This window comes from Micromys minutus, assembly GCF_963924665.1.
Source record: "Micromys minutus genome assembly, chromosome: 3".
Classification (NCBI taxonomy): Eukaryota; Metazoa; Chordata; class Mammalia; order Rodentia; family Muridae; genus Micromys; species Micromys minutus.
In genome coordinates, this window is record NC_137972.1 from 84,052,530 (window position 1) to 84,196,708 (window position 144,179).

A 144,179-nucleotide genomic window follows, 5' to 3' on the forward strand; every position below is an offset into this window, starting at 1 on the left:
ATTAAGTTGGCGGGGGAGGGGAAACTGCTTATGCAGTGAAGCCTGCTACTCACAGTCAAGTCTTGTACTTGCGGGTGTGGGAGGTAAGAGGATTCACTTTGAAAACCAACATTGCCAGGGGGGAAGAGGGGCTAGGAATGACATGAGGGTTCTCAGGCATTTGTGATGTTTCCCACCGGTATCCAGTTCCCCAGATCTTTAGAGCAGCATTTTGTTATCCAACTTTATAGGTGAAAACCTGGCTCAGGCAACGCATCAGAGGCTCGGGTTCAAGCTCATCACGGTTCCCTCCCACTCAGCCCATTATAAGGGAGACCTGAGGACAGAAGCCAGTGGAATGGGGTAGATTTATTATGTTTTAGACTGAGTCTCTTATAGAGACTCGTGTGCCACAGAGACTGGTGTGCCTGAACACTTTGTCCCCAGGTGATGCTGTTCTGGGAGGCATGAGTCCTGAGGGTGGGGCTTGAGCTCTACGGCCCAGGCGCCAGCTTCTGCCAGAGCTCTTTTAGGCCTGTTCTCACCATAGCAGTAGCTAAACAGGCCCGTTATGACCGCAGGGACACTGTTTGCCCTGCCATAATGGGCTATGCCCCCTGAACGGCGACATTATATCCAGAATAAATATTTCCTCTTAAATTGCTTCTTGGAAGTGCACTCAGTGGGAAAAGTGACTACCACAGTCTTCCTCAGTACCCCAGGCTGGCCTGGAACCACAAACCTCCATCAGCACCTAAATAGCAGGAACTGAGTTTTGGATAATCTCAGTGGTCACTGTCCTCCTGGTAGGTGTGGGAAACTCAGCAATGTCTCTCCAAAATGTCCATACCCAAACCCCTGAACTCTGTGACTGAGCCACCTTACATAGCAAAAAAAAGGACTTTCATTGAGGGTCTCCATATGGAGAGTTGTTCTGGGTGTGGTCAGACAGGAGCAGGAAAAGCACTATTGGGCTAAAGATGAAACAATGGCAACAGAGGCTGAAGTCATTTAGGAAAGGGTTTGCACATCAAGGAATAAAGAACAACTGCAATTTGTATGTTTACACATATAAGTAACAATTAGCAACTACAGAGAAGCCATGAATTTGTGAAGGAAGTGGGGGTTGGGGACATTAAAGGGTTGGAGTTGGAAAAGGGAAGCAGGAAAGGTTGTAAGTATATTTTAATTAAAATTTTTGTCTGTTTTTGAGACAGGGTTTTTCTTTGTAGCCTGGTTATCCTGGAACTTGCTCTGTAGACCGGGCTGGTCTCGAACTCAGTATCTGGGTGCCTCTGTCTCCCAAGTGCTGGGCTTAAAAACATGCATCACCACTGCTTGGCTTAATTAATTTTTAAATTTAAGATAAAAGGCAGAAAGGGGCAAGGAACAAAGCCATATGTGGTGATATACACTTAGAACAGTATTCAAGAGTCAGAGCCAAGACGATCTGAAATTGGAGGCTAGCCTCGAGTGGGAGGTGAAGGAGAAGGAGAAAGAGGGTAAGGAAAGAGGAAGAAGAAGATGATCAAAAAGAAAAAAAAATTAATAGGACGGTGGTCCGCGAGGCTCAAGCAGACAACGCGGCGGCGATGTCCGCGAGCCAGGAGAGCCAGGCGGCCTGGGCTGCGGCCTCCTCGCGGGTCCCTGGAAGCGGGTTAGAGGCCGGCGCGGGAGCAGAGGCGGAGGCCCCGGCGAGTCCTTCTGCCCCGCAGCCTGAGGCTGGAGGGCTCCACTGCCTGAGGATGGGAATTCTCTTCACCCGGATCTGGAGACAGTTCAATCATCAGGAGCACAAAGTTATTATTGGGCTGGACAACGCTGGGAAGACCACCATCCTTTACCAGTTTTCCATGAATGAAGTTGTACATACATCTCCTACAAGAGGAAGCAATGTGGAAGAGATCGTGGTTAATAATGTGGGACATTGGTGGCCAAGAATCCCTTCGTTCTTCCTGGAACACTTACTACACTAACACAGAGTTTGTAATAGTTGTGGACAGCACACAGAGAGAAAGAATTTCTGTAACCAGAGAAGAGCTCTACAAAATGCTAGCCCACAAGGACCTAAGAAAAGCTGGGCTGCTGATTTTTGCTAATAAACAAGATGTTAAAGTATGCATGACAGCAGCAGAAATCTCCCAGTTTTTGAAGCTCACTTCTATAAAAGACCACCAATGGCATATCTAAGAATGCTGTGTTCTTACTGGCAAGGGGTTATGCCAAGGACTTGAATGATGATGTTACCGCTGAAGATCACATGATCTCTTCTGACCCTTCTCATGGACTCTGTATAAACAAAGTGCTGGACTTCATCTAAAAGCTGCAAAAATGGTTTAGGTATATTTCTAATAAACTGACTTAAGAGTTTTCTATAAGAAGAAAATTAAGACCACTTATTTGAAAACAAAGATGAAATGTCACCACCTGGTTTGCTCTCATTCCTCCCAAGCCTGTGACTGGTATTTTCTCATGGTGAATCCTCTCAGGACATGGTAGAGCTCTGGCAAATATAAAGAGAGAGGAAGACATTTGAACTTTGGGGCTTTATTTCAGCGTGACTCTCCCACCCTGCCCCAAGTTGAATGTTCTCTTTTAATTACATTGAATCAAATACAAATCAGCACAGATACTGTTTCCAGTTTTAAAAAATGTAATATTATGGAAAGTGTTTTGCTTAAAGTTGAATGTGTACTGTGTATATACCTCAAGTTCAGATTAATGGCTTTGATTTGTGTTCTAAAGGAAAGCAAATGACACAGTTAATGATGACTTGTTACTCTCCAAATGTTACCAGGTGCCACCTTTGGTGTTAAGTGTCACTGTTTAGTTTACCCTCTGTTCTCTGTGTTGTCCTAAAAAGCCAGCCCCAACCCAGAACATTAAGCTGCTCCTTAAAAATGAACCGGGGGAAAGCTTGACATTATATAACTATTTTTGTTGCTCAGTAATACAGATGGAAATCCATAACGCAAGTGGGTAGAGAATCTGTTAGACTCCTGGCCGGCTGTGGCTGGGCAGAATTACACAGTAAACAGTTGTCCGACTTTCCCTTCTATTGGTCCTGACGCCAATTCAGCTACTAATCGGTCATTCATAAATCGTGATTAAAGTGATCAGGTAATTTTTAATTGAAAATCATGGTGTGAGATGTATCTACCCAAAGAGGTACCATCCTATAAGTAGTAGTGATTAATTTAACTGCAGCCTTTTTAGTTATTAAATTATATGATAAACAGTTAAAATGAATTTAAGAGTAAACATAAAGCATAGTTTTCAGTGAACATTAATAATTTCTCAATTTGCAGATTAGTGCCTGCAAAGGTATCTTCTTCCATTCCATAAAATGCCTTGTTTAATAGTTAACAAAGCAAATATTCTGGATGACTGCAAAAATTTGATTGAAATTTTGACGTATTACATTCTTTGTACTAGAATTTGACCTAAAGCACCTTTTATATTTGTTAACCTTTTAAAAATTTAGTTAAAAATTTAAGTATTTCTGTCATAATTATAAGCAAAATTATTTTGTCTTTTAACATATTATTCTTGGTGACTCTATAATCCTTTTGTGCTCTGAAAATTTGAAGGCTAATCCACACTGTCAAGATTTAGGATATTCAAGAAAAGATTTAACTAGTTTTAGTATCAGACTTTAAAATTTCCTAAAGAATTTGGTAAGAAATAGAAGTCCACATTATAAGCATTGAGGAAACTTTGAAGAATCTTTAAGTAAATGTAAGCCCCTTAATGACTGAACATGTCGGCTCTGTGTCTGAGATCTGTGCTGTACAGCTCCCCCTTCAGCAGGTCACGTGTCCCCGCCTGCTCGGAGGGTCGGCCCCCAATCATAGGCTTTGCAGTGCTAAGTCCTGTTCGTGTGTTCTCACACTTGTTCAAATCATGATGAGAATTGTTCTCCTGGGTATTAAAACCCCCCTTAAAGTCTCAAATCTACTTTGTAGTTTTGTCAAAGACAAATAGTCTGTAAAGCCCCCACCTACCCCAGATCTGCAGCTGTCCAGTTTTTAATTTGAATGGTTGTCTGCACAGCTGCTTGCGTCATTGCTACGGCAGCTCAGCACACAGCACATCCTCCTGCTGCAAGGCGTTGGCTAAGATTTACTCCATTGTTAAAGTTGGCTTAGTGTGGTCAGTTATTGCTTGGTTTTTTTTTTTTGTTTTGTTTTGTTTTGTTTTGTTTTTTGGTTTTTAACTCTTTTAGACTAAGTCTCAAAAATAATATCATACCTGTGTACTTGTACATAAAAAATGAAATTATTACCGAGTAAAAAGATTTAATATGTGAAACTATCAAAACTGTCACTAGCAGTATTAGTTAGGTCTAAATATGGCGGAGCACCCCTGATATCACGCCGACAGTTTACATGTCATAGGGCAGAACTCAGCAAGTGCTGTGGTTTCAGGTGTTAATATGCAAACAAACATCTCATTTAACCTCACTGTGCTCAGCTTTGGAAAGAACAAACATTTATACCTCTGTACATGTGGATAGATTTACGTGCCCTGTTTTGATACTAATTTTGAAAGTTGTTTATCTTCTCTTGATATCTTGGTAAAACTGGCCATAAGATAAAACATTTGAATATATTTGATTTTGTCATAACATTTATAAAGTGTGTTTTCCATTAAAAAAAAAAGGAATTCATAAAGAAAATAAAAGCATGGAGAAAAACATGTACATAGAGGACAGTGTGAACTCTAGGCATCTCCCTCTCTTCCTCTGCCAGGGTCTCTCACTGAACCTGGAGCTTTCTGCTTCAGCCAGGCTGCCTAGCCAGCAACCTCCAAGGTCTGACTGCTTTCATCCCAGATGTTGGGGTTATGGGCACACTGCCACATCCAGCCTTTTATGTGGGTGCTGGGAATCTGAACTCAGGACCCCAGGCTTGCATAGCAAATCTTTCTCACTGAAACCTCTCAAATCCTATACTTTTCATACAACTGTCAGCACAGCCAGTTCGCATAAGCATCGTCACAAACTACGAGCAAACATATGATGGCTGTTCCGCTAGGCAATAGGAACAGTCAGGCTGTCTCTATAGAATCTTATGGAGTCGGCATTGTGCATATGTGTTTGTGTCTCTATTCCCACAGCTAGAGAAATGATGACAGATCAAAGCAGTGATACCACGGAAATCCAACTTGGTAACCAGTAAGTATTTTGGGGTTACTTAAAGGAGCAGAGACTATACAAGTGCATTTGCATCACTAAAAGCCCTGGGTGAAGATGTACTAAAAATGGTACCTTGGGGCTCTCTGCAGACCTTGCCATCAGCTTGATGGATCCAGAAGTCTCTTTTACACAGTTGTGTTTATCTGAGTCTCTACAGCAGTGCTTACTGCCTTATAACCTAGAGTAGGGGGAGGTCTTGTGTATCTGCCACGTTTTGGGGAAGTGCTGAGACTTGTGAGCTTTCAGCATCTGAACAGCATCCCTTTGGAACTTCCCAAATCTCAGTGAGCTTCCTCCCAGGATGGAATTCCCAGAGGGAATTAATACACAACAAAATGGCTCATTGTTGGCCAAAAAGGCAAGGGTATAAGCTATTTAACACTTAAATCAACTCCTGATCATGAAGCTAGAAAAAGGTGGGGAGAATTAATAAAGTATCCATAGTTTGAAACTAAATTTTATTTTATTATGTAAATTACTAAAGACACCTTGTGATTTTTTTCTCTTGGATTGAAAAATTTTTACATAATAAATTCCAGGTTTGAACAAACAGGTTGCTGGGTACACATATTAATTTTCATGAGTTGTACCTAAAGATGAACTTGTACTTAGAGAAAGCCAGAAACTTGCAATGACCTCCAGGCCTCCTGTGATCAGTTTTGCATCATATGGCCAGGAAGTGAAGAACAGCATACTGGTCCCACTTTTTTATTTGTAAGTGCAACACCATAGCCTCACCCTGTAAGGCTGAGCCAAGCTTTGTGAACACATGAATGAGGATCTTGTAGATAGATATTGGGATCACTGGCTGGAGAGTTCTTGAACCTGCAATGGCTTGACTTGCCAACTTTCAGTTTTAAGATGCTGCAAAAGCCATATGCACTGGGGAGAAGCTGTCTTTTTCTGATGACTATGTACTAATGCTTGTGTGCCCATTTAACTATTCCCTTCTTCAATCTTAGGACACCATTCAATAGACTGCACTTTATTATAAAACAGGCTTTGCGTTATATGATAGTGCCAAACCCTAGCAGTGAGGGTTCTGCGCCTGTTTAAGGCAAGCGTGCCATGCGATGATGCTCAGGATGTTAAATTTATTAAACACAATTTTACTTACAATATCATCATCTTAACCCCTCTGAAACTCAAGGAGTATCTATGCTGCTATAGAAAGCAACCATAGGTCCCTGCAAAAGCAACAAAATAACAAAATAAACACCCAACACATACACACACACACACACACACACACACACACACACACACACACGGAGGAGGGAAGAAGAGAGAGGCAGACAGACAGACACATTCACAGACAGATACACACAAACACACAGATAATGACAGACACAGACAGGAACATACAGACATACACAAACAGAAAAATAGACACAGACATGCAGATACACGGAGAGAGACAGACCGACAAAGACAGACACCCACCCAGATCCCCACCCCACCTTCTAGGTTACCTGTGAGACAGCATAGTATTGGTCTTTCTCTATTATGAGCTCTTGGCCCACCTCTCTTGCTTTTATCCATTTTTTTGGCTCCCTAAAAGTAACACTTCAGGCAAAATGGGATAATGGGCAGGAATGTTTAAGTGGGGAGAGGGACAGGACGTTAGAGTAGAAAAGGGAGTGTATGTGGGAGGGTAACACTAAGGGTGTTTGAACAGGCCACCAGATGGTCTTGAACTCACAGACCTCCCAGTGCTGTGATTAGTCTGGAGAGATGGCTCAGTGGTTAGGAACACTTGTTTCTCTTGCAGAGAACTCAGGTTCGATTCCCAGCACCCACATGGTAGCTCACAACTTTCTGAAACTCTAGCCCCAAGGGATTTGAAACACTGTTGTGAACTGTATGCATGTACATGGTACACATGCATACATTCACGCAAAGCAGGAATACACTTAAAATAATAAAGCAAATACATTTAGAAAATTAAATGAGATGTGTCACCAAGCTTGGCGATCTGTCTCCCAACTTTTTATTTCTTATGAAAGAGTTTAATAGGAGCTACCTTACATAAAGGATGATGTTTTTCCCCGAAGCTACAGGTTGCCAAATCCAGAGCTCAGTGCCAATTATGAAATACCCCCACTCGAGCTGTTGGTCAGGGGTGTCTCAGAGACCCCCAGATCCTTGATCTTGTTGCTCAACAGAACTTGATGAGTAGACCCTATTGTGACACACTTTTGTCATGGAACATGGGAGAAGGACGTTGGAGATTAAAGGTAATATCAGACTACCTTCTAAATCTGTATCTGAGAATTAGCGCAGCTCTCAGACCTTGACAGAGAAGTGTGTGTTGTGGACAGCGGTTAGTGCAGGGACTCACAGCCGACTAAAGTGTTGAGGATAAGTGTCATGAGTACTCAGCCACAAATGACACATCGGTGTCATCCTACGTCCCTGAAAGCTCAGGACACAACCTGGAAGAGGGACGAGCAACTTATATGAGTGAGAGGTCAGGGAGAACCAGGCCAAAACACAGTCCTCTGGACATAAACTGGTAACAGCCATGGCTGTCTGCACAAGACCTGTGCAGGACCTGCAGAGGATCAAGCGGGTCAACGTTCCAGCACGGAGGGGACTCATGAGTGGCCCTCCCAGCTGAGGAGATATTGACAACTGATTTCTGGGAGAGGAAAAGTCAGTTTTCTGTAAGTGTGTGGCCCCTGGTAGGTGGACATAGGAGTTAAGAGGAGAATTGGGAATATAAACAGGATCAAAAGGTATACATATATACAATTTTCAAATACTTAATAAGATACATTTAAAAGTATCCAGTCTATATTAATGTGATATATAAAAATGTATATGTATAATGTATATATTTACATACATATATGTATTTAAACCTATCTTCTGAGTATGAGAAAAAATATGCATTACTTGTCTGAGACTGGCTCATTTTAACACCAGCCTCAGTCCTATTTCATTCCAGATGACATGCTCTTGTTCTTTTCTTCTGAACAAAACTACGAACGCCACATTATCTCCTTTAATGAACAGCTAGGCAGATACATGTATGCCAAGTGTGGCTTGGTAACTACAACAGGCTCAGCAGGGTTCAAGAGCTGTTTTTTTTTTTTTTCTCAAGGGAGAGAGTGAATTTTCCTCAGAAGTCCAGACAGCTCAGTCTCAGTTATTCCTGTAGGGGCAGAATTCCCAAGTTATGCCCTTAGCTGCCGCTTTCTCTGTGGTGTGGACTTGGGCAGAAGCTGGCAGCTCTGACTAGGTCAGGCTGTACAGGACATGCTTAGCCCGTTTAGTTGTATGGAATGGAAGTGGTTCCTCAGTTTCCTGTGTGCAGGGTCTGACACTTTAGATTCCAGGTCTTGGGTGGGTGAAGCTCCCGTCCCCTTTTCTTCTCTCTGTTTGGTATTCTTGTGTCTATACATGTTTGTGAGTGAGGGCACACTTATGTATGCAAGTGCACACGTTTGAATGGAGGCCAAAGCCTGATCAGCTGTCTTCCCTGATTGCTTTACGTTATATGTGGAGGCAAGATCTCTTACTGAACCTGGAGCTCACTAATATGGCAAGACTATCTAGCCAGCTTGCTCTACAGATTTTTTTCCTCCAACTCCCAAGGGCTGGAATCATAGGCTGACCACTGAGGTCTCCCCGAATTCATGAACTCTGGAGAGCGGATCTCTGGTCTTCATACTTAAATAAAAAGCACTTTAAGCCACCCATTAAGCCATCTCCCTAGCCTTCAGCTTTGTTCTCTTGCTAAGGCTTTTAGGAAAGAAAAGAAAACCCCTTTGACCTTCTAGGACCCTTTCCTCATCTGAGGACATTTGACCTTCTAGGACCCTTTCCTCATCTGAGGACATTTGACCTTCTAGGACCCTTTCCTCATCTGAGGACATTTGACCTTCTAGGACCCTTTCCTCATCTGAGAACATTTGACCTTCTAGGACCCTTTCCTCATCTGAGAACATCTCAACTGTTGCAGAGATTCATGCCAGCTCCTGCTTTCTGTGGTCTTGCAAAATCCTGTTCACTTCCTCCTCTCCAGGACCCTGCCTTCCTTGCCAACAAATCCTGGGGTCCTGGGCTGGGTGACTACATATGCTCCATTCCCAGGACTAAAGGCATTTCCTGGAATGTGGGGTTTCTGCTGTGAACAGTGGAAAGTCCCAGGTAAACAAAGACAGGCTGCTCCTCCCAGCTCTTAGAAAAACAGGTTTGAGGTCAAAGTCTTGTCCACATCTTCAGTATCAAAATAGTACAGAAACAGCATTTTTTTTCTTAAGAGGAAGGATTAAATTTTGTCTATAGCATTTGTGACTATATGAGTGTTTGCATGTATGTGGTCATATGTTGTGCATTTGGTATCTGTACTTAAGAATGTGGATGTTTGCATATGTGTATGGAGGCCAGAGGTCAAAAACTCAATTCTGGGAGTCTTTCAAGCTCTCTCCACCTTGATTTTCTGAGACAGGGCTGATCGCTGAACCTGTAGCTCATTGATTGACAGACTGGCCAACGAGCTTCATGATCTGCCTGTATGCACTCCCTCTTTCATAGCACTGGGATTATCAGCAAGGGCCACCATGCTGTGCTTGCACATGGGTGTACGGCCACCATGCTGTGCTTGCACATGGGTGTACGGCCAATACTCAGGCCCTCACACCTGTGGTACAGCACATTACTGGCTGTAGCATTTTTCAGAGAGGCCTGTCTCTGCCTCCCCAGTGCTGTGATTACAAATGTATGACATTGTGCCAAACCCACCCCCCTTTAAGTTGGGTTCTGAAGTAGAGCACATGTTCTGCCCTCAAGAAAAACAGTTTACTATCCTCCCATCCCAAACTGTGTCCTTAGCACTTAAAATATGATAGGATCATTTCCATGCAAGTATTTCCAAGTTCTTCTTCACTGTGTTGCTGCAGTTTGACACTGCCTGAGCTTGGCTTCTTCAGACGTACAATCCACTGTATCTGTCTTCAGACACACCAGAAGGGGGCATCAGATCTCATTACAGATGGTTGTGAGTCATCGTGTGGTTGCTGGGATTTGAACTCAGGACTTTGAGATTGCAAAGTTTCTGTAAGGCTGAGGACACTGTCAAGAAAAGATCGTTACCAATCCCACATCTGATAGAGGTCTAATATCCAATATATACAAAGAACTCAAAAAGACTCCAGAGAATCAAACAATCCTATTAAAAAATGGGATACAGAGCTAAACAAAGAATTCTCAATAGAGGAATATTGAATGGCTGAGAAGCATTTAAGAAAATGCTCGACATCCTTAGTCATCAGGGAAATGCAAATCAAAACAACCCTGAGTTCCACCTCACACCAGTCAGAATGGCTAAAATCAAAAACTCAGATGACAGCAGATGCTGGTGAGGATGTGGAGAAAGAGGAACACTCCTGCACTGTTGGTGGGGTTGTAAGCTGGTACAACCACTCTGGAAATCAGTCTGGCAGTTCCTCAGAAAATTGGACATAGTACTACCTGAAGACCCAGTTATTCCACTTCTGGGCATATACCCCAAAGATGCTCCAACATACAATAAGGACACATGCACCACCATGTTCATAGCAGCCCTATTTATAATAGCCAGAAGCTGGAAAGAACCCAGATGTCCTTCAGTAGATGAATGGATACAAAAATTGTGGTATATTTACACAATAGAGTACTACTTAGCTATTAGAAACAATGACTTTATGAAATTCCTAGGAAAATGGATGTATCTAGAGAATATTATCCTGAGTGAGGTAATCCAGTCACAAAAGAACAGACATAATATGCAGTCACTGATAATTGGATACTAGCCCAAGAAAGCTCTGAATAACCCAGAAACGACTCACAGGCCATATGAAGCTGAAGAAAAAAAGGCCAAAAAGTGGAAGCCTCAGTCCTTCTTAGAAAAACAACAACAACAACTGTATAGCACCTATTCAGAGTGGGGTACACTTAGACCTTAAATCATTAATAACTCAAGAGCTAAGAAGATAGCCTTGTGGCGATTTTTTGCTATTTAAAAAATCATTATGTTTAATCTATACACACCAAGAAAACTTTGACTATTTCCATGTTACATTTTGTTTTACATGTGCTTTATGCTTATGGTAACTAGGAAGATTTTAATGCATACTATCAAACCTTTAAAAAAAATCAAGTACTGGAAAAATATATTCATATAGCTTAAGGTCAAAATGTTTTTAAAAATCTGTACATGTATCTCTTTTTTTTAATAAAAAAAAGTTGTAAGGAAAAAAATTAGTACAATCCACTCAAAATGTGTGGGAAAGTGACTTATTAGGGGAGAGTTCACAAGAGAAAGTGGAAGGATCACGGTGTTCCCATCTGTTGGTACCTCCACACTATTCTTCCATAGAAGATAAAAACAAGACAAAACACAAAACAAGCAATAACAGAAGAGTCTGGGTGCAGCTGAAAGCAACTCCAGGTTTGCAAATGTGGTGGTAGATTACACCTCTCTCCAGTAAGGGGCTGGAATCCAGAAAGACTGGGCAAGGCTATATAGTGTCAAGTTCCCTCGGAGAGAAGTGATCTCAACCCCATAGGGAAACTCTGGAGAAAACATGAGCTACATGTGCTGCACCACAGAAGTCAGCGTTGGTGCCTCAGCTCCTATGAGTCATTTGTCAAGAGGCTGATTGATGGGCTGTCCCTGGCACACCACTTTGTGCTTTGGCAAAGTAGAACTTTACAATGTGAGGATGGTGCTTTGACTTGGCTTGAAAGAAAACACAAAAATGGTGGGTGTGAAAATGTCCCAAGGGTGGACTTGCTCTTCCTAAGAGGTCAACAGTAGCTGACAGGGTCTCCACCGACCTCTCTGGTTTGCTGAGCCAGGCTGCACGCTCTCAGTTCTATGTTCCTAAGTGCCTCACTTACATCCATTGCTACACTGAGGGCAAAGGATCACAGATCCAACTCAGTGATCCTTGGGCTTAGATCACAATGAGGATCAGCATTTCTATCCTGATGCAGTCATATCTTCTGCCTCTTCCATTTTTTCATCTTCAGGCCAGCTGGCTGGGACATAGCTTCGCTCTATGAGCTAGCCCCAGGACCCCATAACTGCCTCCTGGAAGACAGGAGTCACCTCTTTCCCCATGCTTTTTAATTCTTGTTTCTTTTTCACCTATAATCTTTACTGATGTGGAGGATTCAGCTTAGATGAAATGCCACCCTCTGCCCCTTTGCATGCCCTTACCTTCCATCTGTAATGTTCACCAGCAAAAGGAAGAATGCTAATCTGGATGGGGCGAAGCTCTGAGACCCCAAGCTGAGATGCTTGTTTTCTGAGTCTTTCTGTTCCTAGCTTTGTTTTCACTGTGCAACGGCTTCTGATTTGAATCTGTTTCAGTTCTAACCAAACGCATTCTTAGGTCCACCTCTCCACTCAGCTTCCACACCACAGTTGAAACAACAACACAAACACAAGACACTGGCTTACAGCCAGCACAGGGCTGGGGCTGCTGAGACATACCTGGGAACCCTGAGTTTGCCAACAGTCAATATGGGCTCACTCTAGACATGGGCCATGAAGAAACAGTGGGGGATCTAAAAAGCAGTGAGTTTCTGACCATGTAAAAGGTCAGGAGTTGAGTACCATGGACTCTGAATTATGACAAACATAAATTTATGAACCACGATGGATCCTATCTAGACCTGTGAACTAAATAAAATAAACCCCTTCTCCCTTAAGTTGCTTCTGTCAGGGCATTTTATCACATCAATAGAAGAAGAAAAAAAACTAAGGAAGTTCTATTAAAACTTGTAAGAAACCTCCATTTGAAGAGGCTGTACTATTTCCCATGAATGAAGGTTTCTTTTCTTATCCATTTTTTTTAGGCCTGTATTAGAACAGTACTTCATTGACCTTTTAGTTTGATAGAACAAAAGATATTAATCCAGAATGTCGTATGTGTATTTACTGTGTGTGAGCATGCATATATTTGAGAAAGGTTCTCACTGTGTTGCCTAGGCTGGTCCGAGCTCACTCAGACAATCCTCCTTCTTCACCCTGCTTGAAGCTGGAATTGTAGGCATGTGCCACACCCAGCAGCCTGTATATAAATTCTTGGGAGAAACATGGTCACATGATGCTTAGCTGTTTTTATTGGTGCTCAGGTTTCTGTCTTAAGTTGTAGGAGTTCCTGGACTTGAGTCTATCTTAGATATATGATCCAGAGATACTTTCTTCCAGAAATTCTCTTTAAAGTCGTTGGAGAAGTAAAACCCTTTAGTGTGAATCTAGTTCAGAGAAGCTTCTAGATCCTTGCCTTACACCAAATCTCAAGAATCATTAGTTTCCCTTTCTGTCCTAAGTAGTTAAAACTCGAAACAGGTGGCTCCTTATTATACCTATCTGGCATATTCTTGATTGGCTGGAGGTATAGTGTGGATTATCCAAGATGCCCAGGGGCAGGTACCTCAAGTTAATCAATTACCAAGTCAGTCCAAGGCATTCACTGTTCAGAGCAAAGTCATTTTTTATTGTAATGAAAATTTAAAAGGCAGTTACATTAGTTATACATATAACCAGTGACTTAATACCTGTTAGTCATACAGAACATTCAAGAAATACAAATGATTTACCCACGGCACAGTGCACATTCATAAGAAAGGCTAAGAGAGACGAGTAAGTGCTTGCTTGTTCTTGGAAGCCTGCTTGTAAAATTTTCTTTAAGGAAACAGATGGTTAGACAAAGCAAACTGCTGGGCCCTGGATGACCTGTCAAAAGACCCATCTTGCTACCCAGTACCCACAAAGATTTTCAGGCTACCTGAACAAACCCAGCTTAGGGCGTAAAGCATGGCATGTTACATGTGGAAATGTGCCCATGCCCTTGTAAGCTGCCTCTTTAAAGCTGTCCTAGATTTTAGGCAATGGAAGAAGCTGGTGACTCCTCAGCACACAAAATGTGGCCAAGATACTCAGCTATGTCTTAGTTTAGATGAGTTTAATCTCTTGCCCAGGTAGGTTTTGAACTCCTGAGCTCATGACCCTTCCTGCTCCAGTCTCTCCAGTGGTTGTACTTCAGGTGAGTATCAGCTTGGGAGGGGAGGGGAGGATGGACTAGCAAGTTAGGACATAACAACCCATGGCCACATACAAAGAGGGTTTTAATCTTGCCTTGTTATTGGTGATTAGCAAATGGCTTGTTTTTGCTTGTGAGAAAGGCCGTAGATGGCACGAAGCAGGTGAGCTCACATTGGGAGTGGCTCCTGCTCACTGGCTGGACTGTGCTGCAGAAGGAGATTACAGACCTGCCAGATCTCTAGCTCAGAGCTGAAGGGAGCATGGATGCTTGCCAGTGGGCTAAATTGGGTTTCTCTGTCCTCCTAATGACAGGGCAGTGTGAGCTCCTCAGTGGGTTATGTCGCCAATCCAAATATTACTACCCACAACAGTCACTTTATGACGTAAGAACAGGCTGAGCTGAGCATGAGGAATGTGGAGATTCATACTGGCTCACTCACTCCCTGAAACCACAATGAGACAAACAGGCCTGACATCGAGGCAGGGTTCTAGAACCATTCTTGGCTGGTCTGGCAGTCTCTGGCCCATTCTTCTGGAGCTCCTGTGCTCTTACCAATGACTGAGGTGGTCCCTGCATGTCCTTCTCCTGCTTGCTCAGTGTACAAGGAGCCAACTGGACTTCAGCATCGAATGAAGTGGTGAGGCACATACCCTATCCCTTCCTAGCCTGCTAAGAACATCACCAGGATAGGTAGCTGGATGAATACGAACGGGAGGACCAGTATATTGGCTTCTTCTGTAGGGGACCTAGGAGGGGACATCTTTTGCAGGATAACTGCTTTGATTCTGACTTCCGTATGTTTCAAAAATACTTGGGTGGGAGAAGTCCTTGTGAGATGGGATTCTTCATTTCTGACTCCGCCCATACTTCCTCCATGTGTAGCTTTTGAGCATCACAACTTAGAAGCGGAGGAGGTATAGAAAAGAACCAAATCCCCACCTTCTAGCCTGTAGAACTCCCTAGATAAGATTGGGGGGAATAGGGGGCCATTTAACAGCAGTACCTGCTCCTGTCTGGCTTGTGGCTGCCCAAGAATCCTCCCCTTCTGCTCCCCAGGACCAAGGACTGAGTTGACTATATCCTCAACTCCTTAACAGAGAGAAGACATGAAATGATTGCAAGCAAGAATTCTGTCCTATTTCTTCTGCAGACCTTACTACCCTGAGCCCAAGGCAATGTGACAGCCCCATGTCACACCCAAGAACAGCCCCCACTTCCCACCAAAGGCAATTAAACCAAACCCATAGCTCCCACACCTCTTAACTCACAAGCTAAAGGCCATGGCTGTTCTCATCACCGAAAAGCATTCTTTGCTCCTGAAGCTAGCTTTAGGCTCCCCCCCCCCTTTATAACTTGTGCTCGCCACCTGGGGCTAGCTCCAGACTGCTGGGGACAGAAGGCAATCAGGCAGCATACATAGGAGACTGTCTGGGGAGGCTGAGGTGAAGCTCAGACTGTGTCCCTACTTTCCCTGGAGGCATTCAAAGCTGCCTGAGGATCTCTAGGGCTGGAGTTTGTCAGGAACATAGATCCCTTAGGGTGGGTTGCTGCCAACCAAGGGCAGTCTGCTGAGCTAAGTAAAGTTTGCAAGTGAATCCTGTAAAAACACTTGGGTTCCCTCAGTGCCAGGCAGAGCTGAGCTCCTGAATGGAGGGGTGTTCTCCCAGGCTCTTACTCTACATGTTCATGCTTCTCCTGGGCATCCTGGGGCCTCTAGTACTCCCAGCTTCCCAGGAGCCAGGCAGCAAGGCACATCTGCTCTGAGAACATGCACCTCCATAATTTTAACAAGGGGTTCATGAAAAGACTCTGGAGGACCCCGGGGCCTGCCTAAGGTAGCTCTGTGGCTTCTCTCACATTTGGGCATCAGTGGGGTGATACCTGGTGTGAGGTACCTGAGGTGAGGGTCGATTAAGTGAAGGGAGGCAGAGAGAACTCACATGAAATGTGGGAGGGGCAGGATGGAATGGGTGAAATCTGACTGACGCAGTGACTCTGATGTCAGAGATAAGTCAGGCAGAAGCTTCTAGAACAGTGGCTCTCAAACTTCCTAACTCTGTGACCCTTTAATATAATTCTTCATGTAGTGGTAACCCTCAACCATGAAATCATTTCATAAAACCAATTTAATTTCATAAGTGTAAATTTCTACTATAATGTATCATTATGTAAACATCCAATTTGCAGGGTATCGGATATGCAGCTCTTGTGAAATGGTTGTTTGACCCTGAAACACAGCCCACAGGCTGAGGACCACTGTTCTCAAGTTAGCTGTTCTAGAAGTTAGCTCATAGTCTACCTTAAGACCACTGAGGAATTCAGGTCTGTGTAGAAGCATGGCCAGAGCAGAGTCCCTGGCCTCCTGGACCTGGCTGTTTCCTCGCTGAGATGCTCCTGCCTCTTCTGCTTGATGAGCACAGATGTTCAGGTGCCCAGGGCACTCTCTTCCAGGTTACTGAGGTTACACAGCTTCCAGGGACACTTAGAGGCGAGGTATCCTAACCCTGTACAGAGGGTCAGGTCTGACTTCCTGAAGGCGCTGGGCTCTGCTGCAGAGAAGGGAGGATGCAGTGACCTTCATGGAGTCAGGACAAGGACACCGTCCCTCAGGCCTAGTAGAAGAGTGAGCACTTTCATGGGTCACAAGGAGGAAGGACTAGAAATGTTAAGAAGTGGAGGATGTCTGTAAAAGGGCAGGGGGTCGAAGAGCTGACTTACAAAGTGAGCAGCTCCCCAGCCCCGACTTCTGGAGCGTCACCCCAGCTCCCAGACTCCATCATCTCCTTTTAAATGCAGCGGAATGGGGACAGCTTCTCACTCTCACTGGCCACACACAGCAACACACCACAGTACGCCTACCAAGCCACAACTTTGATTCTCACTGTTTAAAGCATACCCGGCCCCAGGCCATCAAGGACCGTGAGCACAGGAGACTCACATCCTTTGCTCTTGGCTCCAGCACAGAAAGCAGAGGTTACTGCCTTTCACTCTGACAGGAAGCCTACAGGCAGCAGCTGTGAAAAAGCAGAAAGAAACCCAGCTTCTGTGCCAGACCTGCTGGTGCTGCCAGCCATGTGGATGCCAAGCAAACACTTGATGGGTGCAAACTGTCCATTAATAGATTATTCACAATGGAATTTAAGACCCTGGAGGCCCCCTTCCGAGCACACAGATAAAGTACAATAAATACAAAGATCCCAAACCCAAGAAGCCAGGGCTGTGGGTTAGAGCCAGGTGATGCCATGTCCAGGGAGGATGGGGAATAAGGGAGATTTCTGGGGGTTCTGCGGCAGGGCAAGCTAGGTGAGGGGGTTCTTTTTGAACACGGGCATCTATGGCATGGTAATAGCCTGGGCAGTAGAGGCCTGGCTTTGCCTGAAGCTACTCAGAAAATGGAGGGAACATGCCCAGGTCAGCAAAGTCCTCGATGTTATAGTTTCCAGTTCCCTGCGTCGGATCTCCCGGCATGGGTAACATGTCCTGGAGAGAAGAACAGAAAGTCCCAGGGGTCAGTGACCTCACCCAGAGCCTGCCCTTGTCCCGGAGTCCAGCCTGCCACTGACTGATCCCCGAGACTATCTCTCTAGTGAGCGAGCACAGCTTCATGTCCAGGGCGGCTCCTCAGGGGTCTTCAGTACAGGACCCCACTGGGAACTGCTCTCCTGGGCGTGTCATGCTGAAGGTGAACAGCACTAGGACACAAACCTTTTCTGAAGCTAAACCAGGCCCAGGGATGGGAAGAGCCCAGCTGGGCAAGCAGAACCTACATCAGTAATTAAGACTTGGACAGCCATGTGACAGCCAACCAAGCAGTAGCCTGAACATGTGTGGTCTGGGCACAGTGGCCTGTTGGGGTGATGCCATCCCAGAGAGGAAGGTCAGTTACTTCCTAGTAGGTCTAGTCCTAGTTTGCTAGACTTTAGACTACTTGCCCTGACAATATTAGGAAAGTTCCAGTTCTGTAGGGCAGAAGTCTCACTGTGCTTTTTCTATTTCCCAGCCCATGTGATTATGGTGAGAAAAGAACTGTGCAGACAAATATGCTTGGGAAACAAGGCATGCTTCCCTACCTCCTAGAAAGCCATGGCTCACTGGTATATATAATAAAGGCTCTGATAAATCCTGCAAGAAAGAATCTGATTAACTTGCTTTAACTGGTGTTTCACCAAGTTATTTGACCAAGAATTCTTTTTAGCAGGGTGACCTTGAAGACACACTGTTTGGAAACAATGCCTTTTAGGGCCTCCCTAGGCCATGAACAATGGGGTAAGGGCTGGTCTTTACAGAGGAAGGAGGGAGGGAAGTCATAGGAAAGGCTGGGAAAGGCACTTTTTCGTACTAGGAATGGAATATAGCTAGGTGGACCCCTGAGGAATACCTGCCTCTAAGACATGGGTCTGTATAAATGACATTTGACCTAGTAGGAGGGGTGTGTGTGTGTGTGTGTGTGTGTGTGTGTGTGTGTGTGTGTGTGTAACATTGAGTCTTGAGAAGGAAGAGTGTACCTGAGCCTCAAACACCAGGCTCTTGCCTGGAGCTTTGCTTTACAGGGCTGACAGCACTCTGGGGGTACTCCAGAAAAGCCTGGGCTGCTGCTAAAAGACTGGATGGGCAGGCCTACCTCTAGCTGAGGTGAGTCAACTGGCTCATACCTGCATTTACAGTGTCCCAGGGAAACCTGGGAGGCTGAGTCCTGTATGATAGGCAAGGCCATGTCCAGCATAGTAAGACTGCTCTGTGCTAGGAACTGAGAATGGTAAGGCCAGTCTTTAGTGGTGGAGGTCTGGAGGTAGCCTTAGACTTTCAGCCTAGAGAGTTGAACCCTGGTCCAGCTGCTATGGGCTAAGGATCCTGGATGAGATAGTGGAGAGGAGACAGGTTGCTATAATGGAGAGGAGACAGGCTGAAGCAATTAAGCCCATAGGGACCTGCAGCTCCGGGAGGTTATATATACTACTCCGATATAACTTTTAGAGGGGTATGGATCCTGCCCCAGGGTGAACCCCCCTACTGTCTTTGGCTCCAAACACCCCTCCTAGGCAGCTCTGGTTCAGGATGTAGTCTCTCCTGTGTGAGTGCAGCTGAAAGGCTGAAGGCCCCTGTGCCTCTCCTGTGTTCCTGAAGGCTTTGACTAGGCAGGGCAGGACCTTTCCTCCATTTGTGGGCTCCCCATATTTCAGACTGGTGGGATCTCTTGCTGGCTACCGGGCAGGGCAGGCAGAGGTGCAGAAAGGGGCATAAGGAAGCAGAGAAGGCGCAGGTACCTACACCTACGAGAAGGCGCTGCTCGCTGGATTTACCTGGAACACTTCAGTCTGGCCAGGCTGCTGGTGGGAGTGCTGCTCACCGCTCTGCTGTCCGTGATGCTGGCTCTGCCACTGAGACCAGACCTCCGAGGGCCGGCCCTGGAACTGTCCTCCACTCTGTCCGCTCTCAGCTGAAACACCAACGGACACTTAAAAAAATCATCATGTGGTTCGGGGAACCTAAGTAAGACCTGGGGACCTGGCTGTCATACTCTGTCATTTCTCCCACCATAGTGTCACTCAAGCGCTCTACACTCCTGAAAGGCATGTGTCACCCAAACAGGCCTCCTCCTGTCCTGACAGGGAATAAGCCGAGTATTGAAGGCTGGAGGAAGCCCTGTGAAGTGTGAGCGCGTGGCCAGAAAGAATCGTTTCGTTTTTTAGACTGAGCCTGTCAGGTGACTGGTGCTCAAGGCTGACATTGTCCATCTTTTTAGCTGAAGTTCAATGCTAGACTTCATTCTTGTTCACTATCACCTTCCTGGGAGGTGGCAGCGGGTGCAAATTGCTCTAAGATGCCTATGCTCTAACCATCCAATCAAACTGTTCAGCGCTGTTGGGTTTAGCTTAATGGTTCTTGGTGAGGCACTTCTCATTCTCACAAACAGCAGGAGACAGCGGCTAAACACAAAGGGAGACTGGTAAACATCCTTAGTAAACAGACATCCCAACCCAGCGGGGATTAGACCAACTCAACAATAGTGTAAATGCTGAGAAATCCTGCTGGGTAAAGGGAATGTGGTCTGATAGAGGCAGCTGCTTCCTACCTAATCCACAGAGATCAGACAAGAACCACAAACTTTTTTGCCTCCTTTGGCAGGGAGTTTACCTTTCAACATTGATTAATACGGTAAGGCATATCTATAATTCTTCAAAATTTGTAGGTTAAAAACACACATGGCTGAGATTTGGGGGCAGGATTAGAGAAGAAGGGAGCTTGTATCTGCGGTCCCCCTCTCTGTCTGTGTGTCTGTCTGTCTCCCATTTATCAGTGGGAGAAGCTTCAGATGCTTCGGGAATGATACGTTCCATTTTCCTCCAGCCTCCACTCAGCCTGAACTGGGTGGAGCATTTGTAGGAGGAGAAGTTCCTATGCTTTCCAAAAGGGGTTTGCCTAGGGCGCAGTGGTGTCTTCTGCTGTGGCCTGATTTGATTTGTTTTCACCTGTCAGGACTTGAGTCATTATGACTGAGTTGCTGGTGCTACCTCAGCCTAAAATTGAAAAGCAGATGCTAAATGCAAGACACTGACATGCTGGTGCTTGCTAAACCACTGCCTCTGGAAGCATGCTGCTGTGTAACTCAAGCCATATATAAGCCACCCAGGAATAAGGGAGGGAGGGAATGCCCCACATGGTTTAGTATCCTAAACTGTTCTTTCTGAGCAAGCTGTGGGTTTGACTTTCTGCATTTCTACATGAAACATTATATACTAATGAGCAAATAGAGACAGAGAAATTAACAAATTTGAGGATTCAAGTTGTACACTACCTGACAGTTACCAATTTGTTTTGTGTGAGCTCTAACTCCAGTCTTCATTGCTCATCTTTGAGATACTGAACTGCCCTCAGGTTCTGTCTGTGCCAGAAGGTGCAGAGACCTACCAAGACTAGCTGACCGCTCTCTCATGCTGTACAGAATAAACATGTAGAAGTTCTGGGTTGCTGCATAGCAGGCATGCTCTAGCAGAATGAGCACAGGTCTCTGGAACACAGCTTTCCTGTATGTGTGTCTCTGTGTCTGTCCCTTTTCCATTTTGTCATTACTCTAGCTGTCACCTTTCTAGAAACAAATCATGATGGACTTGGCACCAATTAGGCTTGTCAATCACCTGGCCAGGAGATCACCCCTCAGGAAAGCTGATTCTTCTGGGGACATAGCTAAGGAGATGGGAAGAATAATTATCCCCTCAATGAGATAATGTAATTACACTCTCTAGAAGCCCCTTCCTATGTGGTTGTTTACAGGTCGTTATGGTTAAGCCTGCCTGATTTTCTTAAGAAGTGTAATGTGTCCTTTCTTCTTTGAGTGCCATCTAAACATCTAAACATGGTTGAACCAATACCCTGACCTTTTTCACTATTTCTCTTGTGGACCTGCTTTTGCAGACCTCCATTGCTGACATTAATCGAAAGACATGACTGACTTTCTTCTCCATCTCCCTCCTCTTGAGAGATGCCATGCGTTATACTTTGCCAGCGATGCTTTCTTTTTCCCCCTAAAATCCTAATAAAATTACTCAATCAAGCTTCCTTCTGAGTCAGATTTTAAATAATTGTATAAAGGAGACTAAGAGCTTACAAAAGGGAACCTACATCCTCCAATGACACATAGTGACCACAAACAGACTTTAAGGCCACTCCTTTGGAGACAAAGATAGGTGACCACATTCCAGGATTCAGGTAAGTTCCTCATGGTGGCCAGGTTCCCCATGCTTACCCTCTGGCTTAGATTCCTTTGGGGAAGACTTTACCTCAAGCTTATCTTTCCATCTTGCCCTCTGGTACTCTGCCTTCATAGAATAAATAGTCTCCCTTCCTGTCTCTCCAGGCTCCTCCCTTGAGGCTAAGGTCCAGAGCTGAATAGCAAATGTAATGTCTTTCTCTCCTTCGGACTGTCCCCCATGTGTCTGTGGTCAATGGTCACATGGTGAAATGTAAGTGGTTTAACTTCCCTTTTCTCCCTTTGTGTCATGACTGATATTCTTCTCTGAGAGCCAGAGAGGCCATGGATCGAAATCAAGAGAGATATAAATCAGCAGTCCTAGCAGGATTGGGTATACAGACCCCCTCACCCAAATAGAGGGCATTTACATTGCCCTGGACCATGTGTACCATACTCACAGCTGGGTGTATGATCTCAAGGGCCCCAGGAAGCTTGCTTTTCTAACCAGATGTAGCTGCCATATAAAGGCAGATGGAATATCAAATCAGATTTTAACAACATGGTTTCTGAGGAACTTCAATGTTTACCAACACAGAGTATCATAGAGCCCCTGGTCTCAGCTTACTCGATCCTCTTGTGGAACTAGAGCACCCATGTTGTAGAACACTTTCTTCCTCCTAGTTCTTTCATGTGATACCAAAGTAGCAACTCAGATGCATTCTGGTGATTCTTCCCTTTCCCTCCCAGGTCTGTCACGGGCTTTTGCTCCATCAGAAGTGTATAACACCAAGGACCGGAAGCCAAGGGAAATGAATATAAGATCTAGGTGACATCTTTTGGTGCTCCTGGTGAAAGCTGTGGTAAGGTATGGACTCCCTGACCTGCCGTTGAGACCATAATATTTACTACTGTGTCTTGCCTACACCTTTCTTCTGTGCACGCGATCACGTGCTCATGTACATGATCTGTCCTATTTGATTCTGTGTCTCAGGTCACTCACTTTCATTGTACATGTTCTTTGGTTTCCTGCCACACCTCTGCTAATCTAACTCAAGTGCTCTTTAAAGTAAGAAAAAAAAATGGGGGTAAAACTTGATCTACCAATTAAGACAACTTGTAGGTCATGATTCTCATTGGTTGGGAAACCTTCCATGCTGACCTAGGCATTTCCAGAACCAGAGAAAGCATGCTATCCCAATTCCCAACTAAAATAATTCAGGCCTTATAGGATAGCAGCAGAATTTATACAGAAGCAAACAAGATCATGTATTGGCATAACTATCAACTGGGTCTTATCTTTGGAGGCAGCTGCCAGGACTGGTCCATACCTAGTCTGTGAGATGCATGGATCCTGTAGGGACTTGTATCCTTTATAGGCGAACAAGCCCATGTTATTGTGGAACTGTCCTCACCTCTGGTAGAGGATATCTGTGTGATCAGCCAAGAATAAGGTGGCAATAGCCATGTGACTAATCAAATGGTGGTACCCATGTGATTGCTGAGGACTTCCAATGCAGCTCCTAGCTTGAGGACCCAACCCCTAACCCAAATGTTTCCATGACATATTCATTCATCCATATACCCATTCTCCTTACTCCCACCCTCTGCCCCATTTGTTTTTTTCTCTTTTTCTTTTCTGGATACCTGCAAAGATCATGGAAACTAAGGACCTAGACAGGACTTCCACATGACACCATAGGTTCTTCCCCATGCTTTCCTAGCACCCAGAATCATTTTCTCAGACCTAACCTTACCCAGATCTCCCTGGAAAGAGGAATAAAAGCAAATATTAACTCTACTGCCAGCAGGATCTTAATAAACACCATCTTCACATTCTGCTCACTTCTGGTGTTCCCAAGCTTATTTTCTTTTCCTTCTTTTTCTAAAAAGAAAATCTTGGGTGGGGACATGAATTTGAAGCCTAGGATTCTACCTCACTAAGCTAGAGAGTAAGGGTGAGACAGGGTAATGGCACAGTCTCTGCCCCAAACCTAATAAATGTCTAACCCCATAGCTAGGAAGTACAGCATGAAGCAGGCTGGGACTGTGTCTCTCCTCCAAGGACTCCGCTGCCGCCCACTTTTGCAGCACAACCATAAGTGCTCTCAGCCCGTCTCTATTCATTTAGTAGAGATAGTCCTATTTTTGTGGGGATGGAGATAATTCGTCAGGCAGAAAGAAATTCCCTGAGCATTATATCCAAGGTCAGGGAGACTCTGCATGTTTACACTTTTAACATCTAATGGCAATATAAGGTAAAGAAAGCCAAAGCCTTTTATATAAGTAAGTTTCTTCTCTGAACCTACACACCCACTAGTTCAGATTTTCCTTCCTTCCTTTTTCCCTTCCTTTCTCCTTCTTCCCGCCCTTCCTCCATCCTTCCTTCCTTCTTCTCTTCTTCCCTCCTTCCTTCATCCTTCTAAAGAGGCCTTATCTACAAAGGTAAAAGAAATATCTCAGAGATGTTCCCAGCAGAAACTTGGATTCAATATTTATGACTTAATCCCAGAGAGAGAGGGGGGTGGGGGGAGGGTTAAACTCTGGCAGGTTAAGGTTGAGTTTCAAAAGCATCTGGGACACAAATCAGTGTTTCTAATCTTTCTGGGGGCTATGCTCAGACACACTTAAGGGTGACTGGTGGAGGTGTCAGAGGATGGGAAGAAGGCTGTTGTGAATGGGTAAGGGGAATGTGAAAGGCAAGTCCTGTTTTCACTTCAGAGGTTCTAGGGCTGTGTTTACTTAGGACCATCATAGGAAACTTTCCAACAGTTTCCCTGCCTGAACTCTTTGATATAGCCTTGAGAATTAAACTAGGTTAAAACTAGGCATTCAGAAAAAGAAGGGGCTAATATTTTATAATAATGTCACCTGGCCCCATTACAGGACCAGCAAAGAAAAAAAATGATAATAGAGACTTAATCTATAATTTCTATAGATGGACCCATTTTGTAAGGTACCAAGGAAAATGGCCTAAAGGGCCTTATGTACAGGTAGACTTCATCACTGTCAGGATAGGGGACAATAGAAAGAAAGAAAGGAAGGAAGGAAGAAGGAAGGAAAGAAGAAGGGAGGGAGGGAGGAACCCCAATTCTCCTGTACTGCTTCGAGGTGCTGCTGACAGTTTCTCCTGCAAGCCCCAAGGTTGTGGTGCTCCGGGATGCCCACAGGCAGGGTTAGCTGATGTTCACAACTGTACGCACCCTGCAGTGCCTGCTTTAGCTGTTTCGTGCACATTTAATAATTAATGAAACTGACCATTAATGGAGACTGCTCTATTTCTCCTCTACATTTTCTTCCACCCCTTGAGGTTGACAGTAAACCCCTCCCCCAGGTCCTCTTTCTAATCATATACTCTCTCCTCTGACCTTGACCAAGGTCAGTCCCCTCCCCGTCACAGGACTCTGCTTCTTGAAGTCCTGGACAGCAGAGGCTGAGGTCTTTAATAGCAGGGACCCATAGCCACCTTCTCAAAACACAATTCTCCACTGAGGTAGGTTTCCTCAGCTCTGAGAGGCAATGCTGATTCCTGAAATGGTGGCATCTCCTCTCCTAGCCAGGCTTGGTCCCTCTCTCCTCCTCAGCTCTGTTCTGATTTCCTTCCCTGGTCACTCTCACGCCAGACTCGCAAACATGCTGCTCCTGCTCCACAGACATTTTTCTGGAGTTACTCCGTGATGCCTTGAGGCTAAGGCCACGTAACATTCCTCAGTCCTAAATTCTCTGTCTCAGGGACCCTGCTACACCTCTGCAGCAGAGTTCCCACCCTTCTCATGATCACAAGCCAAGGGACATAGTGGCAGAGACCTCTTGTGTTTATTTCTTACTATCTGAGGAGTGGGTCCGAAGGGATAGGAAGCACAGGGCAGTGAGCAGAGGGGCACAGCCTTAATCCTTTCTTGGTTTCACTGCTGATCCATGAGGACAGTGGTTCTTAACCTGTGGGTCATGATTCCTCGGGGGGGTTGAATCTCCCTTTCACAGAGGTCACTTAAAACCATTGGAAAATGGATATTTACATTATGATTCATAAAAGTAGCAAAACGACAGTTATGAAGTAGCAAAAAAAATAATTTTATGGTGGGGGGTCACTGTGATATTGGGATCTGTATTAGGAACTGTATTAGGAAGGATGAGAACCACTGTATTAAGAGAACTTGGGTTTCCATTGTTTCATCTGAAATGGGAATAAGAATGATCTCTCCCTTATGGTCAGGTAAGTGCTAAATAAATTCAAACACATGAAACACCCACAGGATAATGAAACACCTCCTGAACAATGTCCAGTAAGTGCCTAGTAATGACTAGCTGCCGGCATACAGGTAGCACAATTGGTGGAGTTAGAAGTCCTGGTCCTGTTCATGGTTAGTTATTAGAGTTGGCCAGTGGCTTCTACCTAGGGTCCACTTACACTTTCAGAACCTGGCTGTTACTTCATGGAGAGTAGCCTAATGCACACGATAAAGGCACTGGACTACTGGGACAGGGAGGAACCTGCCCACCCATCTTGTCATCAACACACGAGCTCCCAAGTCCTCCCAGAGATACATGCCATCTATCTCTCTTCTGAAGACCTTCCTGGCTCTGTAAAACAAGTGATCCTTCTCCCTCTCCCCAAGGCCTCCATGAAGATCTCACTACTGGTCCTGTGAAGTGTCTCTCTGCCTCCTGTTACCTGTCTTATCTATCTCTGCCCAAAACTTCGGCCATGCCTCTAGCCTGAGCCCTTCTTTGGACCATCAGTCTCATCCTGTCTTCAATTGCTGGTACTGGGCCTGGCACTCATGAGGGATGGCTGAATCTCTGTTAGTCTGGCCCATTGCCCCCCAGACAAAGCGAACATTTTACACGTGAAAGCAGGGATGGGCGCTACCCTGGGAACCAGGGACCTTGTCCTCGGCTGCACCAGAGCTGAGGGCCTAGCTGACTGAGCAACTGGCTGAGGACTCTGTGCTTCTCACCCCTGTCTCCCTCGGTGACCCGAAAAGGACATTTAAAGGCTCAATGTGTGCGTTACACATAAATAAGGTTTTTGGCTCCCATGGGAACAGACAAACCTGAGATCTTGGGACTTTGGGCTTTGTGGCAGAAGCATTAAGGTCAGCGGTGGAACTGGAGAGATGTAGGGACAGCTCATAACTATACTGTATGATGATAGGCTACCGAGGGGCACATTCCCATAAGAATGACAGGTGAGCCACTTAAATGGTAGCTTTTACCTTGACAAGTGAAACGAGGGAGTTTAGGCTTCACTTCCTGCTCATCCAAGGGTGACGGGTCTGTATAGAAAAGTCCTGGGTGCCTCACTTTTGGATGTAACCAGTAACTGTACTATGAGGAATCTGGCAGGAACTCTCCTCTGCAGCATGTGAGCTTGGCCTTGGCAGAGATGCTGGCATATAACAAGTAGACAAAAAACAAGCTGGCAGGGGAGTCTGAGGCTGAGCCAGTGGACACAGCTACAGCCATGACATCCATTATGGCCTGAGCCTTTCTCACAGAACAAGGAATCCCTGGCTTCTCTGGGTTTCTGAATGGAAAATCTCTTACTTCCTGGATGTGAAAGTTTCTGCCTTGGGCCATGTGGGGTTGAACTACCAATCAGGTCACATCACAACACAAGAACTAGGGCTCATGACCTGAAATAACAATGAGACATAAGGTCAGGGTGTATGTCTCTATGACTTATGATGCCCGAGACCCTCCTGACTGTAGCAACATAGCAGCGGAGCTGGCACACTTTGGGGTCCTGAACTATATTCTGTAAGGCTCAGCCCTTGACACACAATGCTCAGAACAGAAATTTCATACCCCACCTACCAAACCCTGGAGTCCTGTTGGCAAGACTGGGGTACGCGTTTCCGCTTGGTGAGGAGGCAGCTGGGCTGGAGAGAGGACTGTAGGACGAAGGGTCAGCCGGGTAGGGGTGGCTTGATCCAATTCCAAAGGCAGATGACTGCGTCTTGCTGGGCTAGGGTGGGATTTGCTATGGTCAGGACAGAAAGAGGCAGGGCCAACCAGCTTCCCACTGAGCTCCACCCTTGAGGTCACTTCAGGAACAGACCCCCCCCTTCCCTCACTAGCATGGGATGAGCCCAGTTGGGGGTAGGAGTGAGGACATTGGGCAGAATCTTGTTCCTGGAGACTTGGAGTGGAGCTGCTTAACATTTTACTTTGAAGACTACAATGGCTTGGCTTCTCCAAGTTCAGCTTATGGAGGCCTCCTGGCTGAATAAGACCTATCCTTCCAGAACCTTCCAGGAGTGTTGGTTGCATGGTTGGTTATTTACAGGCCCTTTTGGCATAGTAGTTCCAGAGCTTCAAAGTGATGAGGGACTCGCTCTTGCTGGGGAGGCTTTGGGTACCTAATCTCTCCTTGTTCCCTTTCCCAACAGGAGGTTGTAAGAAGTAAAGGGTGCTGATCAGACATGGTCTCAAAGTGCCCTGTAGATGGTGAGAACTCTTGAGGAACTGGGAGCACTGACCTCAGAGCCAGGACTCAAAAAAAAGCTGATGGTGGGTGTTCTGCCACTCTGGGTCCCCAGGGTCATGTTTCACTCATACCTGCCCTGGGAAGGGTGGACGGCTGCCTGTCCATGCCACCTGGCCCTGGTTCAGCTGCCGGGAGATCTGGGATATGTTCTGGCCCGTTGAGGAGGAGGACTGAATGTCATTCACTCCAGGCACATGGACCACAGAAGAGCTAGGAGAAGAAGAAAAAATACTTATTCCCAGGAAATGGCCTGCTTTCTTGAGACTGTTACAAGATCCCGAGCTGGCTCGCTTTCCTGATCTCTCCCTTGTACACTGCCCAGAGGTCCTTACTGGCTTCTGTTCTCAGATTCCTTCTTCCCCAGGGTCTGGCAGCTCCTACACTGGCCCACCACCACCTTTTTCTGAACAGCCTCAGCTCTCTACAAAATATCTCATTCCAAGGAGAGACACGAGTCTCAGAATACGAATCGGGCTATGGGCTAAGTGCTCTTTGTGCTCTAGTTAATTTGTCCCATTGGGGCACTGAGGAAGCTTATAGCCTCTGGACACAGGCTGCAAGCTGTCAGTTTCAACAGAGACAAAGCTGGGAACGGAAGGCTGCTGTATGTGGCTGTTGGTCTGTGTGTTCTGCACTCAGATGAATTCATTTGGTGTGCCTTTACTAGGCACCTGTAATAGTGTGTATCACAACGTGCAGCTTGCTGCATGACTGATGAGGATGCTCTGACACTGTACCTCCAGGCCCTTCTTCTACGAGCCTTTGGGATGTGTGGACTGTAAACTCATTGAAGAAGGAAAGAGATGAAGTTGGAGGGAGACTTGTATGGCTCCAGACTCTTCTTGCTATCTCGACGGGGCTGAGGGCTGTGACTACAGCTAGTGAGGTGGGCTGCATCTAATTTTAGGTTGTTCATAGAGGTAGGTTTTTGGGTGAATTTGGAAAGAGTTACAGACCACAGTTTTACCAGTGGAAAGTTGCTGTGTGTGGCTGTTGGTTTATATTCTAACCTTTGCCTATGCTTTCCAACTCCTAACAAACTGTAAAGCAAATTCGATGGTTTGAGCATCATGTCTGTCTTCCTGAATGAGTTTACTTAACACCTGTCTACTCCTTCCCACCTCCTCCAGATGAATGCCTCAGTTCAGAGGATAATTTCTTTTTTGTTGATCTTTTTCCAAGGGAGGGTCACACTATGCAGCTCAGGATGACCTAGAACTCACTATGTAGACTAGGCTGGCTTTGAACTCACAGAGTTTGCTGCCACCCACATGCTGGGATATAAAGCATGTGCTATCTTGCCCTGTAGAGGATAATTTCTTTATTTTTCATTTAGTCTCCTTAAAAATTATTAATATTAATTATACAATGTATAATAAATTCTGACCTTGAATTCACGATATTCTTCCTGCCTCAGACTTCTAAGTGCTGGGATCACGGATGTTGGCAACCTATTGCCAAAGTCATGGCTTTTCATTGTTTTGCTCACATCTCCCTCTCTTTCAGAGGGCATTTTCTAAACATAGTTCCTCACAGCTCTTTTTTAACTCATGTATCAGCCTTCACGGCCCTTTTTAGGACACTGACTGATGAGGGACAGCTGTAACCATGCCTGGGATTGTTGAAATAAAGTGCTAGCCCTTGTGCCCAGCCCTCCCTCGGGCTGCTGGTCACACCTGCTGCTGATGTAGGAGATCTGTTCTTAGAACGTCAAGGAAGGGAGATTCCTATCCCTTTGTGGCCAATGTAGTCTCTGGACACTGGGTTTTGCCTGCCCAACCTTGTTCCCTCCAGGCTCACGGAAGCCCTGTTCAGAGTTGGGCCAAGCTCAACTGGGATGTAAGAAAGATACCACCTTACTGTGCCTGGTGTGTGTGAAGCTTCTAGGAAGCTTAGGGATATCTGTGTGACACAGGAGGATGCCTTCCCTGAGGACTGCTGGCCTGTCCTCTGGCAGTCCTCCTGGGTTCTTGCTTGCTTTGCCCAGAAGAATCTTGAGCCAGGTCTGGCCCTCAGTGGTGATTTCAAGCTTCTTCAATAAGCTATCGCAGGCCTTGATGCTTATAGCCAGGCACCCTCCCTTGAATGGTTCTTAAGACCGAGGTTAAGATATGATGGACCACCTTTCCTCCTTGCACTTGGCTATGGACTCAGCTAATTGGAGAACAGGGCAGTTCTGTTTACTTTTCCAATGGGGCCTATGTGGATCCTGGCTATAAACCATCTCTTCCTCTCTTTCCCTGCAGGATCACAGAGAGGACCAGTATCTTCTGTGTCTGAGAGTCAGTGATGTCCAGTGTCTACAGAGGGGCTGATGGAACAGAGAAAGCAGCCAAAGTATTCATCCTGGCTCCATTCCACAGTATAGGAATGGCTGACTCCTGCTCAGTCAGAGCCAGTGCTGGCACTCAGGCCTTTATTCCTACCATTTATTTATGCCCCTCCCTGGCACCTACCTGAAGGCCTTGCCCGAGTGCCCAGCAGGGAATGGACTTCCTTGGGAGTAGATCTGCTGGCTGCCTGATGCTGAGGCTGAGCTCATCATCTTCTTCTCCGCTAGGAAAACCATAGGAGTTTCACGTAAAGGCCTCCCCTTGTGCTGCAGGCCACGAGGGGACACCCCAGACCAGGGCATGGCCTGGGAACTCAGGAGATCCACAAAGGACAGCCTCCTCACCTTCACCTTTGCATGTGCTCTCTTAGGCTTTTGGATCCTAGAATGGCTCCTGAGGGCAAGTCCTTGAGTGAGAAGACACTATTGTATTTAGTTCTTCCGTTTCATAGGAAATGTGCAAAAAGTGAGGGCACCCAGGGTAACCTCAACTGCCTGGCCTTGGACCTCTGCTTGGCCTTTTGTGTCCTAGAGGTCATTTGGGATGTTCCTTGAACTCTCCCCTACCTCAGTTTCTCCACCGAAAGAAGGTGATCATTGCAGTCTCTCATTGAGCTGTGGTGAGGATTCTTGGTGTTCTAAATTATAAGGTTTACCAAGGACAGTGCTGGGAAACCAAACAGCTCACACATTTGTTTTCATTTATTACAGATGAGAAAACCGAGGTGCTGCTTGTCCCAGGTCACAGGACAGCAAGGGAAGAACCAACCAATCCTATCCAGTGCCCCTTCCCTGACCTGAGCAGCAGGTGCTGAGGGAGACCTCAGACTGACTGGCCAGGGCAGATGGAAAGTGTTGCCTGACTTCATGAGACAGGAAACACCTGGACCTGTGCCAGAATGAGTCACCCAGAAAGGTGAGGTCTGCTCAATCCCTAGTCTAATTTCAAGGCCTTGAGAGCAGGCGTATAGAGCAGGGCTCAAATGAGGAGGAGACAAGGATAAAGGAGACCCAGGATGCCAGCTTATGTAGAAATATAATGCCCTAAGGCTGGGTGTGTCCCTTAGAGGTAGAGCTCTGCCTAGTGTGTCCATTCGCCAACACCACACAAGTGACTGACACACAAAATACAACGGCTACTGTAAAAACCAAGCTCCCTGCTTCCATGCAAGTTACTTCTTTTCTCACGTGTTTTGGTGATAAGTAATAAACACATTGTTGTTCTGTGCTCACACAGTACTTATATGTTTATGTCATGTATATGATATGCACACATGCAATCACACGCATGTGCACATTAATGTGTATAAATTATTGAGTTGTCTAAATCTTTCCCCATCTCATTATTTTCATCTACTTGACTTGTTGAAAACGAAGGAAGGCATCCCGAGCTCCACCTACTTTGCTTTTATCAGATTCTTCCTGTGCTGTGATTACACTGGCTTTTCTGTGTTTCAGAGTTCATGGGATTTGTAGTCAGCTCTGTCCTCTGCCCACAGTGACATTGTGACATCTTCCTCTGCTGATGCTGACACTTCGCTTCCATGACTGGGTTCAACAAACATTTTCATCACTCAGATGGGAATAATTCATCCCATTTGTTTGATTATGTTGAACTTTGACAGCATGTTAATTGGAGACTTATTGACCTGAAGTACTTGGATATCATCTTATCAGTCTTGATATTCACAATTTCTTGCCATTTACCTTATTTTCCCTCTGATTTTTTGTGTGATTTTCTAACTTTCCTTTCTAACCCCGAATCAGAACAACACTCGTCTCCTAGAAGTCATTTTCTTAGCTATTTTGTTACAGTGGTGAAGTCTGACCAATGACTAAGGTAATGGATCAGATTGTCTGCTCTGACCCTTTACATGTTAAAGATGGCAGCCTGAGATTGGTGGTCACTGGTGATGAGGCAGGGACAGGGATACAGAGAATCTGTCCTGACTCCCGTATGGGTTCTTTTTATGCCTTGTGGCAGTGACACAGAAATCACCTTACTTGTCCTCTCTCTCTAGGGTGCTACCTCCAGGTGGTCTGAAAGCAACTGTAAACCTTGCACAGTAAAGCTCACACCGTCAGCACACTTACACGCACTGATGCCTGCAAACATCTCAGCAAAACGAGGGTCTCTCTCTTGGGAGAAGATTGCATCTGCCTTTTCCACAGACTTCCCTGCCTCGTGAACACCAGCAGGTAGGTTGGGTACTGGGACCTGTTGGCACATAAAACATAGCAGCAATCCACACATAAGGCACACAGGGTACTTTCTAAGAGTTACAAGCTGTCCCTCCACATAGTCCCTCTAGGTGGAAGAGCTAGCCTTTCAAAACTTGACTATTATTTTAAGGTTGGATATTTAAGCTTACCAAGGAAGTTTAAAAGCACCTGGGTTGGGGGTGTGACCTAAGCATCACAGGGTATTGCCACAGTTACAGCGGCTACTTTCCTGGGGGATAAATGAAAAAAAAAAAAAAAACCAACCTACTGTACACACCAGGAAGAAAACCTAAAGATTAGTTTGGGAAGGTCAGATACTCATGTCAATTTTCCTGATAGTCAGCTGTCAGAAGCATGGAAGAGAGAAAAGGGACCAGGGGAGAGGAGATAAGGACCCAGAATGACAGAAAGAGACACATTAAGGTAAAGGTCAGAGAGACGTACATCCAGAGCCTGCTTTTGCTGGCTTCTGTGTGTGAGACTGGGGCCCATACTGGGATTTTCCTCTGTCCCCTAGAGATGCTCAGTGCTGGCTGACCATGGCTCACCTCCTGCTCACTACCCACATTCTTCCTCAGGAAGGAGGAACCACAGTAGGGAAGCAGGGGTTGAGCACCATTAGCACCCTAGAGGGCAGATGGAGCCAAGCGCCTTGAAATGGGGGGAGGGTGTCAAGTTCTGGGGTGAGTTTAGTTCTCAGTCCTCTGAGTATCAGTCAGAAAAGGATTTCCCAGAAATTCACCTGAGACAAGTCATATGATGACAGCCCATCTCTCTGGTGTACCTCCAATTCTGCCTGCTGTTGCTGAAGCTGCCTGTGAAACAAGAAGTTAACATGGGTGTAAGAAACAGAAAGGTGGGAGGCAATGGGGCAGAGGCAGGGGAGAAATCCCTGCTCCTCAGAGTCAAGTGGCCCATGCTGTACGGATTGCTAACAGGCTTTCCACTTCTATTTTACTCCAACCCCTGCAGTTTAGGTTTTGACTTCTACACAAACTGTTAAAAAGGTAAGGAAAAGTACATGTGTGTGTCCTGGTGCATGAAGAGACCGGAGGTTGGCATTAGGAGTTCCTCCTTATTTGTTTCCTATCTTATTCTTTGAGCTCACTGATTGGCTAGACTGGCTTGCTAATGAGCTCCAGGCATCCACCTGCCTCCACCCCAGCAGCTCCAGGGTTGTGCTAAGCTATTTACATGGATGCTTTGATCCGAACTCAGGTTCTCATGCGTGTTCTATGCTTGATCCACAGACCCATCTTCTCAGTCTTCAGATTTTATTTCTGAGACCGGGTCTTGCTCTGCACCCTGGACAGGTCTGGAACTCTTGATCCTCCTGCTTCAGCTCTCCGGTTGTAGGAGGACAGACAAGTGCCACCATGCCTGGATCAAACAAGGAGCTTCAGCAAATGACTAAAATTCTTTTAAAAGCAAAATTAAGGAAAGCCGTGTGTTCAGCGCTTGAGCAAAGGTGCAGGTCGTGGCCGCACACCCGCCGTCGGGGTGCTCTTCTCATTCATGCCTCAGACTGGATTTTTAAGGTGGTTACTTCAGCCACATGCTAATATCAAGAAGCTGGAGCTCAAAGCTAGGGTTAGGTCAGAGATGCTCTGTTATAGCAGAGCAGGATCTGACTGCAGGGTTGAGTCCATGGTGCTTGGCTCCTCCTACTCTGTTTATTATAATCTTAAAGCTCTCTGTGCCTCCTACTCTGCCAGGATGTTCTGTCAGGGGTGGGGTGTGTGCTGAGAGAGAAACTGGTGCTTCAAGTTTCAGGGACCAGTGAAGCCTGTAACTCATGCTCTGAAGAAGGGAGAGGGTACGGTCCTCAGTTCTGGATATCCCAGTGAAGAGACTCTGTAGGAGGACCTGCTGAGCAGCTGTTTTGGAATCAAACCCAGAAGTCTATTCAGTGAATTGTGCAGAGGCAAAGAAAACAGCCAGGACCAAGTTATGTTCTGATGACCCAGAACCCCCCAGATTCCTGCTCCAGTGGAGCTGGGTCTCCAGAGAAGGCCAGATGTGAAAACTGAGGTACCAGAGAGCAAAGGATCTGGTCTTTTACAGTGGTACAAGAGTGCAAGGACAAAGGCAAGGATGTGCTGTACTTCCAGGCCGTGTGAGCCTTTGCTTCTCATATCAGCAAAGTGGAGCATTAATAATAACAATAAAATGAGATTTCAAAAGAATTAAAAAGAGGGCTAGGGTACAGCAGAGTTAGGAGAGTGTGTGCGTGAAATTATGGGCTCAATTCCCAGCATCACATAAGAGCAGTCATGGTGGTCCATGCCCGTAATCCCAGCATTGGAGTTGTGGAGGCAAAAGATTCAGTAGCTCAAGGTTATATTCAAGGTCAGCCCGGGCAACCTGAGACCCTCTCTTATTTTTATTTTTATTTTTTTAACGAATCAATATAATCATTACTATCAAAGAAGAACTGAGGTCCTCCATTATCTGCTGCTTCCTGTTCCCTGCTTCTTAGGGAAGCATGATGGCTCACTGGCAGGCTGCTAATATCTGAACGGAAGACTGATCACCAGTACTCGGCCAGCATTTTACATCTTTACAATATATGGCTATCAGTTATCAGATAAAGGAGATGAGGCTCATCCAGCTTAAGTGGTGTTCCCAGCTAGAACACAGCACAGAACGGATTCACATATAATTCTGCAGAGCTGTGGGCCCTGGATTCTTCCCTCTGCCCAGAATATCTTCCATGTCCAAGGGCTCCTGGGAGACTCTGGAGGGGCTGGTCTGGTGTTGCTACGGATTCGAATGCTAAATTCTGTACCCCAGTAAGTTCTGTTGCCCAAAGTCGAATGACTTATCATGCACATCAGCTTTTGTTGTGCAAGTCTTGCACCCAAATTATTTATGATCGGTTAATAAAAGTTGCTGACAGTTCTGCCTATAGTTGGGCAGAAGAGAGGTAGGCAGGACAATGATTCCTGGGCTTTGGGTCTCAGGTAGGGACCATAAGGGAGAGAGAGAGGAGAGGAGGAATGAGGACGTCTCCATGGGGTAATATGGACTATGAGCATGTGGCTATAAGGGCTAGCCAGGGCTCGCCTGATGAAGCAAGAACAGTGCAAATGAAACAGATGGCAAGTAATACACTGGGGTTCAAGGCATGGAAGCAGGCAAAATAGCTCTCTGTGTCCTTTATTGGGGTAATGGCTGGCTAAAAAGTAGCTGTTGCTGTATTAATTTCCAGCATTAGTTATTAATTGCAGAATGTTTAATTCACACTACACCAAATCCTTCACCGGGCAGAGGGGAAGAGTGCTAGAATTCTAGGCAGCACCTCCAGTTCTGGTTCCCCCTGAGGGGCAGAAAAAGAAGGGATCAAGGTGCTCCCTAGGTTTGGAGCCAGTAAGTGGAAGGGTCAGTCTCACGTTGGCTGGAAGCTGAAGTCTGGCTCGCAGGACAGAAGAGGATGGTGACTTTGTGTTTAGCCCTCACTGAAGGCTGCTGCCTCCTGGGCATACAACCCCTGCCTCTTTCTGCACCCATCCCTTCTCTTCACTTTCCACCTACTATCAAACAGGTAACTACTACTAACTATCACTGAGTTTATGTGGTTATTGTCAAGTTGGACTTTGGACATGGTGGGGCTTTGAGCCCATGTTTGTACTCACACATGTGTGTATGCATGTACACATGCATACATGCATGCACACACATACCTACCCCCACATGGACATATGCATCTTCACCCACCCCTTCATGTACATACACATCGGTGCACACACGTAGATATGAGTGTATGTACACATCAGGAACTTGTGTCATGAAAACCTGAGAGGACCTCAGACTAGTGCTATTTTACTAGCAGAGGTTGGGTCTAAGGGGAACTGCATTCACTCCCCTGAAGAGAGATGGGAAGTGAATGTCCAGAGCTAGAATGGGCATGTATGAAAAGAGGGACATGACTGGTTTCTCAGAGTAGCAAATCCCAAACACCAAGACCTGGCCCAGCTCAGCGATGTGTACCCTGTGTGTTGCATCAGTCTGTTTTTCTGGGCTTCCATCTGTGTGGAAGGAACAGGAAGGAGTCAGAGGTGACAAAGAGCCTTTTCAGCAGCTTAGCACAAATGCTAAACACCCAACGCTTGCTTAACTTCTTCAGGAAGTTGCTTTTGGATGCTCTTTGCTGAAGGCTACTGAGCAAGCAGCTCCTTGCTCCACCCCCCCACCCCCCAGCACAGGGCATGGGAGGATCTTTCCTAGCTGGCCGACTGCTGGCAAAGCTGACAAAACTCAAGAAAGGGCTTGACTGCTCACATGCGTGGCCAGCATCGCCCTCTACCGTCCACAGCCAGCTTTTCAGCCTTGCCACTTGAACACCTGGTTTAGAAAACTGACAGGTGCTCCTGCAGCTGCTGCAGGTGTCCCAGGGGTTTTCTGCTCCACATGACTTCCAGGAGCTGCCGAGAATGACCAACCTGAGGCAGCAGAATGGTCCACTCCCGAACAAGATGCTTTTCTGTCTCGTCAACACTGTCTGGCTTTCAGAAAATAAGGTCACCTCATCAGCTGGGACTGGCTTACAGAGGAGAGTGACTTCACATCTATGCTTCCCCCTTGTCAGGGCTGCCTTCTGGGGGTGTTCCCCAGGTTCTGGGTGTCTTCCCCTTCCTCCTATGTATCTATCCACTGTCTCCTGTCTACCTCTACACTGTCTCCTGTCTGTCTCTACCCATGACTTCATGGCTAGGCAGCTTGAATTGGTAGGTGTGAGGCCATTGGGAGAGATAAGCCTAGGAGCACAGATTGGGCTTGCACAGATGCTCAGCAGATCAGGGCTAGCATTGTCCTTCCTCTGCCAAGGACCTGGCATCCCCAGCTTGTAAGCACCAGAGGAGCCTGATCATAACCCTCTATACCTTGAACATAGCAGCATCCAGGTCCTTCCAAGCCCTGTGCATCTAGCTCTACTCCCATTTCTCAGTCTTCCTTATTTTCATCAGACCTAGGATCAGATATGGGTGTGGCACTCATGGGCATGTCCCTCGGAAAAAAGAACACCTCTTCCACATTGTGGGATCGATGGGAAAAAAATGAAACACTCCTCAATTTGACTGAAATCTGAAGATGAGATAGGAGCATCTTCTGCCCATCTGGCTCTATGGCTTCTCATGTTTGTTCTGCTCCACTTACAGTTTGACCAGCAGATGGGGTCGAAGACGAATCCAGTTGTACCAAGTGCACAGGGGCAGAAGGTATCTAGAATGAGAGCTGATCCAGGAGGAAGTTGATAAAGAAGTATCTGGGATAAAGAGTTTATATGTCCCAGATGGTGTACTCGAGGATGTGGGACTAGTGTGAAAGCCAGGCTACAAGTGACTGGGAAAAACTAAACAGCAGCAGTTGGCTAGTGAGGCCAGTTCAGAAGGGAAGCTCTGACACAGAGATGTGGCAGGTTCTCAGAAGGATTCCCTGGTGTCAAGAGATGGGAGCATCGAAATTCTAACTCTATTGTTCATAGAGTTAGAAAGAGCAATTTGCAAATTCATTTGGAATAATAAAAAACCCAGGAGAGCAAAAACTACTCTTAACAATAACAAAACTTCCAGGGGAATCCCCATCTCTGACCTGAAGCTGTATTACAGATCAATTGTGATAAAAATCTCATGGTATTGGTACAGAGACAGGCAGGTAGATCAATGGAATAGAATCAAAGACTCAGAAATGAACCCGCACACCTATGGTCACTTGATCTTTGACAAAGAAGCTAAAAACATTCGATGGAAAAAGGACAGCCTCTTCAACAAATGGTGCTGGTTTAACTGGCAGTCAGCCTGCAGAAGAATGCAAGTCAATCCTTTCTTATTTTCTTGTACAAAGCTCAAGTCCAAGTGGATCAAAGACCTCCCATAAAACCAGGAACACTGAAACTAATAGAAGAGAAAGTGGGGAAGATCTTAGATCACATAGGCACAAGGGAAATTTTCCTGAGCAGAACACCAATGGCTTATGCTCTAAGATCAAGAATTGACAAATGGGACCTCACGAAATTACAAAGCTTCTGTAAGGCAAAGGACACTGTCAAAACGGCAACCAACAGATTGGGAAAAGATCTTTACCAATCCTACATATGATAGAGGGCTAGTATCCAATATATACAATGAACTCAAGAAGTTAGACTCTAGAGAATCAGATAATCTTATTAAAAATGGGGTATAGAGCTAAACAAAGAATTTTCAACTGAGAAATATTGAATGGCTGAGAAGCACCTAAAGAAATGCTCAACATTCCTAGTCATCAGGGAAATGCAAATCAAAACAGCCCTAAGATTCTACCTCACACCAGTCAGAACGGCTAAGATCAAAAACTCAGGTGACAGCAGATGCTGGCGAAGATGTGGAGAAAGAGGAACAGTCCTACACTGTTGGTGGGATTGTAAACTGGAACAATCATTCTGGAAATCAGTCTGGTGGTTCTTCAGAAAATTGGACCCAGATATACCACTCCTAGGCATATACCCAAAAGAAGAAGCTCCAACATCTAACAAGAACACATGTTCCACCATGTTTATAGCATCCTTATTTATAATAGCCGAAAGCTGAAAAGAATCCATATGCCCTTCAACAGAGGAATGGATACAGAAAATGTGGTACATTTACACCATGGAGTACTACTCAGCTATAAGAAACAATTACTTTATGAAATTCCTAGGCAAATAGATGAAACTAGAAGCTATCATCCTGAGTGAGGTAACCCAGTCAAAAAACAAACAAACAAAAATGGTATGCAGTCACTGGTAAGTAGATACTAGCTCCAGAAAGCTCTGAATACCCAAGAAACAATTCACTAAACTTATGAAGCTCAAAAAGAAGGAAGACCAGAAGGTGGATGCCTCAGTCCTTTATAGAAGGGGGAACAAAACACTCATGGGAGGAAATAAAGGGACAAACACAGGAGCAGGGATTGGAGAAAAGATCATCCAGAGACGGCCTTACCTGGGGATCCATCCCATATGCAGCCACTAGACCCAGGCACTATTGCTGATGCCAAGTAGTGCTTACTGGCAGAAACCTGATATGGATGCCTCTTCCCAGGCTCTGCCAGAGCCATACTAATACAGAGGAAGATGTTTCCTGCTAACTATTGGTCTGAACACGGGGACTCCAGTGAAGGAGCTAGAGAAAAGACTGAAGGAGTTGAAAGGGTCTGCAACCCCATAAGAAGAACAAAATTATCAACTAACCAAACCTACCACAGCTCCCAGAGACTAAAACACCAACCAATGTGTTCACATGGAAAGACCCATGGTCATGTGCAGCAGAGGACAGCATTCTCTGGCATCAATGGGAGGAGAGGCTTTTGGTCCAGCAAAGGCTCGTTTTCCCAGTGTAGGGGAGCACCAAGGTGAGAGAGGGTGTTTGGGAGAGGGAACACCTTTTTGGAGGCAATGGGAGGGGGAGAGGATGGGATTGGAAGAAGGGGATAACATCTGAAATGTAAATACAGAGAATAATTAAGAAAAGAGAGATGGGGAAGAGAAGGCCATGGGTTTCAGGACCAGCCCTTAGTGAACCCGAGGAATGGAGATTGGGAGTCCCAGTGGCCATGAGTGTCAGACACAAGGGCAGTATTCAGTATGCCTATCCCACTCCATACCTTCTGTCATGCAGGCATAGCTTCCACATGCTTTAACTCACTGGGACACCTTTGTGTCCACATGTTTGCATGTGTTGGTTCCTTGCTGCGTATGAATATTCCTTAGCTTGCACCAGGGTTACACCCGATACAATACCGTAAGTGTGTGGTATTGTAAATCACAAAGGCACCACACTGTCCCCAATCCATGGCATCAAGCTTAGTGATGGCTGTTTCCTTGCATGGATGTATGGGTGAGTGGAGCTGCCATTCTCTGCCACAGCTTAGCATCCCATGAGCTTCCTCTAGTGTGTTGCTGGCCCAGGGAAGGAGCAGATTCACAATCCCAAGTATGGTTCCTTTCGAATATGCATCACTCTCGCAGCCAAGTTAAGTCGAATTCCAGCACACAGAGGAGCAGGTAGACCTGTGTGACTACCAGGCCATCCTTGTCTATACAGCGTGTTCTAGATTAGCCAGGCCTACAAAGTGAGGTCCTGTATCTAAAACAAAAGTCTCAAAATGGTGTAATAGAAGCATCTGAGATCACACTTCTGTATTTCTTCCATGTTTGATCTGAAGAGGCATGATCTTCTCACAGCTAAGATCACTATGGCAAACACTGTGCCCACAGGTTTACAGATCTAAGCATAACTCCAGAAAGCAGGAGCCATGGCTTGGAGAGATAACACAGTCATTAAAGCAGGGCGAGCTGTTTGATTCCTAGCACACATGTAAACAATCCAGGCTCAGCAGTGCTTATGTGATCCCTGGGAAGCAAGAGTCAGAGCCTAGCCAAACCACTGAGCTCCGAGTTCAGAGAAAGACTCAATCTCAAAAAGTACAGTGGAGCAACTGAGGACTTCGGATGTCATCCTTTGGCTTCCACATACTTGTACACGCCTGTACACACACAGAGAAAGAGGGACCACATCACAGAAAAGCAAGTGCAGGGTAAGAGAGGAAGTGACTCGAGATCACAAAACCAGGAACTGCCATGGTTAAGACGAGAACTCAGGTTTACCTGTCAGCTCCATGAATACGGAGTGTACACAAAAGGCAGGGGTCCCGGGCTGGAAGCAGGAAGGGGTGCTTTCAGGTTTAGGTGCTGCTGATACAGTGGCTACTTGACCTTGGCCTGAGCTTCAAAAGTACAGTCCACTTCTTCTACCCACTACCTTCAGCAGGACCAGGAGACCAGACACTGGCTACCACAACAGGATGTGGAAGTGGGCACTTTTCTGCTTGACTTAATGTCCAGAGGAAAAGAATGGAATGGAGGCTGGGGTACCCTGACGTGAACATGGCAAGAACGCGGGCCCCATAGTAACAGAAACCCAGAGTCTCTCCTTTTCTTGCCCCTCATCCCATAAGGGTTTTAGGTTGCAGCTAGAGCCTATGGGGAGAAGGGAGCCTCAAGCAAATCGTTTCACTCATATGTGAATAACCAGCAGAAGAGAGGGCTGCACGTACTTGACATTGGTGTTGGTGCAGATGACGTACTCAATCTCATCAGAGTAGGGGTTCTGGAAGGTGAAGCTGCTGGTACGGATCAACAGCCACTCCCGGTTCTTGGTGCGGAACCGATACATGACCGACAGCACTTGGCCCTTCAGCTTAACCACCTGCAAAAACATTTGGACAAGGAAGTCAGCAGGAGGAAGAGAGAGCAGCAAGGCAGTGGGGCCGGCTGCTGAAGAGGTCAGTAGGACCACAGAATGGGGTGCAGTAAAAGGGGAGTGGTGAGAGTAAGAGTGACAGGTAGCAGCTAAGCTCAAACTTCCATCTGCTTCCGCCCTGGAGTCACTGTCATCTCATGTGAGACACCACTGACAGGCAGCGTTTCTTATTTAGTGGCTACAAATCAGATGGTGAGCATCTTATATGCACACAGCGCTGGGCACAGAGCAGCACCAACAACATTAAGAGCTCTCTCCCTCTCTCCCTCTCTCTCCCTCTCTTCCTCCCCCTCCCTCCTCCATTCCTCCCTCCCTCCTCCCTCTCTCTCTTCCTCCCCCCTCCCTCCTCCCTCCCTCCCTCCTCCTCCCTCCTCCATTCCTCCCTCCTTCCCTCCTCCCTCCCTCCCTCCCTCCTCCCTCCCTCCTCCCCTCCCTCCTCCCTCCCTCATTTTTTCCTTTGGGCTATAGGGTGCTCTGGGACTGAGTACTATGTTCACAGCTATAATGTATCATGGACTTATTTCTTAGATGAACTTAATTCACATAAAAATTTTAACTTCTGTTTGACATTGTAAAATGAATTCAATAAACTCTCAGGAAGGAGGCGAAATAAAATGGTAAATCCGTATGCATTATTTATCTGAATGTATTGATCTGCCACTACTCTCATGTTGCGATACGGTTTCAGCACACTTTCATGAACACCTGAAAAGTGGCTTCACTGTTCACAGGTGACATAACCAGGATGTAATTAATTAGGCTCTCTAAGGCTAGACAGCTCTAGTGGCAAGGAGGAACGAGAACTGTGATCTTATGTTCAAGTTACAAGCTTATCTCTCTGGGGATAGCTGACGAAGGTATGTAAAGACACTTGCCCACTGGCAGCTGTAAGGACCCAGACATTGGTCTCACCAAAGAGGAAGAAGTAGTAGATGGAGAGGCTATCAGAATGACGAAGAGACATTGCCTGGATGTGATTGTCCCCAAGAACGAGATAAGGCAAGCAGAAGTCTTTATTGTAGAGCCTGGGAATATAAGTCTTCAGTCTTTCTGGGTGTGGTTGCAGATGGATTGTTGACAAGAATAGGGCCTGATTCTAGAGCTGGGCAAAGGTAGACTCCTCCAAACATCACTGTTTGCACCTGCTTCTCACCGGGAGTTTATAGTCTCTACCATGCCGTACACAGCCTGGGGACAAGGCGAGCTGAGCTTTACAAAGTCCAGCCCAGTGTCTTGCACATAGTAGGACTTAGAGCACACTTCGTGAGCTAGCTACATAACCCTGAAGCAGCCAGGCGCCTTCTCTACATTGCCCCTGGGAAAACTAGGCACAGCCACACTGTAGAGTATCAGACAAAATCTCTTGGATATTGGGGAATATCCAAGAGAAAAACAAACGAACAAAACACCAAGAAAGCTGGAAGTGGGCAGAGGTCCTCTTTGTTACCACCTAGAAGGAGGCTTATGAAATGAAGTGCTTAGAGGATGTTGTTTCATAGACAGTTGGTCCCTGTCATTGTCACTGTTCTGTTGCTGTGAACAGACACCACAGAACTTGGTAAGGGACTTGCTTACGGTTTCATGAGCTTAGTCTATTATTATCATGGCATAGAGCATGGCAGCAGGCAGGCTTGGTAGAAGTAGCTGAAAGCTACATCTTGATCCGTAAGCAGAGAGAGAGGTGGGTGGGGGAAGGGAAGAGAGGGAGAGGAGAAGATAAGGAAAGAAGGAAAAGGGAAAGGGGGAGACAGGAGGCAGGGAAAGAGACTGTTCCTGGCTTGGGCTTTTGAAACTGTAAAGTCTATACACAATGACACACTTTCTCCAACAAGACCACATCTATTCCAACAAGGCCATATCTCCTAATCCCTCTCAAATACTACTATGTCCTAGATGAGTCTATGGGGCCCATTCTTATTCAACCTACCTTAGTCCCCTAACTGGGACCGGTCTCTTTCCTCACGGGTGCCAGAAGTCCAAGTCACATCTTAGGTCAGTAGTCTGAGTGCCCTCTTGGTGCGTAGCACAAATAGACCCATGTGTTCTGTCCTAAGTGTGTGTACCTTTTGTTTTGTCCAACAGAAAGAACTAAGGGGGTGTGAGAGTTTTTCACTGTTTCACAGACTAGCAGTAGAGCCTACCTATGTACAAAGCTGGGGTATGACACTGAGGGTAGAGAACAGAGAAAGGGGGTGCCAGCCCTGTTCCTTCAGCCCATGAGTCAGCTCAGTAGAATAATGTGTATTAGGAACATGAGCTTCAGAGCTTAAAGACACCTACTAAGGCTTTTCAATCATAGGAAGGGATATGCATGGTTTCAATCCTTGATTTTCTAATTTTAACTCCCTGTCCCCATTGCTCTGTTCCAAAGTACAGGTCACCTTGCAGGGGCTACACATATTTACTACGTGTAGATAACCATAACCCATAGAGTCTGTTACAAACCCACAATCAAATGTCAGGGTCCACCAGGAGGGCTGGGAGTTGGAACTTATTGTTGAGGTCCTGACATGAATGAAGGATTCCAGAAGGGGAATGAAGTTTGGGAAAGAGTTGGGGGGTGGGCATGATGTTGGCAAATAATATTTTTGGCTCTACTTACAGAAAGCACAGCACAGCAACTGTGTATGGGCAAGAAAGCCAAGGAGGGATGGGGGACTGAACTGTGCACGTAAGCAGGGCTGGTAATACAGGAGACAGCAAAGACCCTAAGAGCTTGCTTAGCCTGGCTCTTTGTGAAATGGCTGCCACGGGTATCACAGATACCGTCATCACCTTAATCATCACCATCTTAGTCAATGTTCTCTCACTATGCAAAGATACCTGTCCACACAGCTCTTATAAAGGAAAGCATTTAATTGGCTTATGGTTCTGAGGTTTAGTCCATTATCATCATGACTTATAGCATGGTGGCAGACAGGCAGACATGGTGCAGGAGAGTAGCTGAGAGTTCTACCATTGAATCAATCCATAGGCAGCAGGCATAGAGAAAGATCCTGGGCCTGGCTTGAACATTTGAAACTTCAAAGCCTCTCCTGACTGACATACTTCCTTCAACAAGCTACATCTACTCCAATAAGGCTACGCCTCCTAATCCTTGTCTAATAGTGCCCCTTCCTTAATAATGCAAATGTATGAATCTATGGGGGCCATTCTTATTTAAAACATCACAATTACTATCACCATCATCACCCTCATTACTATTACAACCACCACCATCACAATTATTGCCATCCTCACACTAATTACTATTATCATCACAATCACTGTTATCGCCATCATGGTGACTTCTCAATCACCATCACAATCTTAACTACTGCTGTCATCATCAGTATCACCTTTACCACCATTATCACCATCATCATTTTCACACTCATCATTACCATCCCGATTATTCATAACTATCACAGTCAAAGCCATCAATATCATCATAGTCATTACCATTGTTACCATCATCACTGCTACTACCATTACTATCACCATCAACATTATTGATCATCACCAGCCATCATCATGATTACCAACATCAGCCACCCATCCTGCCCTTGGTCATTACAGCAACACTGGGGCCTCAGGAGCATACACTCAACATCCCATCTGGGCTTCACTCTACCTCATGTCACATCTGACCATGCAAACTACATGTGCCACAAGAGCCTGGCAGGCTTGAAAAGGAAAAGGAATCCGATCTCATTTCACCCTAGTGGCCAGTTTCAACGACTTGTACCAGCAACCTCATCCCTTAGTAAAAGGGAAACCAGGGCTGTGGCATCATGTGGAAGCCCTGACACAGGCCCAGAACACATGGACAGCAGCAACTGTAGAGCCACAAAGACATCCCAAGGCACACCCAGACTTGGCCAGAGTTTGTGTTCTTTGGGCACTGGCCACCAACAATGAAGGGGGACCAATGTTGATAAAGGGAAGTGGTTTGTTCTTGAAAGAGCTGAGTCAGCCCTTGAGCTCTTGTTTTAAACAAAAGCACTGAACTGCCCAGACAGGAAGCCCACAAGTTCTGAGTTTAGTGTGGTGTCAATGTACCTTCCCAGGGGACAGGGAAAGTATCCGCTCCCAGAATCCCTTTCTCAGTTAATTTGCTAAGAAGTCAAAATGGAAGAGAGTAACTTTAGGTAGGCTCCTACTTCATGGCCATTCTTTCTGTTTAGACATGCTCAATCATGATGGCAGTGGTGGTGGATGACACTCAAAACTTTTTTTAGTCTCATTGTCTACAGGAAAAGCATGGTGACAGTATTCATGGGGTAGGGTTGGGGACTCCATCTGGAAACACATGAAGAAGGAATTAGACTTACATCCTTACACTCAGCAAATGTGGCACAAGGCATTCTGGTAAAGTCTTACTATTCCGATTTCACATTTTCTCCAAATGGGAGCCACATGTTTTACGTTGTCTACTTAGGCAGCTTGGTTTGAATTTACCTTCATGAAGATGACATGCACAAGTACAGGGCTGGTTCTGCCCAAAGTAAAGCCAGGTTTCAGTGAAAGAGGCCAGAAAAAAAAAAGGAGAAAGTGGACAAAGGAAAAGACATACAGTAAAGGAGAAACAAAGGGTGGAGGAGGATGGGACCTCTTTAGTCATTGGTAAGATCTCAGGGATGACATGGTTTGAAAGATATCAGTCATGTGACAGGTAGAGGACAGCATTGCAGCCAGGGAATGGCTCAGTCATGGTCAAAAGATGGGAAAGAGAATGTTCAAGAAATAGAGAGAAGGCCAATGTGACTGAAGAATAGTATTCATAGAAAAATGCGAAAGGACTAGGCTTACACGAAGAAACTTGTACTTAACTCTAAGTATATAGACCATTGTCGGCAAGTTTTAATGAGAACTGTGACCAAACCTAGTAATTAATTAATTATTTGTTTATTTTACAAAGACTTGGAGTGAAATGATAACAGAGGCACAACAAGGAGTTACCTGCAAAAGTCAGGTAGATGAGAACAGGGAGATATCACTTTTGTGATTGTGCGCCAGGAGGGGCTGTCATAGACTCCGTGCCTAGAGATGCTGAACTTTGTCCTGAGCAACTGGCTGAGAGTAGGGTGAGAGAGAGGCCACTGAGAGAAGAGGCGGTGTGATGGGAAATTCCTGGGCCCTTAGATGAGGAGGTGAAGAGCTGCTCAAGGAAGGCAGGCATGAAGACAAGTGAGCTGGAGCGATCTACTTATGAAGAAGTAGTTACATGGTTGATATCAGGCCCTCTCGTCACAGCTGCAGAAGAATGTGAAGAAGCCAACTGAGCAGGGGCCAGGAAGTGGAAGGGCAGCCAGAAGTGGGGAAACTGGAAGGACTGACATTGGAAGAGCAGAACTGCCACAGCCCCTTCCCTCTGGTTTGTTCTCTCATTTCTTTTGTATTCACCCTTTACAACTCATGTCAGCTAATCCCTCCTCTAGAAGCTGCCTCTTCTCTCAATTCACCCTCCCTAGCTGGTTGCTTTCGTTAGAGCCTTCCCTCCACTTCCACCACACAGCAATGAATTCATGTGTCTTACCCTTGTGCTTGAAATCCTGCCCAGAATAGCTGGCAGACACTGTAGTAGGACTTAGTGGCTCACAGTAGGCCTTCATCCTTCTAGAACCTCGTTGCCCCCAGGTACCTTACTAGGCAGCAGTAGCCATGAAGAACAATACCTGCTGAAAGCTCTCCCGTAGATGGCTCTGATCCTCGGGGTGGCAGAATTCCAAAATATCCTTTCCCAAAAGGTCCTAAAGGGGACAGTCAGCTTTAATAACCCCAAAGTCTACTCTATTCCTTGCCTCCTACCCTGGAGACAAAGGTGTTGTTTACCCCTCTCCCCTTGAGCCCACCTCCTCTTGCCTGCCCACAATAACCCTAAAGATAAAATGGTCTGCCTGTTCCTGTTGGCTGAGGAATTGGCTTCCTTGCATCCATTCTAAATCCCCCTGGCTCAGTCCTCACTTACTTCTAATTTTGCTTGGGCGCTAGATCAGCAGCTTTACAACACAACTTTATTTCTGTTTGTCTTGGAGAGGCAAACTGCAATCAACATATTTTTAAAAACATCCAAAGAAAGCTCGGGGACAGACATGCTGCCTATGAAAACTAAAACTGTTTTAAGTACGGAAACCAGTGGCTGAATGAGGGCATAGTAACTGTGCTTGCCTCAAGTCTGTTCATCACCGACCTTCACTTGTCTATGTGCTATTTGAAAGATCCAGCCTTCATCTAAAACTTGTGTGTCTTTCCGTGAACAGGAGCAGAATAAAAAAAAAAAAAAAACAAAATCAAAGAGCAATTTCGGGTGTGCTTTAGGAAAGTGTCTTAAACAGCAAAGGATGTAAGCTATCTCAGTGATGAGAACATGGTGCTTGGAGTGAGCTGACTCAGCAGCGAAAGGCAGTTCCTATGCCCCAGGAGTGACACTCGGGGGAGATGCTGCAGGGGGCACAGGTCTGTGCAGAAATGCACTGCTGTCAGGGTCATTGACTTTCACCTTATTCTAATAGTTTTGCTTTGGACTGGTCCTAGTTCTAAAATCTACACACAGCACAGATAAAAAGCTAAGTAAATAAAATAAAAACAACACATGTAATTAAAATAACTCATGTTTATATCCCAAAGCTTCCCAAAGTCTTTTCCTTAGAACAACAAGCCATGTATTTTTTTAAAAATGATTTTAAAAGAAACTATAGAAAAGGTAAAAGGATATATATAATAAACACCTGCATATCCATTGCATTGAATCATCTGTCAATATTTTACATCTCTGCCTCTCTCTGTCTCACTCTCCCTTTTTATCTTTCTCTCTCTCTGTGTATTATCTCTTAACAAAAAGTTGTAGATCCCAAAGTACTTTGAGATGAAGTCTTTGAGCATTAATATAATAAATGGCTCATCATACTACTAAACCAAAACACGATCATGCCTAAGAAATGAATACTCATTTGATAACATCTCCATCCTCCTCACACTTGTCCCCTATGTGTCTCCTCTAGGTAGAGATCCTCAGGCTTAGGACATGGATCCTGATTTTGCACTACATGAAGTTGTAACTTCACCTGGGTGGCTCATGCTCTTCTGTGTTTCTAATGCCACTGCTTTTTCAGAAAGGATCCAGAGAAAAGATTTGAATATATGCCCTAAGTAAAAAGATTTCCCCAAAGGACTGGGCTAACATCCCTCAGGTATCTCGACATTTGTCAGACATACAGAAGCTTTGTAATTAAAATAAACTTAGCTTAACCCCCATCCTTTGTGATGGGGGTGTTTGTCTTACAATGAACAGTTTGGCTTGTGAAGGGTGTCAGCCTAGTTAAACAGGGAATCTGGACTCCTATGTCATTTCTCTGTGATGTCATTGTGCTGAACCTTTGACAAGTAAGATAAATGCCTTTTCAGTAGAGTTAAATCTTTTACCACTGACCTGGGGCTGGTAGCCAATCACACTGATGCATCTTGGGTCCACAAATGTGATGATCCCATCAGAGTTATGCCGTGACAGGAACTCTGTGGGCACTGACATGCCACTCATGTCCATGCACACAGGAGAGCTGGTCACCTAGAATGGAGGTTGACAAAGATGCAGATGAGGACACGGCAAGAATCCACATAGCTTGAATATCACACATCCTGCTTTGTCACTGGAAAGATTAGTGTGAGGAATTGAATTAATGCTTGGCCACTTTCTTTACATTTGTTAGGCAGTGGAAATAATAAATATTTACAACAAGCTATAATACCATAGGGCACTTGGGATGATTAGAAATATTGCATATTATGCTGGTAAATGGTTGGGGCTCAGCAAATGTTATCCTCTTTCTATATCACCTTCCCCAATGTAACTGGTGTGGAGACTTGAAAGGACGCATTTCTAGATTGAATTCATCTAGCTACTCTTGTTTTACACACCAGAGAAGAGGATCTAGTGTTTGTTTCATGTGAATGAAATGGCTTGTTTGTTTGTTTGAAAATGATCAGACTTAGAAGATTAAGGATGTGAAACAGGAGCCTTTTGGACTATCAACTCTGCCTGCCTTTATCAGTTTGAAAAACACCCTAAATGTCAAAGGAAGAATGAATGAGCCAAGTAACTGAGTGGCTACTGTATATCAGATATCAAATAAGTAAAATAATTAAAGCTTTATTTATTAATGTGTATGAGTGTTTTGCGTGCATGTATGACGGTACCATCTATCTACTTGGTGCGTGAGGAGCCCAGAAGAAGGCATCAACTTCCCCTGGGATTGGAGTTGCAGACCTCTGTGAGCTTCCATGTGGGTACTGGGAATTGAACCTGGGTCCTCTGGAATAGCAGTCTGTTCTAACACTGGAGTTAACTCTCCAGCTTCAGGTAAATTAAATTTTAACAAGATAGAATCCCTGCTTTAGAGAGTATACACAAGCATATCCCTCAGCTAAGCACAGCAAGCAGTGTGCAGATGAAGTTGAGGTGAGAACTCTTGTGTCATGAGAAAACACAGTGGGAAGCAAAGGTTAATATTTACTAAGGGATTGGCAGTCATTAAGTTAGATCTCAAGGGATGAGAAGGTAGAAACTTCACAGAAAAAATTTTGAAAGCAGAAGGGTAGCTAAGAAATACAAGGTAGAAGAAACAGCTTGACAATACACAGATGTGGGTAAACCATGGGGTGGCTTCATGAAAGCAGAAAGATGTGGTTTGGTAAAAGGATGTGGGAAGATGAGGGAAAGGAAAGAGAGGAGGATGAACTTTGTCCTACAAGGCCCTTGGGGGACTTTAAAAGTGGTTAGCAAGGCTGTGAGTTCTGGGGAACTCATCTCTGCAGTGACTGATGTGGGTGGGAGAGAGGTGTTAACCCTCAGCACGAAAAGGTCTCTGTGGGGTAGCCCTTGTGGTACACCTTTTTAAAATCCACGTTTTGACCCAGAATGAGACACATAACCCCACAGATATTGAGTACACAGGAGTTCCAAACGAAGAGGCATCCAAACTCAGTCTCTTGTCCTGTGCAGTAAAGGAGCCCCGACTGAAGATGAAATAGACAAGACATTTTGAGCTTGCCTTTTATCCCACTGATCTGGAGGCAGAGCCACATGGATCTCTTGAGGTCAGAGCCAGCCTGGTCTAGAGTGAGTTCTAGGACAGTGAGTGCTTCACAGGAAAACCCTGTCTTGAAAAAACAAAAACCAAACAAGCAAACAAGACAGGCTTTCTGCTCACCTGGAGCCTTCCAATAGCCACAAGGCAGTATTTACTGCCTTGTCCGACATCAGCATCTTCTTCAGGTATGGTCATTCCTGAAATGAGACATGTAGCATCATGAACATGCTCAATGTGATTGGCTAAGTGGGGAAAGAACCCACGATTTCATTCATGCAACTGAACATGCAGATCCATTGCTGCCACTCAGAGCTGGGAAGCTAGCCAGGGACTCAGCAGCCCCACACTGTTTCCTGTTCCTCTCTGACAGTGTCTGATGATTTCATGGTGCATCACCATCTGCATCTGTGGACGGATGACACAGAGGCAGTGAAGGAGGGTAAAATGCAAGTCATTCATTTCTGCATATACAGTTTCACTGAAACAGTTACCTAGGAGTAAAACACCAGTAAGAAGCCTAATTAGATCCTGTAGATCATGCAAACAATTCACTGTTTTGTTGACGAAGGATCAAAGACCATTAGAGGTGGTGCACAACTTGTTAGGTTTTTTTTTTTTTCTTTTTTCTTGTTTGTTTGTTTGAGGCAGGTTCTCATTATGCAGACCTGGCTGTCCTGGAATGTTATATATAAACAAGGCTAGCCTTAAATTTACAGTTGTGCTGTTCCACCATGTTTATCCAACTATCCCTGAGGTGTGAATGGTGAGGAGTTTTCAGTGCTGTGTAGGCAGAAGCATTGCACATTCCAGCATGTAGTTCTTTAATCACTGGTATTGTACCTGTAGGTGGAAGTTCTCCAGAAGCCGGATTGCTGGGTCAGATATAGGTATTCTTCTGTTTTAACTTCCCTCCAGAAGGGCTGTTTCAGTTTGCATTCCAGCCACTGACGTCTGAAAGTCTGTTTCTCTATGTTCTTGGCCAACAGAATGTGCTGTCGGTTTTTTGTCATTTTGACAGGTGAGAATAGATGTCTCAATGTGCATGTCAGTAATTATAGTTACGCTTGAGCATTGCTTTATGTTTGGATCTGATTTACATTTTGAGTTGTAATGATCTGTCCTTTCATGTTCTTCCCCGTTGTTCTGTTGGGATTCTGGTCTTGTATCTCCCAGTGCTGTTTGTGAGACAGGTTTTCTAAATTCAAAGATGGCCTCACTTAGTAAGTACCTGAGGAACACCTTGAACTTTTTATCCCTCTGTCTCCACCTCCTGAGAGATAAAATTATAACTGGGTACTATCATGCCAAGTCTCACGTTTAAAGCATTGTCTCTGCAGAGAGAGATCCAGTAAATGTGTTCTTCCACATGGTTCTTTGTCTTCTAACTTTGCTTACAAGGCTAAGTCTGAGCCACAGGTAGAAAACCATTTCTCATGTAGATATTAAAAGACTCCTTGTTTGCCTCTGATACTTTCCTGGCCTCAACTTTGATATGTCTCAGATACTCTATTACTTTAGTGTAGGGTTTGAGAAACATAGTGATGGTTACCTTCAAGTATGCGACTCTTCAGCTACCCACTGATATTTGTTTAAAGTACAGCGATTTAAGATATCATTTTCATCTTTCAGTAAATCCCAGTGCATGGTTAGGTCTAATTATGGACTTCTATTCTACTACCCGGATCTCAGAGGCACTACTGTGTGTTCTAATGTCTGCTACGGTTTCCCTGTAGCATTTTTGGGCTACTCTTAAATGTGTTTTTCTATATGGAACTTAGTATCAACTTACCTAACTTCATAAAATAGTTCGATGACATTATTAATAGGTTTGATTAATATTATAATTTGCCTTTAGGTGAACAAATGTCTTCATAATATTGATTCACCACCCCAAGGACAGAGAAACATTTTAATCATTTATTTCAACTTCTTTTTATGGTTTTTTAGAAGTGTTCAAATGTTCTCCATACACACTTGTACTTTTATAATTGTTAAAATTATTCCCTCGTCCATCTTGGGATGTCATCTGGTGTTGTCATTGTGCCTGTCTTGTTTAGGCGACCATACTGTTAAGATTTCATGGGTGAGAAAGAAAAAGAAAGTGGTTTCCACGAGCTGAGTCTGCCACGGTACTTTCTCCCACTTCCAAGAAGACTCAAACTTTGGAACAAGCTTACTACTACCCTTAGGACTAATATGTAATTCTAGAAAGTGATGAAGTCTGAGATGCTCCCAGCAGAGGAGAAGGGAGTGAGAATGTGGTCCTGGATGAGGACTGCTGTATATCATCCATGGCTAGGACAGGCATTTCTGAGCTCTACCCTCACCTGTGTGGGCTTAAAAATAAGTATTCACTGAAAGAAGATTTCATGGATGAAACTCGCTGTCATAGAAGGAAGACACTATTTCATAGGAGACATCATGGTTTTTACAATCTTTCCGCCTCCTTTTCTGTAGTGTTTCTTCAACCTTAAGTATAGGTGTTGTGCTATTAGGTGTAGCAATTGGGGATGATCAGCCCACAGTCAATTGTTTTTTTGCATTTTGACCATCTGTGAATTTCTGTAATGGTCTTTGCCTGCTGCAAAACAAAACAAAACTTCTTTGGTGAGGGATGAGAGATACATTTATCTATAAAGATAAACATGTAGAATCAAGTTGAGAATTATACTAGTTTAGGAACACGGCAGTAGAAGATTTTCCTCTAGAGTCTATGACCTCGTTTGCCACAGGTAACTAGCTAGGTTTACTAGGCATAAATCTCCTCCTATTGAATGTCCAATTAAGTGGCTGTTGGTTACTCCCAAAATATGAGTGCACCTTTGGTTATGTCCTCTTGTGCTGGCCATTATTGTAGTTTGTAGGATTTTGAGTTACTCTTCAGAGGAGGTTTTCAGAATAGTTCTAATTTGATACTTCCAAGTCCCGTGTCTACAGCAATGTGACGGAATTTACCTTCACATTCTGGGAGGCAAACAAGGGTCATAGCCAATATTGCTTGTGAATCTCTTGGATTCCTCTGGCCAAGAACTCAATGAGTTTCTATGCTTGGCACTGTTTTGTTTGTTTGTTTTGTGTGTGTGTGTGTGTGTGTGTGTGTGTGTGTATGAGAGAGAGAGAGAGAGAGAGAGAGAGAGAGAGAGAGAGAGAGAGAGAGAGCTATGTTTTGTGGAGGAAGCATTATTATCCCAAGTTCCCACCATATATTGAGTTCTGTGCTTGTGCTGATGAAGTGTGTGTTAGTAATACAGTCATGCTTTTTTGGAGAAACCAAAAAGATCGACAAATATATAAAAACTTTCATAATGCTATGCACAAACTGACCGGGTCCAGGCAAACCCAAGCTGAGAAAAGGTCGTTGCTGACAGAATAGAATGGGACTTCTGGGTTTGTCAGAACGGAATACATACAAGGTGAGCTCATCAGAGACTGATGTAAGGGCTCTTGTGACTGTAGGTGGCACAGAGCCTGGGGAAAGGAGAAACAATATAATACAGGGAGGGGTCTGGTGTAGGTACACTCCATCTTCTAAGCCAGGAATTGAAGACTTCATGCACCCCTGTAGATGGAAGGCCTCTCCTGTAAGAATCAGCCTATATCCAGTGGGAATGGCAGTCCAGTAGTCTCAGCTAAGAATACATTTCTTTATAGGCCCACAAGGCATGTGATGGGCCCTCACTGGAGCCAGACATTTTAGTCTTAAGCCAACTGACACTGCTTTGCCTTTTTTATATACAGTACACTGGCTTACCTTTATAGACCATACAAGATGAAATAATACTTTGTGTCTTAGTTATGGTTTTACTGCCATGAATAGACACCATGACCAAGGCAATTCTTATAAGGACAACATTTAATTGGGGCTGGCTTTCAGGTTCAGAGATTCAGTCGAGTATTATCAAGGCAGGAGCATGGCATTGTCTAGACAGGCATGGTTCAGAAGTAGCTGAGATGTCTACATCTTTATCTGCAGGTCTCTGAGAGGAGACTGACTTCCAGGTAGCTAGGACTAGGGTATTAAAGGCTGCACTGACTGTAACACACTTACTCCAACAAGGCCACAGCCTCCTAATAGTGACACTCCCTGGCCCAAGCATATATAAACCATCACAGTTTGTGATTGGATTAGGTCAACAGAAAAGGGATACATACAAAGAGAAATGAAGGATTAGCATCAGACAGTTTTTATGGAGCCAAACAGAATGAAACAAAATGAAACCAAACCAATCCAAACCAAAACAAAAAGTTGAAAAAGAAACAAACAAAAAAAAAAAAAAAAAAATCAACAGCACAACATTCCCCATACCAGGCCATTACAATTCCTTTTACTTGGATAAGCCGAAGGACATCTAAAGTGTCAAGCTCTGTATGTCCCCAAGAGGAGAGGCATAAGTGCACTTTTGTACTTAAGCAGACCAGAAAAGTGATTGGGCTGGAAAGCAACATAAAGGAGAGTCAAAGATAACCTCAGATTAGAAGGCAATGTTAGCAACACACACAGTGACCAGGGCACAGTTGTATCAAGATCTCCTAGAAGAAATGAGGAAAGGCACAAATCAAATCATCCTAGAGAAAATCCGTCCAAGCCATGAGTAAGCAACTCAGAGGGAAATACTCACAATGTCATGTGCCCAGAAAGGACCTAGAAATTCACTACTAAGGAGCATTTGATTGAAAGTGTCACAGCTCTCTTGACTTCACATCAAACATCAGAGTGATACAAGCTATAGGATTATGGATGCCTCTACTGATGTTAGGAGGTGGGGAGAGAGCGCTCTCATCCTCTTCTGCAGGAGACTTCGTGATGGCTGTGTGCATTTAAATTTCCACCTTTGGGTTAATTCTAGAAGTAACCTTTGAAAATACCAGCACTCATGGACAGTCTCCTGCAGTATGTAGACTTCACAAGCCCCATTGGACCACCAAACTACAGATGGGCATCTTGCTCCCAGCTGGAGAATGAATGACTAGTGAAACATCATTTATTCATGTAAAAGAATGAAGCTGTATGAACTACAGCTCTTAAAAAGAGAAAAATACTAGGAAGAGATGCACTTAGCTGTCAGGAAAAGGGCGAAGGTGAAAAGGGGTCCTGTAACTCTTTCCTCTTGCCCTGGCTCTATGCTTTTATTTTTAATATCAAAGTTCCTATGGGTTAGCAATTTCCCAGTCCCTTAGTGAAAAGGATGCCATTTATGAAAATGATGATAGAGCTTGCTCCTGTAATAGCCTCTCAAGATCTGGGATGGCTACCAGGGGCGATGACTGTGAGGACAGTGTAAATGGTAGGAAAGTGTGATGACTTTCTGTTGCAGGGTAGCTTGGTGCCAGTATCTTTCCGCCTCCGCCTGCACCTCCGGGCACTTACAAAGATCTTCTGGAAAGTGATTTATGGTCTGAGCACACAGAGTTGTCAAATGCATCTTTTGGAGATAATTATCAGAGCTCAACAGGTGAGCCTTGTGAGTTATTCTTTCTTTGGGGAGGGACAAATATTTAAAAGAATGGTGAAAAGATTCTCTTTGGGTATTAGAGACAAAGGCAGTTTTTCAGGGGCCCAATGATTCATTGACAGCCAAAGGGTTCAGGAAAGGATCTTTAAGGAAAATGGCCACTGGGCTTCGTACCAACACAGCTGGAAGGAAGATATCCCTATGTACAGTGTATGGCTTAATGGTCATTAAAATGGGCTTTATTATTGAGGTACTATTAATGGGGTAACCAGGGTTATCCTAAATCAAAAATTTTGTCTCTGCCACTCATAACAAAAGCCTGTGACCCTCTGAATTTCAGAAGAAACGAGCCACACTTATCATGTGACATGAGTATAAATTATTCTATATGCCTCTGTAGGCATTTGGAGGGGAAATGTATACGAGTCAACATTGTACATGGCACAGTGTCAACATACCCAGTGTGGTGGTTTGGATGAAAATGGCTCCACAGACTCAGAGGGAGTGGCATTATTGGAGGTGCGGTCCTATGAAGAGAGTGTGTCACGGGGGCTCGGCCTTTGAGGTTTCAGATGTCCAAGCCAGGCCCAGTGCCACTCTCTCTTCCTGCTGCCTGAAGATCCAGATATGGATCCAAACCACCTCTCCAGCACCATGTCTGCTTGCCGTCTGTCATGCTTTCTGCCGTGACCATAATGGACCATACCACTGAACTGAAAGCCAGCCTCCAATTACCTGTTTTCCTTTATAAGAGCTGCCATGGGCATAGTGTCTCTTCACAGCAATAGATACCCTAAAGAACACACATGATGTTCTAATTTGCTTCTGTTGGGATAAACACCATGAGGGGGAAAAAAGCAACCTGGGGTGGAAAGGACTTAGCTTACAGATCAGAATCCATCATCAGGGAAAACCAAGGCAGGAACTTAGTGTAAGGGACTGAAGCAGAGTCCTTACTGGAGGAATGCTGCTTACTGGTTTGTTCTTTATTTGGAATGCTTTCTTATACAACCAGGATCACCTCAGCTATGGCACCCTCAGCACTGGGAGAGGAGGTAGGGTCATCCTAGTGGCTGAGCTAGGTCTCCCTGTGCTGATTTCTGTCTCAATGCAGCACTCAACAGTTTGGAAGGACCTGAGGCCATCTATACTTCAAGACAGAAGGTGCTAGCTTATGGTACCCAAGGCTCTCTGGCTGTGACAAGCTGAGATACTAGCACTAAGCAGGAGTTGCAGAGAGAAGAGAGCCTATTGTCACTCTCCAGAGTTCACCATCGTGATGGGGAAAACAGACCCAGCTCACTCCAATGCCATGTGCTTAACAGTGTCATAGGGAGCAGAACAGCCCCTGGAGATGGGCCACAGGGAGACTGTGGGGTGCCGGAGTGGGTGGAGAGAAGTCAGGAGGGAGTGCTTCCTGACAGGAATCGCAAAGTGCTTTTTAATATGAACAGGATAACTGCAGCTATTCTAACAGATTTTAGTGATTCCCTAATCAGCTTCCAAGCTCATTTCACCTCACATTAAACTACAATACCCTCCTTGGATAGCCTCTTCCCTCCCGCCAGTGAGAAATAAATCTGGAGCATATAAACAATGCAAATGAGACGCCCTGGAAACTGCTCTGGGGAGGGGAAGTCAGCACTGGCCAGAGAGGCTTCTTCATTCCTCAGTAAGGATTACAGGAACCCAGTGCAGACAAAGTGGAAAGTGGGCTTGTTTTTAGTCTCTCTGGAAAGAGGTTGTCCTTGACCTTCATCTCCTCATGCAAATTAAGACATATTTTTATATTTCACAAAGCAAAAGGCAGAAGGGAAACAACTGTCTTCTGGCTGCAAGCAGCCCAGGGCGCTTGCTCACAGCACACTGCCAAAGCCTTCCCCAAGGAACATTTGTAAACTTTAGGAAAAATTTACTTTTGCAAAAACACATTTGGGAAACAGTCTCAATAAAGATAAAGTGGTTTCATCACTGCAGGCTTTTCAGAGACTGCACTATGCTCTGTGAACGAGTACCTTTTGCCAAAAGAGAAATGAAGAATGTGAAGTTCCCCAGTGGACTGAATGGAATCCCTTTGTTGCAGTCTACTGACTTTTATCTTGGCAGATAAGTTTGAAAAAAAAAGAAAAAGAAAAAGAGAAAGGTGACCTGTGGATATCTTGTATCTCAGGGATCTTGGAAACCCTAAAATTGGATTAAGCCTGAAAGGCTTATGGGTGTAACTGATGCTTTTGTACCTGCTTGTTCCTTTCAAATTACAATGAAAGCTTCCAAGGCCTGACATAGAAGTATATCCCAGTGCTGGGAACTGGGGAAGGTGAACAAGGATGAGACAGTTTTAGGATGCACGGATAAGGCCAGACTGCACTGAGAAAGGATGTAACAGGGAACCCTGGTCCCTGAGACTGCCTGTGGAGGAGTGGAAGGTTCGCACCATAACAGTAAAAAGAGCAGAGCAAGCTTGACTTGAGGTGAGTCCAGTAAAAGGGCAAGTCTCAGGGGAGCACCTGGGACTCCCAGGAAGCCGCATGGCTGAAGATTTTTAAGACTCTCACTGAGACTATGTGTGACTTGTAACCCGCCGCTCCATCTACAGCCCTGGGAACAGATAGATGAAATTTGTTCAGGTATTCCCAAGACTGCAGTGAAGCCAAACACTCCTCTTCTGTTCATGTCTACTCAGGTCTTTCTAGAGCCTCTGAAATGGATGATGGCACAACTATCAGCTCTCACGATGAACCATCACACAGTGACATGTCTAAGGTAAATTACATGGAAATGGGAGGCATGTGACAAAGGGGACATGAAGGTAAGGACCCAGAACAATTGTTTCCATTTGCTTTGAGAGAGAGAGAGAGAGAGAGAGAGAGAAACCTAAAGTCGATCTTCTGGCATTCTAGAGGATGTGATATTTGCAGAAAGGCAGCAACTTCATCACTGAGGACCAAGTGCAGATGAAAACATACTTGTCACATTGAAAGCAGAAAAGGGAGTGGCGGCCATGAATAGAAGATCAGGTCAAAACGTTCAAGAACTTCATATAAAGAACAAAAATATAATGGGGCCAAAGAAGAGCCAGGGGATGGCTGTGGGACTTGAGATGTGAACAGGGCACCTGAGACACAGGGGTGACTCTGAAGCCTGAAGGACACCTTTTCAAAGGGACAGCTCAAGTCTCCAATGCAGGCTGAATCAGCTTAGTCATTTAAATGATCAAAAACCCCACTAGCGTACCTGAACAAAAATTTGAGTTCTAAGCGTTCAGGAAACAATCTACAAGTGTTTTATAACAGGGAAGGGGACGATTCTAAAAGGAAAGACAAGGCAGGCCCAGCTATCTGTACACCAGAAGTTAGAAACCAACTGCTAATGATGCTAGAAAAGTATCTTCCTGAAAACCCTAGGACCTCAAGAATTCTCTGTGCAGGGCAATGAGAAATCCTCAAATGGGGGGAATCCAGGAGTGTGGGGCCTGCCAACCCTTCTAGATGTTAGTTATTGGGAGACTCACCTTGGCATGGTGGCATGGACCAAATGGTGTCAGTCATGGTAGAGAGAGGGTCAACGACACAGCCAACACCGTCCACTTAGTACCTGACTACGCAGGTGACACACAAGTGACAGGAAGAGAGATGATTGAGGACAGACGAGGATTTTAAAAGGTGGTCATAGGCTTGAGAGATAAACAGATGGTAAATATGATAGTGGACAGTTTTATACGTTAGTGACAGACAAATGATAGGTGATAATCAACGATTTTAAAGTGTATTCTAATTTGTTCTTTTGAGAACTTCATGCACGTATACAATGTATTCTGATTATATTCACTCCCAACTCCTCTTGGACTCGCCTCCCACACCTCCTCAATCTCACATCTTCTTCTTATATTAAATTAATGAATTATTTTCTTTTTTGAGACAGGACCTCACTGGCTCTGGCTGGCCTGGAAACCCACAAAGCTACCAGCCTCTGCCTCATTACTGGAATTAAAGGCATGGACCACCATGCCCCGTCTCTCTCTTTTTTAAAAATGATGCACTGAGCCTAATAAGTGCTGCTCATATGCACAAATGTGTGGAACTCCATAGATAACAGTTTTGATAGATGGTAGAAGATGGATGGTAGATCTGACAGGCAGATGATAGATTTGAGAGACAGACTTGAAACACAGCAGATAACACACAGACAGATAGATAACAGTATATAAACGGATGGCACAGTATAGCAATGACCAAATAGCTGAAATGCTAATTCCAGTCAAAAGCCCAGAGAAGCCAGTCAAGCTTAATAATGATGTGTAAGCACATAGACTGTGCACTCAGACGTCCTGGATGTGGGCGGCAGCTTTCCAACCTGCTTCATGTAGACCCTGCCCACTGCCACATCTGCCATCTGGACCAGGCTTCATCCTGGCTACCTCACATCCTATCAGCATAGCCACTGTCCTCCTTCAGCTTCATTTTCTCCTAAGGTGAGGCATAAACACCAGTCTTCACTGGTCCTGTGGCCTTCAAGCAAGCTCCATCTAGTTAATAGACCAGTCTCCAAAACCCTTTAGAGAAAATGCAGAGATGGATCTAAACTCTTGGGATTGGCATTCCAGCCCTGTGGTGGTTTGAATAAAAATGTCCCCCATAGGTTCATAGGGACTATCACTATTAGGAGCTATGGCCTTCTTGGGTTAGGTATTTCACTGGGGGTGGTTCTCAGATGCTTAAGTCATGTCTAATGTGACTGTCTCTTCCTACAGTTAAAGGTATAGAACTCTCAGCTCCTTTAGCAGTCTCTGCCTGTACACTACTATGTTTTCTGCCGTGACAGTAATGGACTAAACCTCTGAATAAATGCAGTTAAATGCTTCCTTAATATGAGTTTCAGTGGCCCTGGTGTCTCTTCATTAAAATAGAAACCTTAACCAAGACGATCCCAAGATCTGATGCTACCCTGTGCTCCTTCCACATCTCACCCACAGTTAGTATCTCCTTCCTTCATGGTGAAGGCTGAGTACAGTGCAAATGGACCAAGATGTCTGAGCGCCCTACCTTAGGCCTTTACTAATCACATGTGCTGGGCCAACTGCTTCACAGTGCTGTCTTTGGGTGTCTAGAGACTAGAAAATAACGGTGTCTGCATCTCATCAGGGTTTTTGTGAAAACTAACTAAATAAATCAGGTGAAGGACTTTTTCACTGAATGTAGCTCTCAAAGACTTCCCAGTGAAAGCTGCTACTGTTCAGACCTCTGCTGTTTCTTCCCTTGCTTGTTTGTCATCTAGCAAAGTCCTTCTCTTTACCCTGTTTCATCTCATTGCTACTCTCTCTGTCTGCCAGCTGGCGTGCAGGATAGACAAGCTTGCCTTGACACATCCCAGCAGTTGAATTTGTGCCTTGATTATGACTTGAGGCTTTGTAGCTGACTTGGAAGTTTGTCCCTTCAACAGCACTTTGATCAAGCATCAGGTGAGCCTCACCTCAGGATCCCCAGGACCTCACAAAGAAACTCGTCTGTAGTGGAGCTAAGAAACCATCTATAGAAGGAACAGAAAGAGGCATTTCATCCTTCTTGAGAATGAAAAACCAGAAGATGGTGACAGTTATTCTCCATCTCAGAAGTTAATGTGATGGCTTTGATTCTGGAGAGATTTTTGAGCATGTCACATATGGGCAGGGTATGGTGGCTAGGAAACACAGGGGTGCAGCCATGGCTTGTGACTTAGTGGTCTCAATACCAGCAAGCGATTTTTGGAGACTTTCACATGGCAGAAAACCAAACCACAATCAAGAAGCAAAGTGCCAGAAACCCAGAGCTGTTGAAGATGAGCTCATGGCAGAGCCGAGCTGTCGGGTGAAGTATGAGCACTGGCCTGGCCCCTGAGGCTTCTGGCTAGAACTGCAAAATAACCTTAAGCCTGTGGCATGCTGTGGCTATGGTTTACTGAAAGTCAGCAAACCGAGACAGAAGTGAAGAAAGTGCCGAATGCTTTCAAGATCTAGATTGTCTCAGGGGTAAGTCATGAGTCCTGGGGTCAAACTCCTCACCCTGGGTCAGACCTTGGCTCTCTTAGGTGGTAAGTTACACCTCCACTTTAGAAATGGCATCTGCTCAAAGATGCCTCTATGAAAGGCAAAGTGCTGTGTGGTGACAGTGGGTGGAAATAAGTCACACTTCTGAAAATGTAGTGTTCTCCAGCCTCAGCCTCTGAATACACCCCAGTGTATAAAGTGCACCTTGTCATGAGTAGTTACTGACTAACTAAATAACTGCACGATTACACAAGGGAGCTAACTTAAACTGGTAAAGTGTAAAATGTCAGGCTAATTAGAAAGGTTACTATGTTACAGAAAGGGCTTCTCGAATACACCTGAACCTGTTTTGAGGTTTTATACCATAGATAGACAGGCACATAAAGATCCAGCCTAAGTGGACATGTTATAAGTTGCTGTCAAGGAATCTGCCCATAAAGCTTTGGTCTGCAAAGTCCATCTTGGCTGCTATTTTTTTTTTTTTTTTTTGAGGTTGGCTTTTTATATTTATAGTGGCTTTAGTTAGTTGCCATAAATCTTCATTTCCATAACTTAAGTTATTGTTGGCCATTGCGGAGCATGTGAGCATTGCACCACCAGCATTGCAAGGCATCTGATAGTCCTTACAGTGAGCTGTTTGCTACTCCAGTACCAACTCTGTGACCTTAGCGAGAGGTGAGAGTCATGACTTCAGTTCAGCCACTCGTGTCTCTGTCACTAACCATCTCAAGGTAGTTCCACGAAACTGACTTTTCTAAACTTAGAAACTCTAGCAAGAACTGGCCTCACACAGGGATCCCTCTAGATTCACCATTTTTCATTTCCAGAGCCTTTCTCCTTCCATCACCCTCTCACTTGCACATCCCATCCATCCATGCACCCACTGTCCAGCCTTCATCAATACAGTGTTTGCAAAACTAAGATGCATATGTCTTACGGTCATTTAAAAACAATTGCTTACACTCTGTTTTGTTCTCAAATATCCTTGAATGGTACTTATGCTCATTCACGTCTGTCCAGTGTGCTGGTATACAGAGTTTCCACATCTATTCTGGCCAATTCTCTAACTCCTGGCATTCAGATTCATTTGGATCTTTCACAGTTGTTAAAAGTGACACAATATACACACATCTCTACTCAATTTGCTAGAATAAATTTCCACCTACCTGAGTACTATATCATAAGTCACACATCGTCAAATGTTTGATACACACTCCTCAGTCTACTCAAGCTTTGGACTAGTTTACATTCCTAGCAGCACTGTAAAAAGTATATATATATATATTTACTTTTCATTTGTCTTTTCGATCTTTGGTCCATCAGAATGTAAGAAGAATGGTATCACTTGTTTGAATGTGCAGTTCTGGTTAACCATGAAAACTGCCTTTTCCATAGCTTAATGTGTCTGTTCTATCTTTAATGCCCTTTTATGCCCCTGACTCACTTCACTCTTTTGTAACTTTCCTCTTTTGCTCCAACTTGTGCCTTCTGGAACTACCCTGAGACTAATTCCTTGTTCATATGACACCCCCTCAAATACTTGCAGGCAGAAATCATGTCTCATTTTCTCTAAGTGAAACACCCTGGCTCCTTCAACCATTCCCAAAGAGACAGTTTCAAAGACCAGTATTTAAGGTGAAGAATAAGCCCTACTGCCTGAGATCAGCTAACATCAACAGTCTTGAGACATACTCAGCTCCAGAACTAATCCTCTGGGTACAGCCACAGCCTGCCTCTTGGGCCACACTGCCTCGTTTTCCCACCAGCAGAGGTCGGGTGAGTTTTACTACACTCATGGCATTACTCATGTAAGATCATGGGTCTTGAAACCAATAAAGGAGCAGAAAGGCATAATGTCGAGTCTGGAAGCAGAAGAGGAATTTACGTGGTATAGTAAGAGTGACTAACTTAAGTGAAGAAAGAATCAGCAGGGTCCAAGGTATCCTCTTGGCATCAGTGTCAGGAAGATGGCTTTGGTGTACTGATGCAGTCTGGGTATGCACATTCTTCAGGGCAACTTGCCTAACCTCAGCTGGCATAGGAGCTCTTCTGTCTTCAAAGATAAAACTTTCCTATGATCACCTCTACACAAGAGGCATTTATCTGAGCACTTCTAGAAAGACTGGCCTGGGGTTTGTAGCCCTGAGGTCCTTGCTCAACAGTGGCCATGCTCAGACCATTATACACACTGGACAATGGAGACACTGCTGCCAGTCCTCCTCCAACCCTTTTGTCCTTCATTTTATTTTTAAAAGTATTTATTTATTTTATGTATATGAGTACTCTGCCACTGTCTTCAGACACTCCAGAAGAGGGCATCAGATCCCATTATAGATGGTTGTGAGCCACCAGGTGGTTGCTGGGCATTGAACTTAGGACCTCTGGAAGAGAAGTCAGTATGCTGAGCCGTCTCTCCAGCCCAAATCTTTGGTTCTTATTTTCATCTCATTGAACAATCTACTACAAACCTACTTTCTCAAGCATTGTCTGATGTTCCCACGAACTGCAGAAAGGAACAGTTTTGCCATTAAAAAAAAGCCCATACTATCACCAAACTGTTTCTGACTGGCTCTGCAGCACTATTAGAACTGTGTGGATCTCCTAAGTTGAGGACTGGATGCCTTCTGAGTCTCTGTCTTTGAGTCTGGCTCAGGCCTTTGGTAAACAACATCCTGGTAGTTTATGAATTATAATTCCTATGATTTAAAGATGTCACTTAGTGGGATGGAGAGATGGTCCAGTGATTAACAGTATTGCATGAACATTCAGAGGACCTGTACTGGATTCCGAATATGGTGGTTCACACCATCTGTAACTCCACTCCCAGGGGATCTGACCTGTGTAAGCACATATATTCATGTATATTCATGTAGGCAAAACAGCCATACACATTCACACACACACACACACACACACACACGCACACACACACACACACAGACACACACAAAAGAAAGAAAGAAAGAAAGAAAAGAAAAAGAAAAAATGTTGCCCAAAGTTCATGCGTTAGAAACTTGAAACCTCAAATTCATATGTTGGTGGTATTTGTAGATGGAAATTTTTTAAAAGAATGAGGGTTAAATCAGATCCTATGGGAACCTAATGATGATGTTAATGGCTTCCTAAGAGAGAAAATCTATGTGTGTTGGCACATTCCTCTAATCCAGGCACGTGGGAGGCAGAAGCAAGTGAATCTTTGTGATTTTAAGATCAGCCTGGTCTACATTGTGAGTTCCAGGACAGTGGGAATGTATAGTGAGCCCTGTCTCAATCAATCAATCAATCAATCAATCAACCAATCAACAGAAAGACATCTAAACTCACAAGTGCTGGGTGTCAGTTCTCTCCCTAGATGACACCCTCTGCCACAATTTGATACACATCAAGAAGACCCTTGTCAGATACAGTCTCTTAGCCCTGAAGTCACCATCCTTAAAACTGTAAGAAAAACATTCATTTTCATTGTAAATTACTAAGTCCGTAATATTTTGTGACTGTAATCCAATAAGTAGAATTGTTAAGTAGGGGGAAAAAAACCCTTTAAGGGCATTTACATACATTGTACTGACAGGCTCCACCCCCCTCCGTGTGTGTGTGTGTGTGTGTGTGTGTGTGTGTGTGTGTGTGTGTGTGTGTGTGTGTGTGTACATACACAAAAGTCAGTGTGGGTGTTTAGATTGCTGTGTTTTTAATCACAGGTGTTCAGACTCTGGATATTCCATAGCACTGTTCTGATTATTGTAATTAAGTCAGACATGGTAAACAACAAACAGTTATTACTATTATGATTTTGCAAAGCATTTCAGAACTGCAGTCGGTGATAATGGTATTTGTGGACATAGAGACTCCATTCTTTGAAAGCCTTAAACAGTATCAAGAAATTGTTTTGCTTCCAGACCTCTTTTAGTGTGGATGAAAGCCCCCACAGCAGGTCAGAGGTGGGTAATGAGCAGCAGAGTGCCCCTTAGCTGTAAAGCCGGCAGCGTCAGGTAGCGTCAGGCGGTGAAGGGTCACTGTAGATCCCTGGACAGGGAGGGGTCGTGTACAAAGATGCAGTTCACACTGAGCCTAATCCACAGCTCATGCCCAGCAGTGGCAAAGCCACAATATGAAACTCAAGCCAGTTTATCTTGCAGTTCCTTATTTTCATTTGCCAGCCGACGGCCAGCACTGTAAACGGTTTTTATTTCTTCCAAGCACCAGCCTGGTGATTGCTATATATTCTTTAACTGTATTGTGGTCATAAACTTTGTGCTCTTTATTCTGTGGGATCCCTATGCCACATAGCTATACTTGGGTGCTGTACTATCCCCTGTATGGATGCCATTTTATTCATATATCCATCACTAGATATTTAGGTTGCTTTAACTCTTCGTCCACTATTCATAAACATTTACATTCAAATTTCTTTGTAGATCTAGGTCTTCAGTTTCTTTAGATTTACACCCAGGAGTCAGACTGTGAAGTCATACACTGTGACTGCATGCTTAACATTTTGAGAGTGTTTTTCCAAGTGGCTATGCTATTTCCCACTCCCACCAGCAAGATAAGATGGTGTCAGTTCTTTTCCTTGCCAATGCTTGTTATCTGTTATCTCAATGTGATGTTGATGTACATATTTATGGTGACTCGGCTAAGCTATCACTTCAAATCTGCACATTATCATTTCTGAAGTTGATGATGCAAAGGCTCTACTCACCCTTGAAGAATCAAGGTTTTTGGAAACCTACTTCAGATAGTGGGGCTTTCTCTGGTATTCTAACCACAAAGAAAAATGACAACACTTTCCCACATTTTCTGCAAAAGTACTCTCAACCCAGCATTACCACCAGGGCTGAAGGCATTTGTCTTCTTGGAAATAAGCTCTGCTTACCTGCTGGTGGCCAAGCCTTGATGTAACCTGTGCAGTGGACCACAGCATACTGGGCTTCTCCTTCTTTCACAGGGCCAAGGCCATTCCTGAAAAAGAACTTACATGAAGTTATCTTCACTATATAGAAGCAAGGCAGGATGATGATGACTCCTTTGGTATCTAAGCTACCTGTTCCCTTGTTTCCTTACTGATTTTACACCTCGATTTCCCATCGTCCTGACTCCTATCCATCGATAGGGCCTGGAAGTCACACATAAATTTCACCCAGCTCCCAGTTTTCACCCTGGGTACGGCTACCCTGACATGTACTCTCCTGGTCCTCTATTCCTAGGCCCTCCTCAAGCTGAAATATTCCCCAGCATGGGTCCAATACACCATCTACTACCATAGTCCCCAAGTATACCATAGAGAGCAATGCCCACCTGAACCTTTTCCTCATGGTGGTTATTCTGTTCAAAGGCAGGTGGTCCAAGGGAGCATTTCCACACCTAAGAATCAACACACGTATTAGAGCCAGCAAATGCAGTACATATCTGAACTATAAGGTGCTGCTGAGACAGACAAGGGGAACACACCTCTCCCCAAAGCAAGAGTTCAAACCACTGTTAGAGTACATTCTTTCTGTGTGTGTTCAAGTGTGTGAACATGCACATATGTGTGTGTGGGTGCAGGTGCATGTGTATGCATGTGCGTGTGGAGGCCAGTGGATGACCTCAGGTGCCATTCCACCTTTTCTTTTGGGATAATGTCTCTCACTGGCCTGCAGCTTACCAAGTGAGGCTGGCTGGTGGCTGGGCCCCAGGGACCCTCCTGGTTTTGCATCTCTGATAATAGGATTACTAAAGTGTGTCACCACACCCAGTTTTTTCACATGGATTCTGGGGATCAAACTCAGGTCTTGGCTTATAAGTCAAGCATTTGACTGACTGAGCCATATCCTCAACAGAAAGGAGGAGTTCTTTAATTGGCAAACATTCTTTCTGATGTTGAGGTATGGAGCAGGTGTGATTAAACTTTTTCTTCCATGGTCATCGGACTTCTTGCATCTTTGACTACCTTGAGCAAAATGAGTATTAGTCAAGCATCCAGTCGGACTACCCTTGTGTGAGCACTGGCTGCTCTGAACACTTCGTAGACACCTTGTGAAATCTCCTAGTCAGTTATTTGAAAGAGTTCTTACAGTAATTTTTAACTGTTAAAAGCCTTGGTGAACTCTAGATGACCCTACTATAATCTCTACCTAAACCAGATGGGGAACACTTCTTCTGGTTGCCTAGCAGAGGGATAAGCTTGTGACAGGGGCACACACTAGCCTGTATTTGCTTGCAAGGATTGCTATGATTGATACAAATACACTTTCTGGCTATATAAGCAGACTCTTGAGCTCACTTTGTGAGCTGGCTGTGAGAATCTCCTATGCTGCCTCTCTCACTATCACATTAAGCCCAGTTAAAGGCTCTTCTGGGAGTAGTATTTTCATTTTCTTAATTACGCTTTATTGTTACAGACAGAGCTAGTGACACACAGAAAAGTGGCAGAGATAGGAGGGCATTGCTGAAGGCAGGAGAAGTGAAGTAGCAGTGCCAGCAACAGCTAAGCCACCAGCAGGCTGAGTGCATAAGAGGCAGGGTGGCCAACTGCTTGCCAGCAGCAGCAGGCTAGAGGCCTGCAGTGTCAGAGAAGAGAAACCGTAGGCCTGGTTGTTTGAAGAACTATACACTTGTCAAACCTTTAGGGTCAAGAATCTTAGCCCCTCAGGCCTGGGAGCTGTTATCAAAGGTTGAAGAGTGTGTTCCTCAGACTGCCTGGAAACTGGAATGCCAGCTAGAATCTCAATCTCTTACATCGGCACGTCGCACAAGCTTTAACATGTGCGGGGCTAAGGACCCACGACCTAATATTAAAGGATGCCCCCCACTGCTGCTGGCAAACACTACAAAGTACTACAAAGACTACCTAGGACCAGCACTTGTAGGCTTCTTGCCTACCCTCACCTTCACCCAGTAACCTTGCTATCACGTAGATAGTTCTCAACTGTCCTGTGTTTACTCAGGGAAGCTCCATGGCTATTATCCTTGACTTGAAGTTGCCATTAGGAGAGTTTGGCCAGTTTTTCCCCATGCAGGAGAGACATTTCACAACCCATCTTAGTACTAGCGGCTTCCAGAAAGAATAAAGAAGCCTAGCCATCCTTTGTCCCACAGATCGTTTCAGTGGAACTGGTGGATTTGTGGGAAGAAGGAGGGTGATGACAGCTGCAGTGTCTCTTCAGGCCTGAGCAGAGACACTAACTCAAAGCAGATGTTGCTGATGAACAGTAGCATCTTCCCAGGCTGTTACTGTGGATACCCTCCCCCATCATGTTCCCTCTAGGAACAACTACACAGCTGGAAGCCTGCTGATGACAAAAGAGAGAGTGGAGCAAAGGGACTGTAGGCACAGGTCTGCCTGGGGGCCACTCTCTGGGGCCTAGAGGATGAAGCACTCTCCACAATGGTAGGAGCTTTCTGATTACTTCTCATGACTCTCTCAGAATCCCAGGTATCAAGCATCCAGGACACCACTTGGTATGACCATTTGCTAAGTGCGTTTCCATTTCCTAACTACATGACAAGTGCCAGCCTGGATGTCTTCATTTGCAATATGCATGAGAAAAAAAAAAAGCCAATTATGCTTTGAGACCCTGGAAAGTTGCCAACATTGGAGTGGTTTTCACAAGAGGATCGATCTGTGACATTGCCACTCAGGGATCCCCTTTCTGGCAGACTGTGCTCAATGTCCTGGGGAAAGAGTGTTGTTTTGTCGATGATGTCATGGTCCAAGCAGAACAAAGTGCTACACACATCTCAAGGCAGCCGTGGTAACATGGGGCTCATATGGCAATGAGCAACCGTGAGTCCATTCTCTGGAGGTACCTCGGCTGGAGAGATGGAGTGATCTAGGTGATAGCAGTGGTAACTATAAGCTGCTAATTGAAATGGTGTGCTATGTATGATGTCTCTAAGCAGTTAACTCATGGGATTGGCTGGTAGGGGATAATGAAGAATTTATATCACTTGGGCTTATATCACTAAATTCCCCCAAGCTAGGATGAGAGGCCCCTTCTGTGACTGACTAGCCAATAATGTGCTGTTTCTGGCTGGAAGCTGTGCCCATGAGTCCTACGTGGAGCTCAGCACAACAAAGCAGGCAGCCAGTGAGACTCTACCCTCAGTCAGTGACCACTTATGCATTGTCATTCCAGGACCATCTTGTCACCTGAGGCAGGAGAAGGAGTTTTATCAGGGCTTCTGGCAGAGCTCCAGCAGTCAGCCTGGAGAGCAGAAGCAGGGGAACTAACAGCTTTCTCACCTGACCCCTAAAGTGAAGTTTTGTAAAGGAGGGCTCTGCAGGTTCACCTAGGATGAGGAATATAGGTCACTCCTCACTACATATCATTGGAAATATGACTCGTAGGGTTCTCTCTCTCTCTCTCTCTCTCTCTCTCTCTCTGTGTGTGTGTGTGTGTGTGTGTGTGTGTGTGTCTATGTGTTTGTCTGTTTATACACATGTACACAGGCACATCTATTCAAATATACACACAAGTCTGTGTGAAAGCCAGAGGACAATCTTAGCTATTTTTCCTCAAGTACCATTCACTTGTTTTTAGAGACATAGTCTCTCACCTAGGATCTGCCCAGTAGACAGACAGCCCCAGAAACCCACCTGTCTCCACCTCCCTATCACGGGAAGTACAGGCTAACACGCCACCTTGCTAGGCTTTTATTTTTTGGGTGACACAGCTATCTCTTCAGTCATTATGAATAGATTTTGTTAAAACACATACAACTCTAAAAGATAATTCTGAATCATATTTAAAGCATTTTCTCTTTAGACCTTTGTAGTATCCACTTAAGTCACTTCAGGCAGCAGACAACTGAGTAAGAATGGCACTGGCTAGTGGCTCTGCTGTGTCTATCTGAAATGGGCAGCTCAATGGGACCACACAGCTTGAAGGGGAGGAGGAAAGGCTGACAGTGCACGAAACACTGCTGAACCAAGATGGATGCAGAAATCCACACTGGTTAGGAGATGTGTTTGAAGACAGCCCAGGGGAGAACACATGGCCAGGCAGGCTGTGCAGAGAAGACTAAGTCTGCCCTGCTCAACCACCTGCAGCTCCAGCTTCTCCTCTGAGGAGCATCTTTGAAGCCTCAGATCTTGCATCTGGGACACAGTAGTAACATTTCAAATTCTTCCTTAGCCCTCCCTGGTTCTCTTCCACCTGCCTGGATGTTCACCTTAGCTCTCTGACACTGCTAGAACAAGAAAGGCCCTATGTGTCCGCTTTTCACTTACAGTGACTGTCCTGTCAGCTCAGCTGACACCCCAATATCCTTCCCTGAGTCCATCTTCAGTCCTAGCCTCTTCTTTAGGTTTCAGAGTTACACAGCCAACTGGCTACTTATTTTTGTCATCTAGTTATCTGGTTGGCACTTTAGTCTACAAAGAATGATCATTCTTCACTATAAAGAAGCTCCCAGTTCTCTTTCCCATCTTAGCAATGAGACCCACTTTTCCAAGGGGACAGACATAGTACAGTCCCATATCTAATCTCTTTCAGTATTTTAATACCCTACATGTGACTGACTGCATGCCATAATATATATCTAAAGGTAGATTATATATCTTGAGTTGCAATAACCTTTGTTTGTTTTTCTTCACAAAGAACCAAAACAATCTCTTTCCCTTCCTCCTTTCTTTGCCCCTTTCCTTGACCCAATCTTCCATGAATTCAAATAATAACTACATACAAAATGTTCTATTGAAAGTCAGGGTAAGATACAAAGAGCCATACATCATCTGGGCAAGGTGACTCAAACTTGTAATCCCAGTCCCCAGAGGGCTAAAAAAAAGAGGATCAAGAGTGGAGGCTAGACTAGGCTATATAAGTGGTCATCTCAAAAAATAAATAAATAAAAAAGAAGTCCAGGTATACATCACAGCCTCCATCCATAGGATGCTGTAGCTGAATTACAGTACCAAACCACTGACATTTTAAATACAAAGCAACAGGGCACAGAATGTGGCTCAGTTAGTCAGTAGCGTGCCTGCCTAGCATAAAGGAAGTTCTGGATTCGAACTCCTATAAACCAGGCATGGCAGCCCACCCTTGTCATCTCAGTACATAGGAAGTGGATGCAGGAAGATCATAACTTCAGAGTCGTCTGCAGCTATATAAGTTAAATGCCAGCCTGGGATACATGAGACCCTGCCTCAAAAACACAAAACAAAATAAAAACAAATCTAATCAATTATGTTGGTGGACAGTTTAAAAAGGCATGAGTTGTTATGGGAAACCTGGGATTGGTGGCTTCAATACAAGCCACGTTGAGGAGTACAGACTCTGGACAGTCAGGAGAAAAATGAAGATGCAGAAGAGGAGGGTTATTGTGATGCACAGCACAGGGGGCGGAGGCAGGATGGTCAGAAGTCCCAAGCCAGCTTGCACTGAACTGAGAAACCTTGAACCCCAAAGCCAGGGGCTGAAGAAAGCTCAGGGACAGAGCACTTGCTTGGGAGCCACAGACCTGGGTCCAATCCCCAGAACAACCCCTTCTCCCCACTGAAAATGACAAAAAAGTGTTGGTGTGGTAATGCACACTTAATCTCAGCACCCGAGAGACAGAGGCAAGAGGATCTTTGTGAGTTCAAGGCCAGTCTCGAGTACACAGCAAGTTCCAGGACTGTTAGGGCTACATTAGAAAACAAAACCAAACATCTAAAGAACAAGAAAGAGAGATAAGGATAATATGCCACACAAGTGTGTGAAACTAAATGGGTGGGAAATGGTGAATCACTAAAAGTGTAGGAGGCAGGGGGCGGGGTGTTCCCATGCTGGATTAAGAACTGGGGTATATTTCTTGTTTGAAGTTGAGAGCACGAGGCCAAGTAAACCCCTGGCCTTGGCCTCTGCTAACCCACAAACCTCATCCTGCAGATGAAGGAGCGCCGAGAGCCCATACACATGCGCATGGACGACTGCTGTCCCTCCTTCTTCACTGTCCCAGTCTTCAGGTCCAGGATGCGGCCTGAAGGAAAGAGAAGCACAGAAGTGTGAGCCTCTGCTGAGATTAGGACAGAGGAGGAAGGATCAGAGTGCTCCAAATCTCTGCCACACCAAGACAAGCCAGGCTAATTCCTTGGCATCTCTAGTGTTCTTTGGCAGAGACTCACAGAGAAATGGAATCCATGCAGTTCACAAGACCTTGTTTTCCTCAGTGCAATCTCCACTTGTCAGCTTTATTGTTGGATGCCTGTGCCTCAAGTCACACAGTTTGTCCACCTCCTCCCCCAGCCCACAAAACAGCCTCTGCCAAGGTCACTGACAAGTTACCCACTGCTGAATCCAAAACCACATCTTTCCTTTATTTGACCTGCCTGCTTTGCTGAAATTTGCGAACTATACGTGGATCTCCCCCAAAACAAAGTAAAACACCCTGCTAAGCCAGGCATGGTGGCACCGACCTTTAATACTAACACTCAGAAGGCAGAAGCAGGTGGATCTTGTAATGTTAAAGGCTAGCCTGGTCTATATAGTGAGTTCTAGGCAAGTTTGTGACACATAGGAATATTCTGTCTTAAAAAACAAACAGCACCCCTCCCCTAAAACCTGAACTTGTCACGTGTTTCTGTCACCCTCTGCTCTTGCTGTGAGTCCTTTCCCAGTCTAGGGGCTCCATCTCTTCTATATTTTCTTGTCATTCTCTAGATAAATCTCTTGTGCAGTTTTATTTATGTGGAAGTCTCAGAGGTCATCTCTGGATGCCAGTGACCATGTCTTTTCCTCTGAGCAGACACTCCAACTCCTCTGCCTGGTTTAACTCCATCTCTGGCAGTTAACAAGGCAGCTTCACTAGCTCCTTCCAAAACAGGCTCTCCACACCAGCATGAGTGTCATCAGAAAATGTCGCCTGAGCCAGGAAGCTAGAAATTGTCTATGCTCTTCTTCCTCCCGATTGCATGCTCAGCCCATCTTCTTCTACGTCGCACTCAGCCATCTTACTATTATTTTAGTGGAAGAAATAGTTTAGAATCTCCGTGTCTGTCTCCGAGACCAGTGAGATTCTGTTCTCTTTATTGATCTCTTTCCACTCAGCCATTCCCAATGTCTCCAATCCCTGCTATCTACAACCTCTAGGATATAAACAATTTCACGACTCTCTTGTTGTAGAGAGCAAATAGAAACTTTCAGTGACCCAGAGCTCCTATTCTCTCTTCATCTGTGGCAGGTTGTTCTATCAACAATCATGGCCCATTACTTGGCCTCCTCCCAGTGGTGGACCCTGCTACCTGCCATTACCTACCACAGCTCTATGGATTCCATCTAGTCCAGGCTTTGGGACCTTTCTTCTTTGTCCCACTCTTCAACATGACCCTGATAATATTTTTGCCCTGGGACAGCAAGACTTCCAGCTAGCTCCTCATTTGAGGAGTTGTTCCTCGTCCTCAGCTCTTACCCTCTCTTAGTGCTGGTCCTTGGAGCTTCTCTTCCCATTTCTTTTAAGAGGACTTTGGTGACACCTTCCCCCCCTATTTGGTGACTATTTCCCCAACGTACTGATGACATTATAACACCCATCTCTAGAGGTCAAAGACATTCCCTTTAAACCAAAATTCTATGGTGGCTCCTCTGAGTCCCCTGTTAAGCTGGGCTCAGCTTCTGGCTTCCTCTTCTGGCCCAAAATTTGGGAAGACTCCCTAAGGTAAGTCACTGTTACAAGTTGGCATGAGTCACCCCATAGGTCCACGTCTTAAAGACTCGGTCCCCAGAGGGTGTTGCTGAGTATAATGGAATTTTAAAATGTGTAGCATAGTAGATAGTCCGTAGGTCACTGGGATGTGCCTCTGAAGATTATGGGACCCTGAGCTTTTCCTCCTCGTATGACCTATCTCGTGAGTTAGACAGGTATGCTCTGCACCACAGCCTTACCAATTCCATCTAGCACCCATCAGAGGTCCAAAGCATGATTCAAGCCACCATTCTCTGTCTGGAGCCTCCAAAGCCATGCACCAAAGCAAACATCTTATCTTTAATAAAGATGCCAGGTATTTTAACAGAGCAGTGGAAAACTGAGCAACGCTGTTAGGCAAAATGCCCACTCTTAGTATCTGAACTCCCCTGATATCTTATCACTGTGGCCTGTATTCAGTAAGAGCTCTGGTGAGTGGGTCTAGCAAGAATTCTCTTTAATGTTAATTCTTAGTAATTCCCCACCCATTTAGTTCTCATTCTCTCTTGGTTCTGAGTTCCTGGTTTTCTTTGTTGGAGACGGAGTTCAGTTTGTCTCTCCCCTGACTGAGGACCTTCATTGCTGTGGTTCTCACAGCCTTCACCATAGCCTTGAGCATATTTGACAAGCACCATGTAGCCAGACCCCTGTTAGAAGGTTCCATTTGTCAGTTGTTTCTGGGCACCATAGACATTATCATTCACTGCTGCAAACAAATGTGTCTTTCTTCCAAAGCTGCCCTCTCTCCACAGTCTTCACCCTACCAGTCAATTGTTCAAATCCTCCACTGAAGAGCGTGAGGGACTGGAGAGATGGCCGTGGGAACAAGTACTTACTGTGTAAACATGAGAACCCTAGTCCAGATCTCAGCACCCGTGTGAAAGAGCTAGGCATGGGTACATATGTTTGCAGCCCCAGGGGTGTTAGGAAACAGAGGCAGGAGGGTTGCTGGGACTCGATAAATCGAGGTTCAGTGAGAGAGAAGCACCATGGAGTGATAGACAGTCAACACAGTAGACTCAAACAGTCACACTGTTTCTTGAGACTCTCTTATGCTACCTACCAGTGGTCTCCGAAAATCCACATCCTATATGCTAGTATGAAAGTATACAGCCTGGCCTCTGCTCATTTCCTCTTTGGCTCTGCCTGAGCCCTGGCTACCCAGTGCAATTCATGGCTCCCAGTGTGCTCCTTGGCCCTGAGCAGCTCCTTTCCTTGATCGACTCCTTGAATTTCATCAAGACATCACTTGTTACCTCAGTGACCACAAATTGTCAACCAGCACCAACAACGCTTTGACCTAAGGACATGAGGTGGGTGGACAAATGGAACCAAATAGAATGGAATGGAACAGGACAAGCGAGAACAAACTTACAAACAGACAAATGCTAATGAAAAGAACAGGTATAAGAACTTGGCGTGAGAACCCTCTCCTTTGAATCAGTTAAGTGAGACCCTCTTACTAGAAAGAGAAGAACATTAAGAAGCCTTCCCTCCATTTGGGTTTGCTGTGCTAAGGAAGAAAGGAAGGAAGGAAGGAAGGAAGGAAGGAAGGAAGGAAGGAAGGAAGGAAGAAAGGAAGGAAGGAGGGAAGGAAGGGAGGAGAATACTCGAAGGACAGGCATCCACCTCACTGGGCCACACTCCCGAGGCCAGCTGTGCTTTCCTGAGCTGGCTCTCTGGCATCGTTTTAGGATAGTTTGGCAAGTATGGCTCTGGAATGCACCTATCAGCTTGCTGTCCTCACCCCTGCAGTACTCTTGGACATGACAGCCTTCTCTGCAGATGTGGAGCACAGCTCTTTAAGGTGCAAGCTTTATACTGACACCAGGCACTGCTGAGGGGCACCTCTAAGCAAGGTGTGTGCATACAGGCTTCAGCTCCCCCTGGAGGGGACACTGAACTTGAGAGTTGCCAGTGCCCTTACAGAGCAGATCCGCAGCTCTGCTGATGGTGCTGTCTGCTACTCTGGTTTTGACACCTGTCTGTCTCATTCACAGACAGCATCTTTTACAGCCCTTTTAGTGTAAACCATCACTTGCTTTATCATCAACCAAATGGCAAAAGGTTTCAGCTGTGAGGCAGAAGGCAGGAGGGTCTGTCAAATTCCAAAGTGCTCTGAAAATAAATCCCAGCTGCGAAGTCAGCTTGTGGTGCAACATGAGGAAATGAACAAACACATCTCCTGTGATCTGCTGTGGGGACCCTCAGAGACAACTGCTCCAAGGTTTGTTTCTCCACATGCTTCTCCGGTTTCCATGATCCCAGTGAGCCCCCTCTCTAGGTTCCTCAGGAATGCAAGCACGCTTGACTGTCTTGTAGGTGTATTTCTGAGAAGGAGTGTATGAACTGGATCTGGCAAATATATCAGTAGTGGAGATTCATGAAGGCAGATGGCCATCCTGGCACTGGGCCCTGAATCCCAATGTGAACTGATGGGCTGGACTGCAATGGGGTTCCAAAACGAATGGCTGTGGAGACCATGCTGATGTTTAACGTTGACACATGAAGCCTTAGGGCTGGATGGGCTGGATGTCCCAGACCAGTTCCAACAGACACCTGGCAGTGAGTCCAGGCCAGTGCTGAGCTCTTCCAGCTTCCCTTCTCCTCCTGCACCTCCTCTTCCTGAACAGGATGACTCGTATTCTACGATGTGCAGGGAACTGACCCCACAGAGCCTTCCTGATGCTATGCATGCTAGGCAGCCAGTCTAGTGCTGAGCAACATCCCTAGTCCAAAGTGGAAAGACTTGTTTGTTCTCTTATACTTGCGCCTCTGGCTCATCCCACCCCTCACTTTCCATCATCTGCTTGGCTGGATTCCCAAGTCATCTCCTATTTTCCTCGTGCTTGTTCCATACCCCTTTCTCTTCTTCCCATAAGGTCTTCCCAGTGCTCTCTCAACGCACCCCTCTGATATGAGCTGACCTGTGAACACTCAGCTCTTCGAAGAGATTCCCTCAACCAGTGCCTCCGTAGGAAGCAAGAGGACATTTTGCCTTCCAAGAAGTAGTGCCCCAGGACAGGAAGCTCCTGCTTCCACACAGAGACGAGCTCCTCCCTCCACCATCTCTGCCTCTTCTGCCCTTGCATCTGCTATGCCTGCCTGCCATCCCTGTTACTGCAGCCTTCCAGCATGCCATCCTTCCCTCCTTCAGTGTTTTCTTTGTTTTAGAGATGCTGGGAACAGAGTCCAGGATTTTGCACATGCTTGACAAGCACTCTACTACTGAGCCATATCCCAAATCATTCCTCTTTTACTTTAGAATCTGGAAGATCACCCCCTTTCTTTCTCCTCACTTCAAGATCTAGCAAGCATGCTCTGGGGTCTCAGAGTCCATTTCTTAACATGCCCCACTCCGCACTCATTTTTCTCCATCCCGAGTCCGCTGGCCTCTTCCAGGGAACCTCTTATTTGCCATCACACCTATTGTTTCTACAAGTGAAAAATCTCAATATCATCACTGGGTCACAGCTTTCCAACCCACTCTCAGTCTGGTCCTCCAGGGGCATGATTTGAATGTGAAATGCCCTCCACAGACTTCTGTGTTGGAACGTGTGCTCCCCAGCTGGCAGTGTTGCCTGGGAATGTTATGAAATCTTTGGGACACAAAGCCTAGGCCACTAGAGACCAATCTTAAGGGTTCCAGCCCAGCCTTGCTTCAGGTCTGACCCTTTGCTTACTGGTCTGGCCATTATGTAAGAAGCATGGCCATATGTTTACGTTACCATAAGCTCCACCATAATTTTCCCTCCATGATAGGCTCAAACTGTGAATTAACATAGCCCTTCCACTATGAAGCTGCTTCTGTTAGACCCTTTTGTCACAGAGATGTCACCCCCACCACTGGCTTCTCTGGGAGACAGGACATCAAGTCAGCCTCAGAATATAAAGAGCTTGGTTTCAGGCTGAGAGACTAGTATTTTTCTCCTGAGATGCTTTTCTGTTCTGTAAGTAACACAATCACTGTAGAATACTAAAACATGCCATTTCCCTGTTCTTTGAATTCTGTGAGATCTAGTCAAAAGAGCAACCTTTTCCAAGTACAGATACCGAGAGCCTCTTTGTGAAAATGATACCCTGTCACCAAAGTGCAAGTCACTCAACAGCTGCCTTTACCATAGGAACCCCAAGCATGTTTCAGTACATCCAGAAACAAATAGCTTTCTGGATCTGCTATACAAAGGAGAGCTAGGGCGAGTGAGAACTGTGGGGCATGCTATTTCAAAAGGAGTGGGGCGAAAGGATCCACAACGTCGCTTCTCCACAAGGCAGGTATGGGCGTTTGAACAAGGTACTTACTTTCTCTGTGTCTCAGTTTTCTTTTCTTTTCTTTTTTAAACTTTATTTTAAAAAACAAAGATAAAAGGAAAAAAATTTTAAACATTTTTGCATAAATGTATACAAATACAATTGTGTCAGTGCTTGGCTTTTTTTTTTTTTCTTTTTTTCAAGGTTTGATACTCTGCATTAAGGTCTTATTAGTTACAATGAGCAAAAAGTACATGTAAAACAGGGTGTAACCCAGAATTAGTCAATGTTTTCTTAGTGTGTAAGGATTGAGCATGACTTTTTTTGTTTTGTTTTCTTTTCGTTTTTTCTTGGACTTCACACAGTCTGTGAGTTGTTTCTGGGGCAGTCCGAGCCTCTGGGGTTAGCATCCCACTATCAGTGACTGCATGTTATGTCTGTTCTTTTGTGACTGTGTTATCTCACTCAGGATGATATTCTCTAGATGCAGCCATTTTCTTAAGAATTTGGTTAAGTCATTGTTTCTGATAGCTGAGTAGTACTCCATTGTGTAAATGTACCACAATTTTTGTATCCATTCATCTACTGAAGGACATCTGGGTTCCTTCCAGCTTCTGGCTATTATAAATAGGGCTGCTATGAACATTGTGGTACATGTGAGTCTCAGTTTTCTTAACTGGAAAATAAGACCACATATCCCTACTTTAGAGAGTTATGAGAAGAAGATCCGACTTTCATGGGGGGTCCACTAGGCGGCTAGAGTTCAAAGTGCTGGCAGGTCCTAGAAGACAGTCAAAGGAGGGTGAATCTCTGGAGGCCTCTGATCTGGTGCTAGACTAAAGCCCTGCCCTTGGCTTCTCTGGGAGACAGGACATGAAGCCTCAGAATAGAAAATCTCAGTCTCAGGTGGAAGCTATATAAACGTAGACTAGTATTTTTTTCCTGAGGTGTTTCTCTGTTCTTAAGTAGCATGATCACTGTAGAAGACTATTCTACACCACCCACACCCATAACCATGTACATATGCCCATCAATAAAATCCCAGACATTCTTCTTTGAAAAAAAACACTCTCTCCATGTAGGCGTGTAGGTGTACTTGCTGTCATTCCTTCTCTCTAGATGCTTGCTCTTTACTTTCATTAGCTAAGGTTTCAGAGGTGTACGTTCCCATTTCATGTCACTTAGCATAAACTAATAGGGGATTTTATAACAACATTCATTTTCATGGTTTAATAATAATATTTTCTATGGAGAATTTACTCTTGAACATTTAAGGTATGCCAAGATTTTCCATATGGTGTAAGGCTGTTGTGGTGTACATACATGCTAACATGTTGGTAAATATTCATGTATACATATATGTACGTATATGTTTGTACATATATACGTGTGTCAATGATTTGCATGTGTGTACATATGTGCATATGAAAATGTTTATATATTTGTGTATTTATGTACTTGTTCACATGTATATACCCATGTGTGTTTGATCTATGTTTGCATATGCCTATGGGTGTGTGTGTGTGTGTGTGTATGAGAGGTAGCTTAGAGTTCTATATCTGGGTCCTCAAGCATCACAAAGAGATACACTAGGCCTGGCTTGAACATTTGAAATCTCAAAGTTTACCAGTAACATACTTCCTGTATCAAGGCCACCCCTACTCCAACAAGGCCATACTTCTTAATAGTGCCACTCCCTATGAGCTCATGGTAGCCATTTTCATTCAAACCACCATACCCATGAAATGGGGCTAAAATTGTCACCCATTCACTTTAAGGTTTTGAGCTATAATTTTCCCCAGATAGTTAAAAAGCAGGAAATGCTTAAGAACTGGGGTCAGCTGAAATCTGGCCCACCATCTGCTTTTGTAAATAAAGTTTTAATGAAAAACAGTCCTGCCTACCCATTTGTTTCTGATCCATGGCTACATCCAAACTACAATGATCAAGTTGAGTAATCATAGCAGAGACTACACAGTCCACAAAGATATCCATCACCTGACCCTTTATTAAAAGACACTGTAAAAATTCTAGAGCAGTGTGCCTTTTCCTGAGACCATATAGCTCTTCCATAACATTTTGGTAAGCTATCTTTTAACTTTTATTTTTCTTAGTAGTGACTTTTTGAAAAAGAAGAATCAGAAGTTTGTCTTGGATACGATTACAAAAGAAGACTCTGTGCACATAAAAATGCTCCCCAGGCTACAAGAGAAATACAAATATAAATTAGAAATATTTCATCAAAAGAACCTTGAGAAAACCAGAAACATCTTATCTCGGGTTTTAAAAGAAACCAAGGGAGAAAAACAAGAAAAAAGATATTTAATGACAAAATGAAGTAATGGACTCCCAACATGACAATATTTGATACGTTTCCAAAAATGTGTGGCCCCTGAAATGGTTACTCAGGGGCTGAAGATACTTTCATTGGTGTTCCAGTGACAATGTGTTCCCTTTCTCAAAGGTTGACCCCCACCATCCTAGAAGCTGTGCACACAGGAAGAAAACACCCTGCCTCAGTACAGGAGCCCAACCAGTGTGCAACAAGAATGGGAAAGTGTTTGAAAACAGGCTCTTCTGGCTGTGTGACAAATGTCTGCCTTAGACGGGATAATCTGTATAGTCAGCTTCATTGTGCACAGCTCTGGAGGCTGAGAAAAGATCAACAACAAGGCCGTGGCAGATCTGGTGTCTGATGGAGGCCTGTTCTTTATAGACACCGTATTACGACTGCCTCTTTGTGAGGAGAATGAGGCAGGCAGGATCCCATGAGTCTCTCCCCAGAGCAATGTGGTCTGAACCTGCAAAGTTCACCACGGGTTTGTTTCAAGTGCTCATTATGAAACTGACATTGTTGGGGAGGATATGGAACATCTAGGACATGGGGTCTCACTGGAGGAAGTGGGCCGCTAGGGTAGACCCAGTCCCTGGTCCTGTTTGCTCTGTTGTCTGTCTGCTGTGAGGTTAAAAGCTGCCTCTAGCACACAGACCTGGTGCCACTGACGTCCTGAGGATGGGCCTGATCATTATGGACTGATGGTTCTGAAATGCTAAGATGAGATGAACATTTCCTTCCTTAAGTTGTTTCTGTTGGGTGTTTTGATCACAGTGACACACAAACACAAATGATACCAGCACCAACCCCATCAGGCTGTCATGGGATAATCAATACCTATCCCCAATGCTCACAAGAGGGGTAGGTTTAAATTTGGCAATTAGGGAGGCAACAACATTAAGATTAAGGAAAGTGGATTCAATGTCCTCCTGTTTCATAGTGAATGGCAGGTGTTTGGATAATGCACTGATCAGTTCACTAGTTCTAGTCAAGCCAAGGAGGAAAGCATGAGGACAGCAGAGCTGTGTGGAGACATCTGATAGTCTTTCTACCAGTTACTGCCTACTGCAATGCTTTTTTTAGAATGGTACTCAGCTAATTCTCTTTCCTATGAGAATTTACATGGGGGAAGCTGCCATCTTATTACAGGAGCTTTCCATCCTGGCCACAGAGACTGGCTGAGGGCAAAGCACTGGATGCAAGCTGATCTCATTTCTGTCAACCTAAGCACTTCACCCACCTTCAGTCACAGTGATCCAGTCTAAGACTAGGATTCTAAGCAGGCCAATCAGAGTCTGTCACAGACAAAAATGTAAGCTTCCCCACCGTTCTATCTCTTTTTCTTTGGGGATCTGAGCATGACTCTTGCAGCAGCAATATGTCATGAGAAAACTGGGTCCATAACTTCAAAATTACAGTGAAAACACGAAACATGAAAGTACATCCTTCTGGTGCTTGCGTCTTAGAGCCAACTGTCTCCCCATCCCCCTTGTGCAAGTCCACAAGTTCAATTTTAGCCTTCTCTGTTTTCAGTTAAACAGCCAAGACTAATATGAGGGTCTGTGGCTTTGGGTTTGAATGAGAAGGCCCTCATATACCTGCATGCTTAGTCCCCAGTTGATGAACTGGTTGGAAGGATTAGGAGGTGTGGTCTTGTTGGAGTGAATATGTATGTCTTTGTTGGAGGCGATGTGTCACTTGAGGTGGGTTTTGAGATTTGAAAAGTTAATGCCAGGACCAGTGTGGTGACTTGAATGAAAATAGCCACAATTTCATAGAGAATGGCACTATTAGAAAGTGTTTGCGTTGTTGAAGGAAGTATGTCACTGGAGGTGGCTGCTGAATTTCAAATGTTCAAGCCATGCCCAATGTCATTTTCTCTTCCTTCTGCCTGCTGATCCAGATACAAAATTCTCAGTTACATCTCCAGCACCATGTCTCCTTGTATGCTGCCATGAGTCGGCCCCAATTAGATGTTTTCCTTTATAATTTGCCTTGGTCATGGCATCTCTTGACAGAAACAGAAACTCTAAGATATTCAGTCTCTCAGTCTCAGTCTCTCTCTCTCTGTGTGTATGTGTGTGTGTGTGTCTGTCTGTCTGTCTCCTTCTCCTTCTCTGTCTCCACCTCTCTCTTGTCCCCTCTTCTCCCCCTTACCCCTTCTCTCTGCCTGGTACCTATAGATCAGGATGTAAAGCTCTCAGCTACTGCTCCAGCACCATGGCTGTCTGCTTTCTGCCATGATGATACTGGACTAACTGTTTGAAACTGTAAGCAAATCCCCAAACAAATGCTTTGTTTTATAGTTACTTAGGTCTTGGTATCTCTTACCAGCAATAGAACAGGAAAGAAGATAGTGACTTTTAACATAAAAACAAAAAACAAAACTCCCAAAACTAGAGAATTAATCGCACAGTCTAAAAACAACTCAATATTACACAACAAATGTCTACACATACACTTTTGTGATTATGCAATAGATGTAGGAAGTAGCTCACAGTGCCTTACCAGGAAAAACTACTGTCCTAGTTATGTTTGTCTGTCAAGTTGACACAGCTTAGAATCATCTGGAGTTTCAATTGAAGGACTGGCCAGGTCATATTTATCTGTGAGGGATTATCTGTGAGAGATTGCCTTGACTGGTGTCTGAGTTAGGGTTGTACTGCTGTGAACAGACACCATGACCAAGACAACTCTTATTAGGACATTTAATTGGGGCTGACTTACAGGTTCAGAGGTTCAATCTATTATCATCAAGGTGGGAACATGGCAGCATGCAGGCAGGCATAGTACAGGAGGAGCTAAGAGTTCTACACCTTCATCTGAAGGCTGCTAGCAGAATACTGACTTTCAGGCTGCTAGGATGAAGGTCTTATAGCCCGAAACCACAGTGACACATTTAGTTCAACAGGGCCACACCTAGTCCAATAGGGCCACACCTTCTAATAGTGCCACTCCCTGGGCTGAGCTAGATGTGGAAGAGCGTGAGTGGGTTAGGAAGTGGTTTTTGCCTCAAGCTCTTGCTTCTAACTTCCCTCAATGATGGTATCACCTAGAAATTTTAAGATGAAATAAACTCCTTTCTTAAGTCAAATTTGATAAGTGTTTTATCACAACTACAGAAATCACACTAGAACAAGAATAAAGAAGGACATTTAGAAGTTGGCCTTAGTATGTGTGTGTGTGGGGGGGGGGAGACCTTACCACTGACATACAAAAAAACCTGTTGGAGCACAGAAGTAAAGGAAAACAGATTAATTCTCTATAGCTTATTATTGTGAATACGGTACAGTCATGCCTTCTGTCCATGTGTGTCCTAGACAGACATTTGCAACAATTTTCCCTCCTTGTTTATACCAGTAGGCTTTACTTTTCCCACGAGGAAGCTGAGGTCCAGATACCTTCAATAGCCCAATAAAGAAGGCTCCACAGCTAAGGAATGGGGAGCTGGGTTGCTACCTGCACAGTCCACTCTACATAAGAGCTGGGTGCTCCCTGACAGAAGAGGAGAGAATCCACCAGAAGCCACTTGCGGTTGGGCAGTGAAGGGATAGAAAGTCAGCCATCTGCAGGGGACTGTGGCTAGCCTGTGTCTGTTTCAGGATCAGAGACCTAAGGGAAATCAGGCTTTAGTTTGGTTTGGCAATTCTTCCTTGTATTTGTTTATTGCTTTTTTTTTTTTTTTTTTTTTTTTAACTTTTTCTTTGACTTAATAGAGTTGTTTGGGTCATTCCAGTCTGTCTCAGCAGTTTCTAGGTAAGTGGGGTTACAGAGGTGAAAGTTTGCACGTCCATTTGGGTAGAGTTAAAGAAAGAGCCTTTCTCTCAAAGCAGGCACAGATACAAATGCAACCACGCCTTCCTGCTTTGCCTGTCCAGGCTTTTAGCCCTTACACTGAGAGTTAGCTTTCATTCCCAAAACACAGTACTGTGAGCAACTTATGCAAGGTGGCAGTAAAGAAAGAATCAAAGTGAGAAAAAAGTCCCACCTCAGAAATGCTAAGACGCTCAGGCTAGAGCTGCCTCCTAGTTCACAGTCAAGCCTGTCTGCTCACAGATGGGGCTTCAGTTTCTTTGTGGAGATAGAGGATAATGCTATAAAACTCTTAAAAACTAAGTATGCCATCAATGCAGTACCTGTTCCCAGGAGGGAAGGGAACGCAGCTGGACTTCATCACTGAGGGTTCAAGTTCATGTGAGTTCAGTTCAGCAAGGGGGAGGGGGTGAAGCGGGTAGTTAACACAATAGTTAGAAAGCTCCTGCCTTCCACAGAAATGTTTTCTGTGGCCCTGATGGAGCTGTTGGCTGTACTTGATAGTCTGCTGGCCTGACCTACTTGTAGGCCAGCACTTACTAAGAACTCTGCATGGGCCATATTCAGAGATTTATCTTGTAGCAAACAAACACTTGGAGCCTAACTTGAAGCTGAGGTCCTAAGAAGAGAGGAAGTCTCTCTTCCTCTTCTCTGAAATCCTTGCTCTCAGAGGGAGGCTCTTCTCTATCACCCCTCACCAACACACCCAACCTGATTAACTCTCCAACACTTTTCTATTCCCAACCTACACCAATGGACTCCCCGGTGAGGGTCTTAGAATGGCAGAATCAAGCCACAGACCGAAATGTACCTGGAGAAGCATCCACTTTTACGCATTCAATTTCTTGGCAAGATTTGGTTCTGTGCAGCTGTGGATTAAGCCCTTGTTTCTTTCTTGGCTGCTGGCTGGGGCCTCTATGAAGCTACCTACAGATCCTATCAGCAGTGCCTATGTTGATTTTGGGGGAGGGGATTTTTGCATAGCTCTTGCCTCCTTTCCTAGATTAAAAACTGCTCAGTAGGTAAGCCCCTCCTGAGACCTGAACCACCAAGAAGCAGATGTTGCTCCTCCAGCCTGGTTTTGTGTGGTAATAATCCAGGCAAAGGAAAGATGGTAGAGCCAGGGAGCGGCAGGTTCTGTATGGTGTGTCTCACTAGTCAGTTCCGAACTAAACTCAACATAGTTTAAAAGTCTGCAGTTGAGTATGACTTCCTGACCCAGGGGAGTTGCTGTGGACTGGAAAGTTCTCCCATTCGGCATGAGATGCTGGATGCTCTGGTCAGCAGGAGAGAAAGTGGTGCTGGAAGTGTGATGAATTCAGTTAGGAATGGACTGACAAAAACCAGCCTCATTCAACCAATGAGCTAGGAATATCCCACAGGATAACAAAAAAAAAAAAATCTCTCCTCAGAATAATACTGTCAGAAAAGCATGCATGAAAGTTCATGAACCCATAGAGGGTAGGTAAGGAGCAAAGATCTGTGAATAGAAAGATCTCCTTCTAATAGAAACCTTGAAATGTACGTTTCAGTGCCAGCACAAGGGCACAGTCTAGAAAAGCAAGATCTTGCTCCCATCTATCCGTGAAATAACTCAGCTGGAACTGGAGAGGAGGTAGGAGAAAAGTTTGCACAGAGGCAGCCTGGTCTCAGTGAAGACAGTGGGGATGGGAGACGGCAGAGAATGTCTGGGATGGGGCATCCCTGTTGGAGAGAGCTCTGAGCTCTACAAAAAGTAGTGTTAAACCGGAAAGCGCCCCAAAGTGTGGGAAAGCTGGGAGAGGGGTCTGCCCAGGACAAAGAAGTCCTGCTGGCTGGAATTTAGAGACACAGAGGCTGCAGGTGTGCTGAGTCACTGTAGAACACAGTAGCAGGAAAGGGGTTAGTCCTCACTGCCCACCTGACTGGATTTAAAATCACTGGAGAGTCACATCTGTGAGGACGTTTCCAGAGAATTCTGACTGAGAGGGAAGATCTACCTTAAGTGTGGATGGCATTCCACGCACCCAGTGAGGGAACCAGACTAAGCAAAATTGGAAAGAGGAAGAAGCCAACTGACCAGCCTTCACTTTCTGCTCCCTGACTGTGGCCCCAGTGGAAGTGGCCAACTCCCATTCCTACCTTCATGCCTCTCTTTTATGATGTACTGTACCTCTTTCCTTAACCATGAGCCAAAGTAAATCTTTTTCTGTCAGGTATTTCCGCACAGAGAGGAGAAAAAAATCAAGTATTATAAGAAGCTAAGCAGGCAGTTTGCCTTTAATTCCAGTATGAAGGGGGGGGGGGGGATGCAGAGGCAGGCAGATCTCCAAGTTTGAGGGCAGCCTGGTGGTCTACAGAGCCAGTTTCAGGATGGCCAGAACTACACCCAGAACCACTGTCTTGAGGGAAAAGGAAGTTAAGCTTTCTAGAAGGTTCTACAAATACCCCCTCCCTACTTCTCCCCCCCTCCACTTCTTCCCCTCAGAGGCATGTGCTTCTTACAGCCCCATTCACACCTTCATGCTGTTGACAATAGATAGTAAGTGTACCATGCAAGGGCCAGAGCATGAGACCAGAATAAAACCTCTGGATCTCCTGGGAAAGTTAACATGATTTGCCCTTCAACTATATGGATAAGGTATGCTTTAGAAGCGAAACTTTGCAACTTGAGCATTCATATTCAATCTATAAGAAATGCCTGCTGGGAAGAAGGCATGACTGGTAGCCATGGTTCCATTCTCTCAGCAGAGCAATACACCTTTATGGTTGACAGGTAGGACTGTAGTCCATATTAGGAGCAGGTTTTTGGAGAACCATGCTGTTCACCCTTCTTTTGCTGATCACAGGATATGGTGCTGGGGTCTGGCTTAGACTCCAGACTGTAACAATGGAGTAACAAAAGAAAGAAGCTCTGGTGAGCTGATCAGGACTGGCAAACAGCCACTGATGGCCCCTGTCCCACTGACACTCAGAAGGAACTTTCTTGCCAAGTAGTTTGGTTTGTCTTGTCTGCCCTCTCTCCCTCACCCTCCATCTGGGAAAGGCGCTAATGAGGTGTTAATTAGCAAGGGGCAGGCAGTAGATGGTAAGACAGGGCAGTGGCTGACTGCAAAGAGCCCTGGAGAGCAATCATCCCATAAGCAAAGAACAGTCTAAGACTTGGGGGACATCTCTACCAAGGGACAGGGGGCACCAAGGTAACAGATCCTGCCACCTCTACCACTTCAGCAGCTGAGCCCCTCAACTCTCAGCAGAGCCCCATAACTCTTTCCTGTGTTTGAATTCCAAACATAATGTGGAATTAGAGGGGTGCCTCCTGCTGCTGCCTGCTGCTCTGCTAGTCATTATAAAATCATCACCTCACAGTTCCCCCTTGGCTGGCACCTCTTCTGCTATTTAATCTTTAGACAAGAGAACTAATTCCTCATCCTGTTTAGAATATGTTGGAGTGTGATTTAAAGAAATACATTCCTCTTGGGGGATCATGCTACAAAAATGCCAGAAATGTGAGCCTGAGGGTTTTCATTTCAAGGGTAAATGATTGTTCATCCAGGGCTGAAGACAGTCAGGCTGATGGAAGGCAGGAGGCCAGACTGCTAATGCATTTGAAAAGGCAACTTCAGGTCTGGACTTCTCTCCTTCATGATTTGCTAATGACATGATTAAAAATATCAAAATGCCTGAAAAACCTACACCCATGAAGAAGAACATTGGGAAGTAATTAGATCAGATAGACACTGAAGAATTCTAGGGGGAAAAAAGCGTACCTGGGATGGGATGGCTACAGGAATGAGCTGCAGGTTGACAAATACAGTTCATACATCTCACATCTGCAGATTCTACCCATCACAGAGCAAAGGTACTTTAAGAAATGCATCTGCACTGCTCATGGGCTTAAGTTTCCTACCTTATCTCTAAACAACACAGCATAGTTACTATTTACAGGGTGTGCCAGTCTACTTTAGTCATTGTAACAAATATGCTGGAGGACATCAACTTATAAGAGGATGAAGTTGTGTAAGTTCATCGACTGGGTTTTGTTTCCCTCCACACTGTGTTTGGTTCTGTGGTGAGGCAGCCTATCATAGCAGGAGTGCATGTTGAAGAAACCTGTTCACTTGGTAGCTACAAAGATTTTCCATCTATAATACTCTTAAGATTTCCCACTCAGTCCCTAGTCTTAAACAGTGTCAGTGCACATTTGAGACATTTATGATCTATACTCACTCTGCATTGGATTTAATAAGCCACCTAGAGGTGATGTAAAGTACAAAGGAGGATGTGTGCAGACTACAGACCTCACTGTAGTGCATTTGTGTATCCCCACCGTGGTCCCTAACCTGACTGACCTCAGAGGCCCACAGGTGACTGTATGAAGGGATTGCATGCCAGGGAAGGAAGTAAAGAAGTCTAACAGTAGTGCCCACACTCTAAGCAGGAGATGGAGAATGGGGAGTCAGGAAACAGAGGCCTAGTGGCCCAGGGCTCAGGGAAGAGAGGTCAGCTGGCCTGCTAAGGTAAGGAGAAAAGGTTCTTTTAGGCAGCATCCAAGGGCAGAACTCCAGTAAGAGGAGTTGATGAGGAGCCTGTTCTCTACAAGTGACCTGGACCAACGTATATATCTGTCTGTTGCTGAAGCCCCTAAACACTTGTTCCCAGAGTTTAAAAAAAAGTTATACATTAGGAACTTAGGTTGCATGAGAAGAGGAAGAGGAAGGATTTTGTATGGGGGAGAAAGAAAATGATGGGGCATGTGTGCAAGGAAGTGGAGTCACTCCTCCTCTGAGGCCATCAAATTCCACCAAACAATAGCTCTCAAGTATCAGAGAACCATAAAGGACTGGGACCCCTGAGATACTTGGAAAGAACCAAAGACCAACTCTACCAAATTTAGTCAAGGTTAAAAAGAAGGGAGAGAGCGCGAGACAGATGCCACAAACATACAACTAACGTGCCAAGGTGGTTCAGGGAGAGGGGACAGGCCTCAACCTTGGGGCCGGATCAACTGGGCCGCACATGCCAAAGAATGCTCCGTCACCTTGCACAGCACTTCTAATAGTAATATTAGTTCTTATTCTTAGATTCTAAAACCATATTTCCTTCCCAGTGGCCAGAAGAGCCTTTATCTATAAAAATGCAAATTAGACCATGCTACCATCCTTCTAGGGACTGCAACTTGGGCTATGAGTAAATCTCAAATGCAAAATGGCTTTCTGGGGCCATCATTGGCTGGCCTGTCTCCTCATCACACTCACAAAAAAAACTTGCCTTCTGAGACTTGTTAACCCCACAGGCTGATCCTGTAAATTATGAATCTCTACTCTTTGAATCATTCCCCTGACCCACATCCCACAACATAGGAGTTGGGGTTCCTGGTCTTATCTTAGCATCCTCGCCTTTCCTTTGAGCACACAGAGCCTTTTCAAGCTGGGTTTGCCATGTGACCATATCCCCACTGCCCAGCCTCTCTGGGAGCTCTGCTGTGGACAATGATGATGACGTCTAGTTCGTTTCTAGCTGCATCTTCCATTTCCATCAGAGATGCACAATGTGTGAAATCAAAGACACACGGTGCACTGCAAAAAAAGAGGGCCTCCTCATTCATGAAAAGTGGGGACTGAGGCTCAGCGACTAAACTCAGTCATAAGCCAAGGTGTTGACAGTCCTAAGAAGAGTAGAGACCAGAAAGCTCCATTACGTCAGCATAGCTGACACTTGCTTTATCAGATTATCTTGTGCAAACCACAGCAAGCTTAGGTCTAACGAGCTTTACCATGGGGCTCTCTTGCTTTGAAGGACTTTTCAGATATTTTATAAAGGCTTCTCTAGGCTTTTTGTCCCAAGAGAACTGGTTGTCCCTCTTCCACTTGTTACGAGATCCCACCTGCATTTTCTTCATGAAACCACTTGGCCTGAAGCTTCCCCTCTCAAGCCTGGAGTCAGTGACTGCTTAGAATAAGGTGGCCAAAGACTTCCTTGCTCTGGATGAGGCAATTGTGTGCAATTCATACTTCTGATCCCCATTCCTGCAGGTCGTATCTCTCTTGAGCCTAGTTTCTTTTCTGACCAACCCTGACCTTTCCCCATCTCCCTCAACACTTAGTCCCAAGAGTGTTCACATACCTGTGTGCAGCTATGTCTCTAGGGAACTCCACTAAAGATAAAGGTACCACAGACAGGGAAAAGGAAGCTGAGATATGGCAGGCATGGGCTGAGCACCATCTTCACATCAACACTGAGGCGAAAGTAGAGGCTTAGCAAGAATCCCAACCTTGATCAAGGTCATTCAGCAGAACTAAATATATCTCTGTAACCTCTGCCATCAGCTCACTGATGGTCTACAAGTCTGCAGGTGTCCAGCTCTCCTAACCAATAGAACTCAATGTGCTGTTTGAGACAATGGCAGATTCATGGTCCACAATACTTAGTGTGCTGAATACAAACATACTGTTCTGAAGTGGAAATGGCTCTCACCCAAGGTGGCTGGCTTTATTGCTACCTACATTCAAAGCCACGAGGCCATGTCACAAGCAAGTCATAGAGAGAGAGAGAGAGATAAAAATGACAGGCGGGATTGGCCTCCACAACCTCACTATGTAGAACTCTGGTGATTTTTAGTCCTCAGAACATGTGCACTAAGTCAAGGTTAAAGAACAGCATTGTAAATAGCTCACTGGGGAGTCATTTATGTCATCACTCGAAGGGGAAAATTGCAAGCCATCCATGCATCTTTCCATTGGATCAACGCCTAAGCACGAAGATGGCAGAGAAGGCTTTTTCGTCCGGGTGTAAGCAAAGAATTTACAAAAATAAAGGGGAAACTGGATGCAGATGCTTTCTTCGATTAGCATTCACTGAAAAGGCAGTGAAGAGGAAAGATGGAGCTTATGCGCGAATTTCCATTCAACCATTTGCCTTGGGTCATGCCACCTCAGGGGGAGATGTGTGTCATTTTTTTGGTGAAGCTGGAGGAAACTATTTTAATTTTCTCGAGCACGCTGGGGTTTTGCAATCAAGCTATTTTTAACTGAAGGCTGTACAAAGTCTAAGCATCACGTGAGGTTTTTACCAAGATCTAAATCATAGCACCAGGAAGCAATGATTCAGTGTCTCTCAAATGTTCCAAACAAGTCGAAATAATTACTTCTTCCTGAAAACAATACTATTCCTGGGCTATTTTTTGTCATAGTTTTCTTTTTTAGAAGGGGTGGGGGTAGTCTTTGGACTGGATGCTTGGGTATCAAGGTGAAGATGAAAGACACTTGGTTAAGAAGTGGAGACTGGCTGTGTTTAAAGTGCAGATACTGTGGATTTTCCATCATGTTACGCATATTGAACATTCTGTTTCTTGTGGAGTAAAATCAAAAGTAGTCTTTTCATCTTTTTGAATTTTCTCTGCTAGGTATGGGACATACTGGACAGTACTCTATTTGTGGTCTCTTTCCTTTTATTTATTTATTTTTTGTTGTTCCCAGAGATTTTTATCAGGATATGGGAATTCGTAGACTCTGGTTTATGTTGAGACCACAGAGTTGCTTTTAAAAATACAGATGATGGGATTGGAGAGATAGCTAAGAGGTTGAAAGACTTGAGCTCAAATCCCAGCACTGATGTGGTGGCTCACATCTGTCCATCACTGCAGTTTCAGGGGCTCTAAGGCCCTCTTCTGCCCCCATAGGCACAGACAGGCATGGGGTTGAGTCTGTTTCTGTCCATGCAGACAGAGCAAAGCTGCAGATCTGATGCAAGGCAGGGAGAAGCTGGCCAGGACTCATGTATCAGATGGTAAACTGAGTCAGAACAAAGAAGAGCAAATGAAGACAGACAGAAGCCCAGCCTTGGAACTCAGGCAGCTATGAAAGCATGAGCAAGAATTCTAAAGAGGTAGGCTGGCTGCTTGAACCTGTCAGGGTCTGGATTACAACCCTACCAGATCCAATCAGTGTAGACGGAAACATACTGCCCTTTATGCTAACCCATGTCAGTCAGGTGGTCAGGCTGCGAAGAAATGAAGAGGGATCAATTACCGAGCAGCATGGCTCAATCTTTATCCCATTCCCAGCCAAATGGACATGATGCCAGATGTTGAGGCAAGCTAAGTCACATGCTACCTCCAGGACTGCAAGATTCATTCTTGGGATTTTGATAGTGTTGACTCAGAGCAGGATGGTTCATAGTTATAACAGTAACAGCCCTGAATATGCTTATCAACAAGCAGGTCACGTTGCAACTGAATTGATCTATACAAAGAAGCTACATGAATTCAGGGGACTGTCACTAACCACAACACACCACAGGGAGGGGTAAATTCTGTGACAGGAGTCAACAAGAGCTCAGGGATACTGAGGGGGAGTTTCCAACTCCTTCTATGGCTAAACTCACTTCTAGTAAAAACAATTTACCTGTGAAAACACAGGTCAGCTAAACGTTGACAAAAGACATTGCTATTTGGACACAATTCCTATTTGTGTCAACTCTGATCGATTTTTATGCCTAAATTTCTCCTGGCTATAACTACTTCTTTCTATCTCCCCTTTTAAAAACCTGAATTTAATTTTATTTAATAATCCCCAAAATTCACATCCTCCCAGAATTGTAAGGTACACTAAGTACCTTTGAAAATAAAGTCTTTTTAGATATAAAAAACCACACTGGATTAAGGTAGGTCCAACATAACTGGTATCCTAATAAGAGGGTAATTAGACAAGGAGAAACCAAGTAACGTAGGAGGCGCAGGTCAAGAGGCTTAGAATAGATTTCCACCCAGAACCCACAGAAGGAGCCAATCAAGTTCACCCTAGTCTTTCAGAATTCTGACCTCCAGAGCTGTGAGAGAAAAAATTCCTTCTGTCTATGCAGTCTTAGATTATAATCACTCATTATAGCAAACAGAGGAAAACATTACCACCTAGATCCACCCTCCATCATCATTTTTACCTGGATAACTCCCACACCTGCATGAGTTGAATCCTTCCATGTCCTGAGCTAACCCATCACGCTTTCCTGAGATGAAGCCTCTGTATGTTCCTGAGATAAACTCTGCCTTCCCCAGAGCCAATCTGGCTTCCAAACCCCATCCTCCATGATATGGCCACAGCAAGTTTCTCATGTACAACAGGGACACAGGATCTCTTTAGCTGAAAATCCTGAGACTCTAAGGCATACAGGCTCATGATGCTCTGGAGATAGCGCTGCCTCCCCTCCACTGGCCATCTTACCTGGTTCACCCTTGGTTTCCTTGACATATCTTACAAAGCCGTTCTCACCCCATGGCCTTCCCCAACTCATCTGGGCAGATCCAATACTGTGTAACTGGTTTTCATTGTTCTTGAGGATCTTACCCTATAGCCCACCATGGTATGCATACTAAACATGAATTTCTTTTTGGTGTCTGTTCCACATAAAGTGTAAAGTCCACAAGAGCCTGGCCACTTTGGTTTAACACTTAGCATATTAACTTGATAAAGTTCCTTGGTACTTGATGAGCCTGTACTCAGTGGAGAGGATGAGAAGTCCAGCTTTCCCACCTGTGTGCCTTCCATGCCTGCATTGACAAGAAACTTTCAGGGGACAAGAAAAGGAATGAAACAGGGTAAGCAGGGACATTTGGAAAACCACCCATCTATGTTGGCAGTTCAGTGTCATTCTCAGTGATTCTGAAATGAATAAAATGTTAGTTTCCAAACACAACCTCATGGCTGTCTCCCTGATTAGCTCTGAAGTGCTTGCTATTGGTTTGTAGGAAATACATTATTATCAGTATCTACAGATGAGGAAATGGGTCCATCTCAGTTAATTAGCTCTCAAGGTAAAAAAAAAAATCAGGTGCTGCAAATGTCACCAGGGTCAGGTGATCAAGGGCAAGATCCTTCACCTCCCTTAACGGCCTCCCCGTGTACCCAGGCCTCTTCCTCATCCCTTCTTTGGTGCCATGCTTGAGTGGAACTAGATTCACCTGGAGCAGGGGCTTCTGGCAGCCCTGCTGGAGACAGCAGTATGTGCAGAAACACTGCTCAGGCACACTTGTCTATTCTGACACACCATGATAATGAACCCAGCAGATCAGGCTGGAGCTCTGTCCAGATTCACAAAATCAATTTAAAAATAAAATATGAGAGAAAAACACAAACAGTTCCGGAGTATCAGCATGCCATGTATTAATGAAGCAAAAACAAGTCAGGTTGTATAAATATTTCACGAGAAAGAACTGAACCTGCTCCAAAGAGGCATCTGGGATGGAAGGTGTTGTGGTTTCCAGTGGGAGTGTCTCTGTGAAGGGCAGAAGAACCGCTGTAGTGCTGGGCTCTACACTGGGCACCTCTGAAAGCCAAACTGCACTTTCTCTGCAGATTGTGTGTTTACTACACAGCTGGGCAATTTTCAATGGCTTAACTCAAATAAACATGCTTCCCTGACCATTAAGACATTCACTTCTCTTTCAAACAACTGAAACTTAATAACAGTGTTAATAGTTGAGATAAAATCCAGAATTATTATTTGTCTTCTATGTTACCTAATATGGCAAGAAGTGGACTGCTCAGTGTGCTTAGGGTTTCAGATTCTGGCATCAGTCCAGAGACTAAGTCAGGGTATTCCAATGAAAATAAACTATGTATCTGAAAATATGGTTTTCATGAAGTTACCTTCATGACTGACAGCTGGAAACACACCACTTTTTTCCTGAACTGATACCACAGGGTGGACTGCACAGCTCATAGAACTCCTGGGGGACCAATTATCTGCCTTACATTCTTCCCCTAAAGGACCCAAATACACAGCTCAGTTCCACACATTCTGTCTTTGCTCACTCCTGTGAAGTGTTACCAAGGCGGCCCAGCTGCCTTGGGTGGGCTTGAGACCAAATGTGACAACTGCCAGCTATTTTCCCAGGACCCCTTGTCCTGTGTTGTGGCCTTTGGAGCATCCGGCAGCACGCTTTCAGTGAATCTATGTTTCAGAAAGTTCCTAGAAGATTCAAGTGCTGACGGCCCATAAAACTACCTGTGCCAAATATCACCAAGACTGACCTGCCCAGTACAGATAAATGTGAATAGAGTTCCAAAATTAATTAGAAACTCCACAAAGTATTCTATCCCCTACCCTTAATGGGGTAGAACTTGAACTGAGGATCAAGAGCATAACATAGTCAAGAATAAAGGTGGGCTCAATCTGAGGAATTTGACAAAAACTGACAAAATGGTATCACCGAGTTGGTAAGTCTCAAAGTTCTGTGTGCATCTCAAGGACTTGCACGTGGGTAGACAGATGGATTGCTGGGCTGTAGTTTTTGATTTAGTGGGTGCAGGGTGGGCTGAGATTCATTTCCAGCAGGCTCAAAAATGATGTTCACATAGGTGACTGAGAACCACTGTTGGAGACCACAGAAAGGCAATGAGACCCCCAGACTATCTGCTCTAGTCCCACAATTCTGACACCATCCACCCCTCGTGTGCCCGAGCCTTCAATGCTACCCTGACCTGCCTGGAATGAGCTGCTGTACTGGACTGATTGCTGGTGGTCCAGGGATATAGGTGGCCATCTCTGTGTTCAGGACTGCAATGAGGCAGAGAAGGCCAGAAAGTGTAAGGTTCTCATCTCTCCTTTGTGCCTAAAAGTCATCACCTGATCCAGGGACCCTCCCCAGACCCTGGGTGAGTATATCTGCCAGTACTCTGTGACTGAATATGGTATGCAGTGTGGTGGTTTTTCTTTACAGTGCATAAAAAGTACCATAAACATGGAAGTGGATCAATTATAGGTATTAATATTTCACTGTTAGGGTTGAGTGAGAAAATGAAAGTCACAAGCATCTAAAACCCCACAAGTGTCTTCTTTCCCAGACAGGCTGGGAGACTCTCGAGTGTATGTGGCATCTTGAAGCTCTTATGGAAAAAGCCTGATGAGAGGCAGTGATCACAGCTGGCTGAAAATGGTTCCCTGGTGGCCGGCTCTCTGTGCCCGGACAGGAGCCTAGCCAAATACTGTGATCCAAGATTCAAAACATCTCTGGACTTCAGCAAAACTCAAAAGGAGATAGGAAAACTTAATCACAGCTGATTGGGGTAAGTGACTCATACAGAGGGGCTTTCCAGATGAATCCCTGGGGACCAACCTAGCTTGGGTTCTCCCCAAATTATGACAAAGAATCCAGGCTGCAACAGTTGGGAAATGGGGGTTTACTCAAAAAAAGAAGCTGGGAGTGCCTATAGGTGAGGAGCTAGAGCGGGTGATCACAGAGCAAGCTGCATCCTATGTGACATGTGCAAAACAGGTATTCGTGAATTAATGAATTAGTGGTCACTGAAAAAGGAAGGAAGGAAGGGTAAGTAAGTTACTTTACTCTGCTTGCACCCACTTCTACTATTAGAAGGTCCATTTCAAAGCCATTCCCTATACCAACCCAAAATGCTGACCCAGTTACCTGAATGCAGGAGAACCCTGCAGATCCCTAACCACAGAAGGCAATGCAGGGGACATGGCCCAAATGAACTTCCTCTCAAAATGACCACAGATTAAATTTTCCCACATCCTCTCTCTGGTTGGAAAACAGAAGCCATTTCTCCCAGGGAGGTACTGGGGTCATTGGCAAAGGGCCTTCTGTTTCTGCTCACCAGGATCGAGGTTTTCCAGAGTTCAGCCACCGGACACTTGAGAGGCTAGGCTCCCTCTTTATCTCCTGGGTGGTGTCTCTGCTGCCCCCTGCTTGCTTTCTGAACCTGGTCCTTGGGCATATCCAGTTACAACTAGAGGGCTTGTTGCCACCTGGAAAGCCCTGGGCCTTTCTACACCATCCCCAGTCCCTCTCCATTGAGAGAAACTACTCAGATCACTCAGAAATCTAAAGTGGTTATTTCTGCAGCCCCCTTCCCTACAAGGCACTTCTCTGTCTCAACAACACCTTCTTTTTATCAAGATCAACCTACACACTGCTGTTTGGCACCCCTGCTTTCTCTAAAGAGTCACTTGGACATGGCAGAAGGAGAGGGGCTAAAACGTGGAACAGTAATAGGATAAGCCAGCGCTGTTGAGGTGCTGTCTCTACCATTCCAGAAGGCATCAATGGCCTTGCAGAGGAAGAAGGTGGTGTGTCCAATAACTTATATCCAGCCACGAGTCTAAGTCGTGGCCTTGAAGTCTGGCCCTGAGTCTCCTTAGCCCTTAGGTTGGGTCAGGGCAGGACAGAGCAGAGGAATCTAAACAGCTAAGAAAGGCAAGCCTAGAATACTCACAGAGACTTTGGCAGGAAGCCATTCTACAAGTTAGCTGCTGCACAGCTAGAGGCCCCAAGCCAAGAATGACATGTGAATGTGTGATGTCAATTGAAAGAAACAAAGAAAAGCTGGGATGAAAAAAATATAATCCAGGTCAATTCACATTATTTGACACAGTTGTGCTTCATAAAGCTACTGGGGACACTGGATGAGTAAAACATCAACTAGTATAACTAGTGGCTGGATATAGGTTACTGGAGACACCTCTACTTCTTCTGTTGCTGCCTCTGGAATGGTAGTGACAGCATTTTAGCACAGTGCTGGCCTATTGTGTTACTGCTCCAGGTTTTAGCCCCTCTCTCCCTCAGAGTTTCTAAGTAGTGGATTAGATCCTATTTGGAAATCTTAGATGCGAGAATAAATTCAGAGGTGGAAGGAGTCTTAGGAATCTCTCCTGTGCTGGGAGAAGAACAAGGATAGAAGAAGAAAAGAACTTTCCGGGATCACCAAGAAAGGACTAGAGCAGAACGTAGAGTTTCCCAGCTCTCTTTCTGTGGCTATGTCTACTTTCAACATTGCTGTTGCCAGCCTCATGAGGGTGCCATCATTGCCTCTGAATACATCAGAGCCCAGCACTTGCTCACAGAAGGACCAAACCACTGCAATGATCCACACTTCCAAGGTACTTTTAAGATAACTTTTTACCACCTTTGGTCACACCTGACTAGCTATGGAAAGATTTAATGCAACAAAGAACCCCACTATCTCTTCTAGATACCACACCTCTGTGCAAATATTACTGCTTACGTCCCTGGGCCAACAAAGCAGTCTGTACACCTGCTCTTTGTTCCTTCTCCCATTGTGCACGCACAGAGCATTCCCTCCCTAGACTATGTTCAGTACAGACGGTGCTGCAGGTCCAATGAATGGGGTGTCTACTTTCTAGAAGAGAGATTTAGAAGAGGGAGTCTCCTTTAAGGAATGGGTTTGGCTGTTCTTAAGACACCTCTGTCCCAGTGGGCCTTCCCTAGTTCCCTGAACCTGCATCTGTCATCATAACTCCTTCAAGTGGCCTGTATTTAATTCTTTCTGACCTCAAATCACAGAGGTTCAGAGACAAAACAATTTGAGACACTTGTCCAGTAATCAAAGGCACCAAATAATCCTTTAGACATTTTAATGAAAATTTATGTTAAATGTACATGTTGAATGCTCAATAACCAACCTCCAGTCCATCCTGGGCACCAGTGAGCCTCATGCCTGTAAATGTGCAGCCCTGCTGCAAGGAGCCCTTTCAATTCATGTCTCCCAACTCATTAGTGTATCCTAGGAGAGTCCATTTTACCATGTGACTCTAAAATAGAACCCTGGGCTCTCTCATACCCCAAGGATCAGGACCCACATCTCCAATCCAATCTTCTTTTCAAGAGGAGCCAGGCTAGGGAGAACAACCACACTCTACTAGCTCTGGCTACTGTGCCTACTGCTCACAATCCTCCAAAGCCATTTCTGCTCAGCCAGATACATGAAGACTTCACACAGAAATGTCCACTAGCCCCTGATGAGCCAGTCAGCAGCACCTTGGCTTGAACCTGCACTACCCTTGGCCACCACTTCCCCTGCCATCTGGGTCTCCTGAGGGGTTTGAAGAAGCCACATCCTGTGACCAAATACAGAGAGTCTGGGGAAAAACAGCTCTTTCCAGAGGAGGTGACTTCAGCTTTTAAACCAACACTTCCTGGCTGATTTCTTTCTTTCTCACAGTTCCCAAGGGTTGAATTGCACATTCCGTGTTCCTTCCAAGATCGGCCCAGCAAGGGAACCACAGTGTTTTCCTGAGTCTGAGCTTGCATTGCTATTTTACAGGCACGGTGAGATGGTTGAGACACAAGTCCTATCCCCATGCTAAATCTCTATCCGTAGATTACTAGTACTGAAAAAAACCAGTGACCGTCCTTCAGAATCAATTCAACGTCTGCCAGTTTGGACACCACTAGATTTTATTTGATTCTAAGTATTATGGGCAGAATTGTGGCCCTCCCTCAATAATTCATAGATTGAAGACTTAACTCCCAGAATGTCAGAATATGACTGCTTTTGGAGTAGGGCCTTTAAAGAGGTAATTAAGGTAAAACTAGGTTATATGATTGGTATCTTTTGAAAGACTAGGAATGCACGAAGAAAGATCATGCAGGATTCAAAAAGAAACATCTGGAAACTAACAAGAGGTCTCTAGAGAAGTGACCCTGCTGATACCATGATCTTGGATGACATGAACTTAATGCTTCATGTAACTTATCAGGTTGACATCCGAATCGCCAGGGTGATGGGAGTATTAGGTCATGAGCATGGAGTCCTTGTGACTGTGACAGTACTTTTACTGTGAGGACACAGCTAGAGGCATCTAGGAGCCAGAAAATGGGCACTCACCAGACATATTTACTTTCAGCTTGATTTTAGACTTCCTAATCTCTAAAACTGTGAGAATAATATACATGATATATTTATTGATATACATTTTTAATGTAAATATACATATATATATTTAATGTGAGGGCACATGCACCTCTCACTTTTAGTTTGTACGTCTGGGTATATGGATGTGAATGTAGTTGCCTGAAAAGGACAGAAAGGGGCATTAGATCTCTTGGAGTTACAGGCAATTGTGAGCATTCCAATGTGAATTCTGGGAACTGAACTCAGGTCCTCTGGAAGAGAAGCAAGTAAGTGCTATTTGCCACTGAGCCATTTTCTCAGCCCCATATCTATATGTAAACATGCATGGTTCACTGACAAAGTGGACTATGAGATTGTATTTCCTGCCTCCAAGCTATGAAAGAAAGTCAGTTCTTACAGTTGGAGTTATCCAGACTATGAGATATGTTACCGAGGCCTCGTGAACTCACTAGGCTTCTGCTGAGTGGCTACTAAATGTAAACCATCAGAATTTAGTACTGTTCTAGATATAAACATGAGACCCCCAGTATCACACAGTAAAGCCATGAAGGAATAATGTGTTACATAGAAGAATGCAAATACTTTAATAGGACACATTTATAACTTCCGCTTTGAAAATATACATTTGTTCTGATTTGACTGACTTGTTAGGAAATGATTGGAGAAAACTGTGAGTTTTGTGTTTGCTTATCCAATGAAAAGAGTAAATGGACACAGAAAACTGTACTTGACTGGACCTAGCCACAAAGAGACCCACATCCCTCACACGCCCTAGACACCTACAGAACTATCATGGGAATGTCAGCTCACATGATTATCTACATTTGGTGTTAAAACTCTCCGGCTGCTTTCACATGACTGTCCCGGTAGCATTTCATGAGAAAACACAGGTGACAACACCTTCAGAGACCTGTTTCCTCAACCAAACTTGTCCTTTTCCAGGACAAGAACCATACTTAATAATACTTGTGAATTTCCATTTGTCACCGAAAGTCATGCTGGCATTTCAGTAAGTTCCTACTTTTACTTTTATCTGCTATGGAGTGTTTCACTTCCAACCCACATTCCCCACGGAATTCTGCAGATTTATTGCATGTTTTTGAGCAGAGAAGTGATTTTGAAGAAAGTGTCTGTTCTGTTATGGCAGAACTGACTTGCTTAAACGTTTCAAAAAGGAACTGTTTCAGGTGGTTAAGGTCTGATCTGTAAGTGATGGATAACCGGGATACATAGAGACCATATGGGTCTCACTAATGTGGCAAGATCACCTCCTGCTGGCCACATGTACTAATTGTAGGAAAAATTCAGAATAAAAGTAACGTACTAAAAGTTTAAGAAACTGTGAATGAATCCATACACAACTAAATAAAATAAATCACCTCACCTTTAGGATATTTTATGACTTCTAGCTTTCTAATGTGTTTAATGAAAGATTTTTTTTTTTTGAAACGGGGTTTCTCTGTGAAGCCCTGTCCTAGAACTCACTCTGCTGACCAGGCTGGCCTGCCTCTGCCTCAGGAGTGCTAGTATTAAATGATTAAATGTATGCACCACCACCACCTCTGTACCACCCCACCCCCTCCCACCCACTCCCACCCCCACCACACCACCATCCCACCACCAAAAGAACAATTTCTAAGCTCAAATGGCCACACAAAGAAAATTACACTGACCTGTCATGGAGTTTTCTGAAGTGCACAGCTGTTCTCTCAGTTTCTCCACGTCATCAGGGTGCACCTGCTCATAGAGTGTGCTCCCAAACCACTCTGACTGTGGCTGGTTTAGGACAGGAGTAACAGAATCTGACACGTAGATTACTCTCCCTGTCTCGGCAGCCACCACAAACAGAAATCCATCAGCGGCTTCAAGGATGAGATGCTTCAGTTCCTGGGGAGGAAAGACCATGGTCAGCAAATATAACAACAGACCTAGATCAATCATCTTCTCTTACTGAGCAACCTCAACTTTCTGTGCGTAGCTGTTTATTGCACACGTGGTTGTGCTGAGGAATATCATTTCACCTGTTCAGCTTGTCTTTTAGAAAAATGAGCAAAACTTGCACTATCCCTAAAATACGCTGTCTTTTCTTAGAGAGAGTGAGAGGGGGTATTTCCAGCATGGAGATATTCGAGAGCAGCTAATGATAACCAGGAGCTGCTGAGTTGCCAGTTTCCTGAGGAACTTCCCTCATTTACTGAACTGCAGTCATGACACTGCAGAAGGGCCCACCCAACACCCTGTGCACAGCAAGAAAGGTAGTAGAAAGAAGGGTGGAAAAGAAAGATAGCAGAAAGGAGGGTGGAAAGAAACAAGAAAGTGATCACAAGAAAGTCTTCCCTCATATGGGGACATTGCACTATTGGGCCTCTTGTTCCTTTTGTCCTAGCACGTTCCAGCTTATGCTGGCACTGTAGGTAAGGTATCTTATCTCCTTACTTCTTCACATCTGTGGAGTTGCAAAACTCTGAAAGGTATCACCATCACCTAAGCAGGCAAAGACAGCACACGAAGCATCAGAGAACAGCGAACCAGTCTCACTTCACACTGAGATGCTGGTGTACAGGCCTCTTCTTACCAGACCTACCAGAGACATGATGGTCACTAAAGGCATGTGTTTTGGATTGATAGATTAGAAAGCCCTGCTGTCACCCCAGGGGGTTACGAACGAGGCAACTTTTATATGACGAGAGATCCACGCCTAAACGCCACCAAGTGTAATCTACACCCTTTTTCATAAAGCTAAATAAAATACCTGAAGTCCTGGCCTGCAGGAAGTGTAAAGCTAACTCTTCCACAAACACCAGAGTCTGTGTCCACCACTCCAACCCCATCACATACTATCCAGGCCCCAAAGAACAAAATCATTCTTTGCGGCCCACAGTAGGAAAGCATTTTCCCCATCCGAGACGCAGGCGCTCAAATGCGATTGCGCACAAAATGGTTACCATACAGCAGTCAGGAGCACCTGAGAGGAAGCAAAGGCTAGAATCCAGAGCCTCTAGGTCAGAGTGATGTCCTAGAGTCCACGACCCTAGAAGACCTTGGTCTTCTGGGAACACTGCCTAGGAACTTTGTGGTTCTATGCAGGCACTAACTAGAGCACTTCAAACACATTCAGCTTGGGAAACCAGCATGAATGCAGACGGCACAAGCATTTTTTTCCAACCAAAAAGTTTGTCCTGTGGATTTACCATGTGCACTTCTCCTTCCTGTGTCTCTCAGATGTGTCTGTGGCTCCAACAACATCAGCTTTTTCATTCTCAGTTTCAGGAAAAAATCTTCCCAACAGGAAGGACCTTGTAACAATGGGGTAAGATGTGTCAGGGGCGGGGGGAGAGACTTCTGTGTCACTGGAGGAGGCTGTGTGGTTTTGCCTTTGTGTATTTTGTACCCAGTTTGCAAAGGTCTAACGGGACAGAGTCATCTTCACTCATGTCTTCCCACCCTCTCCCCTGAGGTTCATCATCTGAGAGCACGCTGTTCATAACTGGCCTCTCCTCATTTCTCCAGTGAAACAGTATAGGTTTGGGATTTTAAAAGACTCCATCCATGCCCTACCTCTTAGCTTTACAACCCTGGCATGGTTTTTAATGGCTTTGGCTTCTGATATTTCAGAAAACTTGCTCTCAGTGAAATGTTGGGGAGTTAACTGAGCTTCTGGTGGGCAGAGCTAAGTAAGGGTTTGACACATAGTGGGGCTCTGTAAATGTACATGTAACCAAGAGAGAAGCATGTATAGGATACATAAATGTCTAACTGCCTTCTCTCTGCAATCCTCCTGTAATCACTTAGAGTCCTTCTGTGAGGATTAACTAAATTCGGGAAAAACATTTATAGTACTGACTGTAGACTTAGCACTAAGGACATTCCCAGAAGGCCATGCTTCACCGTGTATCTTCATTACAGAAATACCCCCATGTTAAGCTGTCTACGCAGGGATGCCTTCTCACCATGTTGGCAGAGCTGGGAGTGAGCATGGTTTTCATTTTATAGAGCTGGGAACGAGGGTAGAAGGCCACACCTTGGCCATCACGCTCCATATCTAAGAACAAACATGGCGGCTACCTTCTTCCTGAAACCCTCAGCATTAAGGGTCAAGTGACCCCTGGGAGGATTTAAAAGAGACCAGAGTAGGTAAGGCACCCAACAAAACACCTGCGAAGGATGGAGGACAACGGCCTTGGTTTATTTTTCTTCTTCTTTCACACCTGTTGTCACATGGGCAGATGCTCTGCACCACATAGCTGAAGACACTCATGCCTTCTCCATGCTCCGTCTGCACACGCCGTGCCTCACTTAAAAGTCCCTGTGCTGGGCTCTTCTGTGTTCAGTCTGTGGTTCCCGCACAGGCTCTTTCCTGAGCACAGCCCCCTGGTACAACCCAGTCCCTTCCTCTCAGTCTCCTTTTGTCCTCACATCGTCTTGTTTAATACTCCATTACTCAATATTCCACACATGGAATACTTGGCACTTTCAAATTAACACCTCTGACAACTATGTAATTTCACCTTTCCGCTGAACCCATCAGCTCATTTACCTTAGGAAAGCGATGGAAACCAGAAAGTCAAAGCTTAGTTAGACAAGTCAACTAAAGCTCTAAGTACCAGCTGCTGCTCACTGTGATCACAAAGTGGATAGCAAGGATTCAGAAGACAAGCCTCCGACTTCACGTAAACCCATTTACCAATGACGTCTTGCCATCTCTTGCTTTTCTTCTCCCCAGTTAGCATGGGTATAAATCATGGCTTTAGGGAAGCTCAGTAGACCAGCGCCGGGTTCCTTCTGTAAGGAACTGGGCCTGGGAAATTCTCTAAGCTTTGATTTCTTCACCTGTCAAATGGTGATGAACAGCAGTGACTTATCAACAAAAGTAAATGAACAGCATAGAAAGATGTGGCCTGGGCTAGGACCATGAGTACATAGAGACAGCACCATCACTGCTGTTGTGACTCTGATAGCACGACTATCTCGCTGGATTATGGTGTCATCCTCCTGCATCAGCATGCTCATCACATTGTGTTTTAAACTACTCCTCACTGAGGTTCATGGACACTAAAAGAGTACTTCATGCTGAAGACTAGAAGCCAAATTTCTTGCCTTCACCCCTTCCCCAACTCCATGTTCCTACATAATTTATCTCAGGCTTGCGACCTTAAGGATCTTTCCCATTTCCACTGGTCACATCACCAGAAGAGTAATGCTGGGGTACCTGCTCAGTGAGGAAGGAAGGCTTGTACGCCCCGTCAGTAGATTTGTTGCCGGTGCCCCTCATGGATTTCATGTGCGAGACGGCCATGCGCAGGATGGTGAGCTTGTCTGGCTTCCTAGCCAGTGCACTGCAGGTGGGGACCATGTCGGAGAGTTCTGTAATATACTGAGTCATCTTGTTCCGCCTGCGCCGCTCAATCTCACTGTGGTTCTCTCTTCCCAGAAAGCAAGAGGTCAGAGGGAGGGAAAAAGAGAAGGATCAGACCAGGGGTCGGCCAGCAGACATTGGGATAAAATAACACACTGTTAACATCAGATACCCAGATTCCTGGGCCTAAATGGCTCAGTGCTTTAGGTAGGTGTGAATTGAAACCCTGACATATCTATCAGCTTATGTCTATGTGTGGGGAACACAGACCTCTGTGGCCTCCTTCTCTAAACATGTGCTGGCCCTTCCTAAATTACATACATACCTATGGACTTTTCTGGGATGTGCAAAATTAAGACTAGGAAAGATGGAAGATTAAAGTTTTCTAGCAGGCTGTGTACAAGCATGATTTTAAACATGAATGTGTGGACATAATTTACAAATGTAGCTCCTGAGTGCTTGTTCATGTGGTTTATTTCTGTCATGTTATGAAACACTCACTAAAAGATAGCCTCCAACTTATGCTCCTTAAGTTTTTTGATGGTGATAATCCATTCAGTAAACGCTACACCTCAAAATACAGAAAGCACCCAATAAAGACGAGCACCCACACAGCCATGCAGCTTTTACCTTCAATACAGCACTCAACATATCCTATGAAACCTCAACACCCTACTGTGAAGTAGGGATGTGTTGGATGCTTAGCTAACACCAACTGATGTGAGTATTCTAATGTGGCTAAAGGCTGCCCAAACCAGGCTGAGATGCTTGTCCAGGGCTGTATCAAATGCCTTTGTCTTTAGCAACACCCTTAGCTGACAATGGGCTTGTACTATCTAAAACATCACAATCCTTACTATTCTTTGTGGCATTAAGGAGACCATTAAGGATACCACTGATGACACAGATTCACTTTATATAAAGCCGTGAACACGCCTTTCTTCTACACCCAGCGTATTCCCTGCAGCATAGTAACAGAGCAGGTGTGATCCTGGCTTATTAACAAATAACCAACTAAAAAAATACTTCGTGGAATTACCTAATTCCATTCCAGGGATCCTTAAAATGAAAAGACAACAGAAGGGCTGGGAAAATATTTCTGCCTCGAATTATTTATTACCTTTAGGCTCGAAAGAGAGTAACAACCAACCTCATCCAACACACCTGCTGTTCCCTGGGAAGAAACTGTCTAAAACACATCCCACGTTGCTGCTTCACCTCACGATGGGGGCTTTCTGACTTCTTTGGGAAGAAGTGACGCCAACAATAAAACAAAAAGAGAGATAAGGTCCCCAGGCAAGGCTGCATGTATTCATCAGCCTTACACTCCAGGAAGGGGGACGACGTGACACTCGGGCCCAAAGATGTGACAATGTGCATACTGTATGTGCTGAGAGACCCTCTGTAGAAACAGCAGTCCCTGTGGTAGACTGGTGTGAGCCTTCTGGAGCATAATTTCCATATGAAGAATACTGAGCCAGCCCCACCCATCTTGGGTAAAGAATGGCAAAGAAAACAAGGAAGCCCAACATGGTCTTCCAGCAGCAGGGGCATTAAGTAGGGATGCAAACATCCACTGTGTGCTGCAGAACCCAGGAGTGGAATCTGATCACATGCTCAGAAAGGCCTTGGAAGGTAAAAGGCAGGTGAGAAGAAGACATAGAAGAGGAGGGACTAGAAGAGGTTAGCCACCGTGGGTAGAGTTAGACCTATGTGGCAGTAGAAAAAGGAGGTGTGCTCTATGAAGAGGGTATATCTCGAGGGTCAAAGGAAGGTCTAGGATTGGGAAGAAGCACTGGGTAAGGAAGAGACATCCCTGTAGAAAGAGCAGACCTGGTGCAAGAGGAAATTGAGAAATTTGGAAAGCTGGGGAGCAGACAAGACCACAGTGAGAAATCTAGTGGGCCAATGGTCCCTGATGTTGTAGATGACATCATCACCTTTTAGAGGAGTTCAGAGGTAGGTGAGCCATGTAGGAGAGAGGAGGAAGACAGGCTAAGACCAGCAAGCAGATCTACAGGTGACTATCTGGAGAGACACCAGTGAAACAGCAATGTTCTTATACATAGGGAAAGCTCCCCAGGATCAGGAAAGTCTATTTCCTGGCAGAAGTGGACAGAAGGGAAAAGAAGAGCCAAGCAGATAAGAAAAGGTTGGGCTGGGGTACCCACAAGCCAGAGAACATGGTGCAAGCAGGAATTTGGACAGAAGGCTGCTAGCTCTTGAACACAGGCAAGAGTCTTGCTATGAAGATACCAGAGTCCCTTTCCTCGACTTCCACAACCACAAAGCCAGTCATATAGTGCAGACCATGTTCTTCAGCTGGACATTTGTCCAGGAGGCCCGAAGCAGGAAGAGCTCCCAAAGGTGTATTTCTTCACCTTGCCAGATCACTTCCTGGGACCGCTCAAAGAAGATGATACTCTGAGAGTGTAAGGAGAAGTCAGACAAGTTCAGGCACTTCTGAGCAGATGATGATTCAGACAGAACCCAGAGCCCCCCGTCCCCTCCCCCACCTCCCTGCATGTTTCTGTGGGATCAGGTGAAACAGGCTTTCCTCTCTGTGCAAAGCAACCCACAAGGAGAGTCTGCCTACCCCATCTGGAGCCTTTCTCTGACCTTGGGTTATCCCACAGCCCTACACACTTCTCCCTGGGTCCTCCCCTTGCTCCAGTCCATACTCAATCACTCAGCACTGCTATGAATCATGAGAACACAATGTCTACTCTGATTTATCTCTAGTCCAGCACATGCTGAACAGCTCCTTCACCACACATTTCTGTCTGCCAAACTCTCGCAGAAACCTCTTGACTCTTCTCCCTTCTCCATGCCCATGCCCACAGCAGCTACCGCCACCTGCACCATGTGGCTAAGGCTCTTCTCATCTTTCCTTTTCCTCCATCTCAGATTGTACACAGTCTGGCAGTTTTTTATATTCAAGTGTGATCAACTGAAGTCCTACAGTAGAGACCCCAAACCTACAGGGACAAGTCTAAAGCTTTCAGACAGTGTCTGTGGTAACCAAGAGTTCTGTATTGCTATGGACTAAGTTTCTCTTTAAACATCGGGAAGGGTCTTTGTGAGGTTCTCTGATAAATCCATAGATAAATTCAATTATAGCAATATCTAAAAGCTGGATATCACACTCCACCAGTGCAGGAAAAAATACAATAACCTTAGACTTTCTATGAAATAAGCCTGAGCTACTAGCAGTTAGAAGAGCTGAAAACTGCCAGTTGCCTGGTAACAAGATCTGAGATGCAAATGGTGGGCATTGATGTGCATGATTTTTATTTTGAAGTCCTCAAGGATACAGAAGTGAGGGAATGCCATCTGGGTGAAAGAGAAAGGCACATCCTTAAGACCCTATTTACTAGACCAAGTTCATCTATTCCCCCAGGGGGAGGGGACAATGGGCATAATCTGTTAGATCTGTAAACATGGGAGCCAGGCAGCATCAGTAAGAAAATATACCTCTACAAATGTGGGAGCAGGGCCAGGAGTCTACAGCAAGGACAGCTGGGGTGCAGGAGGAAACAACAACTCTGCTGGACCCAGAAGAACTAGAGCTTTGCCCCAGAGAGGACAACAGAGGGTACCAAGGGCAAAGAAGGAGGTGCAGCTAGCTGTGTGTTTACTTAGAGCAATGGGGGTACCATCCATTTTGGTTTACATTTATAAAATGTGGGCACTTCAAAAACTTTCCTTGTGACCTCCAGGAGGTGCTGGCACAATTGTGATGCCATTCTTCTGTGACCTAAAGACTAGGGTTATATAGGATGGCATGAGCAACAGAGGAGGAGGGCTTCCTGAACTGAAGCCCCAGAACCTAAGATACTGAAGACAGGTCTGAGCAAGAGGAGCCAGGCTGTCATGTGCTAAGCCTGAGGGCCTCTCATTACCTCATCTGACACACAGGGAAGGGGTCTGATCTTCCCTGAAGTAGATCTGCAAGTATAAGATACATAGAGTATAATGTGTAACTGACTTTTGATTTTAGCTTCGGACTGTCAGCTGTTCACACTCTGAAACAATACTTGAAATGCCACTTCCCATGGGTGGCAACTGATGTCATGTGTAACACAGGAACACCTTGGGACAATAAAGTGGGAAGCCACCTTGGGCCGCCCATCGTTGTGGGATGCTTGGGCCTCACTTTGAGTCAGGCTTGTAGACTGGGTGTGCTGTTGGGATGCTGACCCTTGGAAGGATAGGTGCAACTAGGTCCTGGTGTCCATTAGGGAGGTTTGTGTTTTGTTCTGGTTTGTGGTGTTTCCTGTCAGTTGTTGGGGTCTGTGAGTTGATAATGGAATTCAAGAGGGAACAGAAGTCAAACCCAGTGGTAGCAAGTGAAGGCTGCTTCCTTAGGCCATGCTGAGAAAGGAAGCCAAGCTTTGTATATCCATTCCTTGAGCAAAGAGACCTCCTCTTTTGAAGTTCATGTCACGCATCGTGACCCCCCTGAGGGTTGTTTGTCACTGTCCCCACTGGGCGACCACATTGACAACCAGCTCCCTAACAACAGTGCCCACATGAGATCAGGCAGCACAATACAGCTTCCTGTCTTCCCCGGTCCACTTGAGGTCTGCTTTGATAGGCCAAAATGCAAGAAGTCATTTCCCAAGTCCAAGGTCAAGGGATAAAGTATACTTTTAAGCAGAACATATGGGTCCAGGAGCATCCTTGAGAAAAGCTGGGAATGATCACGAGACTCGGATCACCTCGGGACGGAGATCATGGTACTGATTTGCTCAGATTACAAATCAACTAATAAGGATGGTGCTGGCCTACATCACAGTCTCCACACTTTCCAAGGCCTTACTGGATGGAGCTATTATGGACTGACTACAGGCATGGGAGCAGGAAATGGGAAAGGCCTTAGCATGAACCATACCAAGGCTGGCAGGAGACCCTGGATGGTTAAGTGGAAGTTAGGGCATGTACTTGGTTGTCTCCATAACTCTGAGCAACTCAGATGTGGTCACAGGTCCCTCAGCCATGGATTATTTCAAATACCCTATTATAATGAAGTCAGTGCCTCTGGGGTCCCATGAACTCTACTCTGTAAGTAACAGCACATGTTGGAAGCACATTCCATCTCTCTCTTATTTTTAAGGCACAGAGGAAAGGATGTGGTTGGTAGAAACAAAGTTTTGAACTTGACTGTGTAACAATGACTCACTAGCAGGCTCAGAGTGTTACACAGTGTTGGGGTCACTGCCTCCTCACAGTTGGGCCCAAGACAATGAACTCTGTGTATCTCAACTATTATTTCATCACTGACATTGACCTATAATGTCAAGCAAATGACACTCCATGATTCTCTTCCTCTTTATGCTCTGAGACGAAGCATCACCATTTCCGGAGTTTAACATGCTATGGTACATAATCTCAAGGGGAACTTTGACATAGAGGACTCAATGTCATTCTTCCTTCTACTGAGAGGCTGTGTGGCAAGGAAAAGCTCTAGGAGAGTGAGAGAGAGTGAAAAAGAGAGAAGGAGGGAGGGAGAGAGGGAGGGAGGGAGAGAGGGAGGGAGGGAGAGAGGGAGGGAGGGAGAGAGGGAGGGAGGGAGAGAGGGAGGGAGGGAGAGAGGGAGGGAGGGAGAGAGGGAGGGAGGGAGAGAGGGAGGGAGGGAGAGAGGGAGGGAGGGAGAGAGGGAGGGAGGGAGAGAGGGAGGGAGAATGAGAGAGGTGTGTCCATTTCTGAGACCGGCTCCTTTCCAGGGATAGAGTATTCCTTGCAACTAAGATACATCTTGAGAAACCTGGACATCCAAGATGGGTCATATCTGCATAGGAAGAGATAATTGTTGATCATCAGCTCTTGCTGAAGCTCACATCTTGTTTTGATAGAAAATTCCAGTCATTATTAATGTGTTAAAATGTGTTCTTACTTCATCATCTCTCATACTTTGGATGAGGATGAAGCTGGGAAATAGAAGAACCTGGTCTCAGGGGGAATGTTTATGGGATGAAGAAATATTTACTATGGACTTGAAGGCTGGGAATCCTTGGACAGGAACAAGACATTCATTTTTCCTGCATTTGTAGGGAACACTGCTTAATTCGCAGCTATTATTTTGGTTACTGTTTCATGCAGAAAAGCAGCCAGCCAGCCTAATGTGCTATGTGGACATCACACTTCTCAAAATTGCTTCAAACATCCAAGACTAGTCCAATGAACTGAATACAGTAGGCAAGCAGTTATCACCCAGATCAAGTTTCTGAGATCAACGATAACCAAGAACTTCTCAGGGATGGGGGAAAGTCAAGCCCTGCTGTGAGAAGATGGTATAAAGAAAAGTATGGTAAAAATGGAGAAATGATGCTTCCTTCAGCATACATCCTCATGTCCCAAAATGCCCCTAACAAAACAAACTGGAAGAATCAGAAGCCATGGTTCTACCTTCTACCACCAACACTGCTGACCCAAGAGTGTTCCTTAAAGGTCAGCTGCACCCAGGCCAGTGCCACAGAGCCAGCTAAAGATGCTGTCACAAGTTAGTGGCATGACTGTCAGGATCTTAAAGCCAACCCCAGACAGGCTTCACATTTCCTGTATTTCTCCTTATCTTCTGTAGTAAAATAAAAAAGGATTCATGTTGATAATTCTCTCTACACTTGGACCCTAGGTTTTTGTTTTTTTTTTAAAAGGGAATCCATTAGAGTTAGTAGTCACTGTTTAACTTGAAGGAAAAAAAAACAGGATTAAGAACTATTAGCCCATCCCTCCATTTTCTGTGGGCTTTTTGAGACAGAATCTTGCTATATAGCTTACGTTTAGTCATGAATTTGCCATCTTTCTGCCCCACACTCCCCAGTGCTAAGATTTCCCAGGTTTGGGACACATAGGATTGCTAATAACTACCTGCCACTAAGCCAAATACTCATATTAAACAAGACATACACAAGAGCGTCAAAGCCCAGGCTTACTCGGTGACTATGTGCCTGTGCATGCCAGTCAGGGGACTGCTACTGGCTTAAGAAAGGTAGAATAAACTCACCTTGAAAATTTACTGGGACCTTCACCGTCTTCGTCATCAAAGTCCATTCTGAAAAGTCAAAGCCACAGGTAAGCGTTGGTTATAACTTTCTGAAGACTCCAATTGGTCACAAGAGCTATGAAAGCAGGGTGAGCTTCACCCTGTCACATGGCTATGCAATGCTTCCTGCCTTTGGCAGCGCTAAACAGTATCCCTAGAGTCTCAAGAGAAGAGAAAATCGCAAACAGAAGGTCTTCAGTACATTTACTATTCTTTCACTATTAGTTCTCTGGTCAGAAATGAGAGTACACAAGTGTCAGCTTGTGCCCTTATAATGCTTCTCAGGTCACCAGTAAATGACTCAGGCCACACTGCATGAAGGCATTGATATTTCTTGTCTTCCATCATCTCTGGGGTATGTGGGTCCATTCGCATCATGTATTCTATATCAACACCTAATTTATAAAATTTATGGTATATTGCTCAAGGGATTTGGAAGACAGTAAGTTCAAAGAGCAATGACATATTATCAGAGGCAACAGTGGAGCACAAGAATACAGCTTGAGATTTGGTTGAGTCCCCATGAACCTCAGGGCAAAGGTCATTTAAGAACATCATTCTGTGATACCAGGACCAAGCAGTCTATTGAGAAAATGGACATTTGATACGGAAATCACCCAAGCTGGTTGTCTGCTTGTTGAAGCCCACCGAATTATTCTTCAGATTCTCCTTTGCTGGGCCTCCCCTTGTTAACATCAATGTCTTGGTGAATTCTTACTTAACACCCCAAATGTTCCTTCTTAAAAGCCCAAGTGCTTCAAATGTCAACACACATAGTCTGAAGGATGTTAGGGAAGAGGAGAACTTAACCATGATCAAGTGTACTCAGAATTTCTGAGAAAGAAAATGAGACAGTAAGGGTGGCTCATGAGCATCTGCAGACCCTAAATTACCGTGCTTGTTTTTAGGAGACCTGAAGGATTTGGTGAGATACTGTCTCATGATCTAAGGAGGAGGGAGGCTGGTTGTCTATCAGCCAGGTCTAAGGAATTCTATGTTTTGGAGGCTTATTATGAGAATGGAGAATACACAGTGAGATTCTGCTCCAACAATAAACAAGCAAAGAATGGAGTGTGTGTGCCAGAAGACAACACAACAGAAACTACAGAAGACAGACCTTCTGCTCCCCCATAGGGAGGCTGAACCTCATCCCTCGTCTGTAAGGGCCTGGATAATAAGTGATCCAGGAAATGCACAGGGCACCCAGGTCACCAGAAAGCAGTCATACTGCAAGATGGGCCCCAGTGAGATGCATAGTGTCCTCTCAAGTTTTCAGTAACTTGAGGGACCGAGGAACTAGTATCAGATATAGCAATACAAAGAGAGTGTGGGCAACATTTGCATGTCTCTGCTCTGACTGTATACAGTGCAGCCTGGTTTGACATGCCCAGAATTCCCTTATGGACTCCTTCACCCACTTGGATCTTTAGCCCTCAAAAGCCTCACAACAAAAAAGGCAGCTGTGGTGAGAGAACTGTCTTTGTACAAAGAGAAAAGGAGATGGGCAGGAAGAGGGGAAAAGACAGAAGACCACGTGCATGTCACCAGGGAGATGAACATGTACCAGTCTCCACAGCACGGCTTTGGAAGTCCGGCTCTAGGTCAGAGCTGTCTACGGGACAAATGGACCTGAGTGTGGAAATTCTAAATAAAGGAAACTCATCAATATCCTGTATAATTACCAACCTATCATCTCACCTTCCTGGAAATTACATGTGGGAAATAACCACCAAAAATGTTTACTGAGGGTAGTTGCATTTTGCAGAGCTACACTGCCACCTAGTGCTTATAAAGGGAAATGTCAACTTCTCTGCCTACATTAAAAACTCACGTTTTCAAAATTCCAAGTAAGTTTTTGCATGGATTTATCAAAACCGTTTTCTCAGTTATCTTTAAAATTCCATTCAGTTCAATTTGATATCAAAGTCGCTGAGAAGGAGAGAGGGAGAGGGAGGGGGAAGGGGGGAAGCTCTTACACGCTTGACTATAGAGGTAGAGGACAACTGAGAGATTAGGCTCTCTCCTGCTACCTGTAGGTCTGACTATGCAACTTGGGTCATCAGGCATGGCACTAAGTGCCTGTACCATCAAACCGTCTCCAGGGCTTTTGATAGGATTATGATAATCAGCCTCCTACAAAATACAATTGACTAGTTGGACCTCATTTCAGGCCCAATATAAGGTGTTCGGAGTGGTCAAGGACAGGTATTGGTGGACTCCAGGATGTCAGTAACAGATAAAGGAAGAACTGAGTGGTGTAATAAAAGGTTTCTGCTACCCATGAGTATGTATGCAATCACATACATGCAGCATAGAGAGAAACTACCCCTGCGGCTTGTGTGTGCCTGGACTCACGCTTAGACAGCAATCCTGTTTAGTAGTTTGAAAGGCAAATAAAGTGGGTCCAGCCTAGGAGATAGATCAGAAGGTCCACGTGAGAGCTTAGATCTAGTTTCGCTAGCCCCCAGCCACACACCTCCACACACAATCGCTGACCTTGACTAAACAAAAAAACCTCAAAACAACACTTGCCCCAGTGTTGTGTTCCTGTCCCTGACACCAAGTCTACCTTTAAATATAACTACAATAAGCTGAGCTTATTTCATCTGCTATGAGAGGTAAAGTAAATCATCCTTTGTTTTATATATTTTATGTTTTTTTATTATTCTGAAACATCTGGACAATAAAAGAAATCAAAATGTGACTTTAAGCCCTATTGCATTCACTCTAAAAAACATAAACAAAACAAACCTCAGAACAGCCACCCAGTGAGTCTCCAGACAGTGAGCTGAAAACACAGGGGACCCACTTCCTGTCAGGGAGCCTGGACAAGAAGCTCAGACAGGCATTTCCAAGTCTAACTTAAGTGAGAGAGAAGTGAGGAGCCTCCCTAGCACTGTGGTTTAAGAACGACAGGGCAGCATCAAATATGAGTTTACACAAAGCATTCACTTTTCAAGCTAAGAGGAAGGTCATTCCGGCACAGTTGTCCAACAGTGGTCGAACAGTGGTAACGTGTCTGAACATAATCCCACTTCAGATCCTGGGTCTGCTGGACGATGTTACACATTTAAAGGCAGGAACACCTACTCATAGAGACATCCCCGCCCTTTCTCTCTTTTTAATTTTTAAGCAGGGTGGCACTATTCCAGGCTGGTTTTGAACTCCTGAGTCCCCTGACGCTATCTACCGAGTGCTGGGATTTTCCCTTAGTGACCGTGTTTTAGAAACTCAGCCGTGGATACAAGGCAGTGTCAGGAACTGATCATTCCTGACCATCACTGTCTGCAGCCTCCACCCTCCATGCCATGGCTAGCTTTGGCTTCTCCCTTAACTCATCACTGCCACCTCCTTAGTGAGGTTAAAAGCACAACCAGGCTCCCCCCCAACCTCCGTCCCCCCCCAACCTCCATGCTCCCCCCCCCCACTCCTGAGCTCCCAGGGACTAAACCACCAACCAAAGAGTACACATGGAGGGACCCATGGCTCCAGCCGCATAAGTAGCAGAGGCTGGCCTTGTCAAGCATGAAGGAGAAGAAAGGCCCTTGGTCTGTGAAGGCTCAATGCCTCAGTGCAGGGGAAGGCCAGGGCCTGGAGGTGAGAGGGAGTGGGTGGTTGGGTTGGGGAGTACCCTCATAGAAGCAGAGGGAGTGGGGATGGGATGGGGGGTTTCCAGAGGGGAAACCAGGAAAGGGGATAGCATTTGAAATGTAAATAAAGAAGATATCCAATAAAAGGGGGGGGGGAAGCACTGCTTTTGCCTATTTGCCTGGTGGGACTCTCCCTCTCTCAGAGTTAGGGAGGTCACAACAAGAATGTATGTTAGGTGACTTGCTTCAGCTCATTTCTCCCACACATGTGGAGCTACTTTGCAAAGAATCTAAAACTTCTGAACCTTCACCCTGTGTCCCAGCTGTCAGGAGGAGAGCAGCGCCCTGCTGAGATGCTCACTGCAAAGTTCTGACAGTGAAGTGGGGAGAAAGCCCAGCCAGGAAGGGCTCACAGCACTAGGTAAGGCATACATCCAGGAGGATCCAAAGTCCTCAGTGCAGCCAGCTCTATGAGGCCGTGAAGCACTAGAGAAGAATGGGTGACTGTCCTGAGCCTTTGGAACATTTTGTTCTGTGAGAATGGCTGTCAGGTGAGAGAGGGGAGACCTGGAAAGGAATGAGATAGGGCACGCCAGTGCTGGTTTTCTCCCTCAGACTCCACCTTCTTCCACGTCCCTCTCTATAACGAGCACGTTTCACAATAGTAACAGAAGGAACAGTTGGAGACACCATGCTGGTGACGGTGACAGCAAGCCACAGTCAATGCCAGTCACAGCAGACAGCCCTGATGGAGCTGTCAGCCTTTTGATGCCAATATGAGAATTTCATGAAAAGATGCGAAAAATAAATAAATAAATAAATAATGCCAGATGTAAAAAAGCCCAAGACAGGTCTGCAAAAGAGGTGGTTCTCTTCTAGACTCTGCTTGAGTCTTTAAGCCATGGGGTCTGATGCCCACTATCTGACAGGAGGAAAGGGTAGGCAGTATACAGACTCCAACAAAGATGACAAAGGCTTCCTGGTGAAAGTCTAACTCACTGATCTGCCTCCAGAGAGCTTCAGTTTCGCTTTGTGGTAGGGTGCTGGAGGCCACTGCCTCTCTACCTTCATCTCTGTTTCCTTCCTGATAGATTGCTTCCTCTTCTTCAGCTGTATGTGGAACTGAACCCAAGCCCAAGCGCCAGCCTGCCCAGGGCTCACACTAGCTCCTAGTGCCATGATGGACATGGCATGGTCTGTCTGTCTGTCTGTCTGTCTGTCTGTCTGTGTGTGTGTGTGTGTTGGTTTGAATGAGATGCCATGTTCCTCACAGTCTCATACATTTGAACACTTGATCCCCAGTTGGTGGCCCTTTTTGAGTAGGCTTAGGTGGTATGGCCATGTGTCACTGGGGGCAGCTTTGAGGTTTCGAGGGCCACGTGCTATTCCCGGCCCCTTCTCCGCTTCTTGTTTGTGCTTTCAGATGTGAGCTCTCTGCTGCTCTTGTTGCAATGTCTGCCCACTGCCGCGCTTTCCCACTGTGGTGATGATGGATCCCTCAAATAGACCCCTTGTTCTACAAGTTGCCTCTTTCATGGTGTATCACCTCAATAGAAAAGGAACTAAAAACTACAGGACAGGACAGCTGTGGGGAATTCTTCAGACACAGAACTGAGTCCTAGATCAAATTATCTTAAGTGCAATGCAGAAAGCAGGAACTGTGCTCCGGGATTGGCTCTGGATCTTGCAGGCTAAGACAGAAAACTGCTGGGGTATATACTGGCCCAAACCATGAGAAAACCATAGATGAACTTGCCTCAGCACATGGAAGGCTCATGGGTCTTCAGCATGGGGTGGGATAAAGCATTTCTGCCTAGACTAGAACCAACCTAGAGTATTCATTGCAGAGCCTAGTCTGGTGTCTAGAAACAAGGATGAACAATGGGGTTTCTCTTTAAAGATGTGAATTAAGGGAGTAACATTTGAAATAACTTGAATTTTTTTTAAATTGAAAAACAGGTGTTTCAACACTATATACATTTTTTTGGCAGTCTGGACTGTAGACTTTCTCCAGTTAGCAAGAACAATGGCTCAGACAGCAGGCAGCCCAGAGGCAAGCTGCAGCCTTCATTGGGTAGTTAATTGTGGCACCCACTGAGGAGACCCAACCACAGCAGACAGAGCACTGACTTCTTTAGAGAGTGCGCAGGATCAAGGAGAGGCTAGCCTTGCTAACAAGCTCAGATTCTCAGCCACCAAAGTCCTCACAGTAACCACACACCTTCCAGGCTCCTCTCCAAAGACACCAGTAAGCACAGCAGTCCTTACCATAAGATGGCATCATAACACTGTGCTGTTGTATCCGGTCCCCACTGCCATTCCAGACCCTGGTGTGCACCTGTTTTCTTGCCTTTGTGCCTTTTTAAGAATCAGAAGGTTTGGAAGAGACTCTTGGGATTAAAATGCTGGACCATTTCAAAATGGTTCCAGACTGTAGTCTTGGGGCTATGGAAGGTGTGTTCTGTTCTCACTGGATAGATGCAATCACGGGCAGAGTGTGTAATCAGAAACTGAGCAACCTCATGAGATAGCTTGTTTATTAACTACTTCATAGAAAATGACAAAAAAAAAAAAAAAAAAAAATCAATGGGAAACAGTGTTGAGTAATATACTGAGCTGGGAAACACCGGTTATGTTTCCCGAAAGACTCCGGTTGGTTTGATTTGGGGTTCTGATACCATTCAGCACAAGAAGATGCTGGCTTTGGTCTCATCTGCTCAAAGCTGGTCTGTGACCTATCGCTTCCAGTAGAGTGGACAATACTTACTCACTTTATTGTCTGAACAACACTGAACACATTGGCTGGCCTTCAGGTGCTGAGCCCTGTTAAAAAGAATTCCTGCATACTCCTTGGAAAGATGAGCACTGGAGGAAAGGTTGGAGGGTCCCAGTTAGATTATTTACAGTCCCTGGGGCTGGATCTGCCAAATGAGACTGGAATGTTCAGGCAGTGGACTCCGCCCTTCAGAGAGCTAGCACAAGCCAGGCCCAGCAGGATCCCAAGGCAGAGTAACTTCAAGGGCAAGCAAACAGAAATCCCCAGCTGGGTGCCAGGACCCAGAACACTTAGAAGCAAATCATGTGCATATTTAGGAATCTTGCAAAATCTAAACAGGATGCAAACTGCTGAGCTTTTACTCTCCTGGAGGAGGAAAAACAATACTTTTCTAACAGGTCAAGAGCATTGCTCAACTTTTACTAAGTCCAGTTCCTGTAAATGCTGGGTCTGCTTACCCGGATCGCCGCTTTCCTCCTCGGGCAGGCAAGGCCCCTGCCATTCTCACCTGTCCGGTAGCCGCCATGGGGGCAACAGGCAAGGTCACAGATCCAGGTATATCTGAAGCCATTTCTGGAAGTGAGCAGAGACATGAAATTTTGTTAATGACAAAAACAAAACTAACAGAAAAAACCAGTAACAAGCAAAAAAAAAAAAAAAAAACAAAAAAAAAAAAAAACAACAACAACAACAACAAAAAGCTATCGCACTGCCTGAGAAAGTGCACCTGGAAAGTAGCCCAGAGACCTGGAGACACTTTGTTTACTGCCAGTCACTTAACTGGTCCAGCCCTGGGCTATCTGGGCTTTCCAGTCAGTCTTCCATCTCTGGGCAGTGGTAAGAAGCATGAGTACAGTTTTGCAGCATTTAAAGTGTCCTTGTCACCTGACGGCAGGTGGGCTATCTAGGTAGAGGGGAAAGCCTGAGAGACAGCTACATCTGGCACCAACCATAGTACCAAGAATGAAGCTAAGTCTCAAAAGTAATTGGCCTGTCGCAGTACCCACTGACCTCCACCTTTGCTCCCATACATAGCCTAGTCCCCCATCCTCAGTGTAGCCCCAGAAGCCCTCACTGCAAGACCCCATGAATTCTGGGGCATTGAGAGTCTCCCATTAGGCTTCATAAAGTTGCCTCAAGCCGAGGTAACCAGGTATCTCTAGACAACGTTTTCCAGGAACAAATACTAATTTAAAGAAAGAGAATGTTGGGCAACAGATGGGAGTAATCTTTTTCTATTCTACGTTGTTTCTAATAAGCCAGACATTTCTGGAATCTCTTTTAACGTTTCAAATCAATCCACCATGTCAAAAAGTTTCTTCTTTGCCCCTTTCTGGGCTGTCAGTGCACTGTACTGATGGATTCCCTATCAATCAGGATAAACCCAGCTGGTGCAGTAGCAATCCCAGAAAGCAGAAACCAAGCTGCGTGAAGCACAGACAAGAGAGCTGCACCAGAGAACACAGGAGGCGAGTGATGAGGGGGCCGATTAGGAGGAGGAGGCTTACCTTTGTGAAGACTAAGGCTTGAGTCCACTACCCTGTCTGCCCATCAGTGGGAAAATGAGTAGATGTTATCTACCCACTGTCACCCTAACTGCAAAGGCAACAGATTCTGTCCTTGCCTTCTGCGAACTGTGCCTGGCCCTTGCCTCTCTGTCTCAGCCTTTATGGACCTGGTTCTTAGCCCTTGAGCACCCTATTTAGCACTGTCCCCAGAGCGCAGCTCCTCTTTTTACCTCACATACAAAGCATTTCACCAACCTGGACTAGAAGGAGAGGCCTTTTTTTTGCTACACCCTTAAGCTCAATAGCTGTTGCTACACAGTTTTTAAAATGACTCAGATTTCAAGCATGATTTAGCATTTGCTCCTCCACAGGAAAAGGAAACTTGTCTGGTTTGTAAGATCTCTTTATGTTTATAATGTCCTTTCTCCCTGTGAGCACAGCTTAGCTAAGGAGTTACTCAGAGTGTAAACAATGTTTAGATGGCGCTCCACACGGGACCATCTCTAGTGCATGCTTCAGGTTTGGTCCTTTGAGTTTCTCTGCTATAGCCAAAGGAAGAGAGCTTTGGTGTTTGCATTATAAAGAGCAGGAGGAGAGTGAGGAAGAAGGGGAAGGTGGAGAAAGAAAAGGTCAGTCTTGGAGCAGCTTTGCACACACTGCTCACTACTCTTCGGAACACCTTCTGCTGTGTTCACTCTTCTTGGCTCAGTCCTTTCTGGAGTCCTATGGGACACAGCGGTCTATAAAGATTTGCTTCAGTGGGACAACTGAGAAACAGTGTGCACCGATCTCCTCTGAGGACAGAAGGAATGACCACTGAGGTCACCACTGTATCTTTTTTGAGGGTTCTCACTGTTTTTTCCTATAGAAACCAGGAAGTCATATGACAGATATCCCTTAGGCTAAACAACACATTTGAGCCATTCCACTCAAAACTCTTGAAATCTGCTAATACTGATAAATCTAAAATCAACCCCTCTGTTATGTTCACAAGGCTCTGAGGACTGTCATGGCCTCGAGTGTACACATTGGGAAGTGCACGGGAACATCTTTCACTTGGGCTTGTGACTGAGAGGTAGCATTACTGGCGACGCCCTGACAAGCTCCTTACAGGCTGCATCAGATAAAATACATGTATTTCTGAAATAGCGGCTGAAACTTGCAGCTTCTGTTGAGGTCCAACTGGAGGTCAGGGCTGTCTGTAGCAGACAAAGTAAACCTGTGGGACACAACATTCTAAAGCAAGTTCTCCAGAGTCATCATCCCTTACAAGTTCCCAGGATAAAGGGCTCCAGGGGAAACATATTAGGAAAAGCTGAGCATTGATCTCCTTTATTAAACTGCCAATGCCCATTACACACACTGAGAAATTCTATGTGACGAAGTTACTTTAGCTTTGATTAACCCAGTAGATAATAAATGTCTAGGATTCTGGACACTTAACATTCACCGCCTGCTAGGCTAGTGTTCCACGCAACATTAGTTTTAGCACTTTAAAGCCAACAACCTCAATGCCTGTGAGTAAAGGAAACATCAGCATAAAATCGATCTTGACCATCATTTGCAAACCTTGAAAGGTCCTCTGCTTTTCTGGGCCAGCTCAGGGCAGGAGGGATGTGGTAACTGAAGGGCAATACCTGGTATAGCAAAATGATAACCACCGAAGTTTATTTTAGAAGAACAAAATTGCCAATTGTAGCTCAACTTGTCCCCCAAGGGGTCAAGACAGAGAGGGGGACAATTTTGAAGATCCATTCCTATCTTCAAAGGGACACAAGGCAAAGACGATGAGATGGCTTTGCACAAATGTTGTGTTGGCCGGTGCATGTCCATTCTCTGCAGCAATCACCCCAGGATGATTGATCTCTTCCCTCCCTCTCTACCCCCACCCTGCCCCGCTTTGTTTGACTCTCTGACTCCTCCCTCTGAGTACATCTTTGTAACAGTGGCCTACATGGGGCTAAGAGGAAGAGCAAATGGTTTTGCAGTCAAACAGTTCCAAATAGCTGCTCAAATAGGTGTGGACTACCGGGATGACCGGCCACTACCGGTCATGGTACCACAGATGAAATTCTCAAAATACCTATCTTGTCAAGTCATTTTTTTTTAAATTAAGAATAATATATGTAAAGAGCCTAACACAATTTCTGGGAAAATAAACATCCAAACAACAATTAAAGTCATGAACGCTGAAATGATAAACAGTTTAGCTTGGTGCCTGGATTTAATTGTGATAAGGTGCTGGTTTAAGACAGGCAGTCTTTGTGACATCAGAGGAAACATTCCTGTGTCTACTTATAACAATTTAGTTAAGGGAAAAAAAAACTTGTTTACCAGTGTCATCATGCTAGTAACCAAAGCACAGTTCTAGATATTAAATAAAACCAAAGGAAGATATAATCCTGAGGGTGGGAGCGGGGAGGGGGAATGAAGAGGGACAACGTTCATGTTAAAGGTTAAGTGTTTTCAATGTTGATATTTAGGAGGCATCGTTAATAAATTCTAACAAAACAGAAGGCAGATCTCTTCCTCTGCCTTACACACCCCTGTGGTCTTTCTAACACCTCCGCCAGAAAGGTAACTTCCTGTTCCTCAACCTGCCAGTTGTTTCCTTGAATTGGTGAATGAACAGGCAAAAATTCCAGGATTCTTTTGGAAGACGGTGTGACCCAGGGCCTGGCACCAAATACAGCTAAGATGCCTAATCATCAATAGAGTCACCCCGTGGAACAATCTTAACTTCATTCTAAGATAAGGGAAAAGGAACATTGGTGATCCCATTGTTTGGGAAGAAATCACCTCTCAGAGCCAGTAAGACAGTACAGCCACTGCTAAGCTCTGCAACTGGGGCCCCTGAAGACCACCTTTCTGGAAGACAATGTAGCGGCATGAATGGAGATACTAGAGTAACCGGGACCCGCACAAAAGTCTTAGGACTGAGAAGGTGTGTGGTATTGGTTGTGTAGTGTTGGTGGTAGTGGTGGTGCTGGTGCTGGCAGTGGTGTCTGGTGTTGGTGGTGGTGTGTGAACAAAGACAGTAAGCAGAGTTATGCATCAGTGCTGATCTCCCTACTTCTGTGGTTACCCCTGTGGTACAGGTGGGCTTTAATATCTTCTTAAAGTTCTTATTGTTTAAAACTCTACCATAATGGTTGTAGGGGGTATGATGTGTATATAAATGTGTTTGTACGTATATGCATATGTGTATAGAAGCTAGAGTTTGACAGGTTGGAAGTTTTCTTCAATTATTTGCAACCTTAATTTCTGAAACAGAATATCTCCTTACACATGGAGCTCACAGATCTGGGTAGGCCACTGGCCTTGAGACCCAGTGACCCTCTGGTCTCTGTCTGGGGCTATCACCATGCCTGGCTGCTCACATGGGGAGTTCTGGGGATCTGAACTCAGGCTCTCATACTTTTATAGCAAGTACTTTAGCAACTGAGCCACCCCCAGCACCATGTGCTATTTTAATATTAGTTTAATGATATGTTAATTGAATGCCACAAACAATAGCATATTTTAAAACTGTTTCATAAGGAACACACAATGAAGACTGTATATAGTCGGTGAACTTGAACAGTGCCTATGTGAGACAGACACAGAGGGAGGCAGCTTTTTCCAACAGGCATGTCCAGTGATGAACAATGACAGAATCTTGCTCAAGGTTTGCACTGGATATTGTCTTTCTGGAACCCTGCCACCTTCCTGTCATGAACTTACTTCCATCCACCCATGAAGTAGCAACAAAGGCACCCCTTGTTGCAGACTTGAGGATTCAGCAGGGAGAGGTAGGTGCCAGGCCACAGAGCGAGTGAATGGCAGAGGCTGCTTAGGTTTTAGCCATAGGGCTACTGTCCTCAGGGTGCCCAGACAGGAGTGGGATGCTCTGACAGCACCACACTTGCTACCCCAAGAAATAAACTGACACTGAGCCTCTAAGCCATGGCCATAGTGGAAGTTGTGTGGCACACAGACAATTGTTGGGGTCCCTCAATTGCGCTGGGGAGTCATGGGAGGTTATAACTCTCCAAGATTCAGAGGCCTCATCATGGAGTCGTTGTGAGGATAGAATATCACATATGGTGTCTAGCAGAAAGAAGTTCCCATCTCTCTCTCTCTCTCTCTCTCTCTCTCTCTCTCTCTCTGTGTGTGTGTGTGTGTGTGTGTGTGTGTGTGTGCACACATGCGAGAGAGTGCAATAGAATAATAGTGCATGTGTCCTGAGGTTAGGAGAATCAGAGATGCTGATGTATGTGCATAGCATTCAGACGGCACCTGCCACAGAGTACGTTTATTCAGCTAAACACACACATAGGTGTTAGCAAACATAATCATCTTACCAGGAGATTCTTCCATGCACTCCTATGAATTTTGTCTTTCTGGACCTGTCTCACAGGTGTACAGGAAAGAGTACATTTCAGGACTCTTGTTCTTTCCAAAGTGCTCATCTGGCAAAGCATGAAGGCTGTCTGAGATGGGCTTCTCACTGAGTTGAACCGGTGTGTTCCCTTTATGGCTCTGCCTTTGTGTGAGCTGGGGAGACTCAGGGAGACTCAGCAGACCAAGTACTGTATCTCTTCAGTAGAGCTGTGTGAAGTGGTGAACCTCCAGTTCATGTATCAGCACCACCATCATCTCTCCTCATGGCTTCACACACATTCACTTATATACTCCCTACACACCACACAGGTGCAATGTGCACACAACTAGTTTCAGGATCAAGGAGGATGCTAGTGAGACCCATGATACCATGCCACTTGCCTTGAGTCTGGTATGCTCACAGTTTCTCCCTCACTAACATGGTATCTGCTCTCATTTTTGAACAGGCCAGAAACATGGTCCCTGGCTTTGACCATGTTCTCACAGTTCTATACTTGCTGGTGAGGGAAGTCAGAAATTCTGAGTTTATCCTCCATTCTGTTCTCAACTTCCATTCGCTATAAGCACGTCAAGCAGAGGCTAGTCAGGCCTCAGCAAGACGCCGGGGTGAGCCTCACACATACAGATGAGGGTTTGCCACATTCGGCAAGGACAGAGTCTGTGGCACAGAAGCTCAAATGCATTCCATGGTAACAACTCCACAGGTCAAATGCAAACCACCTTAAAATAGATGTAGGGTTTTCCATGTGCGTGTAAAAGTATAAAGCAGGGGCAAAGCTCCTACACATGGCTGCCTCTCTGCTCCTCCCACTCACTTGAGCTTCTTTTCTACACAGATTTGGCCTCTCCCCCAGAGACCTGGGATCCTACAGTGGCCACAGCTGGCCACCCAGCAATGACTCTCCTGTTCCTCCCCTCTCTGTGGGAAGGATGCCTTACTCAGGCATCCTTCCTGCTTCTTAGAAACTGTATCTCTAGCCATCCACTTTATGACCCTCCCGCATCAGCTCTTTACCAGGACCCCAAAACATCCGAGGCACTTCTTTTGTGCATTTCCCTCACTGACCTCCTCACTCCAGTGTGCTCTATCAACATCACCTCTGCAGATCCCCAAACAGCAAGGCTGCTGTCTCTGTGATGAGTCCCTCCACTTCTGCTGCTTGCCTGGCTGGTAACGGCCCAGACTCCTGCTCGGCCTTCCTACCTGTACCGACTTAGCCAGGTCAGATAAGGCCAGTCACTCTACCCTCATCCTCAACTTCTCTTTGTTCTTCCCACGGTGTGGAGTCCCTGCTATCACCAACTTGTTCCCTCATGTCAGGCTGCTGCCCCCTCTCCTGCCCATCATTCTGGTTCCAGCCACATTTCCCAGTCTATCCCTGTACCAAACTCTTTTCCCTTCCATCCCAGGACCACTGCACACGCTATGTCCTTGGATGAGAATAGCTCCCATCCTTCTCTTCACCCAGTTAACTACCTGGTCATTTAGATTCAGCTTCAGTACCAAGTCTCAAGGAGGCCTATTTCCTTCCAGCCAGTCCCTCCCTCCTCAGTATAGATATGATCCCATTCTACCTGCAATCCTCCTGAAAGAGAATGAAGGTCACAACAGTCCAGGTGAAAGACCAGGGTTGGGATGACAGAGCCTCAAAGAGGAAGGATGATGTCACTGTCTCAAAATAATGGTGTGTCAGCTTCAAGACTCAAAAAGGGAAAACCCAAAAAAACCTTGGTCACCTGATCCTCCTACACTGAATGGGCAGAGAATTCTAGAGGAGGAAGAAAACCACGGCTGGGCTGGTGGCAAGTTTACACGCGCTGTGTCACAGGAGTTTGTGCCGGGACCTGTTGCAAAGAATAAGTGGCTTCTTGTACCTGTCGACTAAGAGGAGCACAGGTCTTGCAGAATCTGGCTGCTCTCAGCTTCTCCACCACACGCTAGCTAAGAAGTTAGCTTATCTAGATATCCTTCCTTTGCTCAGGTTGCTGTCTGTCTGGAACACAAGCACCATTTGCAAAACCTATTTTGAGCCACAGGCTGTGCTACAAGCCAAATGGCAGCTAGAGATTTTTAAAGACCCAATCACGGGTAAGCACGAAGCTGGCTGGGCATTTCACATTGAATGCTTCTGTCAGTGAGAGGGAGCCCTGTGCTCTGGTGATGCCAGGGGAGGTTTCAGAGGTTTCCTGAAAGAGGCTACCCTGGGATAACCTTTTTTTTTGACCACAGAAGCACGGCAGAAGAACTCCTTTCCTGAATGCAGTCCTTTGATGGCTTCACAATGTTCAAGCACACCCCGTTTCAGCCACCTTTGAAGGATATACCTTCTTGTTCACTTTCAGTCACTGAAACTTGCTGGAAACCTTTGAGCCTAAGTGCTACTTTCAACTGATTCAGTTATCCCCCATGTTCAGTGTGAATCTTTCATAATGACCGATGCGCAGGGTTACTCGTCATAACCGACAGTTATGACATAACCAAGACAGAAACAAATACCAGCACCCCCAGCAAGTTCAACCCCACCTGCAAGGATCCCCCAGGAAACACCTGCTTGCCAGCTCCTAGACAGTGCTGTGACAGTGTTGTGCACACAGCAGAACATTAGCCCAGACTGATGTGATTTAGGCTTCACAAGACACACAGTGTATCTGGCCCATGGTGTAGCATCTAGATACAGACTATTACTCATTTCAGACCCAGCCATGCTGTGCTGGATTCCTATAAAGCAGAGCAGGCAGGAATAGCCTGGGCAAATGTGAAATTTAAGAGTATTAAGATGAAAGAAAGAGGAGGAAATAAAAAACAGACATTCTGTTTTCCTCCTCACCAATTTTGCGGAAATCCACCAAGGAGAAAACAACCCTTGATCTTCACAGGGAGAGAACTAATCACATGCAAACTTTCACAATGCAAGCACATGGAATATTTTCACAATCATTCAAATAAATAAAAAGCCAAAAGGCTCTCCCCAGGGTTGGGAGAAAAGGAAGGAGGCAGCCAGGAAAAGGAAATGTTCCCTCCACACCCATCTTTCCCAGAGCAATAGCACATCAAATAGCAATAGCACACTCGTCACCAATAGCACATCAAATGCTTCAGCCCTACCTTCTCAGAGGGTTGAACAAAGACCTTTCTTCCTTGTGAACAACACCTTCTTAGGAGGATGTGCTGCCCGAGTAGGAAAAAAAATGTCAGAAACCTCTGGGAGCAAACGCACTGCATTTGTATTCTGCTCAGAAAATGTCATCACAGATCTGTTTACCTTAACTGTGGACCATGATTCAGCCGTGACAACTGTCTTGCATACTGATCAATTTATTTGCAGCAAAATTTCCAGCATTAACTGCTTAGGTTCTGAAAAACTGGATGCTTGGATTTCTTGTGCAGCTGCGACACATAAAGGAGAGATCTAAGCTTGTTACCAAAACGTTCCTGTGAGAGACTATAAAAGATTTTTCTTAATGTGTGGGCAAGGAAGGGTCCTTTCCTCTCTGGATAGAAGGCAGAGCTCACGATTCCTATAGGCCTTCCTTGAGGAGGGATGTACACACAGAAATATAATGTAAAAAGAGTATAGGACTCTGCATCCATGTTTTTGGCCAGGCTTTAACCAGCTGTGTGACCCTCTGTAAGACGTACCCATCCCACAGGCAGGATAAGTCAGGCTCTTCTGTAAGAGAAGAGGTAGCAGACATAGGAAGAATTGATGAGTGGGGTCAGGAAAGCAGGGAGGGGCCAAGCCCTGATCTCTCTGGCATCTATCAGCCCAGACTGGATACTGAACCCTCCCTCTTAGAAGGCAGATCTTACCTTTGGGGACAAGAAACAGACCTCATACAGACGGGTGAGACCTCCCTCTTCTACTAACAATGGAATTGCTGGTCAATCGTGTCTCCACAGGCCCCATGGTGCACCGGAACACTGGTGCCAGGGATACATCAGTGTCCATGCCCAGAAACTCTAGCTTTCTCTACCTCTCTTCTGGCTGAAGGTGCAGTGTATCTATGCTGAACTTTAAGTTTTTATTTAAAAAATTTGTTTTATACAATATATTCTGATCACGTTTTCCCCTCCACCAACTCCTCAGACCCCACCCACCTTTCTACCCACACAACTTAATGATCATTCTTTCTCTCCAAAAACAAAACAAAAAAATGAAAATCAAAACAACCAACAATAAGACAAAAAGTAACAAATGAAGCAACACACACAACACACACACACACACACACACACACACACACACCTATTATGTGTTAGCTACTCTTGGGCAATGGGCCTGCCACAGAGTGTGATTGATCTATAGTAACCCTCCACTAGACAAAACAAATTTTCTTTTTTCCCAGCAGGTATCAAGTAGAAATAGCTTCTTGGTTAAGGGTGGGGCTTCATGTCCATTTCCCCTTCTCAGTGTGGGACTTTGTCTGTTTTGAACCTGTGTAGGATGTTGTATGTGTTGTCACAGACCCTGTGTGTTTCTATATGTGTCATCAGTCCTATTATGTCTAGAAGTAGACAAACAGTCTTACTACTGAGGCACCAGATGCCTCCTGAGAGCTAGAGGAAGACTGGAGTTACTGGTCATGTAGAAGATGGGCCAGAGTAGCTGGTGGTGGACTATTCTTTTTTTTTTTCTCTAAACTATCAATTGTTTTATTTTCAACGGGAAAACTAGACAATCCTCAAGTGCAACAAGGTATTAATTAACCCCCTTCCTCATTATCACCAACTCCAGCACCACCCTGGCCTTTTCTGGTATTCTTCCTCTTCACTTGGCCTGGATGGCCACCACCATAAGGAGAACAGAGGGAGAAGTCAATGTGCTTCTGGGAGTCCAGGACACTAGTGAAATCAACATGTCGGTCGCCAGAAACTGGGGAACTCAGGCCCATGACCGGTGGTGAAATCTTAAAGTCCACAGCAGGGATGGTTGCCAAGAGGGAGGTTGAGCTAAAACCGAGGCTGAGGTTTACCAAGGCCAGAGCCTAGAAGGAGGAGAATGCACAGGGTCCGGGTAGCTGGTGGAAAGGCTTCTGATGGTCTCTGCTTCTGCACACTCAGAAATTTAAGAATGTCGAGTAAGGCAAAGTTCAGAGCTATAAGAAAAAGAAAAAAAAAAAAGAAAAAACCTGTTCGAGGCAGAGTCTGTTAAACTATAGTCTTTAAGGAAGAAAAAAATGAAGCCATCTTCAAACATCTAAAGGGACCTCCTTGAAGGAACCACAAAAGGCCAGTTATGGACTGTGGAGGTTTCCTCGTGACAATAACCAACATGAAGGGAGGGGACAGAAGCAGTGACTGGAGACACACAGCCTGTTCAGAGACAGTCTAAGGCCAACCAGAAACCAAACAAGCGAACACACCTGACATAAAGAGAAAGCTAATAAAGTATGGAATAGCCAGACAGATGCCATGCTTCAGAGAATACTATTACAGGAGCGTCCTAGAGTAAGGAGATAGAGCAGAATGCAGAACCTTACGTGAGACTATTTGTCAGGAGAGCAGAATGCAGAACCTTATGTGAGACTATTTGTCAGGAATCCGCCAAGTCCAGCTCCAACCACTCTGCCTGCCCCAGACCCGCTTAGCAGCTTTAGCTTCTGAGTCTTGGCTTGAATGCTGAATGTGCCTGAAGGGCCTATATGTGATTCTAAATTTCAATTTCTTTTGTTTAAAAAAAAAGAGGGGGAACACACCTCCTTCTTTCTGTCCTTTATCTTCATTGAGACTTGAACATTTCTGGTTACTATCAAATCTTTCCACTGGCTCACTAGGACCCTTCCCCTCTGGGCTGGCCCTTTGAGGATATCATGACACCTGCTGTGAGTTGATCTAAAGTCTGTGGTGTGGGAGGTGGTGAAGTCTTTAAGAAGTTGGGACTAATGGGAAGAAATTACATCATGAATGGGGTGTTCCCTTGATGGGAATATTAGGACCTGCACTGTAAAGATTTTCTGTCAATTGGACACAAGCTAGAGTTGTCTGGAAGGAAGGAAGCAACATGGTGCAAGCATGCTTCCATATGCATTCATACTTACGGGACAGGAGAGATGGTTGGGTAGGGAAGATCGCCTGTTGCTTTTGCAGAGGGTAGAAGCTCAGTTGCCAGCACCCACATCAAGAAGCTCACAACCACCTGTAACTACAGGTCATCTGATATCTTTTCTGACCTTCAAGGTCACTGACATGCACATGTGCATACAGACACACAGGCAGGTACACGCAAACTTAAAAACAACAACAACCAACCAACCAACCAAACAAACAAACAAACACCAGGCAGCTCAGGGCTGCAGAGAAAGACACCCAGTACCACCCCTGCCTCAACGTGTGGGGGCAGCAGGTGCCACTGCCATGAACAAATGTGTGATGGAGAGATGGGAAGATAGAAAAGACAGAGTGGGTCAGTAGGACCTGCAGCTTATGCAGAGACTTGGCCTTGCCACCTGCAGCCTGGCCTCAGGATGCCCCTGGCTCCAGGAAACCACTGAGACCGCGATAAAGAAAGATTCACTTTTTGCCTTGGACCTCCTCAAAGGACCACCATGAAATCTGATCAAGATCCAGTGAGTATAAGGACTCCCCCCCCCCTTCTTTTCATTTTGTTTGCTTGTTTTTCAAAGCTGGGGTGGGGGAGGGGAAGGGAGGCCAGGTTAATGGGGAAGGTGCTCAGAGATGGAAGGGACAGGATCAGGTGCACGGTATGAGATTCCCAAATAAATGATCAGTAAAAAGATGAACGCCAAGTAAACAGTACAGCGATTAAGACAGGAAGGATTAGCTTGCTACCATCACAGATTGCTATGTTCCTTTTCAGCAAAGATGCACACAGAACCAGAGATAACAGTGTAACGTAGAATTAAAAGGTATACCATTGTTAAAGTATCTGTTTGGGATTATTTGTGTAAATGACCTTAAGAATAAACAATCTTTAGGATGTCATTCCCTTATTTGTCTGTTTAAAGAGTGCATCTTTCAAGGAAAGGCCATTATTTATTTATTTATTTTTGACTTTTTATGTCTTTTACAGGATAAACTAACAGTCGTTTGCCAAGCTTATTATGCAAAGGATTCTCAAGGGGTAAAACCTCCAACATCACACTGCCACACCTATAGTAAATCACTGTCCGCTCAGAGATAATTGAGAAGACAGAAAAGTAGGATATAGTAGGTATCTTAGTCAGTGTCTCTATTCCTGCACAAAACATCATGACCAAGAAGCAAATTGGGGAGGAAAGGGTTTATTCAGCTTACACTTCCACATTGCTGTTCATCACCAAAGGAAGTCAGGACAGAAACCCAAGCAGGTCAGGAAGCAGGAGCTGATGCAGAGGCCATAGAGGGATGTTACTTACTGGCTTGCTCAGCCTGCTTTCTTATAGAACCCAGGTCTCCCAGTCCAGGGATGACACCACTCACAAAGGGCTGGGTCCTCCAACCTTGATCACTAGTTGAGAAAATGCCTTACTGGATCTCATGGAGGCATTTCCTCAAGGGAGGCTCCTTTCTCTGTGATGACTTCAGCCAGTACACTAGGGAACTATAAAGTAGTCCCAATATGCCTAGCTTCTTCATAAAACTCAGCTGCAAACACACATCTGTTAACTATCATAGCTTGTATCCTAGTAACTATAAGGACATGTAACCTTACCAGATACCTTACCCAGAAATACAAATGTCTGCAATGTGAATGCCACTAGTAAATGACAAAATAGTAGCAATAATCATGCTCGTTACAGTGTCAGATTGTCATTCAATAACTGCAGCATCTGGCTCCAGCCTGGATCATGGTCGCACATTGACTTTGAAGCTCCACAACCAGCCTCAAGTCAAAATGAATTACTTCAATTCACATCCAATATGTTCTCTCTCTCTCCCTCTCTCCCTCTCTCTCTCTCTCTCTCTCTCTCTCTCTCTCTCTCTCTCTCTCTCTCTCTCTCTCTCTCTCTCTCTGTCTCTCTCTCTCCCTCTCTCTCTCTCTCTCTCTCTCTCTCTCTCTCTCTCTCTCTCTCTCTCCTCTCTCTCTCTTTCTCTCTTTCTCCTCTCTCTCTCCCATCTGTCTGCCGCCCCCCCCCGTGTGTTCATGCAATACACTAGAAACGGAACAATGCTGATGTGTTAGTGCTAAGATTACATGTGAATATTGTTATCTGCACGTATGCTCTATTATCTCCAAGTTCTTAACACATAGACTGTAATACCTTGTAGTTAGGAAACAAGGCAGATGATGGGACTAGACACAACTGTGAGGCACCAGGACACTGGGATCTGGAGGCAGACTGAGTAGGGATGTGAATTATAGAGGTGAGGGACTGTCATCGGAGCAAGCAGGTAAGACACTCCATAGCCACCCCCAGCTGAGCTAACTCACTCTCTAGGGAAGGAGGTGTGCTGGGAAGATACAAATCAGGATTAAAAGACAAAGTGTCAAGACTGAGCAAGTTCAGGAGCCCTAGCACCATGGCTGTGTAATGTGAATGCACACTACAGTGTTGCTCCTGTATGCAAGGGGAGATGGTATTTAGTATCATCTGAATAGAATACACTGCTAGACATTAGTTAGCTGTGCATGACAGTCTGAATATTCCACAACCCAAATATTCAGGAAGCATAAGGAATGGGAAGAAAAGACTATCAAGAGAGAAAAGGAAGATGAGGCTCCAGGAAAGACTGGGGAATTCACTGGTCAACGTCAAGGAGATATTGCTAACAGATTAGAAGTTTGGGCAACAGTAAGAGTACCCAGATGAGTGTGTCACACACTTTCTAGGACTACCAGCCTGCCTTTATGGATCAAAAGTACACAGGAGAGGGTGGCTGCTGTTGAGAATAACTGGGAATAACCAAGAGAAGAGACTGAAAAAGCAGGTTTTTGTCCAGAGGTTCCAGGACAAAAGAAGGCCTCCTTCCTTCTCTCCGATAAAGGACTGTGCAGCCTCAGCCACCCCTGCCACTCGGGAAGGAGCAACAGGCCAGACAATGAATGGCCCTTCTTAGCAGGAGTCACTGTATCTTAACCACTGGAGCCTCAGGATCACTGACCAGTAAGAACAAAAACCACAGAAAAATGAAATGATGTTTCATCGAACTGGCCTTCATAAACCATTAGGGAATAAGAAGCCTGGGTTAATGGACCTTGGGAAGAGGTGATGAAGAGTCCTGGACCATGATTCAGAAAAGTAGAGAATAAAGAGTGTGAAGACCCAGAATTGTGTGGCTCACATAGGATGGCCATAGGGGTCACTGGTTATGTCCTGTGAACACCAAAGCACCACGGACTCCTGAGAAATGGAGTTTTGATGACAACAGTAGGCTTGAGAAGACAAGGATCTGCCAGTCTCCAGTGTTGGGCTTCACTTACAGATCAGATGCCACTCCTCAGGGATAGTGGAAAATACAAAGGTTGGGCTCTGGAGAGACAGCCCAGTAGTATACAGAGCTTACTACTTTGTAGAGGACCCGAGTTAGGTTCTTAAGCCAAGTCAGATGGCTCACATTTGCCTTCAATTCCAGCTCCAGAGGGAGCTGACAACCTCTTCTGACCTCTACCAACACAAGGGTGCACACACACAATTACAACAATAAACACAGACCTTGCGTTATGGTTTTAGTAAAAAAGAAAGAAGATGACTGAATGTTCACCTGTCCCACTCCCACCCATCTTCCACCAAGATTACAGAAGTGTTCAGGAGAAATCTCCACAAAGGAGAACCTTTCTACTGTAATGTAAATCACCACTGTCAACTTGACTAGAATTACATCACCTGACAATCACAGTCTGGACTTGTTTGTGAATGTCCTAACAGGAAGGGGAGACAGGACCCCGAATGTAAGACCCCATGGGCTGCTGGTGTGTCCTGAATAAAAAGAAAAAAAAAAGGGGGGAGAGTCCTGAGCCCAGGCACTCTCTTCTGTCCCGAAGTTGCTTCTGGCAAGCATTTTGTCACAGCATGGGGTTCACAATAAATAAGCTGTCCTCACAGATCTGAGGGCTGACTTCCTAAGTTCAGCCATTCCTTCCCCTCTCCTCTTATCCTGCTCCCCCTCCTCTGCCCCATCCCGTCACACCTTTCACTCCCTGCTTCTCTCTCGATGGCTGTTGCTTCCTCTCCTGAACCCCTCTTGGTCCTCTGCTCCATACCTCCTCACATGCTCTCCCATCTTTGGACTTCTGGACATCTCTGATTTTCATGTTTGGATTCTCCCTTCCCTCCAACAAAAGCATCAAGGAGTACACACTCAGGCCTTCCCAGTCTCTCTTTCCCAGGCCACGCTCCTGTGCCTTTATCCCTCGAGCTTTGCTTCTGGTTTCCTTTGCCACACAACCACATGTTCAACTCCACGTAAAGATGAATGTCAATAAAAAATTTGCACAGGAAGATAAAAAGAAAAGGAAATTTGTTTTTCTCACATTAGTCAACTAGAGAAAGGCTTCAATATAGACATATTATAAAGCCAGAGAAACAGCATACCATGCCTTAAGCTAAGCACAATTCGTCCCAGAAAATGTCTTTTCTAAAAAGGAAAGGGAAATTAACATTTCCCCTGTTTACACAACAATTGATTAAGTAAATCACATATCCTTCCAACAATACGAAATTCTCTTCAGGAAGTCTTAGGAAGTAAAGTGGTTTCCTTGTTGAATATATTCCTTGATGAATATATTCATCCATCATTCAACAAAAATGTTTTGTGTTAAATTTTAAACAGCGAATTACTCAACAAATATAAAATATGCAAAATAGTAAAACTGTTTACATGCAGAGCATTAGAATGGCTTTTCTTGCTAGAGTGGCTAAGGTATTGCAGTTAGACTTTGGAGCTAGACACCAAATGGGCTCTCCCATGGCTCAGTTTCTGCTTGCCACCTGTACTTTCATGTAAAGTATTCCCCACACACTCATGTGTTTGAACACTTGGTCCCCGGATGGTGGTATTGTTTTGGGGAGGTGTTGAACTTTAGGAGGTAGGACCTCCTTGGAAGAAGTGGGTTGTTGTGGTTAGACTTGTAAAGTTTCATAACCCAGGTTAAGGATCTTGTGTAATATTTGCAGCCTTTTCTACCCAGATGTGAGGTTTGCTGTTTTGTCTGTGTTCTTCTAGCACCATGAAGTCACCTGCCACCATGCATCTACCGCCATTATAGACTACATCCCATTAAACCATGAGGCAAAGGAAACCCCAGCTCCTTTCAGTTGCTTCTGTCACAGGACAAGGAGAGGAGCTGGCACATAATCTGAGGCTTGAAGGGAGAAGGGACTGTGGGCTTCCTGGGAAGGCAGGGCACTGGGGCGAGTGCTTTTGAGAAACACCTTGCAGCTGCAGATGGAGGTGCAGAACGGAGAGATGTCTATTCTGGGACTGCTGGTATATCCCATCAAGACCTTGGCTCAAACACGAGATTCCCTTCAGCCCGGACCACTTCATGAGCAGTTTTCTGTGAAATCATCAGGCTGTCAGGCCTTGCGAAGCTCTTATTTCTGAAGCCATGGATCATATATAAATAAGTGGCTGTGGACCTGTTCTGCCCTACTAAGACTGAGATTTGAATTTCATGTAAAAATGTAATATCATTAGATATTCTTTTGGTGGCGTTTTATATCCATTTGAAAATGTAAACATGCTTCTTGGAACATGAGACATTAGACAACAACAACAACCAGGAGCAGTGCAGATGTGGGCCACTACTATTCCTTCCCAAGCTCTCACCGAAGCCTAGACCCAAGAAAGGCCAGATATAGAGAAGGGACGCTCTAGCAGTAATTCACTGATTTGTCAGTGCTGCCTTGTTTATATGGACCCACATGGAGCACTGTGCAGGTTTGCATGTCCCATCAAAGTCCACAACCATGAGTGGCAGCCACAGACTGGAAAACAGATGGTACATTTTTACCTACTGAGGAAATCCTCCTACCTTGGAAGCTGAGATCTCAGGAAAGAACAACAGCTCAACTCTCTAGGAGTTGGTCAGTTCCTTCAGGCATTATAAGGAAGGAAGAGAACCCGATATAACCCATCTAACTTTGTTCTAGAAGCCAAGGAGGAGAGGCCAGAGGCAGTGACCACTGATAAAAATATTTATCTTTTCATTTCAACATGCTACCCTATCTGAAGATGACAAAATAGGGGGATTCCTAAAGAACTTCCAAGATGTAGTCACTTGGCACCAAAATGGCAGTAACCGGGAAGACAGAAACAGCTAGTGATGACCACCAAGTAGAAGAGGGACAAATTAAAGAAGGCTGTAGTTACTGCAAAAGAAGCTACTTCAGTATGAACACCATCAGGATGGTTGAGAAACAGTCAGGCAGGTACAGACAGGGACCTTGACAAGATGAGACAGTTCTCTGTCTAGGAAGCCTGAATGAAGTCAAAACTCTCAAAGAAGATAAAAAGGAGTGAACAACAGATATGCGTCTAGACTCATCTGTGATGACCTCTAACCAAGATGTCGCTTCCTATCCCCCTCCCTTACCTACAATACACAGACCTAGAATAGGTGTAGGTCAGAGTGATGACAGCCAACGTTGGGACCCACATTGCAACCTCCCAGTTACTGGAATTTCACAGAGCAGGCAATGGTGGGAACAGGGGCTTAGGAATGGTTTAGCCTGTGAAGGGCACTGTGGGTATCTGATTCTGCCTAACAAGGTCACCAGCATGAACAATGATGGTCAGTTCTTCTTGTCATTTCCAGAAGGACTCCTTGGAAGAATATGTAGGGAAGGAAGGTAGCTGCTTATCAGGGACAATTTCAGTTCAGTGATCTTGTTTTAGTTAGGCTCTTAGTGAGTGTGGCTGTGGTTAAAAACAAACAAACAAACAAAAAAGGCTGTTGTTTTTTTAATCTTAAAAACTGCATCTCGTAAGTACCCTGGCCATGATTTGTGGGGAATCACAACGATTGGAGTTCTGATCCTAGAATGTGAGTGCCTGTCTGGTAGGGATGCCATCGAGGAGGGCTGGGGAGGATGGAGTGGCTGAGCTCTGTAGACCAGCACTATCCAGACAGAGTTCAGCCCAGGCTATATAGCACAGTACACAGGTGGGTCACTGGTGCCCTTCACTGACAGCTATAGTCTGTTGTATGCAGCTGCGGTTTCCTGCTGGGGGCGGTGTCAATGTGGGATTGTGGTCCTTTATCCCTACATTGTAAGGTATTATTTTCTTAAGTCATTAAACCAAAAGATACTAACACAGGAGAAAAACTCCTGACGCCGTGCCAATTCCCCTTAAGGATGGGGTGGATCCCAGAGTCAGAAAGGGATGAAAAGATCCTGAGGTTAACTTAAACTGAAGTTGGACATACTCATCGACATTGGCTTTGGCAGATGGCAGATATTGAAGAGGGGATAGAGAAATTCCCCATCCAATCCCAATATATCTTATTCCTAGTACCTCCCTCCATGTGCCCCTAAGTAGGAAGCTCCAAAACCTATGTGTTCAGGCCCCATGGCTCACTCATAACTGAGAAGTCCTAGGCTGTCTGGGATTAAACCCATCTCTAAGTCTCTCTGCTCCCACCCTGGCCAATTCAGCACAGCCTAGAACACTTGAAAGTCAATTGAGGGAATGCCAGAATCAGACTGGCCTGTGGCCATGTGTGTGAAGGCTATTATAATGGCTGATGATTGAAAGAATGTCTCACTGTGGGTGTACCATCCCTCGACAGGAGATACTGGGCTGTATGAGAGAGTTAGCATGAGCCAGTGAAAGAGCCTGGCTTGTTTCTGTTGCAGATCCCTGCCCCGACTTTCAGCTATGTGGCAAATATAAACCCTATCTTCCACTAAGTTGCTTTTAGTCATTGTGTTTATTACAGCAACAGGAAAGCAAACTAGAAACCTCTCCAGGGGTCAGGGATGAGGCATAATGTCCCAACCTTCAACTCCAGCCAAGGCCTACCTGGTAATCAGTTCCCAGCCCAGAGTTACCAGAGTCCCAGTCACTAGCCATATAATTAGCTTACAAACAAAGCCATATCCCTCTAAAGATGCCAAAGGAAACTGGAAAATCAAATACATATTTGACAGCACCATTGGAACAGCTGAAATAGTGCCCATGCACACTATTCTTTTGTTCCACAAAGTTGCTCATCTCCTATTACTTTCTGATGCTTCCTAGCTGGAAAGACCGAGACTATAGAGGAAGTATGCTAAGAATAAAGGATCTTCCAGTGGCACACACACTTCATGGCACAAAGCATGTACCCTCATCAACAGTGGGAAAGACTCAGCTCCTTGCACACTGCAAAATATTTTTGTCATCTTCTAGATCCAGAGGTCAGATGAGAATGTGAGAGAATAACAGGGAATCGCTTTCGGGGGCTGTGTATTCCTCCTCTTTCCTGCAGGGGGCAGGATTCACCCCTGTTAAATTAAAAGTGCTGCTTCAGAAACCTTGGAAGACAAAACCTAAGTCCTATGGGCTCCTCAAATCTGTTTCTCAGCATCAGTTCCCACACAGTGGTGGTAGCCGCACTGAAGGCAGTTCCTACTCAGGCGCTGTGTGAAACTTCAAGTGACATGTGGTTAAGAACAGACCAGAGATGCTCTGACCATGTCTTAGGTTCTTTGTGATGCGCAGGTAGTCTGCCTCCTTCTGTATGTAGACTATACATCACACCTAGGGTCTCATCAGGTGATGTCAGTGATGTGGTTAGTAAGGACAGCATGTCAGGGCTTGGAAGAACATGGATGATGCTTTCAGCAGTTCTCCCAAAGCCCCCTTGACTCTTAGCTGTGTTGAAAGTTCTCAGAAATGAACTGTTCCTTACACTGAACTTTCCACCGGCTGATTAATTGGTTAGAACTTCAGTGATTTAGAGCCTAGCGAGGATTTACATTAGGTCATTTACCCAGTCTAAGTCTAACCTAACATCCTTATGATTATGAGGTAAAACCTTTTGGAACTTACTAACTTAACAGACCACTGTCTTCTATCCACCACTAAGAACTTCACAAGACAGCATCTGAGGCCTACAACACAGTCTTCCCCACTTTGCTGTAACTATCTACCCAATGTTCTCACCAGTGTATTTGAAGTATCTTGATTCATTTGTTTTGTTACTATAAAACCACCATGAAACTGTTACCATGTTGGAACATGGAATTCAGAACAAATTATATCTGTGTTTGTGAGTCATGGTCACTCATATCTGACCCCAAAATAAGCTCCTCCTTTTGAGGAGAATGCTTTATTCTTGACTCATCAGAGAAGACATCATGGAAAGGTAGTTTAATACAGAAGCAATGAAGCCTGTGAACCAAGAAACAGTTACAATGTCTTCATAAAAGTGGATGAGAGACTCTAAACACAGTTGCTTAAGCTTTAGCTGGGATCAGAGCCGCAGAAGAACTGGCTTCTTGGGTTAGCACACCTAACTCTACTGCCTCATCCTGTCTCTCCTGAGTTAGTGACCTTCTTACCACAAGTGTGAGTCATACACAATATAATCTAATCCAATAACTTGTGTTTGGGCCATGGACTGAATTGTGCCTCACCAAATGTACATGGTGAAACCTTAACCCCTAAAATGATGCAGTGGGAAAGGAGACTTTCAGAGGTGACCAGGTCTAGATAAGGTCATTAGGGTGGGTTCCCATGATGGGCTTAGTGACCTTATGAGAGGAGACACCATCTCTTTCTCTCTGCCATGTGGGGTTTGGCTAAAAACCGGGAGGACAGTCATAGCTAGCGACTAAATTGATTGGCAACTTGATCCTGAACTTCCCAGCCTCCAAACCAGAAGAAACTAAATCTCTGTGCTTTTAGATATATCATCTGTGGCAGATTGTTATGAGAGTCTGAGAGTCCATGGATATGTTTAGGATATGAAACATATTCTCTAAATACTATAATGTAATGAAATCAGTGACAGGATCACCTCTCTTGTTCACGAACCCCAGCTTAAGAAGAAAGTTCAACGAAAGGTGATAAACTATTTATTCAGCTCCTATGTTCCTGAGGCCCCTCCCTTCTCATGTGGTAGCCTTGGTGGAAGGGAAATTGAGAAGTTGTATCTTGCTTTAAATTTTCATGGTGACCTATAGACCTTGTAACTGCTGTTACACTTATCCTATTAGGAAAATACCTTATGAGCTAGAGAGATGTCTCCGTAGTTAAGAGAAATGGCTGCTCTTCTAGAGGATCCAGGTATAGGTCCCATCACCCATATTGTGGCTCATAACCATCTGTAACTCCAGTATGAATGGATCCAACATTCTTTTTTGGACTCTGTAGGTATTGTGTGCACATAGTACATAGATATACATGAAGAAAAACCACTTAAACACATAAAAGTTTAAAAAAATTTAAAAATACTTCATTAGAGCTGAAAGTGCAGCTCATGGTAGAGAATCTGCCTAGCATGTAAGAGGTCCTGGGTCCAGCCCAAGTACTATATACTATACACTATACACTATACTACACACACACACACACACACACACACACACACACACACACACCAATATGCTGAAACCCAATGCTACTCCAGCTATACTCAAAACACATCATGGTACAGCTACATCATAACTAGTAATTCACATTTGACAAAAAGTGCAAACTTTGGGTGTCTTCTACACTGACTCCAAAAGATGACAGGTGACCAGTCTTGCTCTCTTTCTTCTTCAATAAACGGTGCTTTCTTGTGCTTTAGTGGGTGCTTAATTTAATTGAGCACTGTGGATGGACTTGGGGATTATGTACGGAGAAGACACAAACTTAGCACGCAGAGGTAGCCCTGCCTGTGCCCTTCTGAAGAGGTGGTCATTGTGGAGGAGAGCAGTATTTCAGAGATAGCACAACCACACAGGAAGCTGTACTGGCACAAACAGTAAGTCGGCTATATGTTTCTTTATATATATATATATATATATACTATGGCTATGTGTTTCTAAAGTCAAAGACCACATTACACTTCAGGTCCTGAGAAGTCAAACACTCTTGATGAGGGGGTTTCCAAAGGTCATTAACTGAGAATGTAGGTAGGTCCCATCCTGCATGTATTTAGCATCATCTCTAGGTGGGGATCCTGAACTGAATAAAAGCAGGAGGAGCTAGGCACCAGCATGCACCTCCCTCCTACTTCCTCTGTGGACACAGTGTGACCAGCTATCTCTCATTCTTTCTACCTCAGGTAGAGCTGATCTTGCAACCACACCTTCTCCACGATGAGAAACTATAATACAGTCAGGTTGGCGATGAAGACGAGTGTGCACAGAGGCTGCCTCTTCAATAAGTAAAACTCTGTAAAAGCAATATGTAAAGTAATAATCAGCTGGAACCTGTGACACTACAAAGCATCTTATCAACAAGGGTAGACTCCACGGTGCTGCCTGTCTTGTGCCCTCTCCCTCTGCTAACAACACTGAGATCCTTCTTTGATGCGTGTCTCTTCTTATTCTTGGTTCTTGTGATCCATATAAATCTGCCCCAAGGAGAGCTCTCACAACAGGCCCAAATCAAACCACTCAGAGAATGTGGCTTTGACCAGGGACTGGTACTAGGATGTCACTAGCCCTCCCATCTAGGACAGCTGCTGGGTTCCCCAATGGTGACACATTGCTGGGCCAACCAGGATGGCCTATGGCAGAGAATAATTTTAGTATGAGGGAGGTGGGCCAAGCCAAATGCCCATCTAAGCACCAAGTTTTATGGTTTATTTATCTAGTTTTAAATGAACTCTCTTTTAGAGACACCCTGGCAAATTATTCCATGACATTCTCCCCCAACCTTCTCTCAGACAGACAGACAGACAGACAGACACACACACACACACACACACACACACACACACATCTAAACTCACATATTCAATAAATATAGAGTGCAACATTTCTTCTACAATATTTGCAGAATACCACTACTACTAATATGGATAAAATTACTAATCTCACTAATATGTCAGATCTTAAGATATCTCTTAATAAATATTTTTAGCCATGCAACATTACCATGTTTCTTTTATTGCAGGAATGAACAGCAGTACCACCTGGCCTGTAGGGAACCTGTTCCTACACCCCCAGTGCAGGCCAACAGGGGATCTG

General features: G+C 45.0%; 1 protein-coding gene and 1 pseudogene across 3 annotated transcripts; one reads left to right on the top strand and one right to left on the bottom strand.

The window, feature by feature from the left end:
- The first annotated feature begins 1,724 nt into the window (after window positions 1–1,724).
- Window positions 1,725–2,217, top strand: LOC308418606 (ADP-ribosylation factor-like protein 5A; annotated as a pseudogene). The gene has a single exon. The product of its transcript is annotated as an ADP-ribosylation factor-like protein 5A (transcript).
- Window positions 2,218–17,601: 15,384 nt separating this feature from the next.
- Window positions 17,602–120,810, bottom strand: ARNT2 (aryl hydrocarbon receptor nuclear translocator 2; the record flags this gene model as incomplete). Of its 2 annotated transcripts, none has more annotated exons than XM_080914171.1 (18): window positions 17,602–17,700; window positions 19,521–19,657; window positions 27,728–27,878; window positions 28,472–28,610; window positions 30,857–30,956; window positions 32,827–32,950; window positions 33,698–33,770; window positions 42,028–42,179; window positions 47,891–47,965; window positions 49,645–49,779; window positions 51,422–51,498; window positions 67,650–67,735; window positions 68,072–68,137; window positions 73,618–73,720; window positions 103,144–103,357; window positions 106,680–106,893; window positions 113,833–113,880; window positions 120,696–120,810. In XM_080914171.1, the coding sequence occupies 18 exons, from the start codon at window positions 120,806–120,808 to the stop codon at window positions 17,602–17,604; spliced, it is 2,106 nt and encodes a 701-aa protein (XP_080770297.1). The 2 variants fall into 2 exon arrangements, with proteins under 2 accessions (XP_080770297.1, XP_080770298.1); XM_080914172.1 differs by having other exon boundaries at window positions 106,680–106,881; window positions 120,696–120,808.
- Between the last annotated feature and the right edge of the window lie 23,369 nt (window positions 120,811–144,179).